The sequence below is a fragment of the Astatotilapia calliptera genome, chromosome 4 (assembly GCF_900246225.1).
Source record: "Astatotilapia calliptera chromosome 4, fAstCal1.2, whole genome shotgun sequence".
Classification (NCBI taxonomy): domain Eukaryota; kingdom Metazoa; phylum Chordata; class Actinopteri; order Cichliformes; family Cichlidae; genus Astatotilapia; species Astatotilapia calliptera.
Genome location: NC_039305.1, coordinates 17,844,298 through 17,951,366, shown reverse-complemented (window position 1 = coordinate 17,951,366; position 107,069 = coordinate 17,844,298). Strand labels below are relative to the sequence as shown.

Genomic DNA, 107,069 nt, shown 5'->3' with positions numbered 1-107,069 from the left:
TCCACCTTGCTGGCGTCTGAGTCGGACTGGAGCTCTCTGCCCTTTACCCATCCAGCCACGGGCCCATCCATCTGGCCCATCAAGACTCACTCTCATTTCATCAGTCCATAAAACCTTAGAAAAACCAGTCTTGAGATATTTCTTGGCCCAGTCTTGACGTTTCAGCTTGTGTGTCTTGTTCAGTGGTGGTCGTCTTTCAGCCTTTCTTACCTTGGCCATGTCTCTGAGTATTGCACACCTTGTGCTTTTGGGCACTCCAGTGATGTTGCAGCTCTGAAATATGGCCAAACTGGTGGCAAGTGGCATCTTGGCAGCTGCACGCTTGACTTTTCTCAGTTCATGGGCAGTTATTTTGCGCCTTGGTTTTTCCACACGCTTCTTGCGACCCTGTTGACCATTTTGAATGAAACGCTTGATTGTTCGATGATCACGCTTCAGAAGCTTTGCAATTTTGAGACTGCTGCATCCCTCTGCAAGATATCTCACTATTTTTGACTTTTCTGAGCCTGTCAAGTCCTTCTTTTGACCCATTTTGCCAAAGGAAAGGACGTTGCCTAATAATTATGCACACCTGATATAGGGTGTTGATGTCATTAGACCACACCCCTTCTCATTACAGAGATGCACATCACCTAATATGCTTAATTGGTAGTAGGCTTTCGAGCCTATACAGCTTGGAGTAGGACAACATGCATGAAGAGGATGATGTGGACAAAATACTCATTTGCCTAATAATATTGCACTCCCTGTAATATGGAGGTGAAACACCTTCATTTTTGGATCATGATTATTATTACCCTTTTTTTTTTCACCAAGAACTCCCATTGATAACAGAGTGTCTTTTACAAAAGTAATCTTGCTATACTATCAACCATACAACCTAAAACATCTAAAACAAAAATGAAGCTAGAAATACAAAAAATACAAAGTCCTCAACATACGACACAAAAAACATTACTTATTATGCTTTTAAATTGAATAAATGTATTACTTCATTCTTCATTTAAATTGATTACAAATTTTTTTCTAATCAATTTATTTTAAATATTTTTTATAATATTTTGTATTAAACACGTATACTTTTTATTAATATTTTTTAATACAAAAAAAAATCTGCAAGGAGGACAATTTGTATTACCCATAGTGAGAACCAATGTAGTTATAAGAAGTCTTTTATATGGCGCTATTAAGGAATAGAATTTGGTGTCACTGCAGATAGAGAGAAACACTTTTGAATGCGGTTAGAAACTGTTAACGTGAGCCTGGATCTGCAAAAGTTATATGAGTCATAATTTGTGCTTTGAGGAGCTGTTTTTTGATGTGTGTGTGTGTGTGTGTGTGTGTGTGTGTGTGTGTGTGTGTGTGTGTGTGTGTGTGTGTGTGTGTGTGTGTGTGTGTGTGTGTGTGTGTGTGTGTGTGTGTGTGTATTTTACAGCAAACCATCAAAACGTAAAGATTTGTGACCCCAGGAATAAAGCTGCTGCAGTATTCAGGTAATAGGGATTCTTGATAAAAGCACACAACTCACACCGGGAGGATCCGTGCCGAATTTTATACACTAAACGTAAACATATGCACATCAAAACAGCATAACAGGAAAAAAGGGCCTTGTTGGGATTCCATTGCTTGGCATATTAATGAGAAATGTATGCAAACATTAAACAACCATTTTTATTTATCTGTGCAGCTTTCCTTTTTCATGTCCTCAGTGTGTAAACTCCTCCACCTTTAATGATTGTCACTAAGTTAAAGCAGCTGTTTAAAGGTACATTGGTGGACTGGTATAGAAAAAATCAGAGTCATCAAAACATGAAAGAAAGCTGCAAAAGTCCAGCTGCAACGTCTTGAGTGTCACAATTCAGTCTCCTCATTGGTCAGTTAGTTAATTACAAAATGCTTTCATCCAGTTGCAGTCAGTCAAATGAGGAGTTCAGAGCAGTTCTCAGCATGACTATAGCACAAAGAGTCTGCAGCATATTGGTTCAGTTTCAACATTAGTCTAGTCAAAGCAGATACAGTACATGTAAATGGAAGAATATGACATGAAAGCAAGAATAATGAGGACAGTTAAACAAGCTGATAAACACCCAAAAAGTGATGGGGATGGAGGAATTAAAGGGCAAGAAGACAAAGAAACCAGTAGGTGGGGAGAGATTAATTGGAAAGCTTATCTGTATATAAAAATATGTGATTCATTAATATTGTGTCACTGGTATTTGCCAGTCCCTCTGTGTTTGTCCCACAGCTTCTAAATTTCATAAAAAGTTCACCACAGTGATGGGTTAGGATCTATGTGTGCATTTTACAAGAGTCATCTAAACACTTTTCTTGATTGACTTAAGGAATTTTAAGGCAGGGATGAAAAACACATTTTACATCATGGGCCACATATAGCTCACTTTCATCTTAACTGAAACTCCGTTTTCTATCGGTTTAAAGAAGTTAACTGCACATTTATTCCCTCCTATATCTTAACAGATTACTAAGAAGTGCAATTTAAATTGTGCATCTCTTTCTACATGATAAAGAAATGCTAATAAATAAAATAAATCTGACAGAATGACTTTTGGGGCTTCGATAGTAAGAAATAAATGTGTAAAATTACATAAAAAGCTTAGGTAGGTCATTGCCCACATTAAAAAAGATGGTTTTTGTTAATTTCCAGGAAAAGTTATGTTTTCACTGGAAATTAGGGGGGGGGGGGGGTCTTTATCAGTAGAAAAAAAGCTGTAAAACCACTATCTGGGACCAAATATATTGATTTTAGGATATTTGGTGATTCTACCCTGGATGTGAGTGTGAATGTGAACAGTGGTGGATGTCTGCCTCTACGTGACTCTCCAGGATGTACCTGTATCACCTTATGAAGAAGGAGGAACGTAAGTGAATAAATGGAAATGGTTTCATTTCAAATTTCATTGCAAATATAAAGTCAACACGTAGCTTGAACGGTATGATGAGACAGTCATCTGCTGAGGGTGGTTGGTGTTTGTTTTTGGGGTTGTCATCACATTTTATAAATGTCAGAGCGCGATGAGACGGCACAGTGACTGCTAATTATTTCCAAGCAAACGTCTGTTAAAGTCTTGTTGAAGCACACTTTGTTCTTAAAGATGGAGTAAAACAATAAAAAGTAGCTTACAAAATGCTGTATCTCTACAAATACATCATCAGGCATAGTGAGATTCTGTGCTTATAAGTGACACCTGCTGGAGGTAAACGGGTGGCTGGTAGCACAGACCCTGTGACGTCTCCATAAAGATCTGGACGAGGTAAGGCTTTTGCCGTCTTTCTTTAATGTATGTCTCCTCTGCCAGTGACAGAGTAAAACCTCCACCTGCTCTCTGGTGGTCAAGGTGTACAGGATGGGGTTGAAGGCACTGTTGATGGGGAGGATGAAGATGACAACCCAGCAGGAGATGGTATCCTGAGGAAGGAAACATTTCACAAGCGATTGACATTTAGAGAAATATAACTGCTGATGCTTTTCAGCAAACTATTCTATAAAGTAACACAGTGACCTATATTAAAAATCCATGTAAAACCTCTAAGATACTATAAGGCAGCTGTTTCACTTCTTACCAGGTATCTCCACCTCCAGCAGCGGGAGGACTTTCACCAAAAGTATAGGAATCCAGCAGAGGGCATCAGAGAACACGATGAAGAAAAACCTGCTGGCCACAGCTACATCTCTGTGCAGTCTGCTCCTCCAGTCGGTGGCATTGATGCCGGTTTTAAAGATGGAGCAGAACATACTGGAGTAGGAGAATACAATCACCAGGAAAGCCACCAGGTTCAGACCTAAAGAGATGCTAATGCTTTTCATGCTGGCTGGGACTATCAAACAGCGTTATGCAGTTCATACAGTATTAAACACAGTATATAAGCGGTTTTGAACTGAGGAAAAGTGTGCAAGCCGACAGTTCTGCTTCACAGATTTGTACTGCATAGTTTTTGTACTTTACACTTTGTATATTTTGTGATAATGAACAATTTTGCATTGTTTGGATTTGCAATTTGCAAACCTGGAAATGGTCAGTATTTTGGGGACTTCTGGTGATATTCAGGGGTTACTTTATACTTCATATAGTACCAATAGAACAAAGGATACCACTCCTTTGTTCTCCACACAAACTGTTTTCCCTTACAGCTAAGATTACTAGTGGACTAAAATGAGCCACCCGCACTTTACACCTACTGGAGGCATGAAGCTCGCAGCAAACAGTTATTGTGCTGATGTTAATGCCAGAGAATGGTTTTGTTGGGTTGATGTAACTTGAACATTTGTTGTTTTTTTGTGCTTTAAAAACAAAATTCTCTCACTGAAGTCTTAAAGGTTGTTCCACACTTTCTGATCCACTTAAACACCAACCTAAAGATGATAATCCAGCAGCACAAACCCAGTCTTTCTTCAAAACGGGAGGGGTTTGAGCACCCGCCCCTTTCCTGGTGGGTGCCCAAAGTGCCATTTTGTTGAGGCAATTTTTTTTTCTTTTTAAATGTTGTTTTTTAATGTGTGTGTGTTTGAGGAGTCCTGTCTGTTCCCCTCCACAATAATATTTTACTATTAATCACATTTTACTAAATAAAAGGACCTGGCTTGCATCAGTCACATGATGACCATTAACCAATAATCCCCCTTGACGGCGCTGATTACGAGCCGGCGTCGTGCCAAAGTAGGTATCCCCGACAGAATTTGCGCTGGGAGCACGCAGGAAGTACTGATGTTTTCATTTTGTGAAAAAGTGAAAAATTACCATTCAGTTTGAGGGTTACAACAGAAAATTATATATTTATTGCTCACAGGGTATCAGATGGGATTATTTTAATAAACCATTAACATTTTGGCTGATAACTATTTTTATTCTCCTGTAACTTTACTCTAAAAAGAGCTAAATCCTCTAAAGTTTCAGGAGTAATGCGTCATAATAAGAAGTGTTTGTGAATGAAAAATCAGCAATGTGAGATACTGTTTGTCCGTGATTTACACAGGGGGAACAAATTGTGGCAGGATCAGCCTGATATTATTTGTATCCCACTATAACTTCGTTGTATAAAGAGCTAACATCTCAAAAACGTCAGGAGTAGTTAGTCATTATAAGAAGTGTTTGTAAACTAAAAATTAACAATGTGGGATACTGTTTGTCCGTGATTTGGACAGTCCAGCGTGTGCTCCCGACGCAGGGGAAACAAATTCTGTCGGGGATACCTAGTTTGGCACGACACCGGGAACAAGCTCACAAAGAGCACGCGCATTGTTTCTGGTCCGGAGCTGTAGGAGAAATGCAAATGAACTGACGGACAGACTGGTGCGACAAAACCAGTAAGTAGGTGTACAGCATACACTGTAGTCTATAGCACACAGGAGTATTAGCTTATTATGTACACGTTGGTTAAGTTGTCTTGTGGCAACTGACGAAACAAACGAGCGTGTGTGCAACAGCGCGACGAACATTACCTGTCCTTCTCATAGCTGCTAGCTGACTGGTTAAGGCTGCCATGGGTCTGTAGCATGTGAGTGAAGTTGGCCCCCCCACCTTCTTCAAATCCAACAAAAGTAGTATCAAACGTTTGTGCTACGTTTGTGCTGGTTTGTGCTGCTAAAATTGTCGTTTGTGCTGCTTCTGTTTTAAAGATATTAATGAAAATGTAAAGGTCAAAAGGTCAACCAGCCCCCCCACATTACCCAAATCAAACAAAATTGATGTCAAACGTTTGTGCTGATTTGTGCTGCAAAAATTTTCATTTGTGCTGCTATCATTTTAAAAATTTTAATAAAATAACGTCTTGATGCGTGCTTAATCATCCAGGTAAGTAAATCCCAAAAGGTTGATTCTGTTCATCTGGACATTTTCAGTTGGAGAAACGTTTCGTCACTCATCCAAGTGACTTGGATTAGAAAGGTTTCTCCAACCTTATAAACACATGTGAGTGAAGTTGGCCCCCCTACCTTCTTCAAATCGAACAAAATTGATGTCAAACATTTGTCCTGCAAATTATTTTGTTTGTGCAGATTATGTTTCCCTAATTTTATAAACAGTACATGTACAGTGAGAGAGAGATGTTACATCTGTCTTCACTTGCATCCCAGTCATAGAAGCGTTGGAGGTCGTTCATGAGAGATTACAGGATCACGCCAACCTCAGCAACAGGACCACTCTCAGCACTGATCAGTTGTGTTTGCTTTTGGAACTGTGTCTTAATTCCACCTATTTTCCATAAGGGTCAGTACAGGCAGAAACCTAGGTGTGCCATGGGTTCCCACAGGCCCCTGGTCAAAGTCACCAAACCAGTTCGTAAGCAGGTACAGGTGTAGCCAGAAGGGTCCTCAGAGGCACTGCAAGACTGCTTTTCCACCACAGGCTGCCACACACGACAACACCACAGACTTTCAGGAATATACAGAAACTGTTACTGCCTACATCCCAAAATGCATCGATGATGTCACAGAGACCAGGTGTCACGGGTTGCTTAGAGGATCCACTCGCAGGACTCATGAGTAGCGTTTAAACAGAGACGGTTTATTTACAGATCTTCACCAAGTGTATGTACAGACAGTGCGGGGTTAGTGCTATATACAAGACGTGAGGGGCAGGGCTCCAGGGAAAATCACACACGCGCTCAGTTCAACTTCTCTCTTCTCCGCTAGCGACCAGTCACTCCTTCCACACTCCACACGGGGAAACACGGGAATCTAGGAACAAAGAAACACTCGTTAAGTCTCTGAGATGGCGGCACAGGAAACTTGAGCTAGACGTGTACTGACTAGAGCCTTCACAACAATCCAGCGTTGAACAGCTGATCTCCTCCTTCTAATATACCAGCTGGTCTGATGAGGCCCAGGTGTTCCCAATCCAGGAAAGCGTGGACCGAGGGCGTGAAGCCGCCATGAGTTCCGCCCCTGCAAAACAGGGCAGAGAAGAAGAGAGGGGGGAGAGAGAGGGAAAAAGAGAAGAGAAGGAGGGCTAGGAGTGGAGAGATTCTGATCAGCACCTTGCCGATCCTGCAGGTCGTGACACCAGGACTATCACTGTCCGGGCCAATCAGAAACCATGGCTCACAGGTCAGGTTTAAATGCTCCTAAGGTTGAAAAATGCAAGCCTTCAGAGCCGGGAATTAGGTGAGCCAAAGAACAGCAAGGCCAAACCTGTCACGTGGCATCAGCTACAGCAAAGCTTCAGCGACAGCAGAGATACTTGGAGGCAGTGGCAAGGAATACAAACCATCACAGACTACAAGCCCACTCTGCAGACCGTGGTGACACAATCCCTAGACAGTGTGTGGAGATCCGATGCCAAAATCAGTACCGCCGTTCCCACATGCCTCAAAGCCTCCACCATCATTACTGTACCCAAGAAGTCATCTACCTCCTGCTTTAAGGACTACCGTCCTGTCAAACTCACCTCCATCATTATGAAGTGCTTTGAACGGTTAGTCATGCATCAAATCAAATTATCGCTTTCGTCAAAACGCTCAAGTGATGATGGAATTTCAACTGCCCCTCACTCAGCCCTCACACATCTCAACACTAGAGACTCATATGTCAGAGTGCTGTTCATAGACTTCAGTTCAGCGTTCAGCATTATCATTCCCCAGCAACTCATTCACAAACTGGATCTGCTGGGGATCAGCACCTTGCTGTATAACTGGCTGCTAGATTTCTTGACAGGAAGACAGCAGATAGTACGAGTCAACAGCAACACCTCCAGCCCAAGAACACTGAATACGGGGGCTACCCATGGATGTGTGTTGAGCCCCCTTCTCTTTACTCTGCTGACCCACGACGAGATCTACTACAGGGGTGAAGTTAACCATCTGGCAGAGTGGTACAGCAACAACAACCTGTCCCTGAATGTGGAGAAGACCAACAGCGACTCTACTTCCTCTGCAAACTGAGAAGCACAAGAGATTCAACCCCCATTATGAGCACCTTCTACAGAGGCACAGTTGAGAGTTTCCTCACCAGCTGCATCACTGTGTGGTATGACTCCTGCACTGGGTTCTGCAGGAAAAATTGACAACGGGTAGTGAGAGCAGCCGAGAGTATTGTGGGGACCTCTCTTGCCTCCCTCCCCAGGAGATCTACTGCACCTGCCTCATCTGGAAGGTCCTCTCCATTACAGGTGACTCCACTCATCCCTTCAACAGTGTCTTCAGTTTGCTGCCATCAGGAAAGATACTGAAGAGCCTCCGGGCCAGAACACGCAGACTGAGAGACAGCTTCGTCCATTGGGTTGTCAGGATGCTAACCATCTCTGAATTGAGAAGGGGGGCCCAAGGGTACATCTTTCGCCATCTTACAGTGCTGTGATTGTAGCCATTCCCCACTTTCTGTGAATGGTACTCATGGCCATTGATCAGTAGGCTTTGATTAGTTGTCATTGATCAATGGTCATAAGAATTTGCATCCTATCATGGAACTAACCCCCCAGCACATTGTTCATTCAGTGGCGCTAGTTTCCTTCACTATGCAAATGTACTGTTTATAAGGTTGGAGAAACCTGCAGTCAGCTGAGACTGAAGAAGTCACTTGGATGAGTGACAAAACGTTTCTCCCACTGAAAATGTCCAGATGAACAGAATCAACCTTTTGGGATTTACTTACAGTACCTGGATGATTAAGCACGCATCCAGACGTTATTTTATTAATATTTTTAAAATGATCGCGGCACACACAAAATGTTTTGCAGCACAAACCAGCACAAATGTAGCACAAACGTTTAACATCAATTTTGTTTGATTTGGGTAATGTGGGGGGGCTGGTTGACCTCTGATGACCTCTAGAATTTTTTATTAATATCTTTAAAATGATAGCAGCACAAACGAAAATATTTGCAGCACAAACCAGCACAAACGTAGCACAAACATTTGATACCACTTTTGTTGGATTTGAAGAAGGTGGGGGGGCCAACTTCACTCACATGCTACAGACCCATGGCAGCCTTAACCAGTCAGCCAGCAGCTATGACCAGCACTACTTGTGCAGTTAATAGAAGGACAGGTAATGTTCGTCGCGCTGTTGCACACACACTCGTTTGTTTCGTTTGACATCAGTTTTGTTTGATTTGGGTGATGTGGGGGGGCTGGTTGACCTTTTGACCTTTACATTTTCATTAATATCTTTAAAACAGAAGCAGCACAAATGACAATTTTAGCAGCACAAACCAGCACAAACGTTTGATACCACTTTTGTTGGATTTGAAGAAGGTGGGGGGGCCAACTTCACTCACATGTCTGTAGCTCTATCACCATTTTAGGGAACATATTTAGTTTTAAAGTAAGTTAGCGGGCTTTTCCTGCCTTTCTGGGGGGATTATATTGCACTAAAAACGATGTAATATGCATGTCCACATAATTATGGATTATTAAAATTGTGATATTTAAAAAACACACGCTGTATCTTAAAGAACATAAATTAGGAAATAGATAATATTAGATTGATATTTTAAATATGACAAAATGCTTATTTTAGGCCAGTAAAATTCTTGTATCTCTGCAGTTTAAACATTTAATAAACTTTCTGCCTGCACAGTGGATAGTGAAACAAATGGAATCATCTATATTGTATATTGTAGCTCTGGTTATAAATAATAAGGGAAGGATTCTGGATCATCACCATGATGGAAACTTGTGGCCATAGTATATACAGTATTCTGAAGAAGGTCTAAAATGTCACTATATGTACTTGCTTGTGTGTGTATAGATTTTTTAAAATTATTACTCATTATATAACATTGTCCAGACATGGCTGGTAAGGACACGAGGACGAAACAGTGACAGAAATAGCTGTGTGAGGCTACTAAAGGCAGTGGATCCCTCAGCAGCTGGATTACAAAGAGCACATGTAACATTAACACATGTACCAGATGTTGGAGAGGTATTCAGGAATGTTTTGCTTCTATAACATTTTTCCGGCATCGTTTTATTATAGGTTAAGTGCAGGAATTATTAGGTGTGGAATATTAAATAATAGTTTATTGCAATAGCAAGTTGTGCCTTGTTCTCAGATGGACAGCAAGTGGAGAGTGATATATGAGATGAGGAGATGAAGGAGGAAGAGAAGCAAGGAGTGATTCACAGGCAGAGCCGAGTTTATTTCTCACAGTTTGTTGTTGGCTTATGGTTCCAAGCGCTTTCAGTAAAACTAAGAAACGGTAAAAACTATTTTCTAAGGAGAGCGCTAGCAAACAGCTTTGCCTGTGAGTGAAAAAACAAAAAAGAAAAAACACTCCTTCCCTATTGGTGGAAAAATGTACCATGTCAACCAATCAAAAAATGATATGGCAACATGTGGCATTTGGTTGTTTGGGAAGAGGGGGAAGTAGGAGTGACCGGCGAGAGAGAGAGAGTGAGTGAAAGAGAGAGAGAGAGAGTTTTGATATGTGAGAGGTTTGTGACGTTTGCCGTGTCTCAAGTTAGTGTGTTGTCTTGTGTAGTTAGTGTGTAGTGTAGTCGTGTTTTGCTTTGTGTGTCAGTTCTACTAGTGAACGTCACAGTTGCTGCAAAAAAGCCACCAAAGACAGATTGCAGTGTAAACGCTGAGTGACACACCTGCTGTCAGACCTGCAGGTTTATCCCTGTGCTGTTCTCATCTGTGTTATAGTGGACACAAACTATTTTTTGGAGTTGCATAAATAATTTCTGTGCCTTCTTATCTGATGCAGAACAGCTGATTCTTCTGTAAAGTAGTTTTAAGTAGTTATATAAAAAACTGAGCCTTGGCTGCATTTTTAGGTAAATAGCACCATATAACTTTGTTGTTTGCAAAACGTACAATTTATTAAAAAATGTACAATTTCTATTTGCATTTGAAGTTATGAAAATGATTCGTTAAACATGCTTGTGGTTTTTACAGTCAAAAATATCACTTTCTACTCGTATTTTAAATTTTGTCTGAATTTAGATAAATTGTGCTGATACAGTATGTCGAAATAACAAAATGACGTTGTGGTACAGAGAATTATTTAAAGTTATTCCTCACGAAAGAACTGCTGCTATTTTAGGAGGAAATGAGGGTCTCTTTCTCAATGTTTGGTCCCCTTTGCTTTCTTGGTTGTTATATTTTATGCTATTCTTGATAACGAATAAAAATTGTATATCTCAAAAAAAATAAAAAAATAACAAAGGTGAAATATAGTCAAAAACAGCCAATTATACCCTGGACCCCAGAGGGTCAAAGGCTAAAAGTAAAGTTGTCACCAAGTACTGTTTATATTTGTGTGTATTGCTGCAACTTTTTTGAGTATTAACTTGGTGCCTTTGTGTGAAATAATGGTAATATGAGGGACCGATCCATATGGTCACAAAGAATAGCCACTTGTGATACCACAAGAACTATTGGTACCACTCTGTGATACCAAAATGTGTTTCTGGTCAGCACCTGCACATTAAACTACTTAAACATTATAAATGTCTTCAAGCTCACACTGAGGCCTGTGGGGCACAATCAGCCACTGAGACAGTACACACATTTATGTGTATTTGTATATGAATATTTCATACTTTAAGGCTGCCTGTTTATTTAAGGGAGATGAACAAAATACATTGGAATTGTACGTGATAATATGACGGATGATAAATTCAATAGATTTTAAGTAGATACTTGTAAATTTTCTTAAAGTCTTATATGTTGAATTGACCAATGTGATCTATTCAAAGCCTCTCCCAGTCAGTGCTGTTCTCCATGCCTGTCTGACTGTACATGATGTTATTAGTACAAACACTTTAAAGGTGATCATTTAGGACTTCAGCAATAATACACACAGCAATGTAGTTAGCAATAAAACAGTTTAATTGGGAATTAACTTAAAAAAAAAAACAAACAACAAACAAACATCTCCTATTTCTTGTCACACAGGAAAAAAGCATCAATGTGCTGGAAAAGCTTGAAAAGGGACCTTGAAATTGCTTGAGAATTTGACCCTGAAAAAGGCGTATGAACCCTGAGAAATGTGCTCAAAGTAAGAAAGTCAAATTAGTAACCAAGCTGAATATTGTGCTATAAGAAAATATTATTAGTAGGTGAGACTACAAACTTAGTCTGGTGGTTGTGCCTGATAAAAAACAAAACGAACAAACAAAAAACCTATAAACTAAGCCCCCTGTTTAGAGGTGATTGTCAGTTTGATACCATGAAAACCGCTGTGTATCACCTAGTCAATCTAGTAATCAACAAGTACCTCACTGACGAATGCAGCGGCTGTAAGTTTGATCAGCCCAGCCAGAGACAGCACGAGTGTCTGCTGGAGGATGTGTTGGAGGATGTCTTTTACGCTGACAATTATTACAGCATCAGAAAAAGACTCCTCACCCCTCGTTTCATTCCTTCCATTCAACGTCTGCTGATTGCCCGCAACATCAAAATGGACGACGTCAAAGTCCGCACGGTGGCACAAACTGAAATCAGTAAGGAAAGTTTTTGACGCCGTCGCCGAGGCATACGACAATCTGGTGAGGTTGGACGTGGTGAAAATCGGACAGCTACACTTGGTCACAGAGTGACAAAGGAGGCTGCTAATGTTTTCTCTGAAACACTGATTCTTTTCAAAAAACAAAAAACATATTGTACTGTATCTTTCAAACAGCTACCCTGCTTATTTTTTTCAAACATGCATCCAGATTTGTCTTTCTTAAAATGTGGTAAAACCTGCATTTTACCACATTTTTAAAAGCATGTATCCTTTTTCAAACATGTATCCTACTTAAGCACACTTTTAAAACATGTATCCTGATATGGCCACCCTTCCAAGGCCCTGAGAAATTACCCAAATCACTATGGGATAAGGATGGGGACTTACCCTATGTACCCATGTAAACGGTGACTGTGAAGTTACAATTCTTTTCTGTTTAAAAAAAAAAAAAAAAAAAGCATTTTTATTTTGTATATAAATAAATGTTAATGTTGTGCGACGGGATTGTGTGCTTCAATTTTACTTATAATGTGTCAAATCACTACAACAGACGGCTCAAGACGATGCCGTCCAGCATTACTGAAGTGACACTTTAACGATGCTGCATATCACAGTCTTTATGATGAAAAACATGTTCTCTCATTAGCAGATGTAGCAGAATACATTTATCGCAATGTATGAGCTACACTTCTTGTCAAAAGAAAAAAAGAAAGAAAAAGAAAGCTGATTGTAAAAGCATTCAAAAAAAGCTCCTGCCTTGACCTTCCTTCTGCAAGCATGCACATGTCACGGTTGGGCGGATCACACACAGTAATTCGGCGTGCTCGTGTGGCGTGCTGGCTAGACCCAAGCGCGGCGAAGGCTAGCGGTGGGTTTGGAGCAGACACGCAGTTATTCTAGTAACGATCAGTGCACGAAGCGTGGCTTCGGAACTGTCGTTACAGACAGAGAGCGAGCGGAGCCGGGAAGAGAAAAAGGATTGAAAGGGATAATCACTCACGGTTGCTGAATCAGGCGGAGACTGACGTCGGCAGAGTTTTGGAGCTCCTGACACGAAGAGAATGATGTCTGAGCGGCGAACAGGTGGGTGGCGTCTCTCTTTTAACCCCGGCCCCGTGATCAGCTGATCACAGCCGATCACCAGCTGACAGCACACATGCACGGTCGTCGTCGTGGGCTAGTTGAGTGGCCCCCAAGGTCTCCTGATCTGACCACCTTAGACCTTTATCTTTGGGGTCATCTGAAGGCAATTGTCTATGGTGTGAAGATACAAGATGTGCAGCACCTGAAACTACGGATACTGGATGGCTGTGCTGGCATTTCTCCTGCCGTGTTGCTATCAGTGTGTGAAGAGTGGGAGAAGAGGGTTGCATTGACAATCCAACACAATGGGCAGCACATTGAACACATTTTTATAAGTGGTCAGAAACTTGTAAATAACTCGTGAAAGAATAAAGTTACGTTGAAACCAAGCACACCATTATTTTTCTTGTGACATTACCAATAAGTTTGATGTGTCACATGGCCCTCTTCCTATTGAAAAAACAAAAGTAATATCCAAGATGGCCGACTTCTAAATGGCCACCATGGTCACCACCCATCTTGAGGAGTTTGCCCCCTCACATATACTAATGTGCCACAAACAGGACTTTAATATCACCAACCATTCCCATGTTATTACGGTGTATCCATATAAATGGCCCACCCTGTACATTTGGCTGAAATATGGTAAATATTAATTCAAAAAATCAAGACATACCAAAAAACGTAGAGTTGGCTGCTCGACTTGACTGAGAAGGATGCCTTTTTTAAACCACGATCCAAAGCCCGCAAGATGAAATCACGCGTGGTTTCACAAGATTTAACGTTGCTATATTATTGACTTACTTCACCTGAACATGATATGAACAACTTAATACACCCTTTCTGCACATCATGTAGTTTTTACACTATGTAGTTACATTTAACTTTAAAACATGTGGCAATTGTGTTAAATACATGCAAGATGCTTACATAAATCCAAGAGATGGCCAGTCCCTTTTTTTCAGTGCAGTCACTTTAATTTCAAAACTGTGTAATCTGTGTATATACTGTATATTCTGTGTATTTGTTCTCTCACTCTTATTGCCTGTTTATGCCCTGTCCTTATCTTCAACGTCATGCTGCTCTGTTGTATGTTTATATTGGGGTCAGTGCATTATATATTAGTCATCTACAGAGGGTGCAAAATGCCGCAGCTCGTCTTTTAACAGGCACTCGAAAGTTTGAGCACATTTCCCCTGTTTTAGCTTCACTTCACTGGCTGCCCATTTCTTTTAGGATTCATTTTAAGATAAGATAAGATAAGATAAGATAGAACTTTATTAATCCCTCGGGTGGGTTCCTCTGGGAAATTCGACTTCCAAAAAAAGCACAGCAACAACCGAAGTTACAGTTACAGAATTGTTATATATACACACACACACACACACACACACACACACACACACACACATATATATAAATACAGAGACAAATATAAATAAAGTATACAAAGGAGATAAATAGAATAAATAGGAATAAAAAATAAAAATACAAGTGAATTGCACATTTCAAGTATTGAGTCTATTGCACTGTTGACTATTTACAAAAAGTATTGCACAAGGTATTGTACAGTGAGGTGAAGAGGCACTACAGCTTAGTTGTTCCCCCCTCCTTTGTCCTCCTGTATCCCCTCCCTCTCCCCTCCAGAGAGGAGTTAAACAGTTTGATGGCGTGTGGGACAAAGGAGTTTTTAAGTCTGTTAGTTCTTGTCTTTGGGAGAAGCAACCTGTCACTGAACAGACTCTTCTGATTGTTTATGGCCGTGTGCAGAGGATGCCCAGCATTGTTCATAATGTCCATCAGTTTCTTTAATGTCCTTTTCTCTGCCACTGTCACCAGAGTGTCCAGCTTCATGCCGACCACAGAGCTAGCCCTCCTGATCAGTTTCTCCAGCCTGGATGAGTCCTTCTTTGCTGTGCTGCTCCCCCAGCACACCACAGCATAGAAAAGTACTCCAGCAACCACCGACTGGTAAAACATCCTCAGGAGCTTCCTGCAGATGTTAAAAGACCTCAGCCTCCTGAGGAAGTACAGTCGGCTTTGGGCTTTTTTATACAGGTGCTCTGTGTTGCATGACCAGTCCAGTTTATTGTCCACCCACAGCCCGAGGTACTTGTACTTGTTGACCACCTCCACCTCCTCCCCGTCTATCTGAACCGGCAGTGGGCCTTCTCTGGACCTCCCGAAGTCCACAACCAGTTCCTTAGTCTTTGAGGTGTTGAGTTGCAGGTGGTTTGTGTGACTCCATGCGACAAAGTTCCTCACCAGACTTCTGTACTCCTCTTCCTGATCATCCCAGATACACCCCATGATGGCTGTGTCGTCTGCAAACTTCTGAATATGGCATAATTCAGAGTTGTAGCAGAAGTCAGAGGTGTACAGGGTGAAGAGAAGAGGGGACAGCACAGTTCCCTGTGGTGCTCCTGTGCTGCTGACCACTGTGTCAGACATGATGTCCTTCAGCCTGACGTACTGTGGTCTGTCGGTGAAGTAGTCGGAGATCCAAGCCACCAGGCAGGGGTCCACCTCCATCCTGTTCAGTTTTTCCTGAAGCATACAGGGCCGGATGGTATTAAAGGCACTGGAAAAGTCAAGAAACAGTATCCTGACCGTGCCTTTTCCCCCATCCAGGTGTGAGTGGGCTCTGTGCAGGAGGTACAGGATGGCATCCTCCACTCCGACACCCGCCTTGTATGCAAACTGTAGTGGGTCCTGGGCATGTTGTACCTGTGGTCGGAGGAAGTTGAGGAAGAGCCGCTCTAGAGTCTTCATAAGATGTGACGTCAGTGCCACCGGTCGGAAGTCATTCAGCTCATTGGGCCGGTTCCTTTTAGGGACCGGGACGATGCAGGATGTCTTCCATAGGGCGGGCACTCTCCCCAGTCGCAGACTGAGGTTGAAGACTCGTTGTAGCGGCTCCCCAAGTTCAGCAGCACACGCCTTAAGCATCCTAGGACACACCTTGTCTGGGCCTGCTGCCTTTCTGGGGCGAAGCTTCCTCAGTTGCCTCCTGACCTGATCCACTGTGACACTGGGAGATGTTTGGGAAGAGGGGAGGGGGGGAGATGTCTTGCTGCTGAGAGAGGGATTGGAGGAGGGGGGTGTCATGGTGTCAGGAAGGGGGGGAAGCGAGGGAGGCAGGAGAGTGGGGAGAGGACTCTGTAGTGAAGGTGAGGGTGAGGGTGGGGGGTTGTGGGCTGGTCAAACCTGTTGAAGAAGTTGTTGAGTTCGTTTGCCTTCTCCACAGTCCCCCCCACTGTGCTTTTCTTGGTGTTGTGGCCTGTGATGGTTTTCACACCATTCCAGACCTCCCTCATATTGTTCCTCTCCAACTTCTGCTCCACCTTCCTCCTGTAGGTGTCCTTTGCTTCCCTCAGGCAGCGTTTCACCTCCCGCTGTGCTGCTTTCATCTCCTCCTTCACTTTGCTCCTGAAAGCCTTCTTCTTCATGTTGAGGACAGCTTTGACTTCCTGTGTTACCCACGGTTTGTTATTAGGATAACACCGTACCGTCTTAGCAGGGGCGACTGTGTCCACACAAAAGTTGAGGTAGTCTGTAAGACAGTGTGTCGCCCCCTCTATGTCCTCACCATGTGGGCTCAGGAGCACATCCCATAAAATTCTTAAAATTCATAAAATTCTTTTATTTACTTTTAAAGCTCTCCATGGCCTAGCTCCATCTTATCTTTCTGAGCTGCTACAGCCTTATACACCCACCCGCTCTCTCAGGTCAGCTGATCAGCTGCTCCTGAAGATACCCAGGACTGGGCGTAAACTTAGAGGAGATCGTGCTTTTGCTGTAGCAGCTCCCAAACTGTGGAACGAGCTTCCTTTAGAGATTAGACAGGCCAGTTCTTTATCTGTTTTTAAGTCACTCTTGAAAACCCACCTCTTTACCCTGGCCTTTGACACCACGTGAGATGTTGGTTTTTTATTTTAGTTGTTTTTAGGTGATTCGATGCTGTTTTATCTTGTTTTTGTTTTAACATAGGGCTGTTTTAATTTTATGTTTTATGTGTTTTATTTATTTATTTTGCTGTTTTCTGTTATTCTATTCTATTTGTTGACGTAGTCCTCTCCAAAGTTGATCATCTGCTTCAGAGCAGCCAGTATCAGTGTGTCGATGTCATCATCTGTTTGGATCTCAGAGTGGTAGTTCTTGACAGGAAAGATGCAGTCCAGTGGAATACCTGATGTCACACTCACTATCTCCATCTAAATTTTAACAGTTTAACCTTTGTTAGCATTTATTTTACTTAAAATTTACTTGAATTAAACTTATACTTATAAATACTGAAAATTTAAAACGTTTTAAAAAATTTACCGCTAGAAAAGTACCTGTTCCTTCAACCAGGTGCTCTTATACACATTTCTTATATGTTTTTTTAACTTCTGGACAGGCTTCATCAATTTTGGTGAGAATTGCCATTTGGGGAATTCCTGTCAATACACAGAATATCAGAGCTGAAGTGATGTTTGTCAGCTTATTTAATTCATTTTGGGTTTATCCTATAACCACGCTTGGCTCTTACCCATGTCCCTGGCTGCAAGTCTGACAGTCCTCATCTTTTTTATTATATCATCACTCATGAGTTTTATTTTGTTGGCATCGAGCACAGACACTAAAACATGAACTTTGTCATTTAGAGTGGGCTCCTTGTTGTACTTATGATCATGATCGGATAATGAAGATTCAGGACTGACCTGGAAAACAATCAAATCAGTTAAACAAGTATATAAAAATGTTTCACATGTATATACATGCACAGTGTAATTTCTCCCAAGGGTAACGAGGGATTGCCCCCTCCTGGTTTACATGTCCATGCCTCTGCCAGACTTTGATCCCCGTTGGAACAAATGTATCTCCTCCTCTGATTTTTAAATCTAACTTTTAAATACACCGTATGTGTTATTTAAAGGCATAATTAAATCGTGTCATTGTATACACCATTCAATAGTGTCTGCAAAAATACCTTAAACTTCATGATACCGTGTAACCATCCTTCACGTGCCCATTCATGGCCAGTATGATGTCTTCCACCATAACTCCTGTGTCCTTCTTAAGGCCCATGATGTCAGTGAAGGCAAAAGGATAAAAAGTTCCTGGTCCTCCTTTGTGAATTTTGAAAGTTTCATACTGTAAAACAAAAGGTTTTAACGATTCTGATAACAGGGTTACCTAATCACTGAAGACTACAAAGCTGGTTTCTGGTTTAGTATAAGGCTGATATCTGTGAGAACAACTACGGAGAAAAGTAAAGTGAAACTAAACTTCAGACAAAGATTCAAGAAGCAAAAAATACCCCCCCCCCCAATCTGTCACGCAAGAGCAGACCACATCCTAAGACCTCTAAGTGCTAATCTTTACTGTGCTGTAGTGGAAAAGCAAGTGAGCTTGGTTCTACGTGCAGCTTTATAGCTGTTTAGTTTCAGTCCCCTAGTTTTGTTACAAATTGCATGACTTTTGTTTAACAAATTGCACAAAATACATGAGCTTGACTAAACCATACTAGAATTAAAACTGTTAATACTGTTTTAGTGAAGCTCTTCCCAAAAATTCCATCTGCCAAAGCATTTGTGGCCATTCTGCCTTGTAAAAGAGCATCAACTGAGTTGATGAAGCACCAACGGGTCCATGAAGAAGAATTCTGAGGTGCTGGAGCTCAGAGTTATGAGGCTGGTAATTATTTATGCTCTGGCGATCATTGGTTTTGCCACTGTTCAAAGAAGAATATTTATGAAGTTAAAGTCAAGAAAGTGAAACTGATAGTGGTGCAGATACAGTGGTGAGACTATGCTATGAACACCAATGAGAATGGGAAATTCAGCTGACAGCAACCGATTTTTGCAAGTAATTAATTTACAACATTTACGTGGCAACAAAAAGCCCATTAAGGATCAAACACTCACTTCCACTGTATTTTCCTCCATTCTTCACTTAAAGCTGAAAAATTGCACAGAATTGACAAAGAAAACAGAAAATATTTTTTAAGAAAGCATTTCTTAAAAATATGTAATTTTTTCTGATCTGTTTGACTTTATTGTGTTATGTTTTATCTTACTCGTTGGAGTGTTTACAGGTCGAGACTCTTGTCCTCCCATTGCTAAAAAAAAAGCACAATAGTACATCCATACATATGCATTAAAACATTTAGAACATAACACTCTTTGCCCAAAATCTATTACACCAATGAAAGTACCAATGCTTTCATTGCTATATTAATCAAACTGGGGAAATACAATTCACTAATGTATTTTTATTGATTAAAAAATTAAATAACAGGAAAATGTGTTTTTGAAAAAATATATTAAATTTATTATGTTTGTAATACAGTTTTACACGCTCCATTAAATAAAGTTTATATGAAGATCACAAACCATCTATAACCAAAACTTTATTTTATGGTCACACATTATATATATACATTTTTAAGCAATATTACCTTGTTAAATGTTTTTAACATCTTATTTAAATATATTTTTAACCATTTTTACAGACAAAATAAACTTAAATTCACATGAACTCATGACAGAAATCTACTGCTCTCACCATGTGCTATAAAGAACACATGGCCTAAACAGCAAGCTAAAAATATCTGAGACAGGAGCATCGGTTGAGATAGTTTCCAGGACTTTGTTGTGAAACTGTAAACAGACACTGATAAAAGTTAAAGAAAACAATAAAGAAATAAACAACAACATCGCAGTGTAATTACATAAATCATGGAACAACATGAGTTCACAACAACTGCACACTCCATTCAGTAATACGGTAAGCTTTTCCACAACGCACTGCAATATTAAAGTGAACAGCTCAGGAAAATGATCAGAGAAATCACATAAGTCAGATAAAGAGGAGTTGAAAAGGGTGCAGAGAGAGCTGAGGGGACTGATAAGGAATGGGAAGGAGAGCTACAGGCAGAAGATGGAGAACCAGCTTCAACAAAACAACGTTGGTGAAGTCTGGAGAGGCCTCAGAACCATCTCGGGCCACAAACAGCAGAACTCTCTGCCTGGGAGGGATGTGAGATGGGCAAATGAACTGAATCATTTCTTCAACAGATTTGACTCAGCCATGAGGCAGTCTGCAACATCGGCTGCAGACTCACCCACCCCCACTGCTGCTGTTCCACCTCAGACACTTCACACCTCCTCTATTCACCCTGCTCACTCCCCCCCACCCCCAACAACAGCATCCAATACACACTCAACACAAGGCTCCAGCCTGTCCCCTCTCAACCACCCAGGTTAGGAGGGAACTGAGGAGGATTAATGGCAAGAAGGCAGCGGGCCCAGATGGCATCAACTCGAGGGTCGTCAGGTCCTGCGCGGACCAACTGTGTGGGGTGATGGAGCACCTCTTCAACCTCAGCCTGAGGTTGGGAAGAGTCCCACAGCTCTGGAAAACCTCCTGTGTTGTACCAGTGCCAAAGACTTCACGCCCCAAGGACCTCAACAGCTACAGGCCGGTGGCTCTGACATCCCACCTGATGAAGACCCTGGAGCGGTTGGTCCTGGCTCAGCTTCGGCGCCTAATAAGCTCATCACTGGACCCACTTCAGTTTGCCTACCAGCCTGGCATTGGAGCGGATGATTCCGTCATTCACCTCCTACATCGTTCCCTCGCTCACCTGGAGACCGCTGGAAGCACTGTGAGAATCATGTTCTTTGATTTCTCCAGTGCCTTCAACACCATTCTTCCCTCGGTTCTAAAGGACAAGCTGATGAACTCTGGAGTGGACCATCACCTCACTACCTGGATCCTGGACTACCTCACCGACCGACCACAGTATGTGAGGACTCAGGGCTGTGTGTCGGACAGGGTCGTCTGCAGTACGGGGGCCCCACAGGGAACGGTTCTGGCTCCGTTCCTCTTCACCATCTACACTGCAGACTTCTCCCACAATTCCACCCAGTGCTTCCTGCAGAAGTTCTCTGATGACTCTGCAATAGTCGGCCTCATCACTGATGGGGACGACAAGGAGTACAGAGGTCTGACCCAAGACTTTGTGGACTGGTGCCAGCTGAACTACCTCCAGATCAACGCCAGTAAAACCAAGGAACTGGTGGTAGACTTCCGCAGGCACAAGCATTCTCCACTGCAACCACTGAACATCCAAGGTATGGACATTGAGGCTGTGGACAGCTACAGGTACCTTGGTGTTCATCTGAACAACAGACTGGACTGGACTCATAATTCAGACGCCCTCTACAGGAAAGGGCAGAGCAGGTTGTACCTGCTGCGGAGACTCAGGTCATTTGGGGTGGAGGGCCCACTCCTGAAGACCTTCTATGACTCTGTTGTGGCTTCTGCTATCTTTTATGGCGTGGTCTGCTGGGGCGGCAGCATCTCTGCTGGGGACAGGAAGAGACTGAACAGGGTGATCCGAAGGGCCAGCTCTGTTCTAGGATGCCCTCTGGACCCAGTGGAGGTGGTGAGTGACAGGAGAACGGCGGCTAAGCTGTCATCCCTGATGGACAACATCTCCCACCCCATGCAGCAGACTGTGACAGCACTGAGCAGCTCCTTCAGTGGGAGACTGCGGCACCCACGGTGTGGGACGGAGAGATTTCGCAGGTCTTTCCTCCCCACTGCTGTCAGACTCCATAATAAAGACTTTAACTGATCAAGCACACACATCCATACATATGCAATAATACTAAGTGCAATAATCCTTTCTGTCATCGTTGTATTTTTACTCAGTTGTATATAGTATTTGTATTTGTATTCTATTTTTATCTTATTGTATATTTATTTTATTTTATTCTATTCTGTACAGTTGTGTACTGTATTTATTCTTATTGTATTCTAATTTTTGCCTCATAACTTTTGCACTGTCCACTTCCTGCTGTGACAAAACAAATTTCCCACATGTGGGACTAATAAAGGTTATCTTATCTTATCTTATTTCTGTGATGCACGCATCAAACCCCCGAGATCGCACCAAGTCCAGTTTGTGTCATTTTTCATGAGTGGAGCCAGTGACCCACTGGGTCAGGTTAACACAGTCTATAACATTTAGAAAGTTTAGACTCATACCAGACATAAATATTAAAATCACAAAAGACTGTCAGACTTCTGAAATATTTTGGCCATAAAATCAGACAATTCTTTTTTTTTTTCTTCTTTTTTTTTCCTGTCCCGTTTGGCTCTTTTGCCATCAGAATTGTTGTCTAAAGGCAAAGAAAGATGCCCAACGGATTTACTTTACCAAACTGACCATCCCAGCCTTGCCGTAATGGTCCATTTGATTCACCTTTTATTGTTTATTTTATTTTCACTTACTGAATACGGGACAGACTTGACTGGGGAAAAGAAGGGGAGAAAGAAAGAGGGAAAGAGAAACAGCTGAGAAGAGGGACGGGCAGAGAAAAAAAATGCATATATCAATCACCTGGGTCACCTGCTGAGAAAGAAAAAAGAAAACAAGCAGAAGAGAACAAGAGTAATAGAATAAACAGCATCACAATGATATATGGGAATATGACAGTAAATACTAAATATTAAACATTATTGTGCAGCACATAAGATCAACAGAACACAGTGTGCTTTGAGGTAGGAGCCAAAAAGGGTGTAGTTTGTGGGTGTGATCACCCGTGTGTACACCTGTGAGCATGGACGCGCTTGTTTTTTTAAAAGGTTCCTTCATGTAATGATCTGCTAGAGGGTGTGGGGGGGCCGCAGCCCCGTCCTCCAGGGCATGAAGCAGGTATGGAGGAGATCAAAACTCCAGACATCCAGAGGCCCCCAGAACACAAGAGACCAAGGAAGACCAACAGAGGGGCAGCCGCGCCACTGTCCCAGTAAGAGCTGAGGAGAGTCCCAGATGAGGGCTCACTCAGCAGCCGCGGAGCAGAAGCCAGGGGGAGTTGCAGTGACGCGCCCGTGAGCTCCGCCGGCAGCCAGCCGCGCCTGAGTGACCGAGCCCCAGGCCGAGAGGCCGGGGGCACCCCACCTCCGAAGTGGTCCGAGCGAGCCCCAGGCTCCAGGCCCCGATAAGCGGCCGCCAAGGAGTGAGTCGGTGTGTACCTGGACGCCCGTCCCCGGACACAAAGAACCACCAACGCACCGATGTCTGAGGGAGTCCGCCACTGGCAGGGGAAGTGGTGGTAGGGGGAGATAGGCCTCCAAACCTTGGAGGGCCTGAGATGTCCCCGGAGAGGTGGCGCCTGACACCCAACCTGACATATAGACACAGACATACAGGCACACACATATACAAACATCCATGCTCTCATATGCACTTACTCCACACTCAACCAACGTGGAGACAGACATAAAGAGACGTTGTACACACGATCACACTCCCCAAGTGTACTCTACAAACCGGGTCTAGGTACCCTTGCCCCTGGAGGGGGAACTGCACCCATATCCAACAACCTCGCACAGCCATTGAAGTGGAGTGGACCAACATTCCACAGGCCACAATTGACAATCTGATAGACTCCATGCGACAATGTGTTGCACTGCATCAGGCAAATGGTGGTCACACCAGATACTGACCGGTTCTGGGTCCCCAGACCCCCAATAGCGCAAAAAACTGCACATTCCAGGGTGGCCTTTTGTTGTGGGCAGTCTGAGGTACACCTGTGGACTACTCATGATGTCAGATCAGCATCCTGATGTGGCACACCTGTGAGGTGGGATGGATTATCTCAATATAGCAGATGTGCCCACTACCACACATTTGGACTGATTTGTGACCACTGTTTGGGAGGGATGGTTATATTGTGTATCTGGAATGAATTTTAGGTCTCTACGTCCATCCCATGGGGAATGGGAGCAGTAACAAAGGTGTTGCATTTATATTTTTGTTGAGTGTAGCTGCGTGTGTGTGTGTGTGTGTGTGTGTGTGTGTGTGTGTGTGTGTGTGTGTGTGTGTGTGTGTGTGTGTGTGTGTGTGTGTGTGACAGAATGCAGAAATCTAACTTTTGAACATATTCCAACCCCCCAAAAAGACAAATTATGGAATTTTCTGCAACTGAATATTTCATTAATTTTGGTTGGTCTTCCTTGAGTTTGGCCTCATTGGCTCAGTGGGCATTATAACCTACAACTCTTGCACCAATTTTGAACATAACAATGAAGCTGAAAAAATGTAGTTGTTCACCAGCATCGCAATTCCATTACTTTTTATCATGGCTTACCTTAGTGTGGTTTGCAAAGTGCTTCAGAAAGGAAATCTGTTTCTTGCACCCATCCTGATTTATTTCCACTACCAGTACTTCCTACTGGTCCATCTCTGACAAAGTGGTCTGCATAATGTATGCGTGGGAACACAAACAGTGAAGTAATTGTGTTGCCAATGGCATTAACCGCATATCCAAAGGTGACCAGTGAACATCTCTCTGCTGATGTCATTGCCCCAACTTGTTTAATATATGTTAAATTAATAGTGTGGTAAGTTGCAACATTTGCATTATTGTTACAACTAACCCAGACTGTTGCTGTTACAACTGACCCAGACTCCTGTAGCCATGAACTAGCTAACATTACAGCCAACGGCTAAAACATTAGCACTAAAGACTTACACAGAATATATCCCCATAGAATTACAAATAACATAATCTAAGTTTGACGAGTTTAACTGCAAAGCAGATAATGCTATTAGAAGATGAAATAAAGGAGAAAAAAAAAAGGAAAAAAACCCCTTACTTTTTGGCATACAAATTACTTTTTTTCTTCTTAAATTGTCAGTGTTTGACAAAATGTGCTGATTTTTCACATGTGATAGAAGAACTGAATTGGGCATGTACAGGATGAATCACATCATTTGAAACTTAGCCCTGATTGGAGAAATTGGAAGTGTTACAACTGACCCACGTTACAACTATCCCTGGGCTCCCCTACTTTGGTGTTCCTCCACCTCCAAATAAATGTCAAAAGGAGTCCGAACCACAAAAGAAGCACGTATTCTCGGAAAAGTGGTTGCAGGAGGTGAACTGGCTTCAAACAAACGATGAAAGCACAGAGATGTGGTGAAAATCCCACTCTAGCTGACAAAAACAGTGCCTATTATATGTACGCAAACGCCCGTTGCAACTTCTTATCTGGTGTGCGTCTTTTATTTTGACAGCGCACCTGCGGACCACTTATGTGCACGGCAATGAAAACGGGTGTTAAACACGGTGCCTAAACCAAAATATTGTGAAAATGCAAGAAAGCAGACCTACACATTTTTTTTAATATGCACATTGAAGGACACGTTCTGGTGAAAATGACTCCAGGATTCCTAATAGTGTTAATGGAGGCCATAGTAATGCCATCTAGAGCAAGTATCTGATTAGACACCATGTTTCGGAGATTTTTAGGGTACAATAACCTCAGTTTGATCTGAATTTAGAAGCAGGAAATTATAGTTCATGCCTTTAGGATATTGGTATGGCTTAAAGATATTAACTGAGATGAGTTTCAGGGGTGATTTGTGGCAGAAGGATAGCACCACTAATGAAAGAGGAGGTTTGCAAAATGGTAGTGAGATCTGCTGTGATGTATGATTTCAGAATTGTGGAACTGACAAAAAGACCGAAGTCAGAGCTGAAATTGGCTAAGTTAAAGATGAGTAGACATTTCAGTGGGGTTAAGTAAGTAAGTGTCTAAAATTGACAACATTCGAAATTAGCACATCAGAGGCATAGCCCAGATTGAGCAGTTTGGAGACCAAATTATTATTAGGAAAACCTTGAGACAATTCGGACATGTGCAGAGCAGGGAGAGAGTATATAGTGGACAAAGGATATTAGACATTATTAGACAAAGAAGTAACAATAATACAGTCCATGGTAGGATATCCCTGTGTTAATACTATGTAGTACTAGGGATTACTATAGCCTGTAAAGTTGTACAAATGTAGCATGAAATTCCTGTTGTAGATGAAGCCCCTGTTTCTCAGCCATACAGGCGCATTCCACCAAATCAGTACAAAGAGGTCAGGGAGCACATTTCTGAACTGTTGAGAAAGGGGGTGATTCAGGAGAGTTCGAGTTCCTATGCTTCACCAGTTGTTCTGGTACGCAAGTCAGATGGGAGTCTTAGACTGTGTGTAGACTACCGCAGACTAAACGCGAAGACCAGGCGTGATGCGTTTCCACTCCCTCGCATTGAGAAGAGCCTGGATGCCTTGAGTGGTGCAGAGTTCTTCTCAACCATAGATCTTGCCAGTGGCTACCATCAGGTAGCGGTACATGAGAAAAACAGCCTTTACCACACCATTTGGCCTGTATGAATACTTAAGGATGCCTTTTGGGTTATGTAATGCCCCCGCGACGTTTCAACGTCTTATGCAGGCCACAATGAGTGATTTGGTCTTTCAGATTGTATTGATCTACTTGGATGATCTGCTTGTGTTTTCATCAACATTCCAGGATCACATTGTGAGACTGGAGACTGTTTTGAAAAGGCTGAGGGATACGGGGCTGAAGGTTAAGGTTGAGAAGTGCCATTTCCTCCAGCTCAAGGTCAAGTTTCTCGGTCATGAAGTGTCGGCTCAGGGAATAAGCACAGATCCTGACAAGATAAACGCTGTGGCAAAATGGCCCATCCCTAGTACTGTGAAAGAGCTAAGGTCCTTTTTAGGATTTTGCAGCTACTATAGGAGATTCATTGAGGGCTTTTCCCAAACTGCGGGGCCACTCCATGATGTGGTGAATGTCTGTGTTAAGGAGATAAGTCCTGTCAGGGCTAAACAGCTTTTTGCTTCAGCCTGGACACCGCAATGCTTACAAGCTTTTGAGTTGCTTAAGGGAAAGTTGACTAGTGCCCCTGTTCTAGGCTATGCTGACTTCAGTCTCCCTTTCATGCTGGAAACGGATGCTAGCAGTCTTGGATTAGGCGCTGTCCTGTCTCAGAAGCAGGGGGGAAGGAATAAAGTCATAGCTTATGCTAGTAGGAGGCTCAGAGGGGCTGAGAAGAATGATCAAAACTTTAGCAGCATGAAGCTCGAACTCCTAGCGTTAAAGTGGGCAGTCACCGAAAAATTTAGGAGTTATCTGCTGGGGTCCAAGTTCACAATCATAATGGATAACAATCCCTTGTGCCACCTGCCCACTGCTAATTTAGGAGCCATTCAACAGAGGTGGGTAGCTCAGCTGTCTGTGTTTGACTTCGATGTTAAGTATCGCCCTGGCCGCTGCAACACTGCTGCTGATGCCCTCTCTCGGCAACCAACAGTTGACACGGCAGAACCTGACAGTGAGGATGCAGAATATGATGGCTCTATATCCATATGTAATGTGCTAAGGGCAGGTACAAGTCTAGGCTCAGATCTTGTCATGGCTGGAGTTGAGGCTTGTAGGATCAGACTGCTGCAGGCCTCCGAACCAGATGGGGAAGCAGTCAGTGAGGCTGTGCTGGGCAACACCCCAACGATGCCTGGTTATTCCAATGCAGAACTCTATCGCTTCCAAGTGTCAGACCCAACAATTGGTGTTTTGAGAGAGTTTTGGAGCAGACAGAAGAGACCCACCTACAGAGAGAGAGGGGGTCTGTCTAAACCGGTACGTTCTCTACTGAAGCAGTGGCCTCGGATCAGAGAAAAGGATGGACTGCTATACCGTGTAATTGAAGATGCTCACCTTGGACAGTGCCATCAGCTGCTACTACCTGCCTGTCTTAAAGAAAAAGTGCTCAGGAGTGTGCATGATCACATGGGACACCAGGGAATCGAACGCACACTGGGATTGTTGAAACAAAGATGTTTCTGGGGAGGCATGTTTGAAGATGTTGAGCACTGGGTGAAGAAATGTCAGAGGTGTGTGTTAACAAAGATGCCTCAACCCAAAGTTCAGGCACCCCACGCTCCATTTTTGGCTACCCGCCCACTTGAAGTTGTTGCTGTTGATTATACCACCCTTGAGATGGTCGTGAAAACGTTCTTGTAATGACTGACGTGTTCACCAAGTTCAGTCAGGCATTTGCCACACGAGATCAAAAAGCAGATACCACAGCTAAGGTTATCCTGAAAGAGTGGTTCCTGAAGTATGGGGTACCAGAGCGCCTGCACTCAGACCAGGGCAGGAATTTTGAAAGCGCAGTGATTGCTGAGCTATGCAAACTGTATGGAGTGAAGAAAACGCGTACAACACCCCACCACCCTCAGGGTAACCCACATTGTGAGAGGTTCAACAGGACTTTACACAACCTCTTGCGTACGCTTCCCCCTGAGAAGAAGCGGCGCTGGCCCGAGCATCTGTCAGAGCTGGTGTATGCTTACAATGTCACGCCGCACTCAACGACAGGGTATTCTCCCCATTACCTGCTGTTTGGGGTCCACCCACATCTACCCGTTGATGCATTGTTGGGCCGGGAGGAAGTGAAGGATGACAAACTGGACTGGTTAGCAGTGCACCAGGAGCGTCTCCAGGATGCACATGCCAGAGCCAGAGAATTTGCCGAACGGAAGGCTGCAGAGAGAGTGGTTCAGCAGCAAGGAAAGGTGTTCTGTCCACCTGTTGACATCGGACAGTTTGTGTATCTCCGTTACCGACCACCAGGAAGGAATAAAATTCAAGATGCCTGGGCAGCCCCTGTGTACAAAGTGGTTGATATCCAAGGGACAACATACACAGTAGTGCCACTGGAAGGAGGGCTGGTGAAAAGAGTCCACAGATCTAACTTGAGGCCATGCGTGGGGTCTATACCTGCACCCAACCCAAGGCTACGTGACCAGGAAGTCAGTTCTGCAGATGAGCACCAAGTGTCTGATACGGAGCTTGAGCATCCAGAGTTTGCCTTGATGGAGGAGGTCCAGTACCCAATGGAGCTGCCAGTGGCTCAGGGACCTGGGAACTTGGTTCCGACGGTCAACGAGCCTGGAAACCAATTGGAGAATGGAACTGAAAATATGGGTGAGGATCTGCTAGGGCAAGAGAGCAGCGACAACCCTGATGACCTCGAGGTGGAGCCAGCAGCTTACCTTCCACCTGGGCCAGGAAGCATTGGATTCTCCAGTGAAGAACCGGTGGCAAAACCTGTTCCAGCTCCTAGGAAAGGAAAGAAAGAGAAAGCGGAGGCCGGTCCACCCACACCTGCTACACGCAGGAGTAGGAGAGAAACTGCAGGGGTCCACACAAACCCATTTAATCTACCTAGGTCAGCATGCAATGCAGTATCCTTCAGTCCAGATGTACTCTCCCAGGTGTTAGCCGGTATGGTTCTCTACACCACCAAACTCAGGGGAATGGTGGATGAGCAGGGGGTCACCGAGGACATTGACTCGTAGCAGGGGAGAATGTAGCCAAGTGAACTAATACTACGCATGGAAAGGGTTTAAAAAGAGGGAATTGTGTTTTTGACTGGTTGCCTGTCTACCGGAGGTCTGTTGTAGGGTTGTCATGGTGATGACTAGACCTCGCGTTTTGGGGGTATACTGTCCCTTTAAGAGCCGCCATAAGCCAGAGCACGCATGCACTCAAGTTTGTGTCACACTGAGTGCTGTGAGCGGGAGCACTGGAGAGTTAGAGACTGCAAAAGATTCTGTGGCTAGCTACACACGAGGTAAATGTGCTAAAAAGTGTAGCATACTGCAAAATATTGTCACCAGTGTTGTAGTAGACTGTAATTAGCTAAGTTTCTTTAGCAATGACTCCAGGTTTGTGACCATTTCTGTACAGTTCTTAACGCGCGACGGGTCCATGTTTAATGGTCACGTGCTGTGAAAGGGACTGAAGAGCCGGTTGGCGTGAGTAGTTACAGTGTCCTAACAGATTTCAAAGTTGTTAAGTTTATACTTTTACTCACTTTGCATAACTCTGTATGTTTCTGTTTGATTCAGAGGGGAGATCACTTGCTGTGTGATTCCTGCGTGTGTACTTGTCCTAGCACAGTAGCTGTGTGGAGAAACCGAAGTGAGTTCATGATGTTCTCCCATAGAAATGTATGTTTAAAAGAGAGTTTACAGTGCACTTTATTGCCAGTTGACCTGCGAAGTTGTGGGATGTAAACAATGTGTTTATTTGTTTTGTTTTCTCTTTTTTTGTTGTATTTGTTTCTTGACAGGTCACTACTGTTGTCTATACTGTTTGGATTTAACATGTACATATGATAGTTACTGTTGTCTCAGACCCTGAAAGGCAGTTTAGGCTGAGCCAGTGGAATAGTTAAATTTTGCCGTTTCACTCAAAACTACAGAATTAAAACTGTGCTCCTCCGAGTACAGTCGGAGAATAAAAAAGCCCACAAAAGAGTATTTCCTGTGTCCTGTCTCATTCCCCATGACCGGGCCACACAAATAACAGACCTAAGCTCCAAATCTGCAGTTTGAGAAGGTTTTTGAAAAAGATCTACCTTTAAATAATATTTGTCACATTCGGAAAGTGCTTCAAGTAACAGCATAACAGACACTCTGACAAAGGGGAAGGGGAAAAGATGACTATACATATGCACAGAAGGGCAGGTAGGGAAAGAGGAGTCCTTTCCTTCCTCTGGCTAACAGAGGAACTACATCACAGAAGACAAGAAAAGCAAAACTAAAAGCAAAACACAACAAAAACTAACTCTTAAAGTAAAACAGAAAGTGTAACAGCTAAAGAGGGAAAACACAGACATGAATGAACGAAATACAGTAAACGTGACACCAGAGGATGGAATACTCTGGAGAGAAGAAAAGTATAAAAAAGCCTGCGTCTTGGAACAAGACTAAATACAAGAATGAACAAAATTGAAATCTGAGTAAACTAACCCTGTGTGATTCATTTACTTAACCTGCATGTCAGTAATTCAATAAGTAATGTGAACAAGAAAACTATGCTTCTTCAAAGTCACATGGCTTACTTGAAAACAAATAGATGAATATGAAAGTGAAAGCAGTAAGGAAACTAACAGAATACCCCCACACACCCCATTGCAGTCATTGTGTCCAGAACCACGTCGGAGAAGGTAAGACCTTTTCAATTATACTGCTTTGACTCACTGCAGTGATTTCAATGACAGAATCATGCCTGTTTTTAATGCAGTGCAGCCTGATCCTGAACACCCAATGTTGCTGAAATTGTTCCATAATTTGCATAATGTTTGTAGATTGATGAATTTCTGCCCATATTTATTTCTAACAAACTCTGCCTAAGATGCTCTTTTTATACCCAATCATGTCACTGAGCTGTTGTAAATTAACCTATTTAGCTGTAAAGTGTTCCTCTGGCTGCTTCTTGTTAGCACCATTTACTTTTCCAGCATTTTGTTGCTCACCTCCAAAGTTTTTTGTAGCATGTTGCTGTCATCATATTCACAATTAACGATTAAATTAATATTTTTATTAGTTTGTATAAATATACTTATAACTTATATTTATACTAATTACTAATATTTTTCATGAAACAGTAAAATATCTTAGTTTAAATATCTGTTATATTTTCTGTTTTACTGTCAATAAAATATTTGTTTATGAGACTCAATTGAAGGATTCTGAATCTTGGAATGGACTCAAACGCATATAGTGAGGATGAAGGGACCATGAAAGACTCTGAATTGCAAATCATATCTAGTTTCATCTTTTTTTATTTCAGTTTGCTGACCTTTTCATATAATTGTCTTGTTTTACAGATATGGGCGGAGGTAAGTCCTGACCTGTTACATGTCGCACTAGTCTCAGAGCAAAATGCATGATCGTTCCATTGATCCAGAGTTTAAAAAAAATTAAAAACATTTATGATTGTGTTTTTTGTTTTTATTTTTACAACAAACACTGAAAACTGTGAAATCCTTATATGTGAAACATTTTTAAAGAACTTTTATTCTTCAACCTAACCAAGTAATTAAGGTGAACATCAAAAAAACAGTAACAATATTAGCAATAGATGCTCCACCTACTGTCACTCAAATTTTATTAAATGATAATGATGTCAAGGTAACACTTTTGCATTGTGACACTATTTGTTTATGTTCCTGTCTTCCCATTATGTTAACATATGTGATTTTCCTCTTCAGTATTTAGTCAGTCATGGAGGCCTTTGCCAAAGTGAGTATGATAAACATATATTATTGTTTTGGCTTCGTTCTGCTCCTTAACACAGAATTTAGATTTTTTGTTTTGGTAGCTGACTGTTGTGTGTGATAGCAGAGCATCGCTCTTATGCTAATAGTGCAAGCCATATCTTATTTCAATGTTTTGTTTTGTTTTAATTAACAAGAATAAATAAAAAATTCTTGATTTTGTGAAATTTCAAAAATATCAAAATAATGAAACCATTCTTCTCAAACCCCTTCTTAGCGGGCCAGCTAGTGAACAAGAATAACTCTGTTGAGACTACAGTGGTGTGAAAATGTGTTTGTCCTCTTTCTTTTGTATTCATTTTTCTTTTTTCACAATTAAATGTTTCAGATTATCAAATAAATGTAAATATTAGACAAAGATAATATAAGGAAAGACACACTACAGTTTCTAAACAAAGGCGTTACTGATTGGGGGGGGGGATCCAAACCTACATGCCCCAGATCACTGACATAATATTTGGTGTTGTTTATCCTGCTCATGATAGCTCAGTTTTTGTTGGTAAAACACAAAACTGGTATGGCCTAAAAGAAGGTTTTGGCTAAAGTTCAAGAAATATTATTTATGCTAAATTTTTAGAAAAATTTAAGTGATACCTTTTTATTTCTAAAAACAAAAACAAATTATTTGTAAAGTTTCAGTGTCTGTTTGGTTGATTGTTTGCAGGAATAACCAGGATACGCTGGATTTTCTGAAATCGTACAGTCCTCGAAATCATGAAGCTACCCATCTCAGAATTCTGCTTATTGGGCCAACTGGTGAGGGGAAATCTACCTTCATCAACTCTGTTGACAGCGTTTTACAAGGCAGAGTTGCTAGTCGAGCTCCAACAGATCAACACGTTACAGCAGATTCATTCACCAAAAAGGTATGTATGTTTCCATCTATCTATCTATCTATCTATCTATCTATCTATCATTTTTTTACTGTCAAATAATGACTGTAGCTGCTTTAAACAAAGACTTATGAACTCCATCTTCTGTTTTCAGTACAAAACATATAAATTCTCCAAAACCAATGAAGGTCATTACTCATTTGTTATTAATGACATCATGGGCATGGAAAGGACCAAAGGCGTTCATGTGGAAGACATTAAGCTTGCCCTACGAGGACATGTGAAAGATGGTTACGAGGTAGAATCTTTTGACCTTTGGCTTTGCTTCATATGTCTAGTTTTTTGGTTTTGTTTATTTGTGTTCTTATATGGGTTCATACGATTTGCAAATCACTAGATTTGCATTTACATTTTAGTGTTACAGTGTTTTCATTTCAAATGTATGGGATATAGTAGGGGAATATATGTTTACAAATTATTATTTTATATGCCTACAAGATAAAAGTTAATATCTTAAAAATAAGCTGTGTGAGTTCAGAGTTGAGTAATGGTGTGTAGTCTTGGTTTAGATCTTGTGACAAGTTCTGTTTATGATGTGCTACCTTTCTTTTGAGTCATAATAATTTTAGCAGTGATATTCTCAGTCTCAGCATGAGCCTGCTATTCTTCTTTCAAGCATCACTCCCTCCATGTCCTCAGGCATTTATCACAGGCTGATAATTTCTGGACTTCAGCAGCCTTTAAGTCCTTATTGCATAGTCAGTTCATTCTTTTCTGACTTTGAAGACCCTTGATTCTGACTTCTACCGTCTTTCATCCTATCTCATCTTCTCCACAGTCAAAACTTCGTAAGACTTTTTTCAGGGCTCTGTTTAGTTTGTGCCTTCTGAATATAATCATAATTAATCACAATTATTACTTAAACTCTTGTTTATTTAATAAACAAGAGATATAAACTGAGATGAGTTTCAGTAAGAAGAGGTGTAATCTTCTTTACACCTCTTCTTACTCCATTGTTTTCTAGTTTGATCCTGAAAACAAGCTGGAAGAGGGAGATCTAGGATACAACGCTGCTCCTGAACTGAGTGAAAGAGTTCATGTTGTGGTCACTGTTGTTCCTGCTGGCGTAGTGTCTTTACTAACTTCGGACATGATCGCAAAGCTGAGAGATATCAGACTGGCAGCCACTACGTTGGGTAAGGTAGCAGTTGCAAATTTTTCTGTAATACATTATTTGGACTAATTATATATATACATATATATACACATATATACATACATATATATATATATACATATATACATACATATATACATATATATATATATATTAGGGGTGCAACGATACTCGTATCGATATTGAACCGTTCGATATAGTGCTTTCGGTTCGCTACGCATATGTATCGAACAATACAACATTTGTAATTTATTTTATCAACTTTCCTTCTGACAATGCTGTCTGTGTTGAGCGCTCAGTGAATCTGCGTTCGACTACTCCGCCTAGGCTGCACTGTCGAGCGCAGATCCACTGAGCGTTCAACACAGACAGCATTGCCAGAAGGAAGAGCGCAGGGCAAGCTAGCAAGACAGAAGTTAAGCTCACCTTGCAACATGGCAAATTGAACCTCCCCCACCCTCATTCAGATCTGGCGTTTGGAATTATTTTGGTTTTCATGTGACGTATGACCCTGAAGGTAAGCGCGTCATGGACTAAAGTAAAACAGTATGTTGGATGTGCCATGCAATGCTCAATTACATGGGTGGGAACTAGTGTGTTAGTGCAGTTAGCTCGTTAACGTGTTGGCCGTCTAGCCCCACGCACGGGGCGATCAGGGGTAGCTCGTTAACGGAGATTTGCCGTGTTGTGGCGTTAAGGTCATTTCAACGAGATTAACGCAGACAACATTAGTGGGAACACAACGAATATGACTGCACATTTACGCCGACATCATCCTAGTGCAAAGACAAGTGGAAGCAGACGAAAACAACAAGCATGCAGGCATGCATGCTACAAACTTTACCCGAGTCATTTAGACAGCCGTTAGCACATGATTCTCCTTATGGGGACCTGATATGTTTAATATTGTGGCGAGCTCAGACAAGGAGGAGACGGATGTGTCTCCTCCTTGTCTTTACCCCACACAAAGTCCTGCAAATGTCCAGGTGCCTTCTTTTGGCGCACCGGCCGGTCACGACCCGCGGGGGAAAAGTCACTCGGGTCAGAACATGGGGTGCCACCATCATCCCACTTCTGACACCAATGTGGCGAGCTCAGACAAGGGGGAGACGGAGGTGTCGTTTGGTCTTACTTCCCGTGAGCTAGCCAGGGAGCACAGCCGTTTATTGACATCTGCAGAAGAATACTGCCGCTAGCTAACTGCTCAGCGCGGCAACAGCACAGCAACAACAACAACACCACACAAAAAAAAACCCCACACAAACACAGGGCGCCCTCTGACCCCGGAAGGACACCGTCGGAGCGAGAGGGCGTCACCCGTCACTATGGCAACATAAACAAAACATAACTGTACAAACAGAACCCCGAACAGCCCTGACCCGCTACATAGCCCCCATCTAAGGGGTCAGTCGTCCCCGACGACCCCATTACCCCACACAAAGTCCTGCAAATGTCCAGGTGCCTTCTTTTGGCGCACCGGCTGGTCACGACCCGCGGGGGAAAAGTCACTCGGGTCAGAACATGGGGTGCCACCATCATCCCACTTCTGACACCAATGTGGCGAGCTCAGACAAGGGGGAGACGGAGGTGTCGTTTGGTCTTACTTCCCGTGAGCTAGCCAGGGAGCACAGCCGTTTATTGACATCTGCAGAAGAACACTGCCGCTAGCTAACTGCTCAGCGCGGCAACCGCACAGCAACAACAACAACAACACACAGGGCGCCCATGTGGAAATGTACATACAATCAATATCAGACTCCACCAACAAAAAAGCTCTCAAAACAATATATGTATGTGAATTTTTGCGTGTATTCCTATAATTGTTACCTTTTTCTTTTACCCTTGGCTTTTATGTTCATGTTCTGTTGTTTTGTATACTTCATCTGTTCGTATGTTGTATACTCATTGTTTGTTAAATAAAGTTAAAAAAACAACAAAAAAAAAAACACACACACACACAGGGCGCCCTCTGACCCCGGAAGGACACACCGTCGCAGCGAGAGGGCGTCACCCGTCACTATGGCAACATAAACAAAACATAACTGTACAAACAGAACTCCGAACAGCCCTGACCCGCTACAATATGCTGCTGAGAATATAGCCCAGAAGAAGCGGATAGTATAGCTTTTATTTTGGAAAGAGCCATTTCTCTGTAATAAACTCTCTTTTCCAAAGATGAGTGATTCCTCAATCAGATACAGGGCTTGCAACATCGCTAGCCCGACGTCCCGGGGCTAGCGATTTTTCCAGTCGGGCTACCAAAATCTATCTCTGCCCTGCCCGTCGGGCTATTGTAGGAAGGAAAAATATATGTCAATGCTTTTGCATTCTTTCGGAAATGTAGCTGGGTAATTATGTCATTGGCATCGGTGAGCCACTGTCAATATGTGACATACTGAAATCGCGTTTGAATTTGCGCTTGTTTTTTGCTTTCACTTTGCAATCGCCCGAACTGTGTATAGAGAGCGACAGCACTGATTGGTGAGTGATGATAATTTGTGCACCAATTCCTCTGACATCGTCTTATCAATCGTTAGCTTACTATGCAAACATGACAAGTGAAATCTCCCGCAGCAAGCTTAAACATGTGAGAGGTTGATCGCGCAGAGAATCGCTGACCGTTATGTGTGTGTGTGTAAAAGCAGCAGGATATATATTTTAGTTCTGCTGAGCCAAATAAGACAGGTCAGGGTGAAGAAGTGACAGCCAAAGAAAAGCTTACCACAAAACGGAGAAGTTATGACAAATCAGACTATAAGGCAAAAAGAAAGTGCAGCTTTATGGTTTCATGGACAAAAGAATTTCTGTGGCTGCAATATGACGAGCTAAATAACCAGGGCTGCACATAAGTGGTCCGCAGGTGCGCATTCGCTGTCAAAAAAAAAAAAAAAAACGCGCACAAGATATGAAGTTGTAACGCGTGTTTGCATACATAAGATTTTCTGGAGAAGGACAGACATTTGTTTAGAACTCTTAAAGATGTCGAAGAAGCTCCTTTAAGCAATTACTTTGGTGTTCCTCCACCTCCAAACAAATGTCAGAAGGAGTCCGAACCACAAAAGAAGCACGTATTCTCGGAAAAGTGGTTGCAGGAGGTGAGCTGGCTTCAAACAAATGATGAACGCACAGAGATGTGGTGCGGAATGTGCCGTGAAAATCCTACTCTAGCGGACAAAAACAGTGCTTTTTATATGGACGCAAACGCGCGTTGCAACTTCTTATCTGGTGCGCGTCTTTTATTTTGACAGCGAACGCGCACATGCGGACCACTTATGTGCACCCGTGTAAATAACATAATGTTCTGCCGGGTGTGTTGTTGGTTTTCTCTCGATTTCTGAGTCGACAAGCGCCTTTGTTACTGGGACCAGTCATTTTAAGAAAGGCCCCCATTAGAACCCATGAGAAATGCAAGAAATGCATTATTGCTCAGTCTGCAATATCTTTCCCAGAACAAACACCAATTGCAAATAACATACTAAAAATAAACCTGAAAAATCTGTTTAGAACAGCGTACTATGTTGCAAAGAGTGAACTACCACTGGCAAAATTTAGCAGTCTTTGCAAACTTCAAAAAGCAAATGGCCTAGATCTTGGTTCCACTTTTTTCTTACCCGTAACTTCAGTGGAAATTTCAAATTCAGGATCTGACACAGACTGATTCATGTCCTACACAGTTCTTACAAGTTCATAGAAATTTCTGTTCAATTAGAACCAAGTATTTGAGTTGATGATTGTAATTTTTATACAATGTTGTAATTTGTTTTTCAACAATTTTTTGATTAATGTTTTGTTTCCTTTACAATATTATACATTAAAGTATAATATTGTAAAGGAAACAAAACATTAATCAAAAAATTGCTCTCTTTTTTATTCGGGCTACTTAAATTTATTTTGGGCTACCAAAAACTGAAGAGTCCCTGCCCGAAGGGCTACCAGGGATTTTGAAATTTTGAGAGCCCTGAGATATATTTATTTTTTTAATTACTTTTGTTTCAGCAACATTAAATTAAAAAACTGTACTTTTGAGTTAAAATATATATTTATAAGTTTAATAAATGACAAATTAAAAAGGCATGAACATTTTTTTTGTATCGAAAAAATATCGAACCGTGACACCAAAGTATCGAACCGAACCGTGAATTTTGTGTATCGTTGCACCCCTAATATATATATATGTATATATATATACACATATATATATGTATATATATATATATACATATATATATGTGTATATATATATATACATATATACACATATATATATAAGTATATACACATATATATATGTATATATATATATGTGTATATATATATATACATATATATATATATATGTGTATATATATATATACATACAGTGGGGCAAAAAAGTATTTAGTCAGCCACCGATTGTGCAAGTTCCCCCACCTAAAATGATGACAGAGGTCAGTAATTTGCACCAGAGGTACACGTCAACTGTGAGAGACAGAATGTGAAAAAAAAAATCCATGAATCCACATGGTAGGATTTGTAAAGAATCTATTCGTAAATCAGGGTGGAAAATAAGTATTTGGTCAATAACAAAATACAACTCAATACTTTGTAACATAACCTTTGTTGGCAATAACAGAGGTCAAACGTTTACTATAGGTCTTTACCAGGTTTGCACACACAGTAGCTGGTATTTTGGCCCATTCCTCCATGCAGATCTTCTCGAGAGCAGTGATGTTTTGGGGCTGTCGCCGAGCAACACGGACTTTCAACTCCCGCCACAGATTTTCTATGGGGTTGAGGTCTGGAGACTGGCTAGGCCACTCCAGGACTTTCAAATGCTTCTTACGGAGCCACTCCTTTGTTGCCCGGGCGGTGTGTTTTGGATCATTGTCATGTTGGAAGACCCAGCCTCGTTTCATCTTCAAAGTTCTCACTGATGGAAGGAGGTTTTGGCTCAAAATCTCACGATACACGGCCCCATTCATTCTGTCCTTAACAAGGATCAGTCGTCCTGTCCCCTTGGCAGAAAAACAGCCCCATAGCATGATGTTTCCACCCCCATGCTTCACAGTAGGTATGGTGTTCTTGGGATGCAACTCAGTATTCTTCTTCCTCCAAACACGACGAGTTGAGTTTATACCAAAAAGTTCTACTTTGGTTTCATCTGACCACATGACATTCTCCCAATCCTCTGCTGTATCATCCATGTGCTCTCTGGCAAACTTCAGACGGGCCTGGACATGCACTGGCTTCAGCAGCGGAACACGTCTGGCACTGCGGGATTTGATTCCCTGCCGTTGTAGTGTGTTACTGATGGTGACCTTTGTTACTTTGGTCCCAGCTCTCTGCAGGTCATTCACCAGGTCCCCCCGTGTGGTTCTGGGATCTTTGCTCACCGTTCTCATGATCATTTTGACCCCACGGGATGAGATCTTGCGTGGAGCCCCAGATCGAGGGAGATTATCAGTGGTCTTGTATGTCTTCCATTTTCTGATGATTGCTCCCACAGTTGATTTTTTCACACCAAGCTGCTTGCCTATTGTAGATTCACTCTTCCCAGTCTGGTGCAGGTCTACAATACTTTTCCTGGTGTCCTTCGAAAGCTCTTTGGTCTTGGCCATGGCGGAGTTTGGAGTCTGACTGTTTGAGGCTGTGGACAGGTGTCTTTTATACAGATGATGAGTTCAAACAGGTGCCACTCATACAGGTAACGAGTGGGGGACAGAAAAGCTTCTTACAGAAGACGTTACAGGTCTGTGAGAGCCAGAGATTTTCCTTGTTTGAGGTGACCAAATACTTATTTTCCACCCTAATTTACGAATAAATTCTTTACAAATCCTACCATGTGAATTCATGGATTTTTTTTTTCACATTCTGTCTCTCACAGTTGAAGTGTACCTCTGGTGCAAATTACTGACCTCTGTCATCATTTTAAGTGGGGGAACTTGCACAATTGGTGGCTGACTAAATACTTTTTTGCCCCACTGTATATATATGTGTATATATATATATATATATATATATATATATATATATATATATATATATATATATATAAATTTATGGAATATGCAGCAAAAAAAAGAGGGAGAAAAACAAATGTTTATAAAGTGATTACGTTTTTGCATTAACAGAAATTCCCCAGCTGGCTATTCTCACTAAAGTTGATGACGCCTGTCCCAAGGCACAAAAGAATGTGAACAACATCTACAAGAGTGACTACCTGAAGGAACAGGTAAATTTTATTAATTTTGAATGCACTTTTTCAGTTACATTTTCTAAATTTAGCACTGAAATCTTTTTACAGTTACTGAATCACTGAAATCTTTTCAACACTCAGGTCTACAAATTTAGCCAGCTTCTGGGCCTCCCAGTGAACAGCATCTTTCTTGTGAAGAACTACAGTTCAGAAATCAATACAAATGATGCCACTGATGCTCACATCCTGTGTGCACTGAAACAGATGATTGTCTTTGGAGAAGACTATCTCAGCCACTTGAATGACTGAGACATGAGAAAATGAAACATTTCATTTAAACATCAGACTGAATATTTATTCAGTCGCACGTTTTATACCTAGACTGTCTGTTAATTTTCACAGTCAGCTTTCTTTCCTGGCTTCAAATAGGCTAAAGTTCATTAATATGTAGCATTTCTTTTCCTATCTCACTGACTTAATGCACAAACTTTTAATAATACATTAGTCTACAGTGCCTTTCCTCTCATACACATCACACCACTGCTTTTATGCAAAAACTGTATTGTTTTCAGTCTGTATTGTGTGTTTGACCTCGTCATGTTTTTCCCATAGCACAAGTCACCAGTGTCTTCTGCTTGATTTTACTTCCTCCCCAGTGTGATTGTTTCAATTGTTTTTATCTGTGTCTGTTTTGCCCCTACGGTTTCCACTTCTTTTGTATTTTTTTTTACTCACTTAAAAACTCAGATTAAAAAAAAAGAAAAGCTTTCAAATTGTGTGAATAGAGTCATTGTGTTTCAGGACTAGGCTTTACTCCAGGACATTGTGGGTGTGACCTTTAGTCCAGATCTTTCCCAGAAGTATTTTCCAGTTCCTCCTAGGGGATCTCACACTGCTCCCTGCTGGGTGTGCCAGGAAAAACCTTTAACCATTTGATCAGATGGCTCCATGTCAGCTGCATCCTTTCAACATGAACGGGGAGCATGGCCACTAGCTCTGCTAGCTCCCTGATACCAATTTTTCAAACATGTTAGATAATGGATTTGCATCTATATTAGTTTCATACATTAGTTAGAATAGAGTCATCTCCAACAGTCATTCACTGGATTAGAAAGAATGAAAGAAAGAAATAACTATATGGATGACATTTTCACTCTTGGGCCAGCACGGTGGCATGGTGGTTAACACTGTTGCCACACAGCAAGAAGGTCCACCATCTGGTTGGTGCCTTTCAGTAGGGTTTGAGGTTGGACTTCCTTTATTTTACTCATCTATTAGATCATCCTAGCTTCTGAAGTAAAAATACTTGTTAAGTATTTTTGTCTGAGTTTGTTATTTATAGAGAAAGACCACAATATTCTGATTCAGGACTCTCCAAGCCTTCACTGAAGAAAGACAACCTATAGAAGTTAAAGTTGTACACAAAATTTGTTTTTCCATTTGATTTTTTTTAAGTCATCCGTGTGACTGTTCATAATCTAATTGTACATTTAGCTGAGCTAAATTATGTATGGGACTCCCTTAGTACTCACTGAGTACATCATACATCAAATTTAATGAAGTCCTTTTGTGTGGGATTGCATCTCCCCCCATGCTCTTATCTGCTTAACTCTACTTTTGTCAAATAAAGACTCCGAAACAAAAACCCTTAAATTATCTTCAGCTGACTGAATATGGTTTCAGGGAAACCAGAGAGGTGGTTCAGGCACAAGGATGTCTCCTGGGGGGGTGTTCTGGGTTTGTCCCACTGGGAGGAAGCCTGGGGGCAGAACCAGGACACGGTGGAGAGATTGCTGCGTAGCACGTCCGATAGGCTCATCTACAGAGACGTCACTGCAATGGGTCATTTTATAGTGTACAGAGGAGAGAGTCTAGTGGGAATGAACAAATTCTACTTTTAAACAGTTCATCAGTGAAAAATCATACAGGGTAAAAGCACTGGAAGGTTTCATAGGTAAACATATACCGATTTTTGCCATAATGTGGCACAGTGAGACTTTATTCATGTATGAAATACACGCGCTTGATTAAATCACACTCAGAATTAACACATGCTTTAAAAGAGACAATATCCCAAAACGTTGCATCCACCAAGAAGTGAGTGGTCGCTCTTCTTCATAAAAGAGGGTCAACGAGTCAACAAGTCAGTGAAGCTGGACCTGGGTCCAGCTCGGGTCCAGGAAAAATTCAGGCTCTAGAGCTCATTTTTATCAGGTAAGTAATTCTTTGAGCACTGGAGATTATTCTCTTTGTCGCTGTTCAGAGAAGAAGAATTATTATGTTAAAGCCTAATAATCAGAATTTTATGGTTAGATTTAGATGAAAGTTGTGTACTGTAAAAGAGAAATGTTTAGCTGTTACGGTAAATAAGTCACCTTATCAGCGGAGACCATAAGGCAGTTGGTATTGTGATTCAATAAACTGAGGCTTAAATAAGGCTGTTTCCTAAAAGTACAAATAGATAAGTCAGTGAAACTGAACTCCAAACTGAAAATCAGTGTCACGCCAGCACTTCACTCGCCCTGAATAACTGATCCTGAATCAGCATGACCTTGTTCCACTTTGACCTTGAGTGGTTCTCTCTCTCTCTCCCAGTCACCATCTACTGTGTGTGTGTGTGTGTGTGTGTGTGTGTGTGTGTGTGTGTTTCTTCTGCTTATTTGCAGGAGTGGAGATAAGTCTCTTGTAGCAGAGTTTCTCAAGTTTATATGTCTTCTAAAAACCACAACCTGCTTTATCGTCCCATCTCCGGCTCCTTCCTGCTGGATCACCCTGTTGCCGCACCAACCCGACTTAGCTCTTCCATCCACCACTTCTGGTTTCCACTTGCCTGCAGTCAGCCTGTGGCCTATTTACTGAAACTGTGAAACATCCTTTCTCAGTCAATCAGGCCGACTCTGTTATTTGTTTTAGGAAATTGCTAAAAACTAATTTTTATATATATTTGATCATTTTTGGCCTTAGTTTGCAGTCATGCATGTGTGTATGCATGTATGTTGGAATGAATGTTTGTCATTATGGCTGATTACATGTCTGTATGTTTTAACATGTACACTTATTTTCAATCTCTGGCTTTTATTTGAACTGTTAAGCACCTGTAATTCTGTTTTGAAAAGTGCCATATAAATGAAGTTACAATAATAACAACAACAACAACAACAACAATAATAATAATAATAATAATAATAATAATAATAATAATAATACTGCCTCCTCACTTTTTTTTTAAACATATTTCCCTTTAGTCTCTAGCACAGTGTAGATTGATGACAGGGGAGAAGGCTCTGATAGGCTGGGTGAGGTCTGCAATGATACAGTTGATAATAAATCTGTTAGGATGACATTTGAGCACCTATACTGTGCAAAGTCATTGCTTATTACTAAAAGGCCAGCCAAGGCTGATAGAGAAACCCATATGCTGACTAGTTTCATCACAGCTTAGCTAAACACTTACAGCGCATGAAATACAAACTTGGTTCAAAACTGGCACGTACTGTTTTCGGGAAGTTTTCCTGAGGAGCTGCGTTGGCCAGAGCTCGGCTGATCGTTCTGCCTCGTAAAGCATCATCAACCGAGTTGATGAGGCTGGACTTTCCAGAACCAGTGGGTCCATAAAGAAGAATTCTGAGATACTGGATCTCACTGTTATGAGGCTGGTATGTATTTATGTACTGTAGATCATTCTCTTTTCTATTTGTGGAAGAACATTTGCGGTGTTAAAGCCAAATAAGCTAGTGATGCAGATACTTTATAGTTACAGTACAGACGCAGTTCAGAACAAGGGTAATGGTGACTGATTGCAGAAGGTAATCATTTGTAGTTTTAGTCCATGAAGCCAAAAAGCAAACACTGAACATCAGCACACATTCATCTTCATTCTAGTTTCCGCCATTCATTTTCTAAATCTAACAAAATACATAAAGAACATTAACTGTGCAATGTTTACCAGTTGTTTTTGTAAAGCTTAAACTTGATTCTCCGTTTTAAACGTCTTACTCTTAGAAGACAAGGAGTCATCAGGTTGAGAGCTCTGTCCTCCCATAGCTACAACAAAGCACAATATTACAGCACCTACACCTACATAGGCACAAATATTCTTTTTGAAAAGGGCCGCTGGCAACATCTCCACAACATGTAGACCAACTAATGCTACTAACCCTCATCTCCAGGCAGAAAAACATGCAACACTAAAGAGAAGTAACTAGTTACAACCATTATAGATGGTTTCAATGTCATAAAAATTAATTAATTAAAACTAATTAAGCTCAAGAAAAAAACAGGAAGTTATACTGAACATTTTTCAGCCTCCTTACCTCAAACAATGTACCAGGGGAAACTACTCAGCTGTGTATGCCTTTTGCTTCTCTCTAAAATAAATGTTTGAGCTGCTCTTTTTTTGTTGACAACTACACAGAAAGATTTTCTATTTTCATGTCACATTTTATTTAAAATGTATTTTCCCTTATCTTCCTCCATGTGCTTTACATGTTGTCACAACACACCCTGGGATTCTCTCTCTACAGCATCCAGCATGCCGTGGGATTATATCTAAAACTTTCACAAGGTTTTGTGTGTGTGTGTGTGTGTGTGTGTGTGTGTGTGTGTGTGTGTGTGTGTGTGTGTGTGTGTGTGTGTGTGTGTGTGTGTGTGTGTGTGTGTGTCGACCTTAAGCTCCCTACATTTCTGCACAGTATCTTAGCTATTCTGTGACTGCACTCTTCTGGACAGAGACCTCCAGTGTTGTACCTGGAATCTACTGGAGCCATTGGAGGACTTACAGCTCGCAATGCTCATATTACCACTAGAACTACTTCAGATGGTTCTAGCTGGTGTTTTCTCTGGGGTGGAATGATTGTACATAACAAACCTTTGAATTTTTTAAGTTATTAATTACTTTAATGACTTTACAAAACAAGACAAAAACTGATAACTGCAAGCTCGACTTAAATTTGCAGCTGCCCACATGGACAAGTTTACCACAGTGTTTGTCAAACACAGCGGTGGTAGCATCATGCTCAGGCTTTTTGCTGCCTGTGGTAGTGATACATTGTAGATTGAAGACAAAGTAGATTGATTAACAAAGAAGGAAGACAACCTCAACTTCACCTCAAATCAACAGTTGAAACTTGGATCTTCCAAGGACATTGATCCCAGACACAAGCCAACATTGTTTTTGAAATGGATAAAAAAGGCTGACATTAAACTTCTGGAATGTTCTTCCCAAAGCCCCGACCTAAGCCAACCTTTTTAGAAACGAACAAGTTTATCTGAACTCCTCCAATTCTGGTCAAATTAGCAGAATTATTCCAGAAGCTTGTTGATGACATGGGGATAAACATTTAAAAAAATATGTCAGAAGCTGAAGAACTACATGAAGAACAACAAAAAACAAATAATCAAAATGAAAATTCCTTGGCTTTGTAACCCTAGCCCTTTTCTCACAAGTTAATTAAAAAATTTAACATACCTTCAAACGAAAGTGCAAAATTGAAAATCAGTTAATTAGTTAATCTGTTTGTTTATTCATTAATCGTGTGTGTTATGTGTCAGACAGACACTTAATCACACAGTCAAACCGCAGTCAAACAAAACAAAATCATGTTGTTTTTTCAGGATGATTCCAACATCAGATCAATGATGAAATTAGCCTCCTAACCACACTCATTTATCTGTGCATTTAATTACCACAAAACAATATTCCAAGGATATTCCTTTATTGTCCGAGTTTTGCTGGTTACACAGAAATAATTTGGAAATAAGTTTAAGAGTTTGGGTGTCTAAGTAATTCAAAGCGCATTAGAAGTATTGCAATACAAAACTAGGTATACTAAGAGAAAACAAACAATAAAGATGATACATATAAAATATCGTGTAATCAGTGGCATAAAATTATATGATAAAAACATACAAAGAAGTTTATGAAAAAAATATAATCTATTAGTATTTACAGATTTAATTTTTGTATTTGTAATGTTACAAATGTATCTGGTGTATAAACTCAATATTTATTTATCTCAAAATAATATCATGTCTAAATACAGAATTACAGCATGAGCAACCGCCCAGATTCACATCTGAGCAAAGGAGAAAAACTCATAACTACAACATGCACCTGATAAAAGTATTTATTGGTATGTTGTTTGGCTTGAATCTCTTGATTTACAAATCTTCCACTGATTTCTGTCATAGTCAAGTGGGTAAGAGTCATCAAAAGATTCACATTCGCTTATAAACGTAGATGACTCTGCCACAGGATGAACAGTGGTGCTCCACATCTTGACAGGAATCAACGCAGAATGGGATACAGCAGCAAAGAAAGCACCTGTAGGTGGAAAAAAGCACTTGTAATGTTAAGGTTTTCTTAAGATCAAATATGTGTCTCAGCTCTTTTAGAGTTTTAGCTTGAAAATCCTCTACCTAAATGGTTGTATTTACCCAAAGAAGACGAGGCCTCCACAAATAGCCCACGTCAGCAGGCCCGGGGTGTGTTGTGTCCTGGTGATCACTGCCTGGTGGCAGTGAGGACACACAGTTTGTCCAGGAACATCTTGTAGCCTCGGTGTTACTACAATGTTAGTCACTGAGGAACAGAAATGTGTAAAACACAGAATAAAGGTGTTTATTCCTATTATTTCTATTAACCTTTGTTTCCATTTTAAAATTCAAAGCACAGTCGAGCTTCATAGACTGGCTTTAAACTGACTATCAAACTGGCAGTGAGGATCTCATGTCTGTTGCATCTTGCAGCAGACATTTGCAAGATGCAGGCTGATGACCAGAACTCTCCTGCAAAGGAAAACCAAACAACCCTCAAAACTTCCATAAGGAGCCACCTTATGTTGATTCATCTCAAGCCAACTTCCTGCAGCTGGCCTGCTCCTATTACTTAACTATAACCAAACCCAGTGTGGTTTCAAATCATTCGTCAAGTGTGTGACCCTTCACTTGCATTACTTAAGTCAGTGGAAATGTGTTCCCCATCCTTTCCTTGTATCAACAGCTAAGACTCGACATCACCACTGGAGGGTGCAAGTAGCAAGCAGTAGTGGTTGCAGTAGTAAGTTGTGGGTGGAAAGGGGCTTTTTTTTCAAAGCCTTTCTGTTGTCTTGTATTTTAAAGTAATGAGCCATTCAAGCACTAAGGTTTCTAGTAGCAGATGTCCAGCACAGCATAGACCAGTAATATAGTCTAGAAGTAGAAGACTACTGGTATTAGTAGTAGTATATAACTGTACAACTGTGACATAGTTAATGTTTTACATGTGTTTAACACACAAATGTGGCTTTGGAGTGAATTCTTATGCATCTATTTCAAAAGGCAGGACTCAGGATGTGACTGCACATGGGGTGAACTCTGAACAATTGCTTTTCCCTGTAGAGAGGCTACAAACAAGCCTATTCTTCAGATCAGTTTGATATGAGACCAAGAATTTCAGCCAGTGTCTACAGAGGCAGCTCTGTTCACTTTACACGCTGGAGCAGATGCACATTCATTTTTTTTAACAGCTTTTTAACAGCTGTGAGAAGTTACACTTTAACCTTTTAATGTTTTTATTTTCCCATGATGCATATTTGCATGCAAGAGTTCTGAGAAATCATACAAAGACACGTAGGTGTACTTTACAGGATCAGGTTGCCTCACCTGTTGTGACAGGTGCACCCGGTGCAGGAGCAAAGACACCGCCTGTTAAACAAAGTACACAAGTCATCACAACAGGGACGAATATACATACGTAAATAAGTACTTTACTATACTGTTTGAAGAGAACTGTCACTCTATAATTTATCTCTTTAATCTTTAATCTCTTTCATTTGTGTATTTAAGCAAACACATAACAACAAAGGTTTATTAGAATATTTTGGTATAAAAAGCAGGAATAATTTGTGAGTGCAGACACAGACCTGGCTGATATCCTGGAGGAGAAGGTGCTGGCTGAGGGTACATCCCTGGTTGAGGGTAGGTCCCTGGTTGAGGGTACGTCCCTGGTTGAGGATACGTCCCTGGTTGAGGATACGTCCCTGGCTGAGGATACGTCCCTGGCTGAGGCATTCCTTGTCCATAGTCCAAGGGTGGGCCGGGGTAAGGTGGAGCTGATTCCTGTGGTGGATATCCTTTTTCCATCTTCAGAAATGTAAACTGAAACTGAATAAGTACAAATAAAAACTTAAGACGTATTGATCTAAGTTTTCTGGCACTGCAACACAGTATTTGAGATTTGTGTCACTTTCAATGAGTGACGAGGAACTTGTAATTTGCTTTGTCCAATGCAAACAGGAGGCAAAATATTAATTGCATTTGTTTATTCAAAGGTTTGTGTGTGACAACCAGTTATATGGTTTCAGAGGAAACATTAGCAGATGTTGGTGTGAGCTAAAGCTTTTTAAAAGCTAACCACAGCATCACATAAATATTTCCAGTGGTTGATATCCTTCTAATGGTTTATGAGGTTAGTATCTGACTATTGCTCAGATACTGAGCTCATTACCCAGTGTAGCACAAAAAATATGTTAAGAGGCCCTCCAATCTGTAACCACAAGTATTCAACTCAACTCAACACAATTGCAGTGGCTTAGATACGTAGACAGAAATCCAAGATTCACACTCTTTTGGGGGGGGGGGGGGGGGGGGGGGGGTTGTAGTTTTTCTGCAGTTTATATTATAAATATTTAATATTTAATATAATGCTAGATCCGCCCCTGCACAGTTACCAGCCGTCAGCTACGTAGAAAAGGATCCTGGTGTAGAAAGTAATATTAAATAAATTCGAACTACAGCTTATCAAGGTTAAACGTGCTGCTGTTGTTCAGCCGCTGGTTTCCTCTTTCTGGCACGAAGTGGGCCAAAAACAAGCAAGAGAGACGAACTTGCGACAGAAAAGCCGATCAGCTGATCATTGATCAGTTTCATGAGTGAGGTAGCAGCAGGAAGGGGAGGGAGAGAGAAGAGGCAGTCGCTCCATATATCGTTGTTAAGCTTAACGCGGGAATGCTTTACAAACATTCAGAGATGAACTTACACACTTGCTCTACTTCTCTCTGGGATCACTTCCTCGGAGATGAAATGCTGGTTTGGTAGTGAGGCTACAAATACACACAGCCTCTATCACGTGAGCACACTGCTCCCACGTGCTACGGTTATGAGCTGAGTCACGCCAGTGTTGCAAGTTTTGTGAGGTGCTTTTTTGATATTTAAAGGATCGGATTACATTCTTTATTTCTCTCCGATATCCGATCCAGTAATGTAGGTCAGTATCGGACCGATACGTAATATCGGATCGGTCCATCTCTAGTTGAAACTTATCATAGTAACTCCTGAAAAAAAGATTAAGTAAAATTGTGGTTCTGTATGAAAAGTAACTGCCCCATTAACCTAACAAATGGTTGTGCCGCCCTTGGCAGCAGGAACTGCAATCAAGCATTTGAGATAACCTGAACTGAGTCTTTTACAGCACTGTGGAGAAATTTTGGCCCACTCTTCTAAGCACAATTGTTTTAATTTAGCCTCATTGGAAGGTTTCTAAAATGAATAGCCTGTTTAGGCCACACCAAAGGATCTCAACTCAACAAAGTCTGGACTTTGACTAGACTGGGCAATAATCTTTATTGTCTAGAGCTTCAGCCTATGAGCTGAACTGGAAATTCTCCTTTAGGATTTTCTGGTAGAGAGCAGAATTCGTGTTTCCATCAATTACAGCAAGTCCTTCTGATGCAGAAAAACAGCCTCACACCACCACACTACCACCAACAAGTTTGACTCTTAGTGTGAAATATGATATTTCCCATAAGTCTCGAGGATCATCAACATGTTTCTTGGCAAATCTGAGACGAGACTTCATGTTCTTTTTGGTCAGGAGAGGTTTTCTCCTTGAACTCTCCCATGGATGCCATTTTTACCCTATCTCTTTCTTATTGTTGAATCATGAACTCTGACTTTAACTGAGCTGAGTGAAGCCAGCAGTTCTTTAGATGCTGTGCTAGGTTATTTTGTGACCTCCTGGATGAGTCTTCAATGCACTCAACCACTCCTGGGAAGGTTCACCACTGTTCCAAGTTTTCTCCGTTTGTGGAAAATGGTTCCAAAGTCTTCAAGCCTTAGAAATTGCTTTGTAACCCAGACCGAAAGATGACTGTTTCATGGCACGATGTGTTGCTTTTTGAGGGGTTTTAGCCTATTTCACATCATCAGACAGCTTTATTCATACAGGCGCAGGTAGTTTTGAAGAACTTTATTCCCTTTATAAACAAAGTCATTACTTTAAAAGTTATATCTGTCTAATATTAAAATGTGTTTAATGATCTGAAACATGTAAATGTGACAAATATGCACAAAAATAAGAAATCAGGAAGTGGGTAAATACTTTTCCATAGCACTGTATATATAGCGCAGTCATCTGAAGTACTAATAACAAAGAAATACTCTCTCCAACATAAGCAAATACCTTAATGATAAAAAAGTAATATTTACTAAGTGTTATTCAAGGGTTCAAGTAAAGTGGCTCCAAAAATGTTCTTCCTGAATGTTACAATTTTATATAAAATACTATGAAAAAAACTCAACTAAGACGGGTTGCTCATATAGTTGGTGTGGGGTTTTTTTGTTGTTGTTGTTGTTTTTTGTGGTTTTAACTTTGACAGTGTTTTGTATTTTAAAAATTAAATCTTAATCCACATCTACACAGAGCTGAAATGAACTGAAGTACCAAACAGGAAAGTAACAATAACGAAGCTATGCTACTGTGTAACACATTTACTTAGTTTGTGAGACATGATGCAATCTGGTTTGAATGCACTTTACTCAGTTTGAGTCCTGTTGTACATTGACTACAGATTACTAGTCTTAGTCTCTTTTTATAATACAGAGCCTACATTGTGTACCGTGGGCTGGTCAGTGTGGTAGGAAAGAGGCCCAGTCAGTCCAACCAAGCCTTTCTGTATCTTGCTCTAAATCCATCCTAAATCAATTACAGAGAGCTACAAACCACTTAAACTAATGAGGCGCTGTCATTCCCCTGAGCACACCCTGTGCACCTCATCCAGTTTTGTTTGAATGTTCTTTCTGAATAAGCGTTAGTGTTGATGAAGCTATGAAGCATAACTACAGAAGAAATACCTTTTTTTCCATTTCTGTTCTACAAAAGTACATAAAAAAACAGGCAGTCTAACTATGAACCAGGAAGAAACTCATCCTTATTTGACAGCAAACGTAAAACAACATTAACTTACCTCTTATCTCACCAAAAAAAAGTTTTTTCCTGGAGCTCTCTGTCAGTGCCTGAAGGGGAAACACAGTAAAACCACAACAGGAAGGACCATACAGAGTACCGATGGACACGACTGCTACAAAATCTTGTAAACCAACGGAGAAGAAGCGTATTTCCTCAGTCAGCTTCGGAAGGCTTTTGAGCTGTGGATCTGTTAGTCTTCACTCTCTGTTTCCCCGTTCGCTCCCTCCTCCCCTCATATGTAACTGGGTGTGTCAGAAGAAGAAGAAATGAAGAAAAGCATTTCCCTGTTCGCTCAGTTATTGTTTAAACAACCCATAAAAAGCACAGCCATAAGATATATGTGAGCACAAATATGAAAAGACAGGGAGAGTGTGTCCCGCTGCTGAGAATAAAGTGTTCCTTGTTTACCACAATTCGTCTTATCAGTTTTAGCCTGTGTCTACAGCCCTGCCTACGTGTTTAAAAAAACTACGCACGCATAGAGTCCGATAACAGCATGAATCATCTCACTTAACATCTGGAGATCAAGAAACAAGATTTATTTTCATGTGAAAACCGTTTTTGTTTTGTTATTTTCTTAGACTTTGGTAGTGTAAACCAATCAATGCATGGTACAGCTTTTGGTTTCTGTATTCTTGTTTTTTTTTGCCTACATCTGTGGTTTCCTGTGGTTTTGACTTCCTCAGTGAACTCAGTAAATGAAAACTTATGTGGCCATATTTTCTTTCACATCCAGCCTTGCTCTTTAGAAGCACAATGAGAAAACTGAATTTCGTAAGGACATTCTCAGTCTTCCAAAACAGTTTGAATGTGCTGACAAAAATGTGCTCAACCAGATTCACAATACAAGAAATAATGTTGTACTGAATAATAGAATAGCAGCTATATAAATGCCTGCTATTCTATTATATATCCACTTTCCTCTCAGGTGCTACGTGCTTTTACATGAATATTTGTTTCTCATTTCCTGCATGAGTGTTGTACGTTTACTTCCACATTTTTGTGATTGCTTCCATTTGCCCTCTAAACACATCACTTTGACACACCAAGGTCTTGCGATATTCAGGAAAGGACGCTGAGAGGTTCACGGGACTGTTACAATACCATTACTCATCAGTTCTGGAAGACACTGCAGTGTCCGAGTATGAGTGCAGCCGGCCTGACCAGTGTCTGCTTTCAATTTACGACCACTAGAGGTCAGCGTAATTCCAGTGTTGCAACACTGTTTTTTATTTCCTCTAAACTTAGGGAGCAGTTCAAGCATCCTTCAGACTGGAGAGTGCGCCAGCACACAAAGAGTATCTCAAGCATCCGGTAATTGCAACATAGATTGGTATTTCTTGGGAATCAATTCCAGGCTTAAAACTAGTGTGATATCAGGCTTTAATATAAGAAATGTTCCTGTTTCGTGCCATCAGACAGCACTAGATTGCTTTAAGCAGAACAATGATTGTTCATTGACCATAAACAAAGGTTTGCATACTGTAGACTGTATTATATGCTAATCTTGAAGTCCATCCATTCATTTCCTTCATTACTCAGGGCCACAGGTGAGCTGGAACCTATCCTAGCTGTTGGAGAGTAAAAGGCGGGGTACACCCTGCACAGGGCACCAGTCTGTTACAGGGCTAACACATAGAGACAGCCAAGCTTTCAAGCTCACATTTACATATGATCCATTTACAATGGTCATACAAATATATATTCATAAAGTAACAAAGGAGTAAACATTTGCTTTTTTAAAAAAAGAAAAAAAGTGCGAGGAGCCAGACATGTATAGGACAATCTAATCTAGCGCTACTGGTCTGAATGTTAGTGATGTGCAACACCACTAATTTCCTTTCCGATCCGATACCAAGTAAAATTCAGGGTGGTATCGACGATACTGATCCGATACCGATACTTTGTACAAAAACTTATTTTATTTATTGTATCTCAAGTTATAGCGTCATAATGATTACAGGACATCAGATTACTTGTTCTTATCACTTCATCATATAGAAATAAAAAACTTGAATTTGTGCACTATTTGAACACCTTGCCTGCCTGCAGCACTAAAGGACTCCGTGAGAGACGTGTGTCTCACCCTAGCAGCACCTGTCTCTGTCCACTCCTCCTCTTCAGTTCGCCTCAACATACACTCGTCATGTTCTGTGATATGATTTACTCTGAGGTGTTTGACAAATTTGTGGTGTTGCCACAACACCTCACTTTCTTGCAAACCACGTCTGTGGATGTAAAATACGCACATAACTCCAGTTACGCTCAGTCATTGTTCTGAGTGCGCACGCCAGAGGCTGCGACACATTTATACAGCCGTATTTCGCACATGACTAGTAGTAGTAGTTCCTTCTAATGTAGACAATCCGAATGAAATAGGTTCTTCCCACTGTGTTCCTGTTAATGATAAACTACAAATTTACCCGAAATGACTAAAATATCGATATTTTACTGTGAGAATCGATTCTAGAACATACAGTGGCTTGCAAAAGTATTCACCCCCCTTGAACTTTTCCACATTTTGTCACATTACAGCCACAAATATGAATCAATTTTATTGGATTTCCACGTGAAAGACCAACACAAAGTGGTGTACACGTGAGAAGTGGAACGAAAATTATACATGACACAAAAAAAAAGATTTCCCAAGCCTTGAACATCCCACGGAACACTGTTCAAGCGGTCATTCAGAAATGGAAGGAGTATGGCACAACTGTAAACCTACCAAGACAAGGCCGTCCACCTAAACTCACAGGCCGAACAAGGAGAGCGCTAATCAGAAATGCAGCCAAGAGGCCCATGGTGACTCTGGACGAGCTGCAGAGATCTACAGCTCAGGTGGGGGAATCTGTCCATAGGACAACTATTAGTCGGGCACTGCACAAAGTTGGCCTTTATGGAAGAGTGGCAAGAAGAAAGCCATTGTTAACAGAAAACCATAAGAAGTCCTGTTTGCAGTTTGCCACAAGCCATGTGGGGGACACAGCAAACATGTGGAAGAAGGTGTTCTGGTCAGATGAGACCAAAATGGAACTTTTTGGCCAAAATGCAAAACGCTATGTGTGGTGGAAAACTAACACTGCACATCACTCTGAACACACCATCCCCACTGTCAAACATGGTGGTGGCAGCATCATGCTCTGGGGGTGCTTCTCTTCAGCAGGGAAAGGAAGCTGGTCAGAGTTCATGAGAAGATGGATGGAGCTAAATACAGGGCAATCTTGGAAGAAAACCTCTTGGAGTCTGCAAAAGACTTGAGACTGGGGCCGAGGTTCACCTTCCAGCAGGACAACGACCCTAAACGTAAAGCCAGGGCAACAGTGGAATGGTTTAAAACAAACCATATCCATGTGTTAGAATGGCCCAGTCAAAGTCCAGATCTAAATCCAATCGAGAATCTGTGACAAGATCTGAAACTGCTGTTCACAAAGGCTGTCCATCTAATCTGACTGAGCTGGAGCTGTTTTGCAAAGAAGAATGGGCAAGGATTTCAGTCTCTGTGCAAAGCTGGTAGAGACATACCCTGAAACAGCGGTCCCCAACCTTTTTCGCGCCACGGACCGGTTCATGCCCAACAATATTTTCACGGACCGGCCTGTAAGGTGTCGCAGATAAATACAACAAAATAAAACTAGTACCGGTACCGTAAAAAAGAAGATTTATTCATAACACACATGAAAAGACCCAGGAATACCGAGTTAACAATAAAAACGATAACAAAATAACGCTCAAAACCGATAAAAACCCTGAAAACCATACATTTCACACCTGAGCCTCAACTCTCGTGGCCCGGTACCAAACGACTCACGGACCGGTACCAGTCCGAGGCCCGGGGGTTGGGGACCACTGCCCTAAAAGACTGGCAGCTGTAATTGCAGCAAAAGGTGGTTCTACAAAGTATTGACTCAGGGGGCTGAATAATTAAGCACACCCCACTTTTCAGTTATTTATTTGTAAAAAATGTTTGGAATCATGTATGATTTTCGTTCCACTTCTCACGTGTACACCACTTTGTGTTGGTCTTTCACGTGGAATTCCAATAAAATTGATTCATGTTTGTGGCTGTAATGTGACAAAATGTGGAAAAGTTCAAGGGGGGCGAATACTTTTGCAAGCCACTGTATGTTCTAGAATCAATTCTCACATTAAAATATCGATATGTAAATGACTGGTATCGGAGGAATCGATATTTCAGGATCAATCCGCACATCACTACTGAATGTGGCAAGTGTTTCACATTTTTGCACTGAAATCAAATCCTGGACAGTTTAACAATGAGCAAGTAGCTGCAGCTTGTTTGTGATTGAAAATAAAGACAAAAAAAATAATGCCTTGTTTTACTTTATTTTATTTTAATTTACTTACTGAAAGTTAGGGCATAGTATATATTATTCTGAGGGAAAAGTGAATTTAACCCCTTTAACTTCCACCCATGTTGCAACAACTGATTCATAGTGTCTGTCATAATCACACAGGAAATCTTGCAAAGTGAACCTGTTCACTAAATGTGATTTTCTTTTCTTCATCAGATTCAACCCAGAAGGTATTTATGTCTCACCCTGGGGTTAAATCAGTGATCTTTTTCTTTTTAGGTGAATGTGTAAACCACTATGTTACTTCATTCAGTGCATATTTTCACAATACTAACTTATCTCCCCAGGTAAAAAAGCAGATAAGAGCTCTATTAAAATATTATAGTGTACAGATCATAAAACAGTGTTGGAAAGGTTTAGTCATCAAATTGAGCTACAGATGGAAATTGCTCCAGTTTTAAACAAAGTAAGATCAATTACAGTCCAAATACTTTCATACATACAAAAAACATAAATGGAAAATATGTCAAACAAAATTAGAAAAATAGTGTTGTGTTCCTTTACTTAAGTATATGTTCAGACAAACACTCTTGACACCAAGGTTAATTCAGGATTACAGCATCCATCAACAGCAGAGCAGGGCAGGAGGCAACTCCCAGGGAACGTTTGCACAGATTTGTGTCCACGTTTGTGATCTCAGAACTCAGGCCCAACCATGGGACTCAATGGACGGCAAGCATAAGTGTTTGTTTCTGTTCTAAGAACAAATGAGCTTGTGGTTCCTCTTCCTTCCCCTCACTCACACGTCTAATACAAACACACACTGGGTGGGTGTTGGGGTTTATTTGCCTGCGCTTGGTACATGGCTGGCAGTGATTGGTTTAAGCTGCACATTTTTCAAAAGCCACACTGACACAGTTTCACAGAGCTTGATATTGTTTCCTCCAACATCTCTAGAAACTAACATTTAACAAAATCCCCAGTGATTTGTGTCTTTTTCCATTTTGAGAACATTTGAGGACTTTGTGGCCTATGACCGTACCCCTGGGTGCTTTTCAATGATAAGTGGTGAATAGTGGGAATGCTGCGACCTAACTTGACCCAGCGATCATTCTTGTTGCTACATGTTTGGCCTTCATTTTCATTGGTTTTCGTTCTATTGTCATGCTGTGAGCTGTCATCTCAGACTGAAACTTCCTGCAGTCTGGGTAGGCTAACTGTGAATGAGAAACTGTTTACTTGGAGTAATGTATTTGGGTGTGTATGTATCATTTTGTGCAGATGTCGTCTTTAGCTCAGTTACTCTGTGATTCAGAGTTCTGGTTTTGGGGGGATTTTTTTTTTATTGAGAACAATGATAAATACACTCAAGTCACAGGGTTGCTTCCACATCCATTTTTAAACAATCACACTTTTTTTTGCTGTCGCTAAAGTACTCCGGCTGTGCATTGGAAAAAACCGCAGGTTTAAGGATGTAGGCCAAGTTCAGGTCTCAGTTTAATCAGCGTTCATAGTAGCTTGTACTACTGCATATGCAATTTTCAGCAAAAGTGACCTGATAAAGACAAAGAAGTCAAGTTATCTTTCCTGTTGGGGCCTAAGTGGCCATGCCTGGAAAGTCTCTCTTATCAGCACAATTCCATATTATTATATAATTATTTTTATTTCAAATAGTTTTCTATTGCTCTATTTCCTCTATTTTTAGAGGAATAAACTTTGTATTCAGCATTTCTCCCATTTCTAAGATGCTTATTGTGGGGCCAGGATTCTGTCTGGTGCGCATTACAAGAGTAAGAGGTCATCTTTTCACATGTCTGGCATTAAAATAAACAAATGAAGTTTGTAAGTTATAAGTTTAGTATCATTCGTGTGAGGGACCAGTTTACACACTGATTGTTTAATGCAAAAATCAAAGCTAAAGTTTGTTATTATGTTGTTATGTGATATTTGTTTTAAATGTGTGCCCCAGTATCTGATAAAACGATTAGCTGTTATTGTAGCCTCTGTTCTGTTCTGTCATCAGTAGGGATCTCTCTCTCAGCCACACATTTCTTGTGAGAGTTGTATGTGTTGACTTTTTTAAACTAGAGCCAATGGAAATTTGGAGCAGTGTCTCAGGATGATCAGTGGGGGGTAAAATCATAAAACAGTGCTGTTCCATGTAAAGTGAAATACTCTGTAACCTTAGTTATAAAGTATAGTTGTTATAATAGATTATTATAAGGGAGTGAGAACTGAATCGATGGGGTTATGTAGTATTCAGAACACTTTCCCAAATATTTAAGGGATGAGTCAGAGTTAAAATAATAGCTCTGTGCCAATCCTACACTATTTCAACACAAAAGTTGATCCATAAAATCTTTCATCTACAATCCTGTGAAAACATGTTTTTTCACAGGACTCTGTGCAGTCCTGAGCTCCCCATGAACCAGTAGCTTGTAGAACAACCTTTAGCAGCAATAAATTTAAGTCACTTTCAGTATGACTAATTAGTGTCCCGCATCATGAAGGAACTTTGCCCCTCTCTTCGTTACAACTTTGTTGAATTTTGCAGGCACGGCTCTCTGAAGGTCCCACCGCAGCATTTCAGTCAGGCTGAACCTTGATTCTTTCCTTTTTCAGACATTTTGTTGTAGATTTGCTGCTGTGCTTGTGATCATTGCCCTGTTGCATTATGGGCAAGTTTTAACTATTGGTAGATGACCTCACAACTCAATGAATGCAAGCTGCCCAGGTTCTTTAGCCACAAAACAAGCCAAAATCATGACCGCTCCACCACCGTGCCTAACAGCTGGTATGAGGAGCTGCTGTAGTGCTGATATGCTATGTTTGCTTTTTCCAAATGTTTCGCTGTGCATGGCTATACATCTCCACTTTGGTCACATCTGTCCAAAGGACATTGTACCAGTATCTTTATGGTTTGTTCATTTAAAACTTTACAGACTTAATCTGAGCTGCCATGTTGTTTTTAGAGAGAAGAGGCTTTTTCCTGGAAACCCTTTCATATCTATTTAGTCCAGAGAAGTCTGTGATGTGGCATTGCTCCAGACTAGCAACAAAATCTCTGCTTTTATAGAGGTGCTCTATCTGGAGATCAGATAATACAGGCATCTAATTATCCATACCTGGTTGTGATTTACCTTCTTAATTTCTACTGATAACTGAGTTGCTTGTGAGCTTCATAAGCAGCACAAATGAATTCAAAAGCACAAAAATAATCAAAATAAGCAACATCAGCTTCTAACGTTTTTGTTATCAGTTAAATAATTAAGGTTTTATAGGATTAGTTAAGTCTCCACTTAAGCCATCTACGTCCACTGTGAGCGACCATCTTTGAACAGAGGCGGTGGTTTACAACACCAACTGTCTGCCATCTATAATCCAGTTTTGAGTTCCCTCCCCAGACGTCTTAACGCCCACTCACATCCTGGGCCATCTGACCTTAGGAATTCGCATGATAATGTGGGGCCAGGTTTCACAATGAGCTCACCCGAAACCCTGGCTGATTGGGACCCACACCCAGTTTCACACCTTGGCTCACGTGATTAGGTAGAGGATCATCAGGGGGTCCTTTGTCCCTCTGCGCGGGGTTACTCCCACTAGGTTTAAATCTGGGACTCTCCACCATTTGACCTTACAACTGAAGAAGCTTCTCGGATGAGAGGTGAAACGTCTTCAAGCAACTTAAAGAAGTCCAGACGCTTTTCTTTGCAAGCTCCTCTGACTACGATGACCTGGATGACTGAGAACCTTCACAGACTTAAGTCTCCACTGTTTTACCCATAGACTGTATATAAAGATGGATGTTTTCTCTGGCTCTGAAAAATGAAGCTAATGTGAAATTGGCTTAAGCTCTTTCTCAGTGCCAACAGGGGGAAACTGTGTTGATAATAGAAATAAGTTTGACTGTGTTGAAGCTCACTTCATAAACCCTATTAAAACAATTTAAACTTTAACCCTGTAAAACCTGAATTGACAGGAAGTTCTTTTTCTTTTAATTAACATTTTCTTGACTAGCCACTTTTTTTAAATTGGGAGATTAAATATTAATCTGCATATATGAGTTTTAACTTGTATTATATTTGCTATATCCAGAAGTTAATGCAATTTATTGCTTTAAAAGGTGGTGGGGGGGAGGGGGAGAGGGGCACTTGGCATTAAAGGGTTATTTATCTAACAATTGTAGAAAGAGGTCTCAGTCTCTACTTGCTGTTCTTTTTCTGGTGCAGCATGATGTTTGTTCAGTGACTTATGGTCCTGTTTAGTGTTGCTAGATAATGACTTGCATGTGTTATGGGGGGGTGGGTTTTTTGTACTGTAGTGTGCTGTCCCTCTGTTCCTGATTTTGGTACAGACCATTCATAACATTCTGTTTCCAAACCCTTAGATGCCGATGCAAAACTCGAGGCTTCAAGCTGGGACTTCACTAACCGATGAACAACATTACTGAACACTGACTGCATCCACAGGCTATAAGTACTGTCCACGTTAAAGTGTTAAATAATTTGTATAGTAACTCGGATCTTTTTTTAAATTATTCAGATAAACAGAAGTATTTTTTCACAATATAAAGCAACTAATTCATATTTCTTTGAAATAATCCTACTTTACATCTGTAGATAAAACAATATGCCATGTTGCTAAGGACCATTTCCTCAGCTTCTTGTAACATATTAACAGATTTAAGTTGTAAAGGCCTGAACATGCCACTAATTTAGAATTCGTAATGGATGAGCAATAGGGTGAATAGAGAGTGTCAGCAGGTGTTGTTCCTGTTATACCTAACAGCTTAGTCAATAAACCAACCCCTCTACAGTGATAAGCAAATGTGAATGTCATACATTTCTGCAGCTTTGGATGGGAGGCAACGAGAGAGCGGCCGCAGTTTCCACATACCTTCAGTTACATTCGACAGCATTTCTGCTGAGACAGAAACCAAACAGCTTCTACATAGCATAATAATAATTTTGAAGTGAGAGAAATAGAAGAGGTGCTAAATTAACGATCGATCCAGCTGTAATCTGTCTAACGGCTTACAGTCAGCATGGTTACGGTGGACTTCAAGACACTCACAGCACCGGTGGGCATTTTAAGGATACTGGCAGTGGTCTTAACCTGCATCTCCTTCAGCCTGGTGGCATCACTGGGCCACATTTCTGTGTCCTTCTGGGCCTGGTGCATGTTCAGCTGGTGTTTCTGCTTCTGCATCACCTTCCTCGTGCTCCTCCTGGAACTGACAACTCTAAATACAAAGCTGCCCATCTCCTGGGATGACTTCACTGCTGCATTTGCCATGTTGGCTACCCTGATGGTATGTGTCGATTTTTATTTTTTAAACTCTAATGTCATTTGTCTGTTCTTGCTATAGCTATTGCTGCAGGTTGTATGAAGGACTAGCCAGCTTTCTTCATGATCACTGCCACTGAGACTTGAAGAAAATAAAGGTGTTTTAAGCTGAACTTAAATTTAAAGGTTTCATACGGCTCAAACTACTTTAAGTACAATTAAACTACTTCATGAAAAATAAGAGGCAGATTAACTATGTTTTTAGAGATAGACATATCAACACCCTAAATGATGAGTTTAAAAGTCCCATGGTAGAGCTTTATTTTTTTGCAGCTTTATCAATAATCTATAACTAGTTAAACGGAGTGAAACACAAGAAATCAGTCAAAATCAACTCTGAGTAAAAAAAAATTCCACCCTTTCTTTCACACAGATGTTCACAGCAGCTGTTATCTATCCATATTTCTTCGTCTGCTCTAGCTGCGGCAGAGGTATTGGTGCCAGTGTCACGACCTGCTTGGCCTTCATCCTCTACGCCGTTGAGGTGGGGCTAACCCGGGCCAAACCTGGTGAGATCAGTGGATTCCTTTCCACAGTCCCAGGCCTCCTCAAGGTTTTAGAGGCCTTTGTGGCCTGCATCATCTTCATCTGTTTGGACTTCACCTTTTACTCTATCTTCCCGGGGCTCCAGTGGTGCGTTGCCGTCTACTCCATCTGCTTCATTTTTGCCCTCCTCGTCATCATTTTTACCATCGGCCGCCTGCTGTCTCTCTTCCCTGCGCCCTTCGACAAAGTCTTGACGGTGTGCAATGTGCTGGCAGTGCTGATGTACTTCACAGCTGTGGTCATTTGGCCATTTTACAGCTTTAGGAACAATTTAGGCAGCAATAATTTTTACATAGTCATTACTGTGATGACCTGCTTGAACCTCATTGCTTACATTGTGGATACAGTTTACTCGTTTAAGCTCGTCTTCTTCGTCAGCAGAACATAGGTTGCAAAAAGTCAGCTTGAACTTATCTTTGATTGATTGATTGATTGATTGTATGATAGTTATTTTTATGATGGTTTATGTCATTCTTTTACTGCAGATTTCATATTAATTAGAGTAGCTTTTTTTAAACACGATTTTGCATTTTTTGAAGCGTTAACGTAGCTGTGGTTGATTCAGGGTTTTTTTTAATTCAGGTTTATGAGCCTGTAAAAGTACCGAGTAGGAAACTCATTCAGTGTAGTTTCTTACAAATCTCACCCTGATAAAGAACATTAAAATCCAGTCATTGTGGTTACTGAACGTTATTGAACAAGCCTACATACCCATATGGTTGTTTTAGCACCTCGGTAATAAAGTATGATAAGTAAATCTTAAATAAATACCACTTTCATGGTTTCAGGGTTAAATAATGAACTCCCCTTTGAGAATGTTTGCAAAGGTGTGTCCAAGTGTGCATATCCTGCAATACACACAGCTATGGGTTTTGAGCTAACAACTCCACTCCCTTTTTTTGATTATGGGCATGGAGTAAGTGAAAGAGAACAAAAAAAGAGCAGATTTAAGAAAGTTTTTTCTTCTTGTAGTTTTTTTAAAAGGCAGTCTTTAGCTGTTAAAGAAAGAAGCTGCTTTGTTTTGTCCTAATGATTTAACTGCTGATGATGAGCTGAGCTGTCGAACGGCTCCTCATGTGTGTTTACACAGGAAAAGAATTACTGGACGTTTACTGCCAGAACAGGTTTATTTAGGTTTATTTATTCAATCCAAAGCTCTAAAGCCAGTTGGAACAATAATCAGTGACGACTTTGCTGTTTGATTAGTCTACAATGGTTCTGGTTATTCTTTCAGTAAACAGTGAAAAATGCACAGTTTAAACTGGTTGTATTTGGATTTTGTCCAAACAGTAATAAAACATTATTTTTATAAATATTTTAAAGTTTTTAAAGATGAAGCACACCTTCACTCAGTGTCACAAAATAAAAATTTCCCTTAGTAAATCTATTACTTAAAGGGAGAGTACAGGATAAGTACTTTTCCATTTTAGTTTTCTTTTAACAGACCATTCGAACCATAAAAGCAGTTGCTCAAGGTTAGCCCAGTTTGCTTATCAGAGTATAAGTAATAAAACTGATAACCACTAGCATATATGGTTGAAGCGTAACCTTTCACCCATCATGTACAGCAACCCGCATACAAAAATGGGAACAACTATGAAAAGCGATTGTATGTAGTAGTATGTAGTTTTGTGAGCAATGAGAGATTTTGTTTTTGTTTTTTAAAAAAGGAAAAAGCTACAAAATGGAAGAACTGGAGAGGAAGAGACCACATGGGTCACATCCACATTCTGCATCTGCAGATTTAATGTGTGTTAAAGTACCGTAGTGATTGTGTGTTCTTTTAAATGTATTCTTATAAATGTACACTTTTCTCTGCTTCTTTGTTTTGTGGTTTGTTTAAGGTTTTCTTACATTTTAAATATTCCATGAATGTTTAAGGAAATGAATCATATGATGTCCAATGTGTTAGTGTAAATGGAATAGTACTTATATAACAGTACTTATTATCTATTCTAACCCTCATTTATCCAACCTTTCACACACATTCGTACAAGCTCTTCATTCTATAGCACCTTTTGTAGCTTTCATGCTAACACTCACACGGATGCACCATGGAGGGAACTCAGGTCAGTGTCTTCAGTGCCTGAAATTTAAAAGCTCAATAACATAATTTAGTGTCCCAAATTGCTCTCTTTTAACTACACAGAAGCAATAAATCAAGTCAACAAAACTACAGGAAAAAACGCATTTATTTCTAGGATATGACCTACACCCCATCACTATGCTGTACTGAGCTGGGTTTGTGCCAAAGACCAGAGTCCAGTGTGGGTTGCGAGGCTAACATGATAACGCTCATGAGTATCCAATCAATGGCGTGAAACAGGGGTCATAAACAGCTCAGATAAGCCCAGGATGCTCTGAGTGAATGTGCACCACCACTTGCGTTTCTGTTTCAAAGAACACACCTGCTCTGGTCTTTGCCTTCATGGACATCTTTAGCTGCTATCATTTAAGCTGGTTTCAAAGTCAAAGGCTTGCTGTACACTGAGTACAGTAAACTGACTTGGAAAACCAAAGAATACTTTTTTTTTTTAAGGTCAAAGACACTCATCCTGTCCAGACATGGTGAATGTAGATGTCCGATCCCTTACCCAGCCAGTGGGGATCATGCGAATAATGGCAGCTATCCTCACTTGCATGTGTTTTAGCCTGGCGGGAGCGGCAGGAGCTAATTCATCTTCCTACTGGGCGTGGTGCATGTTCACTTGGTGCTTCTGCTTCTTCTTCACGTTTCTGATTGTCATCCTGGAGTTCACCACCGTCAACAGCAAAGTACCTTTCGCCTGGGATGACTTCACTACCGCTTTTGCAATGCTTGCGAGCCTCATGTGCCTGATCGTCTCCATCATCTACCCCACTTTTTTCACTTGCAAAACCTGCCACCGTGCTATCGGTGCCTCCGTGGTCTCCTGGGTTTGTTTCGCCACATATGCAGGTGAGGTGGTCTTAACACGCCTTTATCCTCGTGGGGAAACCAGCGGGTTCCTCTCCACGCTGCCGGGGATAATGAAGATGCTGGAGACCTTCATTGCCTGTCTCATCTTTGTATCCCTGGATCAAGGCCAGTACACTGGTAATTCAGGAATCCAGTGGTGTGTGGCTGTGTATTCCTTGTGTTTTATCTTTTCCATCATCATAATCCTGCTCACCCTCGCACAGCTGACCTCCTACTTGCCGATCTCCTTCGACATGGTGGTGATTGTCTATAACATTTTGGCAGCAGTGATGTACACGACAGCTATGGTGATCTGGCCACTCTACAGTTTCTCTAAGAACAAACAAAGACCCCCTAACTGTGGTCACTTCTGTCCCTGGGATAAGCTGGTGGTGGTCACCTTCATGACAATCTTTAACTTTATTGTTTACACCCTGGACGCTGTGTACTCGATACGTCTTGTGTTCTGCATCATGAATCGTGAAGACTAATATGAAACAAAACATGCTCTGTGTTTGCATCACTCTTAATAGAACAAGGTTATAAAAGTGTTTCAATTTTTTATAAACTTGTGTTATACAGCTGCTGACCAAATAACGAATCCAATATAGTCTATTATAATCTAAAGTGCTGTCTTAAATAACTGCATAAAAGAAATGTAAAGTACCAAAACATACTCAGTTAATGATTAGATCTGTGGTATCACTGTCGTAAGATCTAAAAACAAAACAAATATCTGAGGGGAACTTTGGATCCTGAGGTGATGGAACAGTACAGGTAATAATGTTGAGGTCATCTATAGCTCTGCTGCGTCGTGTAGTCAAATTATATGCCAAATAAAGGTGGGTGTGTTCACATTCATCTTTTTACTTGACGGTGTCACAACTTTCTGATGAAAGGAAGAGTTTGACAGTTGACATTTCGCTGTATAATAAACACGGTGGTTATTTTTCCAAAAAAAAATGAAGGCCAAGAGCAAAATGTTATTGATGCACTCTTGAGTATTAGCGTAAAGCCTGACTGATATGTTATTTGTTTAGGCCGATACCGATATCTGCTGATTTAAAAAGTCTGATATCCAACATTGGATGAAATAAATGTAAACAGATTTCAGCCAATAACTGCACATTTGCTGTTTGTAGTTTATATACTTGTTTACATTCTGGCCAGTCAGCTGGTTGTTGTGTTTGTGGCAACTTTCCTGTTGCCAACAAGAAAGTTACTGAATGCCCTCTGCTGGTCAAAGTTCTCGGCATGAAGACTCGTGCTGCATGAGTGCTTCTCCAGTCCCTTGGTTACTTTTTAATTTTCATTTACTGGCCAATATAAATGCCAGTACAGTCAGATCGACATTTAGATAACGGTATCTCCTTCGAAGGTGAAGGTCGATATTGCTACCTTCATGTAGAACCAAGTATCCTGCATTGAAAAGTGAAAGCAAAAGTCTAGTATCATTTTGTTTGTGCTGAACTACCTAAAAATGAACGTGTCCTAGTTTCAACAATAGTAATCTACAAACCAATGCGTGACATTGACATGTATGTTCATCTTTTAGATCCAGTTAATAACAACTGTTTCCATGTTCCCAGACTTTCTGCTATTCGGGTGTGGTCACCTGAATTATATAATAAAGACCACATTTTGTTCCCTAAATGTCAAGCCAGTGTTGCAGATAAATATATAATAAAACCAAAATCCTTAGTGTGCAACACAAACAGGAAAATATAAACACTGAAAGGCAAACAGACCTGTCACTGAGATGGGGCTGGAAGAAATGAGAGAAATACAGGGACTTTTTTTTTTTTCTAAAGGTGGAGATGAAGCAGAGACAGCAGTGAGACGGCAAGAAATTTCCAGACCTTGGTGGGATACGTGGGAAAGCCAAAAAAGAAAATGAAGTTGGATTTGTTGGAAGGTGTTTTCTTTCTTTTTTTCCCCCCTTTCTTTCTTCTTTAGAGATGTGCTGGGCAGGCCTGGAAAGCTAGGAAGCAAAAAGTAGGACCTCAGTTAATTCTTTTAAAACAGCTTCATCCAGATCTTACATGTAATCCCAAAAGTATTGTGCTGCCCGGTATACCAATCTGTGTGAGTGAGCTTGGGTCAAATAGAGTAAGTGAAGCATGGAAATTTAGCTTTTCTTCTCATGTCAGTCTGTCAGAAGGAAAGACCACATTTAAGTAAATCGTCTATATATGCCAGACGTGACAGTAAATTGGATTCTGTAAGGTGTGCTTTGATTTAGATTACCGAATGGACAACTCACGATCAACAGTTCACGAGTTTCTTCCACTTCAGGGGGGAAAAGAGGTATGAAAAAGTACACTGTACAATACATCCAAAATGTGCCTTCCTTATTAAAAGGAGTTGCAGTAAAATGTATTTTGTGACTGTATTTACTATTCAAAGCATCTATGTAAAGAGGTGTTACATTTAGTGTGGTTAAATCAACCAACGCTTTCTCCCTGTGTGTTTGCTCATTAAATACCAGCAGAGTTAGTGGTAATCATTAACTAGTTCTAACTTTTAGTTGGAATACTAAAGTAATACGGAAGAGAACAAAGCATTGTTGATAACATAAAGCAACTGTTCAATTATTAAAGTACAAAACTACCATAGAAAACATAATGCAAAAGAGTTTAACACAATCTTAAGCTGAATTATTATTTTGAAAAATGAAACAAACAGATTCAGTTTAAGAAGCCTTATAGTGCGCAGAGTGCACAGTGAACACATAAAAAATAGGACCCCCTGATGATCCTCTAATCGCCTGAGCCAAGGTGGGAAACTGGGTGTGGCTCAGGCGATTAGAGGATCATCAGGGGGTGGTTTCTGGATCAAATTAGTTGCAAAGAAGGTGGTGCACCAAAAACCTCAGAGAGATTGGTGTGGTTGTTAGTAGACTGCCATTCTTGCCTGTAGTTTATGCAACATGTTTCAAAATGTGCAACTTTTCCAGTTTCAAGTTAGCTTTTTATAGTTTCTCTCCTCCTCCTCAGAGAGTAACTGGGCAGTGTTTGTACACAGGTCTGTCGCTTCCATTCAAACTGTCAGTGCAGAATAGTTTGTAATCAAAGAAATCACTGGAGGATTTTTCCTGACTGAGATTTTGGCAATCATTTTGCCCCACAACTCACAACACCCTAAAGCAACCACACAGTCAGGGAGGAGTCGGGGCCTGGGAGGGCTAATCATTTTTCAGGACAGATTGGTGCCATCCCATGCCAACCTTCTGGATACATCCCTGCTTAATAACACTTTAAATCCCACATGTTTACTAAGGTATAATAAATATTCTACACAGTTCTTGCAACATTTTTACTGTTGTATTTGTCAGCTTCATTAAGTTGTTACTAAGGAGTTTTGGCTGTTGATGAATACATTTGTCACCAACACCTAATATTGTAAGATCTTGTTACCTCACATTATAAAGTCAGTGTTTTGTGAATTAGAACTAAATGAATAAATACAACCGAAGTGAACTGAATGGAAGCTGCATTAAATTATATTTAAATTTATGGCCAAAATATTGAACTGAACTGAAGACTACTCAAGGCACATATTTGATGCTTAAAAAAAGCAGTTGCTGTATCTTCATGCAGGTATTTTTTTTTTTCCTTTCTTCATTTTTTTTGTCTCATGTGTCCAAAGAGACTGCAGCTGCAGATTCAAAATGCAGTCATTTTACCACATGCACAGCCAAAATCCAACTACACAACACAAGAAATGTTCTCTGTTTATCAGCACTGAGGAGACACGTTTAAAAAAGTCAGATTAAAAAAAAAACATCTGGAGGCTTGATGAGTATATTCAGCTTGAGATAGAGGTCGACTGATCGTCCGTCAGCGTGCATGTGACTGTTCAAAATCAGGGATTCTGGCTGTGAAAGAAGGCTGAAAGTCAGCAGTGTGAGTTAACACAGCATGTATGTTTAATGCAACTGGTGATCTGTATGTCCAGCTAATCTCGTAGGGCATGCTATTGCAAGAATATTTCATTCTGGGACTAACAAGGCAGAACAATCTGAACCACACATCACAAACCAAATGGTATGTGATAAATACAGGCACTGGTACAGCCACAGAGAAAACTAATCTACGCACAGGGTTTAGGCCGTACATTAATTTTAAGCAAAAAATCCAGGCCTACTCTATGTCAGCATGTCAGCAATAAAATTATGCTAACCCAGTTATTCGTGTGCAAGTAACATGGCCCAGCTGGTAGATTTGATTGTGGCAAATTTGTGTAAACCCGTGTGTGTGTATGTGTTCGCGTGAGGCATATTCTTCGTCACATCATCACCGAGCAATATTCAGATCAATCACTGCTATGCGGCCGTCACAGTGTTGTTCAGAAAATAGCACAGAAATTCATTTGTCCCCATGCTGAACTTTCTAGACCGAATTGTTATGTGATTTATTGAATTATGTTCCCAACTAGATGTGAAAAAAACACGGTAATCTGTGTTTCAAAAGAGGTCCTTGAAAAAAGAGGTAAGAAGCGCCAGAGGTAGGTGCATCTGACAGGAAAGAGAAAGGAAAGACCATCAGAGCAGCAGATGAGAGGCTTCCTGTCCTGGAGAGGAAAGGGATGAACGTGCAGACCACCCCAGAGTCAAAGCAGAAAGTCAGCCTGAACGTTTGCTAATGATAACATGTGGATAGTACGACTGAATTTTATCGTTGGGAATTACTCATCTTAACGTCAACTGACTCTGCTTTTTAAAGGGTTTTGTTAGAGGGGACACGTGCTCCTTTCCTTTCATACCAACCTGCAGTACATTCATCAAACACTGAAAAGCAAAACCTTTCCACGGGCGCAACCTCAATTGTTCCCTTTAACTTGCTTTCAAAGCTGCTTCATTTATACAGTTAAATTCAGACATCATTGTTTACCTCCTTAATAATTATCACCAAATATAAAAGAAATACTATTTCTGCAGCACTTTTGAAATCACAAAAACATAGAGCTTTAATAAGACTGAAACATGAGAATAATAACTACACCCACCTGCTGCTTTATTAGTTGTGCTTTCAGCTTGTACCTTTACAACACATGTCATATTCAACAAGCTGCCATACCAGCATGACAGGATCACATAGTTGCTGCAGATTTGTCAGCTGTACATACATAATAAAAATCACACCACCACATCCCAAAAGGGCTTGGAATGCTGATCTACATGATCAGCAATAATACTCAGGTACTTGTGGCATTTAAACAATCTGCAACTGGTACTAAATGGCCCAGAGTGCGCTAATATCCTCTATACTACACCAACAACAACAACCTGAATTATAGGTGCAACATGGGATGGCTCATGTTGGTTGTACCAACATGAAACCCCTTACCTTCGAGGTGTGGCACCTTGTGTGGTCTTCTGCTGCTGTAGCCTATATGCTTCACAGTTGCTCGTCTGCATACAACTAGATTTTTAACTTATTGTTGCCTTCCTATGAGCTCAGAGCAGTTTGCCCATTCTGCTTTGACCTCTGGCATCAATTTGGCCTTTTTGCGCAGTGAAATGCAGCTCATTGGATATTTCCTCTTTTTCAGACTTCTCAGCAAACTCAAGAGATGGTTGTGTAGAAAGTCCCAGGACATCAAACTCAAAGTCACTTAAATCACCTTTCTTCCCCATTCTGATGCTCAGTTTGAAAGGCTTTCTTGACCACATCTGCATTTCTAAATGTACCGATTTGCTGCCATGTGATTGGCTGATTAGATATTTTTGATAAACAACAAATTAATATGTACATCAAATTAAAGGCAGGTGACTGTAAATCAAATACCACAACTAAAGTGTACAAAAAACAATCTCTATATAAAAGAAAAACCAAATGCAAGTCATTTACTTCTTTTTAAAGCAGATTTGGAGACACTTCTGTGCAGGTCTTTAAAATGTCGGGGAACACAGACTCGTGTATTTTGTTAAACAACTTGAGTCAGTTCAGTTTAGCCATGGCTTATTCATTCATTTAATATTTCTCTCTTACATACACACCTCTCTGCAGAGGTTATTCTGAGCTGCTTCCTTTTTGTGTAGATCCTTCAATTCTCCAGGGGGAAAGATGAATGCAGGCTGACACTGTCTCTCCAGTAAAAGCCAAACGATGCCTAAATGCTTAGTGACATGTCTCGTTTTAGAAATTGGTTGTTGCATCCAAAACTAGTGTCCCGACAAGTTATAATTATCATTGTCAAACTGGCTTATTTTGATAATACAATCTAGCCTTTCAGTCTTTCCTAATTAACTCCTCTAATTTGCCCTTCAGGGTAAAGTATAAAGGGGCTTTTGTTAGAAGGAATATTAAGCACTGCTATTATTAGCATAATGAGAAAGGGAACATGGACCTGTGTTCAGATCCTCTCAAACTATGCGATTTGTAAAGGCTCGAAAAAATATAGGGTTTGACGCCTGAGTGGTTGACAAGCAGTGGAAGAAGGTGATGTTATGAGCTACAGAATTTAATAAATATCACTACACTGTCCACTTCATGGAAGATGTTTATTTTAATAAGTGAAACCAGTAGTAAATTTTAGTGCTTAAACTGGTAGTAGTAGTAGTAAAACAGGTCTTATCTTTGATCATAAAATATTCAAACTTCCCCAAAACTTCAGCTCTGGCTCATATCATATATAAAACTACTTTATTACTAACCCACTGCACCGTGGACAGAGACAATGTTATCCTGTCTTCCTCCCCTCACCCCAACCGGTTGTGAGAGATGGCCGCCCCTCCCTGAGCCTGGTTCTGCTGCAGGTATCTTCCTGTTAAAAGGGAGTTTTTCCTTCCTACTTTCACCAAAGTCCTTGCTCATAGGAGGTCACTCTGCTTCCTGACATTGGACCCACATTAAACTCATGGACTGAACATACACACACCAACAACCACCAATAACTGAACACACACACACTTGAGCAAAAACAAACAAATGGCCAACTGTACCCTCATACACACAATAATAACATGGCCTGAACCACCACTCACAACCACTAGCACTTTATATAACCACTGTAGAAATTATCCACATATCTCACTGATCTAAACTGCACTACTGTCAATGCTGTATAGACAATCATTCTGTACAATACAATAATTATAGTCCTACAACTGTTTATAACTTGTATAGTTCATATTTCATATTTCTCTATAGTTTCACATTTATATCTTGTACATAGCTTGAACACTCACTACAGCCTGTACATACTTATAGTTATAGCATATTCATAATATACCTTCATACCATGTACATTGTAACAATAATAGACCCATTTTTGTAATATATCTATATATCTAAATTATTGTTAATATATATTTTGTAATATATCTATATTGTTGCTAAAGCACTTTCTGGATGGATGCAAACTGCATTTCATTGCCTTGTACTTGTGACATGTGCAATGACAATAAAGTTGAATTATATTCTATTCTATATGATTGTTGGGTTTTTCTCTGTATGTATTATTGTAGGGTCAACCTTACAATATAAAGCATCTTGAGGCGACTGCTGTTGTGATTTGGCGAGGTATAAATAACACTGAATAGGCCATAACTTGAGTTAAGTTCAAGGTAAAGTTACTTTAACTTAACTCTGTCTTTATGTCAAATGATTTATGAACTTGTTTTTTGTCAGTGATGTGACATGCAAATACAGACAAAAACATGTAATAAATCCTCAGAGTGATGGTGTACTTTTGATTGTATAACATAAAAATGCATCAGTTTTGTCAAAAAAATTATAATTTAACTAAACTATCTTTATCTTTTTAATCACTGATCACTTTCAAACCATGACCCTGCAGTAGAAAAGTTGTTAATAAATTGGATGAGTGGATGAACCCATCTCTGCATAGATATGTTGAAGTATTTTATTAAAAGAAAAGGCCTTTATGAATGACTGATATCTGATGGCCTTAAAAAAAGTGTGCATGGTTATTAGAATAATATTGAAATCCCACTAGGGGAAGCTGTTACTCCACAAACACCCTGAGCCATTAAGCACTGTCTTATAAAAGAAAATAATTGAATCAAATTGTTCCTCTGTTGTGTAATACTTCTCCTTTCAGATATTTTTTGAATATATATATATATTTCAATAACAAACAGCTTCGGCATTTCATTGAATTACACTAAATCTGTTTAAATCAGGAACTGCCTCATTGAAGTGTAAAGTCCAGGAAGTGCCGTAATAACTGCAAATACTGCAGCTTTTCACATTAGCGAGATACTTTAGCCTTGCGGGTGGTTTTAAACTAGCAGGGAACGTGCCAAATTATAAAATGTTTGTTAAAACTCTCATCTTGGCACACATTTGACAAAGGGGTTGCTTGAATCCAGGTAAACCTTGTTAGCTTTTAGCACGATGCTTGTCCCCACATGCTAACACCGTGCACGTTAAGGTCACCACAGCCATCGGCTCCATTTGAAGTCTGTGTAGAAGCAAACAGCCTCATTATTTGCCTTCGTTGTAACAAAAGTAAATGCGCACAGGTGGCCTGGTGATCACTCTTAAATCACTTTTAAGTTGAAGCAGAAAGTAAATAAATGCAGGCTTTTTTTGTTGGATCAAGATTGTCGTGTCTCCTACCACTAGGCACAGGCCAGTTTCTATAATACAATTTAATTAAACTTGCATAAAAGCTTATGACATGACTGCACTGTGATGTAATCAGATCACAAGATAATAAACAAAACTCTTACCCCTGGGTGCTGTATGTCAAGAAGGTCACTCTAAATAGCTAGCTCACTTCAGATTCTGTGAATTTTAGCTGTTTTTAGCTCTGCCAAGGTGATTTTAGAGGGAGTTAAACACATAGATCTGTCAACACATAGACACACAATCCCCACTTTGGACATCATCTGATTAATCTCTCTCTTCTGTCTTCCTCTTTCTTTCACTCATCCCCTCTGTCTCCTCTTTATAACCAGAGGTTCAGTATTGATTTAGCTGGGTCAAGAGCTCCTCCAGTTCCAAGCACATAAGTATCGCTCCATTTACCTAGAAGTAGTTCTCTCATCGATCTCTGCCAGCTTTTTGCCGTCGGCCAGACAAAGTCAGTGACAGACACCGCTCTGATATCATCTCAGTGCCCACAGAGAGAAGGCTTGATATAGAAAGGCAGGGGGCATGACAACCGCTGTAAGCCACAGTGACTCGTATGAGAAAAGAAAGGCAGAGATCAAGAAGAAAGGAAACCGTTATGCTTCACTTCCAACTGCATTTCAACATTTTTATATTTTCTACATGAAGCCGTTATTGGACCGTGAATTTACTCATGAAAGAAAATGCTTTCTCATGTTTCTAATGCAGGCTTATTCATGGATGATCTGATATCCTCGTGTTGGTGTTGTTCCCAGACCATCATGAAAATGTTGTTCCAGGTTCAACATTGCAAGTGACCAATCACATTGTTGTGACGTTATTCTTTTGCGCGCCAAGCCATTCGTGCATTTATGAAATTCCAATGTTGCAAGGACAATATCAATTCTGCTTACCGTTTATTAAAGGGTTACGGTTAGGGTCAGGGTCAGGGTCCGTTGATCGGCGGACAGAGGCGGTTTCACGCAGCTTTAGTACAGTTTTTTGTTTTACGCCGTTTTTTCCCGAAGTCGCAAGAGTATGACGTCACAACATTCTGATTGGTCACTTGCAATGTTGATCCTGGAACAACATTTAGTATGATGATCTGGGAACAACACCAACACGAGGATATCAGATCAACCCTAATTCATAGATCATTCATCGTTTAATGAAGGGAAAAAAGATGCTTTCATGAGTAAATGACATGTATAATACAGAAAAACTAAATTAAATTAAATTAAATGAAAAAGGAAGCACTACGAGAGTGCAAACCACTGCCAAGGCAGCTCACTCTTTGAGCAGTAGTACTGTATTGTGTGTATGTGTGCTCTTTAAACATACACTAAGAAGTTTGTAGTGTAGTGACATATAAGAATAGCATGACAGATGTTGGAAGGTCAGAGGTCAAACGTGACATCATGTCTCCTATAATGTGATATTTAGAATCTCTAGATATCATTCTCTACATGCTTACATGTTGTCAATACAAAATATGGCAGTAAGAAACACAGTTTATAACAGCTCTGTATGACATCATAATAATTTTGACCTTCAAATCTATTGACCTTGAAGGAGAGAGTCAAAGTTTAACATATAGTAAACTGGGTTAATTTGGTTTGTTTCAATACATGACAACAGTTTGCCATAGTTCAAATGATAGTGTGATTATTTGGTTAGCATTAAATTTGGTCTGCATATGATGCGGAAATACGTGTGTGTAATCTTACGTGTTCACCTGTAACAGAAAGAAGAGTTATTACACAGTTTTATAAAGAACAGAAGGAATGCAAAGAGCGTTCCTTCGACAAAAAGACAGAATAAATCTGCATCCCTCAGTAAGAACAATGCAGCTGGATGAAAGATCCAGGTGTTTTCTTCTAGCAGCTAATGCAGTCTCTGAGGAGAAGTTTAGAAATGTCTGGTATGCTGACTTTATTCTAACCTTCACTGCACCAGATTTTGGCTGGAGCCACAGTTTAGACATCTAAACTGTATTTGAGCTCCTCTTTAATAGTCCTGCTGTTAATAGTTACAGACCAGTTTAGCAACTTTTCATTTGTTTAGTTTTCTATAAAGTAAAAAGCATTTGTGAAGCTCTTTAGTTCTGGAAAAACTAAACAAAAACAAAAACGTTGGCTGTATAAAATTTGAACCCATGAGCCTGCATTGGTGAGAGCTTAGTATAAATGAGCCTTATCATTATCCTGGTATCCTAAATGCCCCTACACACCACCTGTCCCTTCAGGGCAAGCCTCTGTGCACACCTGTCCGGCAGTGTTTACTTATAAACAGTTGATCTGGTTTGAACCAGTGAACTGGACCTTTCAAACTGTGAGAAGTCACTGATGTCCCTGTGTGGTGTTTTAACCTGATACAGACATGACACTAATGACATGAGCGGGGCATTGTGTGAGTGTGCCTCTGCAAGCGCACTCTGCCTGCATATGTGGTGTGTGTGTGTGTGTGTGTGTGTGTGTGTGTGTGTGTGTGTGTGTGTGTGTGTGTGTGTGTGTGTGTGTGTGTGTGTGTGTGTGTGTGTTAACGCTGCACTGACCTGGATGACAACAACATGAAACTAATTGCTTGAAATTAGGCAGCTTTCCCACACAATTATCATCAAATGTCTTCCTCAAAAGTGCACCCTCACCCTCCCTTCCACTTTCCTTCCCTTTTCCTTTTGCTCTAATATCTCAGGTGCCCAAGGCCACCATCAAGGTAATTTATTCCTCTGGCTGGAGCTTGGCACTGCTCCATCTCCCTCCACTATTTTCATAATAATGGTAAAAGTGTCATGTTATCATTAACCTAAAGGGCGGCAATAAAAGTCGCAGTAAAAAATTAAAGGAAAGGAGGGCTGTAATGCATGCTTTTATACCAACAACTGACCTCGTGGGTGGGGCTTCCTCATCCGAAGGCGGGACGAAGTTTCCCCACACATTAACACTCACAGTGAGTCGTGGATACTACAAGACCTTCTCATCATTGCAGGAGAGCATCTCTCCGCACACTGGGTTTTCTTCTCTAGAAGAAGCTTGAGGAAAATCGTGGGGAGGCGAAGATAACAGCAGTCTTGGCGTGGCTGGTTATGGAGACTGGACCACGGAGACTTCGGGAAGATGGCACAAAATGAGAAGTCAAGTGAGATGCTTCCTGTTTAAAAGAAATTGTGAAAGGAGCGTTGGCGTTTCCAAAAGCGCATGAGTGCCTAAGACGCGCTGGGTCGTGGAGAGGCGCACGGGAGCGCACAGGTTGGTGGAAGCAAATGCTTGGACATGAATTACATGTTAACTTAGACTGAGTTTAAAGAATATTCGAAGAGGTATTTTAATAGTTTAACTAATATTTACCAAAAGTGGGCAAAAATACGTTGTCATGCTTAGAAAAATGTTCAAGAAGCCTTAAAGTTTTATTTATGAAAGTAGTAGTTTAGTTGATTTCGTTTATTGAATATGAATATGAACGGTTAAACTGTCTCCCTTAACTGGGGGCTATGGTGGAAAACAAAAATGGCAAGCTTAAAGCAGCCTGAAGGCTCAGGGGCTGGACATATTTTGTTTTCTCAACATTATACTGCGGGCTGCGCGTCACTCCTTTGTTTTTCAGCGTGTTTCGGTTAATATTTACGTCACACTATTTATTTGTGCAACAAATTTTCACAGCTTCAGCTGGGAACGCCCGACAACAGGCAGTTATAAGATTATTTAAGTGAGCTACCGAAGGAGCAGTTACTACAAGTGCGCGGATTATTAACTATTAGAATGCTGGCTGCTTTGGTCGTTGCCATCATTACTCTTTGTTGTTTTACATCGTGTGACACGTTTATGGCGCCTGGGGGCAACTTTGAGATGCCAACATGAAACAGAATACCAGTTTGAAGGTTTTGGGGTGTTTTTAACAGCAACAACAACATAAAAAAAGGTAGAAGCTGTAAATAGGAGAAGAAAGTTGATTGTTTTTGCCACTTTTTACTCTCTTTATGTCTGATGAATTGGTTCAGCTGAAGTTAGTCTGCAGTTTTGCTTTGAGCTTTGCATCTGTACCAGCTTTTGAAAATATCTCTCATTTGAATTACATCGTTTTGGTTTAGTTTAGCGCCTCAAACAAATATACATTAAAAAATCTCACTTAAAGGTTGGGGGGGGGGGGGGGGGGTTAAACCAAAGGGAAGAATCCTCCTAGATCTGTGAAAATGCAATATAGATTATCATGTCCTTTTTCTTTAATATAAAAGGCGAATGTAATCAAATACGTAATGCTTGTGCTGGCCACAAACACATAAAATGATGATCACGGCTGCCTGTTCTGGTGAAGTGGCAACTGTTTTGATTGCAGCAGTGAGCATATGTGAGAAGAAGTGAACTCAAGAGCCTTGGGAGGCATTTTCTTTACTCTCTCTCTCACTCAGAGTATTCACTGGAGAGTTTCTCCTGGTAAATATGAAGAAATCGGTGCTCTCCCCATATGTTGCTGATTCTCTGTGATCCAAAGGGCAGCAAAAACAGAGTTCCTAAAGCAGAAACCTACAGAATAGTAAATCCTCCACAATATAATAAACTATAGCTCTTTTCATATGCACTGCAGCAGCAGAGGTGCACAAACAGAACTTTACTCACTACCGTGTCAGTGTGCACCAGTGTGCAAGTAGCATTAATAATATTCTGGTACATTTATGGCTAGAGAGTGACTGTCATGTATGCAGACTTCTGAACTCTCTATCCAGATAACAACCTCATAGAAAGCACACAGATTGTTAACAGCACTGCAAATGCATTTGCAGCAGTGAAAACATTTACGGGGTGATTTAGGTTTGTGGTATAATAATTGTACAACTCTGTCTTTTTCTCTTTTGTGACTTTTTCTAGCATAACTCCAGTGGACATCAGCTCTACCTCCTTGAAGATGGAGGACTACAGTGGGATATTTGAGAATGTCAGCATCTCTTCCACTTACAACTTTACTGCGGACAGTTTCTCAAACACCACCATGCTGCTACCGTTTAACAAGGTCATTGTCATCATCCACACCATCGTCTTCATCGTGGGTTTTCTGGGTAACACACTGGCCATCTACGTGATGGCCCGCTATGCAAAAATGAACACAGCAACTAACATTTACATCCTGAACTTAGCTGTGGCGGATGAACTCTACATTCTGGGGATTCCCTTCATAGGGACCAACAGCGTGCTTTCCTATTGGCCATTTGGAGAAGCTGTCTGCAAGATCAGCATGACTGCTGATGCTATGAGCCAGTTTGCATCCACCTTTTCCCTGACACTGATGAGCATCGATCGCTTCCTTTTCGTGGTTTATCCTGTTCGCAGTGTTAAATGGCGGAAACCAAGGTTGGCGAAGATAACTAGTTGCATAGTCTGGGTTGTGTCATTCCTGATTGTTCTGCCAGTCATCATCTTCTCAAGTGTACAGGAGGACTTTAAGACCTGCAACATGAGCTGGCCTGAACCACATGATGTGTGGTCTGCTGTCTTCATCCTCTACACCTCTATCCTGAGCTTCTTTGGTCCTCTGATTGTTGTCTGCCTCTGCTACCTCTTCATTGTCATTAAGGTAAAGTGACAAATAAAAGCACCCTGTGACTTAGCTAATATATTTTTTTGTTATTCTGCTGAGATTCTGCTCTCACGCTCTCATTAAAACTTTCTTTTAATTTTCCTTTTCAGGTGAGGTCAGCACGTGAACGTGCAGGCCTGACTAAGCGGCGCAAATCCGAGCGCAAGGTGACACGCATGGTGGTCATCATCGTGCTGGTCTTTGTATTTTGTTGGCTTCCCTTTTACACCACCAACATTGTCAACCTGATTCATATAATCCCTGAGCACAGTATGGACATCTACTTTTCCGTGGTCATCCTCACCTACGTCAACTCCTGTGCCAACCCGTTTCTTTATGCTTTCCTCTCCAAAAACTTCAAAGAGAGCTTCCAGAAAGTGCTCTGCTTTCAGAAAGCAAATGTTGCCAGAGCTGCACAGGTGCTGCAGGGTAGACAGAATGATACCAAGGTAAACCAATATCCTGTTTTCTCATACAGCATTTGTGCAAAGTTTTAATAGGAACAGTAAGACACTAACACTTGAAGGGGTGGTGGCGGTGGCGGGGGGTCACCTAACCCTTTTTATTGATCCAATTAGGTGCAAAGTTTTTGCATAGATTACAGCTGTATTTTAGGTTATTGTCCGCAGCTTACAGGTTGCATTGGCTGGTTAGCACTAGACAGTCCTGGGTGTTAAATCCGTGCATGTTCTCACGGTGCCTACGTGGTTGCTCTCCACATACTCCAGCTTCCTCCCACAGTGCAAAAACATGCATGCAAGGACAATTGGCTTTTATAAATTGGCTGCACGTGTAAATGTGAACATGAATGGTTATCTGTCTTTCTGTATTGGTCCTGCAACCTATCCAGGGTCTACCTCCCATGGCACTTGCAGCCATGAATTGGATTAGCAAAGAAAAATGGGTAGATTTTCTTTTCCTTTTTTTTTCTTTTCTCAACATATATAAAACACTCACAACAGCCCTGAAACAAGCTATTTTTACAGTCTTCATCTGCACATTGTGTACATTTGTGCGTCTCAAGCGGTTCCTTTTAATTGATGTGGCTTTTCTGCCAACTCTGCTTCGAAGGCCAGAATCCAAGAAAGGCCAAGAAACACATGTTTACCATTGACACTCGGGCATTTTTCATGCAGGTACCATTTCATCTGAACTTGTGAGGCATGTTTCTTCAAAGTGGAGATATTGATGTTGTTCTCTTGGTTACCCGTGAACCCTTACCCTCCACTTGTATTTCTAGTCTGGTTAGAGCTAGCTCATAACAAGCGTTATATCTCTATTTCATTGAGTAAGAAGAAGTTGAAGAGGCTTATTTGAGGGTTAGTCTAATGATCAGTTACACTTTAAACAAGCTAAAATTAAGTAGAAATATTATTGAGTAACGCAATCCTTCACTGGAATACAGATTAGTTCTGAAAATATGCCTCTGCATTCCTGCCCAGATATGTGTTGAGATCTTTCAAAATAATGGCATTTCCTAGAAACACTAAACTTCTGAGCACTTTTTTTAGCGCATGTGAATGTGTCAACACAACTAAATGCCTTCCTGTCTCTGAATTGCAAATATCAGCTTGTACTTTTGAATAAGTCTGAAAATTGTAATAATACTTACCCAGATCCAGATCTATATGTATATGTTTTCCATTGCTGCATTTACTGCATCTCTAATCCAGTTTTGTGCCTGCTTTTGTCTCCATAGTCCGTCCAGCTGAAGGATCTCAGGACCGCTCACAGTGAGCCTCTCAATACAAAAAATGTGGTGAATGGCCAATGACTGCTGATCCACTATGTACTGTTTTGATACCACATGGAACCTGGATGCTTTCTCCCTTGTCATTTAATAACCTGCCTTTATTAATGATCATTTCTTCCTGAGTGGAACATTCAAAGGAGTAAAAAGAAGTCATTGCAGCATATTTTTTATGGACTTTGTACTAGACTGACTGTGTTATACAAGGCATAAGTTTATGTCATGATGACGTAGAAAACGTCATCGGATTACAAAATGCTGAAAATTTTCAATTTGCATTATTAGACCCCATGCTTTCTCACCTCTATTAGCTTGTCATGGTGCTGTTACCTGTTAATTCAGTCAAATGTGCATTTCAGTGAAAGTACTGACTTTACCTTACTGAGCGCATTTGGGACTAAACAACTATCATACTCTTTTCTGTGTTGAAGTAACTGTGATAAAAACAAGAGGGGTCTTTTAGTGCTCAGCTTAAAAATAAAATTTGGTTAATTTTTTTGAAAAGTGAAAGCATTCCTTTAGAAATAAACTGTGTATAACAAAGTAGTTAATCAGTTCTGTGGAAATACCGGTATACATTTTAATGACGTTAGATTGAACGTATATTCATGTATCAGGTATTAGCCTTACATTCACGCCATCTTTGACCCGGGCTCCTATTGTACCGCTTTATCTCAGACACTGTTCGTTCTTTAATTTGTGAATTTACAGTATTCGGTTTGTACTGCTGTTACTAGACTTGTGACTGTCTTGTTGATTGATGTAAAGCTGGCTGAATGGTCATGACTGTTACGGTGGATTTTCATGTGACAGGTTTTTTGGGACATATTAAAGTCAGTCTGACAGACTGGAGTGGACAACACGGGGAAGTAAAGCAGCATTCTCAACCTGGTGGACAAACCTGCTGAGCAGCACTTACCCGTCTTATATTTGTAACATGAGTCAAGCAAAAAGCATGTGACCAGTCGTGACTTTGAGCTTGGTTAAAAATCCAGATGGACTTGTGAAAGCCTTACAGGTGAGAATGGAACAAGGGAATTTTTTTGTGTTCAAAGCACTGTGAATTATGAAAAGACGAGTGAATTTGAGTTTGTTATGCATATGAAAGTTAAATGTGTTGTATATGGGTCACCTATACGAAGGAAAAAAATAGTGAAGCTACTTTGACCATTAATAAATGGTGACGTCTGTTACTCTGCATCTCCATGGTCACAGTTGCTCCAAGACAGTAAGAACAGTAACTAACTAAACAAAATTAATTGTATATATATATGTAATATATATATATATATATATAACAAAGTTGCATTATATGTACATTTATTCCACTAACTGTGATTGTATGTTTTTTTTAAATAAAAGCAGATGTATGTTTCAGCACGTTCCCATTGAATCTGATAGTAAATGTTAATATTTTTATGCATTATTCCTTCCATTCATAGGAGTAGTAAAAGGGGAGTAGCTGTCTCATTTTTCTTATGAAGGAAAATGGTCAAATAGTAAGTAAACACTGGTATGAGAGCTGTTAGACATATAAAATGCATACATCAAAACAAAGTATCTAATATTTCTAAAGTAGCAACATGTTTGTATATTCTCTAATTTGTAGATATGGAATGGGGCTGACACACAGCAGGATGTATTATAAGTGCACAGTTGTGATATGTGCATTCACTGGGCCTCTTGGCAGCCACACCTGTTCACCTGCTAAATTCCTTAACACAATTATCTAATTAGGCAATCACACTGCAGCAGTTCAGTGGATTTAGACACATAAACATGCAAGATAACCTGCTGAAGTTCAAACAGAGCATCAGAATGAGGAAGAAAGGTGACTTTGAATGTACCGCAGTTGTTGGTACCAGACAGCCACCAACTGAGTATTCCAGAAACTGCTGGGACTTTCCCACATAACCATCTCCAAGCTTAACGGAGAATGGTCAGAGAAAGAGAAAGCGGGCTTGTTGTTGTGAGAGGTAATGGTAACTCAAATAACTCATTGCACCAAAGGTATGCAAAACAGCATCAACAGATGGTCCACAGCAGCAGAAGACCATGCTAGGTGCCAGGTCTTTTCAGCTAAGAACAGCAAACTGAGTCTACAGGTTGAAACAGGCTCATCAAAACTGGATAACAGAAGATTTTAAGAACGTTGTCTGGTCTGATGAGTTTCTACTGCGACTTTTGGCATAAACAGTAAACATGGTTCCATCCTACCTTGTTTTTACAGTTCAGGCTGGTGGTGGTCGTGGTGTAATAGTAGAGGGGATATTAGCTCAGTGAGAAATTTTAAACACCGAAGCCTACATGAGTATTAATGCTGACCACTTCATGACTGCAATGTACCAGTCTTTTGATGGCTGCTTCCAGCAGGATGACACACCGTGTCATAAAGATCAAACCACCTCAAACCAGTGTCTTGAAGTTGACAATAAGCACCTTTGGATGTCATGTCAATATGGACCAAAATCTCCTAAGAATGTTTTCAGCACCTTAAACCTGTTGAAAGTGTATTTTATGTTTAACAGGAAGGAGGATTATACAAATGTTGGGCAGGGTTTTCACATACAAAGACGCAATGACATTAACAACCACATAATATCCCCACATTAACACTGACAGGGTGTCAAAGGTGCTAAAAAACCGTCTCATCATTTCAGGAAAGGATTTTATTCTCTGTCAATCTAAGAAGTGTAAGAAAATCATGCAAAAGCAAAAATAATGTCAGAAAGGTTGATATTCTAAATTCTAATTATTCAGCCATTAATATGAACATTTAAAGTGGTTTTTAAGACTTGGAAAAATGTCAGTCCCAGTGCAACCTGAAGGGAATGGGTGATGGAAGTGTTTGTTTTCTCAACAGCATACTGCGGGCTGCATGTCACTTCTGTGTTTTGGACCATGTTTCAGTGAAGCTTTGCTTCAAACCCCAGTTCCAAAAAAAATTAAGACTCTGACTAAAGTGTAAATACAGACAGAGAGGATTGATTTGCATAGAAAATGTATCAGATGTTTAGTTTGAGGCATTATCATATTTTGTGGAAATATTAGCTCATTTTGAAAAACACTGGACCTCTAAGAGGTACTAAAAAGAAACAGCTGGAGGTTGTTGGGTTAATTGATAACATGTCAACTTAGGAATATGATGGGGTATAAAAAGCGCTTCTTTGAGAGGCAGAGAAAATGTAAAAATTAACAGTCACCAATCTGAAAAAATGAATTATTATTACTATTATTATTATTATTATTACTATTATTATTATTATTATTACTAATATTACTATTATTATTAATAATAATAATAATAATAATAATAATAATAATAATTCATTTCTAAATTGCGTAATAAATTTCAGAATAATGTCCCTGAACATAAAATTGACAACACTGTCTTCCTCTCCTCACCCCAACCCAACCGGTTGTGGCAGATGGCCCCGCCCCTCCCTGAGCTTGCTCATAGAGGGTCATATGATTGTTATGTTTTTCTCTGTATGTATTGTCAGTGTTAGGGAGTAACGGAATACATGTACCGGCATTATGTATTCAAAATACAAAATATGGGTAACTGTATTCTGTTACAGTTACTGTTTAAATAGGTGATAATTAGAATCCAGTTACTTTGTTGAAATAAATGGATTACACAGCGGTCTTTTCCTGCTTCATGTGTTGGGCTATCCCCGCTCTAATTTTGGTAATTCCACGCATTGCTGGAAACCCAAACAAAACAAGCAATAAGAGGCGCTGTCAAGAAATCTGACTGTGCAATGCAAACTCTGTTTGCCAGCAATCAAGCTGCTCTCGGTGTCAAAAGACTCCAACCTAAAGAAACATCTGGATGCCAGTTCTTTAAAAAAAAAAAAAAAAAAAAAAGAAACTAGCATTGACCTACTGCAACTACCTTGTTTCTTCAATGTACTATTGCTGTGCAATTTATTACTATTACTGAAGACTGCATTACAACCTCCTAGCTGCAAATAATCATTTGCAGTTCTGAAAGCAATACCTTTCAGAATGACACATACAGTGGGGCAAAAAAGTATTTAGTCAGCCACCGATTGTGCAAGTTCCCCCACCTAAAATGATGACAGAGGTCAGTAATTTGCACCAGAGGTACACTTCAACTGTGAGAGACAGAATGTGAAAAAAAAAAATCCATGAATCCACATGGTAGGATTTGTAAAGAATTTATTCGTAAATCAGGGTGGAAAATAAGTATTTGGTCACCTCAAACAAGGAAAATCTCTGGCTCTCACAGACCTGTAACGTCTTCTGTAAGTAACTTAACGGAATACGTTACAAGCTACATTTTGGGCCGTGTGTTCTGTAACCTGATGTATGATACATTTTAAAAGTAACCTTCCCAACACTGTGTATTATTATTTACAATATAAAGCACTTGAGGTGACTGCTGTTGTGATTTGATGCTGTATAAATACAATTGAGTTGAATTGGATAATATCGTGAAAAGATTCAAGACAAGGTCAAAAATCAGTATAGATTTCTGTGATCTTTGGGCACTCAGACAGCATTTTATTAAAAACAGCCATGATTTCGTTGTGGATTTTTTTTTCAGGATACATATTATAAAATCATGTCTGTTTTTGATGAGGCTTGTACACACTGGATATCCATGCTGGAGTGTGTTATATAACAGGATTACCATGCTAAGCATCTAACTTGTATTATCAAAGTGCATAAGACCCATTAATTTAGGTAAAGTATTATCCACATTTGTATCATAGGTGTGCCCACTAGTGGAATGAGTCATGAGGCTGTGCCACATGTTGCATGAGAGCCTGTTGATGCACACTGTTTGCTCTGGAATTTAACAAGTAAAGCTACTATGTAACTTCTGACAGTTTTATGGAGCGTGGTGGCAGGTTATGACATACAGATAGTCGACATTGGCCCCTCAGACGATGCACATGGTATAACAGTCCAAACAGCCCAAAGTTGTAAAAAAAAAAAAAACCTCGTTAGCAAGATTTAGGATCTATGGGGAGAAAAAAAAATCTCTTATGAGTGGTAAGGGAGACGCTTCTACTGTTTAAACTTTTGAACTCACTTTGGCCCTGAAACTGTCAAAAGTACTAAAAGGTGATGAAGAACGATAAAAAGAGGGTACGGGCCCTATAAAAGACAGGTCAGATATACCCCCACCAGCTTTTTCCTGTCTCTGTCTCTGTCTTTGCTTGCTTTGCTATGTGTCGTCTTGTTGTTCGGTGTTTTGCTGTTTATATGACTGTTTAATAAGCTCTGTTTCAAGATTCTACTCTTTTCCAGAGAATCTTTTTAAATGATTTGATTTTAATTGGATCTAAAAGGGTGGATCTCTATATCATTGGCTGGATAAGGTTATCATGTTAGATTCAAAATTTTCGACCCAACAATTCTGTTGTGGAAATCAATGCACAGGCTCAGGAACACGTGCAGAAATCACTGTCCATAAATATTCCTCTTCTCTAAAGAACAAGCCCGCACCTCTCCAGGCCTTTTTCCATCTGCTCTCATTACCAATCACAATGTCATCTTAATCGACAGACTCCTACTTGACCTCATCTGTCAACCTCTTCATCACCACAACAAACAGGAAGGAGCCAATCTGTGATGTAGTCGCACCCCCACCTTGAACAACTCATGCCACCTTTCCAACATCATGCCGTGCCACAGCTCTTAGCACCCTAAGCTTTCTCCAGATCCACACAGACTCGGTGCTGCTCCTTCTAACCTTCTCTATAACTCTCCATCAACACTCTCAAAGCAAACATCACATCTACAGTGCTCTTTCTCTGCATAAAGCCATACTGCTGCTTGCTAATTGTAGCCGTTCTCCTCAAACATATCTTGACAGCTCTTTCCCATAGCATCATGCTCATCACCTTTCCTTCTGTCTTGTCAGCAGCTCTGCACACCACTCTTATTCTTGAAAATCTGTGCCGGTGCAATTCTTCTCCATTCCTCAGGCATTCTCTCTGATTCTCCAGGAATCAAACTATTTGGTTTGACAAGTAGTTTGACGTCCCACTTTCTTCTCTCCTAAACATTTCCATACTTCCCTTGGTATGTTATCTGGACTAACTACCTTTCCACTCTCCATCTTCTTCATAGCTGCCCTCACTTCCTCCTCACTAATGCTCTGCATTTCCTAATTCACTAACTTTCCTACATCTATCTTCCTTTCTCTGACATTTTCTTTATTCATAGGCTCATCAAAGCACTCTTTCCACCTTCTCAACAGCCTCTCTTAACTCATTAGTACATTTCCATCGCTGTGCTTAATCACCCTGACCTGCTGCACATCCTTCATAGCTCATTCTATGCCTACCCAGTCAGTACAAGTCCTTCTGTCCTGCCTTAGTGTCCAGCTTCACAGACAAATGACTACAAGTCTTTTCCTTTCCATTTGCCACCTAGTCTCCCATTACTCCTGTCTACTTTTTCGTCTCCCTGACTTTTCCACTTTTTCTTTGTCAACCTCTCCTGACCTTCTTTGAATACGTTCCCGTCTTCTGTCCAGAGAATACTCCAAATCTAAATATATCTTAAAGATTGGTTAAATTATTTATCTGTTTTGCTTTGTCTGTGACTAGAATATGTGCTCATTTTTAACATTTGGTACTCCGAGTCTGAATTATTTGATTTGGGTATTGCACCTCAAACATGCTTGGACGGAATATTCCTGCAGAAATCTATGTTCCCTCGCTTACTTTGACTTCAAACGAACTTTCCATCTAGTGTTTTTTATAAGCTGAAGTAAAGAATGCAAATGATAAACTCTTCTTAATAAAATGTTTTGATTATTTTGTCATCCTTTTGCATGAAGAACAGTTGTGTTAAAAGACTTAACACTTGTGCTGAATACGGTGAATGCTGCCTGTTCAGTTACACGGGACATGATAAAGTGGTCATTTTTTTATGGCAGCAGGGAAAAGATGTGAACAGCAGTGATCCTGAGCGCATTCAGGATTCTTCATGTGCATTTCCTCTTGTTCAGTGTTCAATATTGCAGAATGAGATGCCAGATGGTTCATCTTTCAACAGGGGTTACTTGCCACTTAGTTGTCTTATTCTCTCTGTTATTCCATTATGGAAATCTAATCCAGTGACAGTAGCAGCACACAAAGCCTGCTCAACTAATGTCATCCTCTTCCAAAGCGCAGCCTCCCATTAAAAGAAATAGCATGTTGGCCACATGCCCAAACAATTCACAGGAGAGTTTCTCCTGGTAAATATGAGGAAATCGGCGCTCTCTACATATGGTAATTCTCTGTGATCCAAAGGGCAGCAAAAATGGAGTTCCTAAAGCAGAAACTTACAGAATAGTAAATCCTCCACAGTATAATAAACTATAGCTCTTTTCATATATGCACTGCAGCAGCAGAGGTGCACAAACAGAACTTTACTCTCTATCATGTGCACCAGTGTGCAAGTAGTATTAATAATATTCAGGTACATTTACAGCTAGAGAGCGACTGTCATGTATGCAGACTTCATGTATGCCCTCATAGAAAGCACACAGTGTCATGATCCCGGGTCGTTGACCCAGTGCTTTGAGTTTATTGTTATTATTTTCCAGTTTCTGCTGTTTTGTTTTTGTTCTTAGGGTTTGAGTTGTGTGTTTAGTGTTCTATTATCCCTACCTGTGTCCTTCCTCCGTGTTCTCTTCGTGAAACAGTTTGTGAGTTTCCTGTTTTACTTTGTAGGTCTGTGTCTCGTTATGCCCATTAGTTCCAGCTGTGTCCCCTCCTGTGTGCCATTTCCTAATTACCTGGTGTGTGTATTTATACTGCGTGTCTGCCTGTGCACCTCGTCGTGTCATCTGTGTTTCTCTGTGAGTCTTCTGTGCTATTCAACATTTACTCTGTATTTTTCCACATCTCTCTCTGCCCAGCATTCTTCATCTGCCACCTCTGTACATCTCCCGCTGTCCTTATGTTTTTCAGGTTTGTTTGTTAGTTTTTCCCAGTTTAGGGTTATGTTCAGTTCTGCCCCCACCTTTGTTATTTTCACTGTAAATAAATCTCCACTCGCATCTCCACTGCCATCTGCATCTTGGGTCCTCCTTCATTCCACCACACGACTGCTGCCCCAGCCGTGACACACAGACTGTTAACAGCACTGCAAATGCATCTGCAGCAGATAAATTCCTGCTGTGAAAACATTTTATGGGATGATTTACGTTTGTGGTATAGTAATTGTACAACTCTGTCATTTTCTCTTTTGAGACTTTTTCTGGCATGACCTCAGCGGAGGTGAAATCGAGGACTACAGTGGGATATCTGAGAACGTCAGCATCTCTTCCACTTACAGCTTTACTCCTGACAGTTTCTCAAACACCTGCTGTATGCTGCTACCGTTTAGGTCATCATCATCATCCACACCATCGTCTTCATCGTGGGTTTTCTGGGTAACACACTGGCCATCTACGTGATGGCCCGATATGCAAAAATGAACACAGCAACCAACATTTACATCCTGAACTCTACATTCTGGGGATTCTCTTCATAAGGACCAATAGCGTGCTTTCCTATTGGCCATTTCGAGTCGCATCTGCAAGATCAGCATGACTGCTATGAGCCAGTTCACCTCCACCTTTTCCCTGACACTGATGAGCATCGATCACGTCCTATTCATCATTTATCCTCTTCGCAGTGTTAAAACCAAAGTTGGTGAAGATAACAAGTGGCATAGACTGAGTTGTTCAAAAATGATTTTTCCACTGAAATTCTGCCCTCATTAAACTTTCGTGTTAAAATTTTACTTTCAGGTGAGCTCAGCATGTGCACATACAGGCTTGACTAGGCAGATTAGATCTAAGTGTAAGGTGACACTCCTGGTGGTGACTTTTGTGCAGGTGTTTGTACTTTTTTGATTTGTATTTTTTTTTACTTTCAGCATTGTCAACATGATTCATATCATCCCTGAAAAAAGAATAGATATCAACTTTTCCATGGCCATCCTCACCTACAGTGGGACAAAAAATATTTGACAGCCGCCAATCGTGCAAGTTGTCCCACTTAAAAATATGAGAGAGGTTTGCGATTTTCAGCATAGGTTCACTTCAACAGTGAGAGACAGAATGTTAAAAAGAAATACAGGATATCACATTGAATGATTTTTAAAGAATTTATTTGCATAATGGTGTAGAAAATAAGTATTTGGTCAATAACAAAAGTTGACCTCAGTACTTTGTAATATAACCTTGGTTGGCAGTCAGACATTTCCTGTAGGTCTTCACCAGGTTTGCACACACTGCAGCTGGTATTTTGGCCCATTCTGTCATGCAGATCTGCTCAAGAGCCATGATGTGGGCTGTCGCTGGGCAACAGGGACTTTCAACTCCCTCCACAGATTCTCTATTGGGTTGACGTCTGGATACTAGCTAGGCCACTCCAAAATCTAGAAATGCTTTTTACGTAGCCACTCCTATGTTGCCTGGGTGGTGTGTTTGGGATCATTCTCATACTGGAAGATCCAGCCACTTTTCACCTTCAGTGCTCTCACTGATGGAAGGAGGATTTTACCAAAAATCTTACAATACATGGCCTCATTCATCCTTTCCTTATTGCAGATCAGTGTTCCTGCCTTTGCAGAAAAGCAGCCCCAAAGCATGTTTCCACCCCTATGCTTCACAGTAGGTATGGTGTTCTTGGGATGCAACTCAGCATTCTTCCCAAACACAGCGAGTGGCATTTATACCAAAGACTTTTATTTTAGTTTTATCTGACCACGTGACATACTCCCAGTCCTCCTCTGAATCATCCAGATGGTCTCTGGTAAACTTTAGATGGGCCTGGACGTGTGGTGTCTTAAGCACGGGAACGTTTCAAGTGCTGCAGGATTTTATGCCATGACGATATAGTGTGTTACTAATAGAAAACTTTGTTACTGTGTTCCCAGCTCTCTTCAGGTCATTGACCAGTCCCACCTGTGTAATTTTGGGCTGTTTCCTCACCGTTCTCAAGATCATTTGTACCCCACGAGGTGACATCTTGCATGGAGCTCCAAGTTGAGGGAGATTGTGAGTTTGTTCCATTTTCTAATAACTGCTCCAACAGTCGATCTCTTCTCACCAAGCTGCTTGCCTGTTGTGGACTGGCTCATCCGAGTCTTGTGCAGGTGTACAATCTTGTCCCTGGTGTCCTTAGACAGCTCTCTGTCTTGGCCATGATGGAGGATAAAGTCTGACTGTTTGAGGTTGTGGACAGGTCTCCTTTATACAGATATCAAGTTCAAACAGAATCCATTAATACAGGTAATGAGTGGAGGATAGTGGGACAACTTGCACAGTCGGTGGCTGCCAAATACTTTTTTGCTCCACTGTATGTCAGCTCCTGTCAAAACCAGGTCTTTATGCTTTCCTCAGTAAAAACTTCAAGGAGAGCTTCCAGAAGATCCTTTCCAAAAGCAAATGTTGCCAGAGCTGCAGGGGTGCTGCAAAGTAAAAAAGAATACTACCAAAGTAAAGCACAATCATGTTTCCTCGCTTAGAAACTGCACACAGATGTAATGTGATCCATGCACATCAACATTCTTACGCCTGTCATTAAATATTCCGTTTGCAGCAATAACAGTCTGGCAGACCTCTGACCTGCCACAAGTAGGATTTGCTTGGCACTACTTCAAGATGTTTCTGCAGCTGCTCGGTCAAAATCAAATGGAAACGCTGTTATAGACTGCTTCTTCTCTAAACACATTAGAGCTACACTTGAGTCATTGTGATGTTATAGAAACACACTGGGTCAAATTCGGTGGAGTTTACAGGGTATGGTGTGGCTTGCAAAATGGATCAAAACTTTAACACCAAGAAATCTCATCACACTACCTTCGCCATGCTTGGAAGTTACCATCAAGCACTTCATTTGTTCTATCGCTTACCTTTTTTTTTTTTAACCCAACATCAAACAAAGATTTATCCGCCATAAGAACTTTTATTGTCTCCATTCTCTCCCTTCTTTGCGTTTATTTGCTCATTTTAATCTTTTCCTTTTATTGGTCCAGCTTTTTTCTTGGCAAATGTGTTAAAAAGGCCAGTATCTAAAAAATCACCTCCCATCTCCTTTTCCTAAACACCTTTCCTTGACCTTGATGGAAGACAACAAAGAAAGGTGTGCAGAAGAATTCAAAAGAGAAGCATGGTGCACATAGAATACAAGATATAAAAATATCTATCACTTTGCAGATTTTGCAGACTTTCCCAAAGAAAATTAAGCTTAGAGTCATTTTCCAGTTTCACACAGGAGAAAATTTGGTGTATAGTAACACAGTCGGTGTTTGTGTGTCACAATCAGGTAAAGAATACTAAAATTTTCAAATGTGGGTCAAAAAAGGTATGCCAATCTAAGTATGTATGTCTACTAAAGCCCAAAAGCTGCTACCAGACAGACCAGCAGTTAAAATAACAGTAAAATAACAGAGAATACCAGCAAACATCTGCATACATAACACAAATTATCAGTGGAATTCAGCAGTCATGGTTGCTGAAAATGTGCCCATGTTGACAGGTGTACAGATGGTTCAAAACAAGGACACGTCCAAGCATTTAGTAGTAGTTTAATCTCAGCATACAAATGCTCAGTACGGCATGTGCTTTTGGCAGCACAGTTAAATGTTTTCCAGTCCATGAATTGCAAATATCAGTTTTGTGCTCTCTTTCAGTTTCTGGCATTGTCGATAAACCTTAAAATTATAATCAATACATATTTTACGCAGTTCTCTAGCCCAAAGCCAGTCCTGAGGCCAGAACATTTACAAACCAGGGTTTTGTGTTGCCTTATTAATTAAATTTCTAATCTGTTATTGTGTCTGCTTTTGTTTCCAGCTGAAGGATCTCAGCACCGCTGACAGTGAGCCTTTCAACACAAAACATGGGGTTGAATGGTCAATGATTGCTAAGCTTCCAGCTGTTCTTTGAGGGGTTTTTTATTATTATTATTACAATCGTAGCATTTTGTAGTCAAAAACAATGTGGTAAGAGTGAACATAGACCAAAATATTAAAGATGAAGGTGGCCAGAAGTGAGCCGAAACTCAATAAAAGAGATGTGAAAGATATTCCTCATAGGTTCGAAACTATAAATGACTACGTTTTCATCGTTACACTGTTTACATATCGCCTCTATAAAAGGGATCTGTTACAGCTATCTGTTCAGGTAGTTTCATTTCACGGAAAGAGGAGGTATAAATCCATAAACAAATTTTAATATACCTGGAATCATTAAAATTTCTTAGTAATCATAAGGTTTTAGATATTCTTTAGACGCATGTTGGTGTTTGAACAGCCGCAGTCCCAAACTGATGTAGTCCAAGTCCACGGTGTAAATCTTTCCCAAAAGATGTGTCGTTATGTTAAACAGAAAAAGCTCCCACAGAGTTTGGGAGACCTGGATGACTTGGGTGACCTATTTGCACTCTCAGTTCACTCTTGTTTTTCAAGAGAGGGTGCACAATCTTAGTGAGTGACCTCCCTCCAGACCAGTGTTGGTCAAGTTACTTGAAAAAAGTAATCAGTAACTAATTACTGATTACTTCCCCAAAAAAGTAATTCCGTTACTTTAATGATTACTTATTTTCAAAAGTAATTAATTACTTAGTTACTTAGTTACTTTTTTAAAATATGATTTACAACCTGAATAGGTGATAAAGTGATAGATCTTTCAGCCCAATTCTACTTTTTCTGCATAATCCATCATATAAAATGTAATCAAATGGAAAGGTCTCTTTTTTTTAAACTTGTTTAAAATCTTTTAACTTTATGCATCAAGCAAAAATTTAATTATATGTAACTCTCTCTGAAGAAATTAGTTTAACATTTAAAACTATTTTCTGCACATTCCAGCACATAAAATAAAATATTCTTTTGTGTTTACACTCACTATTTCAAATAGATGCAAGTAAAAAACAGCAGAAAATAAATAAAATCAAAGACTCAGCGGTCCTGTTGCTCTATTTTCACCTGTAAAGCAGGAGTGGGGTAGGCGGAGGTGTGCTCTGGTGCAGGTGTGCCGCAGCGGTCAGTGGAAGAATCCGCGAGTTTCTCTGTGAATTTCCCATTACGTGGTAGCTTGCTTGGAAGTTTAGGGGGTTTCTTCCCACGCACAACGGACACTAATGTTTTTGTCACTTTTTATGGAATCAAAGTCAAAGTAAGGTCAGTACTTCCACACTTTAAACGCTGCACGCTCATACTCTCTCCTGCACTCGATACAGTGGGGCAAAAAAGTATTTAGTCAGCCACCGATTGTGCAAGTTCCCCCACTTAAAATGATGACAGAGGTCAGTAATTTGCACCAGAGGTACACTTCAACTGTGAGAGACAGAATGTGAAAAAAAAATCCATGAATTCACATGGTAGGATTTGTAAAGAATTTATTCGTAAATCAGGGTGGAAAATAAGTATTTGGTCACCTCAAACAAGGAAAATCTCTGGCTCTCACAGACCTGTAACGTCTTCTGTAAGAAGCTTTTCTGTCCCCCACTCGTTACCTGTATGAATGGCACCTGTTTGAACTCATCATCTGTATAAAAGACACCTGTCCACAGCCTCAAACAGTCAGACTCCAAACGCCGCCATGGCCAAGACCAAAGAGCTTTCGAAGGACACCAGGAAAAGTATTGTAGACCTGCACCAGACTGGGAAGAGTGAATCTACAATAGGCAAGCAGCTTGGTGTGAAAAAATCAACTGTGGGAGCAATCATCAGAAAATGGAAGACATACAAGACCACTGATAATCTCCCTCGATCTGGGGCTCCACGCAAGATCTCATCCCGTGGGGTCAAAATGATCATGAGAACGGTGAGCAAAGATCCCAGAACCACACGGGGGGACCTGGTGAATGACCTGCAGAGAGCTGGGACCAAAGTAACAAAGGTCACCATCAGTAACACACTACAACGGCAGGGAATCAAATCCCGCAGTGCCAGACGTGTTCCGCTGCTGAAGCCAGTGCATGTCCAGGCCCGTCTGAACTTTGCCAGAGAGCCAAAACCTCCTTCCATCAGTGAGAACTTTGAAGATGAAACGAGGCTGGGTCTTCCAACATGACAATGATCCAAAACACACCGCCCGGGCAACAAAGGAGTGGCTCCGTAAGAAGCATTTGAAAGTCCTGGAGTGGCCTAGCCAGTCTCCAGACCTCAACCCCATAGAAAATCTGTGGCGGGAGTTGAAAGTCCGTGTTGCTCGGCGACAGCCCCAAAACATCACTGCTCTCGAGAAGATCTGCATGGAGGAATGGGCCAAAATACCAGCTACTATGTGTGCAAACCTGGTAAAGACCTATAGTAAACGTTTGACCTCTGTTATTGCCAACAAAGGTTATGTTACAAAGTATTGAGTTGTATTTTTGTTATTGACCAAATACTTATTTTCTACCCTGATTTACGAATAAATTCTTTACAAATCCTACCATGTGGATTCATGGATTTTTTTTTTTTCACATTCTGTCTCTCACAGTTGAAGTGTACCTCTGGTGCAAATTACTGACCTCTGTCATCATTTTAGGTGGGGGAACTTGCACAATCGGTGGCTGACTAAATACTTTTTTGCCCCACTGTATATGATCCATTGTTGATCTGCACACAGCTGTTGCCACGAACGTCCCACTCGCTTACGTCACTGTCGTGAGACATTCTCACAAAAAATCACGGTTTTAGTAACGCAGTAACGCAGCGTTCCTACGGTGAAGTAACGGTAATCTAATGACCGTTTTTGCAATAGTAATCCCTTACTTTACTCGTTACCTGAAGAAAGTAATCGGATTACAGTAACACGTTACAAGTAACGCGTTACTTACTGCCCATCTCTGCTCCCAACTGATCAGGGACCTGAATTACTGAGAATAATTAAAATAAAATAAAGAATAAAATCACTGACTGCCACAAGTGCTACCCCTAAGCCCCCTAGTAGATGCACATACTGTCGTGCGAAGAAGTGTTTGCCCCCTTTCTGATCTCCTGTCGGAAAGGGGGCACCTGTTCTCAATAAGAAACCTAATAACTAGTTGGGCCATCGTTAGCAGCAAAAACTGCAATCAAGCAGCTAACTCTTTTAGAGCTCTGTGGAGGAATTTTGGTCCACTCATCTTTGTAGAATTGTTGTAATTCAGCCACATTAGAGGGTTTCCAACATGAACCACCTTTTTAAGGCCGTGCCACAGCATCGCGATCAGACTCAAGTCAGGACTTTGACTAGGCCACTCCAAACTCTTCATTTAGTTTTTCTTGGACTTGTTGGTGTTTTTTGGATCATTGTTGTATTGCAGAACCCAAGTGCGCTTCAGCTTGAGGTCACTAATGGATCCATTCTCCTTCAGGATGTTTTGGTAGACAGCAGAATTCATGATTTTCCAGGTCCTGAGGCAGCTAAACAGCCTCAGACCATCCCACTGCCACCACCATATTTGCTGTTCCTTTTCTGAAATGCTGTTTTACTTTTACGCCAGATATAACGAGACATACACCTTCCAAAAGTTCAGTTCTTCTCTTGTCAGCCTACAGACTGTTTTACCAAAAGTTATGTTCCTTTTGCTCAGCAGCGGTTTTCGTCTTGGAAATCTGTCACACAGGCCATTTTTCCCCAGTGTCTTTCTTTTGTTAGCGTCATGAACTCTGACCTTAACTGAGGGAAGTGAGGCCTGCAGTTCTTTGGATGTTGTTCTGGGCTCTGTTGTGACCTCCTGGATGAGTCATCACTGCACTCTTGGGGTAATTTTGGTCGGCCTGCCACTCCTGGGAAGGTTCACCACTGTTCCATGTTTTTGTCATTTGTGGATAATGGTTCTCACTGTGGTTCACTGGAGTCCCACAGCTTAAGAAATGGCTTTATAACCTTTTCCATACTGAGAGAGCTCATTTAATTTGTTTCTTATTTGTTCCTCAATTTCCTTGAATCACTGCATGACATCTGGCTTTTGACGATCTTTTAGTCTTCTCCACTTTGTCAGGCAGGTCGTAGTTAAGTAATTTGTTATAGAGAACAGGTGTGGCAGTAATTAGACCTGGGTGTGGCTAGAGAAACTGAACTTACCAACAAAGATGTGATACACCACAGTTCATTTATTTTTTTATTTTTTTATTTTATTTTATTTTTATTTATTTATTTTTTGTGTCCCGTTTGGATCTTTAGCCATCAGAATTGTTGTCTTAAGGCCAAGAAAGATGCCAAGCGGATTTATTTTACCAAGTGGATCATCATGGCCTTGCCATATTGGTCCATTTGATTGACCTTTATTATAATTATGAATTTATTTTATTTTCAGTTGCTACAAACGGGACAGACATGACTGGGGGATAGGACAGGGAGAAAGAATGAAAGAAAGAGAGGGAGAGAAAGAAAACCAAAGGGGAGAAGAGATGGTGAGAAGGGGGGGAAGAAAGAAAGAAAAACAGACAAACAAACAAAACACCTGGGTCACCTGTATGGAGAAAAAAAACAGAAGAGAAAGCAAACAACAAAGAGCAGTAGATATCAGTAAGATAAAAGAGCAACATAATAAAAAAAAACGGCCATCATAAACTAGCTAGCAGTAGATCTCAGTAGATTACTTATATAGACGCAAGATAGACAGCGCACAATGTGCTTTGAGGCAGCAGCCAAGAAAAGCTGTAGCCCACGTCTTGTGAATCCGTGTGGGTACACCTGTGTGCATACCTGTGTGGGGATTCAGCATGCTTGCATTCCAAAGGTTTCCTTCTCCATGTACGATCTGCTAGGGAGTGTGGGGAGCACAGCCCCGTCCTCCAGGGTATGAAGCAGGTATGAAGGAGATCAAAAACTCCCAGACATCCAGAGGCCCCCAGAACACAAGAGACCAGGAGACCAACAAGGGGCAGCCGCGCCACTGTCCCAGTAGAGCTGAGGAGATGTAGTCCCAGATGAGGGCCACTCAGCAGCCGCAGACAGAAGCCCGGGGGAGTTGCAAGTGACGCGCCGGCAGCCAGCTGGTGCCTGAGTGACCGATGCCCCAGGCCGAGAGGCCGGGGGCCACCCCACCTCCGAAGTGGCCCGAGCGAGCCCCAGGCTCCAGGCCCCGATTAAGCGGCCGCCAAGGAGTGAGCCGGTGTGTACCCTGGACGCCCACCCCCACACACAAAGACCACCCACCCCGACACCGTGAGGGAGTTCCGCCACCTGGGCAGGGGAAGTGGTGGTGGGTGGAGATAGGCCCAACCTTGGAGGGCCTGAGATGTCCCCAGAAGGTGGCGTCTGTACCCAACCTGACATATAGACACAGACATACAGGCCACACACAGACACAAACATCCATTCCCACCCCTCATAGCTCTCATATGCACTTAACTCCAACACTCAACCAACCGTGGAGACAGACATAAAGAGACGCCTGTACACACGATCACACTCCCCAAGCGTACTCTATGAACCGGGTCTAGGTTACCCTTGCCCCTGGAGGGGGGAACTGCACCCAGACCCAGGTGGTGTTACCCTTTTCCCCTGTGGTGGGGAGAGGCAGACCGCCCCGACTCCGCAGCAGCAGGGAGGCCCCACACTCCAGACCGCAGTCGGACGACCAACTCCTCCACCTAGCCCCCCCGCTCCAGCAGGCCGCAGAGAACGGGGGTGAGAGAAGACTCCAAACCTCCCTCCACCCGCTCATTGTAGTGTTGATGCATGTGTGTTCTAAGGTGCATTTAAAACCCAGGAGGGCATGGAGCTACCTGCCAGAGAGCAGCAGGTAAGCGCATAGTCCCTCCTGCTAGCCCTCAATGTCTACGTGTATTCAAAATTGAATACACCACAGTTCATTTATATTATATATCAGATTTGTTATTGGCATTGATATACACCATTGTATATCAATTTGAAATCCTAGGTGACTTCCTGCTTGAGTTATTGCATTCAAAAGATTTTCAGAAAATTTGACCTCTGACCTTGAGTTAGATATCACTGAGATTCAAACACATGTGGGGTTTTAGCAGATATACCTATGATATGGATTTCAAAATCTTACGTCACCTTGTTCTCGGGTTTTCACATTCACAAACTTGGGTGTCCATGCTGCCCGCCCGTCCCCCCACCTGCCCATCCAGCGGATGAGTTGGGTCTTCGTAATGTTATTGCATGGACATGTATGACTGCCTTTGGAACTGGGTCATTAGTGTCATTTGTGTTTATTGATGATGTGACTGCAGACAGAAGTAGTAGGATGAACAGTCGTGTTTACTCGTCTATACTCTGTCACATTCTGCCAAAAGCTGCAAAACTGATCAGACAGGGCTTAACAATGCAAACGGTTAATGGCCCAAAATATACTGCAAAAGAGTTTCTCGGGGCTAATAAATCAGATATTCTTCAGCAGCCAAGTCAGTGACCTGATCTCAACCCAAAAACATTTCAGTAATTATAAATGCAAAAGTGAATGAGGTTGTTATAAAGCCCAACGAGGTACCTCAAGGAGAAAATCAGCATTTTAGTGATGGGCTCTAAATGGACTGGGTAGCTTCAGCCTATCCCAGCTTTCACAGATTGAGAGACGGGGTACACCCGTGGACAGGTTAACAGTTCATCACAGGGATAACATACTCAAATCAGCAGCCAGTCACCAATTAATCTAAAAGCCATGCCTTCAGACTTTTTTCCCCCACACATGCAAAGAGAGATCATGCAAAATTCATGATCTTGCAAACCACTGCACCACAGAACACCTTTGTTATCCATAGTCTGTTTTACATTTAAAATATGAACTCATTATGGCAATGATCTAAGGATTTTAAAGTAACACATCTAATAAAAAAAATTGCTTGACCACTTCATAACCTCCTCTAAGATATACATATGAGTGTCTAACTCTTTTCTGCTCCACAGCCTCCACACTTGACACTTCTTTAAGAAACTTTTTACCTCACTGCTTAGCCCTTATTCTGCTGTGTTTTTACTGACAACTTGCTTTGTGGTAACTTGTGAGGGTGAACACACACAAAAAGTTTTGCAGTCATGCAGCTTTTGTTCTAGCTCCTTCAATGTCATATGCTAAACAGTATTGTTATTAAACAGAAAACAGTGCACAGTACACTAGAAGTGTTTTTTGCTCTCTGCTGATTCTAAGAAAAATCAGCCACGAACGACTAAGCACAAGTAAATGTGATCTTTCATACACACATAACTTCAACTATACTCAGAAACAGACAAATCCCAGAGGTCCTTCCAAACTTTGACAGGAATTACAGGAATGGTTTGTTCCGCTATTATTTTGCACCGCTAAAAGACACTGCAATACAGCAGAAATCACATGGGGTTCTCACTAAGTGAACACACCTGCAGGTCCACTGGTCGGGTTTTTGTGGGGGTATTTCATTTCGCCCAGTCAGAACCGAGTGAGGTGCACCATTAATTTCCATTAACAGCACGATTCTGGGGAAGACTCTGGCCTTGCGAGAAAGCACATCCTTCCGTGTAAAACAAAAAACCCAGGATAGTTTGTTAACCAGCATGACGCATGTCTACTTTCTTTTCATGACATTTAGTGCCTTTTTTACAATGTTGGGTTTTAACAATGCAAAGTATGTGCATAAAAAGCAGTCATGAAATAAAAGCTAAAGATTAACACCGTAACATCTGAACGCACATAGATTAAAAAGAAAAACTCAAAAAGCAGCTTTGTGGAACTCGCAGCTATTGCGGTCATTTAGCAAATTCTGAGAAGCACATGAGACCAGCAAACTGGAAATCCAGTGATAAAGTTGAGGAAACTGTTGCCCCTGAGGCTTAAGGATGATACCTGAGAGTGAAACAGCTCATGGGAACAACACTGAGATTTTCCCACATTTCAAGTTACAGCAGACATTTTTGTCAGGAAAGCGAGCAGACTGTGATACGAGGTTTGTCACTATAACAGTGTGAACAAACCACGGCACTCAGTATAACTTTTTCAATCTAACTTTTGATTCAAAATATGAATTATTAATATATATTTTTTAAAAAGCTGATAGGTAAGCTCGTCTCCCTGCAGCCCTCTTCACGTCACGCACTCAGCACTGTACCAGCGAACAAGCTGCAAGTTAATTATTGTGAAGGTCGTTAAAATTATTGATGGCTGGAGGGCAAAGCTGTAAAGGTACTGCAGGGGCCCTTCCGAGAACCTGTTTGCAATTAACTGACGCAGGACATATCACAGATCAAAATACATGCGCAATTATTGCTCCTAAATATGAACATTTAGCAAGTGCATAAAGTTTTTAACATGTTTGCAGAAGTTATGAACAGAGGTCCAAGTTGCAAGTGTTTTGTTGTTGAAAAGAACCATGCCTCGTGAGACAATATTAGCAACACCATTTTATTTGAGGCCAAAAACAGCCCAAAATACATAAGTAAATAAAAGATGCTGACTTCAAGCAGGTTTATTACATGTAAATTTTCCATGTTTTGTTGCATAAGTACAATGTAGAACATTAAATTTAATAGAATCTGGTTGAATGAAATGAACTTGATTGGTATAATTTCAGTTTATAGCAAGCATGCTTTCTGTAAGGATTAATAATAATATTAAATAAACATTTGATTTATATGAATATGTTTCATTTTACTCTAAATTATTGCTTCATGATTTTGAGTGTTTTTGGCAAACTACAGAAAATCTGCAGCTATGTTAACTCAGGTTTTACTTGGAAAATTTGAGATAAATGCTAACACGGAGCATATTACAAAGTTTTTCCCTGTGCGCTTTAGCAGTGCAACACATGACATTTATGTTGAGCGATGCTATTTAAATCAAAGCTTACTTCCTTTACTTACCTTAATGCTAACATGTTGATATTTAGCAAGTGTGTTAAATAACAAGTAAAGGTGTTTCAGTTGTGTTTTATCTAACGGTAATTTTTGTGCAATGGAGACAAAAGACAAAACACACAGCTGCTAACCACAAAATTCAACATGCCAATGGCTACCAGCTCGGTCGGCTGTCCAATTACTTTTCACTGTGTATAAAAATGTAATTCCTGAACAGTTAATGCAATAGTTTACTAAACCCTGCACTTTAGTCCCATCTTTGATTTAAGATCCCCTTGTTGGTCTGCAGAGGCAATTTTACAACAACTATGTCATCATGCAAACACTTTTGGATCTGGCTGAAACTTACAATATCTATCATACAAAGATATATAAAGGGAGTGCAAAATCTGAAGTATTTATATATATATATAAATACTGCGCGATCCCCAGTACCCCTAGGGGTCCTAGTAGACACACATATGGTATCCATTTCAAAATCCTACATCGCCTGCCTGGCGGGGTGACGTCATTAACCTGTCAGCCTTTTAACAGCTTAGGGGTAAAAATAATAATAATAATACAGCATGAAATATGATTTCAGACTTTGATGCATTTAAATGAATGCTTTAACAAAGGCATGCATTTTGGCTGAAAAACACCCAAAATCTCTCACACATCATTTGCAGCACTGTCTGTCAAGTCAGTCTTAACCACACCTAAAAGAAATCAGTGTATTGTTTTTGGAATTTGAATTGAAAGTCAGGAAACTTAACATTCTTTCCATGTGATTTGCACACATAGCGGAGAGAGGAGCACAGAGGGGATCAGCAAGAAGAAGAGGAGGAGGAGGAGGAGTGAGCTGCCCTGTGTGGTTAATTAAAGCTGAGAGCTGTGCCCTTCTCCACCCCACAGTGTTTTCTTTTCCTCCCTCTGCCAGGAGGGGGAAGGTAGGATGTCTCTGTCCATTTCAATAATGTATGACAGATGGATCCGAGAAAATAAACTCAAGATGCATGGATGCAGATTATTGAGTGTGCCATAATACACTGAAACCCAGATGGGATTGCTGTCTATCCGCACCTCTCGCCGCCTCAATTTCAAGTTTAAAGTCATATATAAGAGGCCTCCTGAACAAAAGAGCAGTCGGTGGAGTGTCACAGATGACCCAGAGGACTAGGACCGAGATGATGATGACTTTAAGATTAGAAAATGGCATATGTCATACTTATTAATGCAGCATTTCCTGGAGCAGTGCCATTTTCTTCACACCGGTTTATGTCTCAAAAAACCCCATTTGATATTTCAGAGACTCTCTGCAAAACCGACAGCGGAAGGAGCCTCGCAGCAGGAAGGGCTCCAGTGTGTCAGTAGCAATTAAACCAGGTCACACGGGTGTGACGGAGATCCAGGTCGCGCCTGTGTTTTCTAAGTTGTTTATATCAATTAGAAAAAGCATGATTTGAGGAGATGAGGGGGTAAAACTTGGGCACTAAATTAGGCACTTGAGACTACTTCGGTTGTGATTGCGTCATCGGAATAAAATACCTGAAGCTTGTCCTGCTGTGGACACTGTGTGTGTGTATGTGTTGCGTGCTTGTTGACTCATGGAGCCATTTAGGTGAGGCAGTGACAGCTGTGACACAGACTAAAAATGGACATTTTCCCCCAAGAATTCTCCCCCCGATGGCACCAGCTGTCTTCTTTAATATAAACAGGCAGCAGAAGACCTCGCTGGTGCTGGTAAAACACATCTTACAGTGTGTGTGTGGATGCTGACAATCCCCAGCTGTTTTTCTTTCTATGCGCAGACATTCACTAAAACCTTCTTTTCTCCTCCGGGAGGTGTCAGTCACTGAATCCAACCCACCCTCACCATCATCTCTCCACCTCACCTCCACCATCCGCCAGTATAAGAAGAAGAAGCGGTGATGTGATGATGACATGGAAACTGGAACAGAAAGAGAGCTAGAGAACGTGCAAAAGTTCATGTAGGAGGAGGGTGATTGTGTTGAGCGCTACATTACAATTTCATATCTCCCCTCTCGGTCCCTGTCAGCAGAAGAATGCAACATGAAACGCAGCTCTTGCAGCACAATCAGGGCCTGACAGGCAGAATAAATCTTCATCATTATGCAAGCTCATGAGCGCATGTGTTTTTTTTGTTCTTTGCGGTGAAAGGTTTGAGTTTTAGCCCTTGGGGGGGGGGCTATTTTTATGAAAATCAGCAACACGTTTTGGCCATTAACGCACAACTTTTTAATCACTCCAAATGATTAATCGCTATCAAAATTGTTCCCAGTCATTTTTTTCAGTCCGCTAATCCTTGGAGCTCCACTGCTGATGGTTCATCTAAGGACTATTTTATCCCCCAAAATAAAATTAAAAGTGAGAAATCAGCAGCAGGGTTTGTCACATTTTGAGAGAGATTTATATGTTCCTCGGGAAATGTTAACACCCATCTAAAAATAAAGTGAACCTCGGAGCAGGAACGATAACGACCCACTTTCTGCTGCTGTGTTGTCTCCGCTGAAAATTAAATTCCCTAAAGTGCCCCACCGTGAAAAGGATGATCCTTCCATGGCTGATTGACAGGAAACTAGTGTATTAAATGGAACAGTCATCAAGATTAGACAGTCCATCAGCGGGTAGGCGTACAGCTAAAATAACAGTGAGCCAGCCTGGACTCCAGGCCTGACAAACAGTGATTTCCTCGAGTTCCCAGAGGAGCTGAGAGAGGAAATGATGCTCCGACTCAGTGGAATCATCGCTGTGAAGTGAAGGATGTGCAGATGAGCAACAGCAGTTGTGCCACGGCAATACAAAGAGTAATAAACTGAGATTGACCATCTGTTTTTCATTACTCAAGGCCGCGGGCTCAGACTGGATCCAGCTGGATGAGTATTAGTCCATTAAAGGTGAAAGTTAATCACCTGCGTACTTTCTGATGAGAAAAAAAGTAAATAAACGGGATAAACTCTTTAGTTCTGGAAATCAGTCTAACCTGCTGGTGTTCATGTCAGCATCAGGTTAGAAATCACACTAAAGAAACATTTCCTGCTGAAATAAATACTTGTTATAGGCTAAAAATTTTTTTTTTTTAAAGGTTCACAGTGAGTATTTTGTTTGCTCAGTATTTATCACAGACTGCTTTATTTATCCGTGTGATTCGTTTCAGTAACATACCGCCTTTTTTATATTTGTCTGCTTTTGTGTTTTTAAGCCTTTGAAAACATGCATTTATTTTTTAAAGGGTGACCGGAAGTGTAACTATGGTGTTGTTTCTACTTTGACAAGTGCTAAACGATTACTGAAATGTGAGTGTTTAGCGCCCTCGTTTTGTCATAGTATGAACTACAGCACCTGGTTAGTGGGAAGGTCGTTGGTATCAGTAACGGTTATGAGATTTTTATGTCACTGCATTCTGTTTTTATTTACATTTTCCCACCATCCCAACTATTTTGCAACTGGGGTTGTATATATACATTATTTATTAAAATCATTCATCCTAAAAATACAGATCTTCTTCTACTTCAGAATCAGAATACCTTATTGATCCCTAGGGGAAATTATTTAATACTTCTATCAGCTTTCAGTCTTTTTGTCATGCCACCATCTCTAAGGGGCTAGGCGCTGTCTCTGTGAAAGAGCCAAGAGCTTTAATTTCCACTTCCTCCATGCAAAGGTTGGCTACAATACGTGACACTGGGGAGCCCATGGTACAAGCTTTTGCCTGTAGAAGTGCTTGTTGTATTTAAAATATGTGGTGATAAGGCAGAGGTCTAACCATGTGCAAATCTGATGCTGTAGTTGTTTTCTGACTGCCTCAGTTGCATGTATACAAATGAAGAGTGAGACCACATCAAAGGACACGATGGTTTCATGTAGATCCAGGGTAAGTTTCTGGACCTCGTTCGTGAAGTCAGTGGAGTTTTTGATATGACAGGGTGTGTTCCCCACACTCGTCGCCATTCAATTACAGTATTTACATTTACCAATCACTTTATTAGATACACTTTGTTAGTACTATGTTGTGCCAATTTTCCTTTTGTAGCTGCTTTAATTCTTCATTGCGTAGACTGACACAGTGCAGGAAACATTCTTTAGAGATTTTGATCCATATTCACATGATAGCACTGTAACATTGCTGCAGATGTGTCAGCTGCACATCCATGATGTGAACCTCCTGTTTCACCACATCCCGAGCTTGCTCTATTGGACTGAGACCCAACGACTCTGGTGGCCATGTGAGATCACCTGAGCTTCGTGACATAGCGTAATATTCTGCTGGAATCAGCCAACACAAGATGGGCACACTGTGGTAAAGGGATGGACATGGTTAGCGTCAATATTCAGGTTGGCTGTGGCATTTAAATGATGCTCAGTTAGTGCTAAGGGGCCCAATAGGGCCTACAAGGTAGGATGGATGGATGTTTTCATGTTGCTTATTCCAAATTCTGACACTACCCTCCAGAAATTGACACTCATTGGACCTGGCAAAATTTCATTGTCCAGTATTGTTGAGCTCATGCAAACTGTAGCCCAAGTTTTCTGTTCTTAACTGACAGGAGTGACAGTCAGTGTGGTCTTCTGCTTCTGTAGCCCATCTGTATCAAGGTACAAAGTGCTGTCTTCTGCATACCTTTGTTGTAACAAGTGCTATTTTATTTACTTAACTGTTTTACTTGCCTTCTTCAGAGAACTGCTGCTCACTGGATATTTTCTCTGTCTTTTTTTATTTTTTACTTAAATGACCTTTCTTCTTTTCTTGTATCCTTTTTGTTTTGCTTTTGTTCCAGCGTTCACTGGGTTGCTTTATTGTGAAGGTTTCAACAGGAAGTACAGTTGCGCCCTCCAACGCAACATAAATTCAATCAACGGCTGTAATTATGAATGTGTTAAGTTCATTTTTTTAGCAAAGATCTCAAACAGCAATACCATTGGCGTTTTTGATGGTCTGCATCAGGGGTGGCAAACATAAGGCCCGAGGTCAATTGTAGACTTTCAACTGTCTTTTTATAATTTTTATAGCGTTTCCTTCCAATAAAGATCTCCTCCGTGACTATTATACATCTCCACTGTTAAATTAATTAACAAATAAATAAATAGAAATTTATCTGTGTAATAACAAGGGCTGTTTTGTTTTACAGCTACAGGATAGTCTGGCCAATGAGTCACCAGTAATTTGTCTGTAAAGTCCAAAGAGTCGTGCTGACAGATGTATTTGATTTATAACATCAGAATCTCTTTAACATGTAGAAAAACTGAGGCATTCTGTTGAAATTCCACTTTCTTATGTTTTATATTAAGTTAATGAATGTGCAGTTAGAGTCGTTAGACAAGACTCTCAATGTACAATGAGTTTGACATCCCTGGTCTGCATTAATGAAGATACTTAATTAAGGATAGTATAAG

General features: G+C 40.8%; 5 protein-coding genes, 1 long non-coding RNA gene and 1 pseudogene across 7 annotated transcripts; 5 read left to right on the top strand and 2 right to left on the bottom strand.

Moving 5' to 3' along the window:
• Positions 1 to 17,548: 17,548 nt before the first annotated feature.
• Positions 17,549 to 45,431, bottom strand: LOC113021541 (interferon-induced protein 44-like; annotated as a pseudogene).
• LOC113020921 (uncharacterized) lies at positions 30,172 to 30,678 on the top strand. The gene is made up of 2 exons (XR_003272247.1): positions 30,172 to 30,337; positions 30,489 to 30,678. It is a non-coding gene; the product is annotated as an uncharacterized LOC113020921 (long non-coding RNA).
• On the top strand, positions 31,363 to 40,976 carry LOC113020920 (interferon-induced protein 44-like). The gene is made up of 8 exons (XM_026165241.1): positions 31,363 to 31,367; positions 32,031 to 32,042; positions 32,415 to 32,445; positions 33,145 to 33,346; positions 33,468 to 33,611; positions 34,338 to 34,509; positions 40,601 to 40,701; positions 40,807 to 40,976. Exons 2-8 carry the CDS (start codon positions 32,033 to 32,035, stop codon positions 40,972 to 40,974), a joined length of 828 nt encoding a protein of 275 aa, XP_026021026.1. The 5' UTR covers positions 31,363 to 31,367; positions 32,031 to 32,032; the 3' UTR covers positions 40,975 to 40,976.
• A 732-nt stretch (positions 45,432 to 46,163) lies between the features above and the next one.
• Positions 46,164 to 66,912, bottom strand: LOC113020918 (lipopolysaccharide-induced tumor necrosis factor-alpha factor homolog). 2 transcript variants are annotated; one of them, XM_026165240.1, is made up of 5 exons: positions 66,892 to 66,912; positions 48,567 to 48,807; positions 48,307 to 48,348; positions 47,101 to 47,245; positions 46,164 to 46,987 (listed from the first exon to the last, which is right to left on the bottom strand). In XM_026165240.1, the coding sequence occupies exons 2-5, from the start codon at positions 48,784 to 48,786 to the stop codon at positions 46,882 to 46,884; spliced, it is 513 nt and encodes a 170-aa protein (XP_026021025.1). In that variant the 5' UTR covers positions 48,787 to 48,807; positions 66,892 to 66,912; the 3' UTR covers positions 46,164 to 46,881. The 2 variants fall into 2 exon arrangements, with proteins under 2 accessions (XP_026021025.1, XP_026021024.1); XM_026165239.1 differs by lacking the exon at positions 66,892 to 66,912 and adding an exon at positions 51,888 to 52,375.
• On the top strand, positions 61,056 to 62,817 carry LOC113020917 (myeloid-associated differentiation marker-like). Its single transcript, XM_026165238.1, has 2 exons — positions 61,056 to 61,513; positions 61,922 to 62,817. The coding sequence occupies exons 1-2, from the start codon at positions 61,247 to 61,249 to the stop codon at positions 62,480 to 62,482; spliced, it is 828 nt and encodes a 275-aa protein (XP_026021023.1). The 5' UTR covers positions 61,056 to 61,246; the 3' UTR covers positions 62,483 to 62,817.
• LOC113020916 (myeloid-associated differentiation marker homolog) lies at positions 64,498 to 66,084 on the top strand. The gene has a single exon (XM_026165237.1). It carries the CDS (start codon positions 64,660 to 64,662, stop codon positions 65,521 to 65,523), a length of 864 nt encoding a protein of 287 aa, XP_026021022.1. The 5' UTR covers positions 64,498 to 64,659; the 3' UTR covers positions 65,524 to 66,084.
• A 9,611-nt stretch (positions 66,913 to 76,523) lies between the features above and the next one.
• Positions 76,524 to 82,309, top strand: LOC113020915 (somatostatin receptor type 5-like). Its single transcript, XM_026165236.1, has 4 exons — positions 76,524 to 76,862; positions 78,477 to 79,179; positions 79,293 to 79,631; positions 80,882 to 82,309. Exons 2-4 carry the CDS (start codon positions 78,514 to 78,516, stop codon positions 80,954 to 80,956), a joined length of 1,080 nt encoding a protein of 359 aa, XP_026021021.1. The 5' UTR covers positions 76,524 to 76,862; positions 78,477 to 78,513; the 3' UTR covers positions 80,957 to 82,309.
• Positions 82,310 to 107,069: the final 24,760 nt, after the last annotated feature.

Bases quoted from the DNA above. Each gene is read 5' to 3' on its own strand.
- LOC113020920 (XM_026165241.1), top strand. The intron at 33,347-33,467 runs GTATGTATGTTT...TTCTGTTTTCAG, and splicing joins CAGATTCATTCACCAAAAAG to TACAAAACATATAAATTCTC. The intron at 34,510-40,600 runs GTAAGGTAGCAG...TTGCATTAACAG, and splicing joins ACTGGCAGCCACTACGTTGG to AAATTCCCCAGCTGGCTATT.
- LOC113020918 (XM_026165240.1), bottom strand. From the start codon at position 48,786: ATGGAAAAAGGATATCCACCACAGGAATCAGCTCCACCTTACCCCGGC. The intron at 47,246-48,306 runs GTGAGGCAACCT...TCTGTTCCTCAG, and splicing joins GGGTGCACCTGTCACAACAG to TGACTAACATTGTAGTAACA. The intron at 46,988-47,100 runs GTAAATACAACC...TTCCACCTACAG, and splicing joins GGAGGCCTCGTCTTCTTTGG to GTGCTTTCTTTGCTGCTGTA.
- LOC113020917 (XM_026165238.1), top strand. From the start codon at position 61,247: ATGGTTACGGTGGACTTCAAGACACTCACAGCACCGGTGGGCATTTTA. The intron at 61,514-61,921 runs GTATGTGTCGAT...TCTTTCACACAG, and splicing joins CCATGTTGGCTACCCTGATG to ATGTTCACAGCAGCTGTTAT.
- LOC113020916 (XM_026165237.1), top strand. From the start codon at position 64,660: ATGGTGAATGTAGATGTCCGATCCCTTACCCAGCCAGTGGGGATCATG.
- LOC113020915 (XM_026165236.1), top strand. From the start codon at position 78,514: ATGGAGGACTACAGTGGGATATTTGAGAATGTCAGCATCTCTTCCACT. The intron at 79,180-79,292 runs GTAAAGTGACAA...TTTCCTTTTCAG, and splicing joins ACCTCTTCATTGTCATTAAG to GTGAGGTCAGCACGTGAACG. The intron at 79,632-80,881 runs GTAAACCAATAT...TTGTCTCCATAG, and splicing joins GTAGACAGAATGATACCAAG to TCCGTCCAGCTGAAGGATCT.